Source organism: Pholcus phalangioides, unplaced genomic scaffold, assembly GCF_987345545.1.
Source record: "Pholcus phalangioides strain wild (caught in Gottingen) unplaced genomic scaffold, Ppha-v1.0 ptg000042l_1, whole genome shotgun sequence".
NCBI classification, from domain to species: Eukaryota; Metazoa; Arthropoda; class Arachnida; order Araneae; family Pholcidae; genus Pholcus; species Pholcus phalangioides.
The window spans coordinates 33,908,940-34,053,118 of NW_028301628.1; the positions used below are offsets into that span (position 1 = coordinate 33,908,940).

The 144,179-nt window shown below is 36.2% G+C and overlaps 2 protein-coding genes across 3 annotated transcripts; one reads left to right on the forward strand and one right to left on the reverse strand.

The window, feature by feature from the left end:
- Positions 1-2,604: 2,604 nt before the first annotated feature.
- LOC149064930 (octopamine receptor-like) lies at positions 2,605-118,214 on the forward strand. Of its 2 annotated transcripts, XM_089254750.1 has the most exons (5): positions 2,605-2,771; positions 85,125-85,335; positions 96,797-97,217; positions 109,770-109,966; positions 115,698-118,214. In XM_089254750.1, the coding sequence occupies exons 3-5, from the start codon at positions 96,838-96,840 to the stop codon at positions 116,564-116,566; spliced, it is 1,446 nt and encodes a 481-aa protein (XP_089110876.1). In that variant the 5' UTR covers positions 2,605-2,771; positions 85,125-85,335; positions 96,797-96,837; the 3' UTR covers positions 116,567-118,214. The 2 variants fall into 2 exon arrangements, with proteins under 2 accessions (XP_089110876.1, XP_089110877.1); XM_089254751.1 differs by lacking the exon at positions 85,125-85,335.
- LOC149064931 (uncharacterized) lies at positions 31,310-32,591 on the reverse strand. The gene has a single exon (XM_089255193.1). The coding sequence runs from the start codon at positions 32,471-32,473 to the stop codon at positions 31,310-31,312; it is 1,164 nt and encodes a 387-aa protein (XP_089111319.1). The 5' UTR covers positions 32,474-32,591.
- Positions 118,215-144,179: the final 25,965 nt, after the last annotated feature.

Sequence of the window (144,179 nt, forward strand, 5' to 3'; positions counted from 1 at the left end):
TACTTTAAACCGAGGCTTCTTTATTAAAATTATTTAAAAAGATTTTATGGTCCAAAACATGGGTAAATTTTGTTGATTTGTGATAAAATTACATGTTTTTGAAGTAAAAATTCGATAAAAAAATAACCAACAATTAAAACCATAAAAGCTCGTGTTAAAATGTATAAAAATATCCATAGTATTTGAGAAAAAAAATTATATATATATATATATATATATATATATAATATCTTTGTTAGATTAAAGATATTTTATATACATGCGATCACATTTGGAATTAACGACAAGTATGTTTCCAAGTTAAAACTTGACAAAAATTGACTTGAGAGTGGGTAATGGCTACGAAGTATCTAAATTGTTTTCAGTGGGTACATTTAATTATTTTATTTTGTTCTTTGTAGCCCATAGAGAGTGCTAACTTTTCCAATGTAAAGTGAATGTCTAAGGTATTTCGTCATCGTCGTAATTTTCAATAGTTTTCTATTTCACTCGCATGTATAATTTATTCCGGATCTTTATTTACCCCTTGATTCTTTATCAGTTTTATTAAATATACAAACTGTAATATCAGTGTTAAAAAGCAATTGAATTGTACCCTGCATGATTGAATATCGTGTTATGGAACCGTTGATATCCATTCAAGGAGTCCGACTGTTTTTATAAAATATGATAACATCTATGAAAACACAACAACCTTGGATATAAAGACACATTTTTTATCCTTTTTTATCCTGTTTCTATGACGTTTTCTGAAGAAATTCACATTGAGCCGGTGGTTCTATTGATACTTAACATTAGAAAAGAAAGTATCGATTCCATGTGTGACACATTGCCGGATATACATATATACGGATATATAATCGGAATATATACAGAGGTTTCCCGTATATATTTTCGAATTTCCGAATTTTTTTCCTCCATAAAATTGTCTCGTTTTTCCCAACCAACGATGCTTACTGGAATTTACAATCTTTATCTTTACTAGAATCGGCGATGAAGGTATGGATAATTCATAAACTGTGTTATGATGAATATATGTTTGTAAACATAAATATATATACGGTGATACCTCGGCTAACGGGTGCTTCGGCTTACGAATATTTCGGCTAACAAAGTTTTTTTTTTTCGTGATTTTTCTGCCTTGGCCAAATCGGATTCGGCTAACCTATAATATTCGTTGATGTGGATGCACGCGCTGACATAAAACTGCCGCGTCGTGAGCTGAATTTTAACGCCAATCGCGTCATCAGAATTACCATCACTCGAGTTCGGTTAGCTCATGTCTGTTTCGGAATCTTTTTCCAGATGTACTTCTACTTGTCTTTCTGAAAGTTTTTGAATCATTGCATGTAAAATGGAAGGTTCAGCTAATAGAAAACACATTAAAAGAAAAAAAGAGAATTTGTTTTGAGAGCACGCGTTCTTTTAATGAAAAATGCTTAGCATCAAACGGAACCATCTGGATATTCAAAGAGCTTGTGTTTTTCATCCGCATATATCAGACACTGAAATGAGCTGACCAAACCGCAACTGTATGGGAACACCTGCAAACCAGATTGGGTTGTGTCAAACTGCTGGCTGTCACTTGGTGATATTTGATCTTCAGCATCTCAATCCCTGTTAAGTATCAATAGAACAACCGGCGACTGAATGTGAATTTCTCCACAAAACGCCATAGAAACAGAATCATCTTACAATAAATTCTCATTTATGCAATATCAAAGGCGTTCATTCTAACTCTTCGATCAGTTTTTGCCTTTTTTATAATGCTCGTTGGTGTTTTCAAAATACTTATCTTTAAATTTCAGGGAGTACCTGCAACGCTTTAAACCATTTTCAATATGAACCTATAGAAAACCACGATTCGGCTAACGAACGTGATTCGGAAACGAATTATCTTCGTTAGCCGTGAAATCACTGTACAGTAGTATTCATTTCGCATAGTTGATGCGTTAATTTTTTGTGAAATATATTTTAGATCACTACAAAAAATATCAAATAAAATATTTATCATTCACCTCCAAAAATATTTTTCGGATCAAAATTTTGCATTAATTCAGTAAAGAAAATTTTAAATGAAAAATTTCTCATTCATATCGAAAAAATGTTATTCAAATGAAAATTCAGGATTCATTCTAAAAACTAACGCCACATTTTATTTAACAGTTTATAATTACAAATAATAAAGTACTGTACTTGGATGAAATTTTTAAAAGTTCTCAGTAAAACTATTTGTTTTTGCTTCAAAAATTGTAAATTATCAAAATTACGGAAAAGTAGTTAATAAAAATCAGTTTTTCTCATTTATTTCAACCAAAATTGACAATTTCGCATCTATTCCGTAAATCCGAAAATCTACACATCCCTACTTATAATAATTTTCTGGAGAAAAAAATGAAGTGGTTTTTATTTACCAAAGATGAGAGTATTTTGCACTTTCAACTTTCCCAGTTGAAAAAAAAGAAACCATTCGCATTCAATACTTCAGGTACATTGGCGGAATCCTAAAAATTGGCGTGGGAATACTTGGCTTTCGTGAAGGATAGATGTTGCCAAAGAGCTCGAGTTTTCTTGTTGCAACACAAAACTGATTCAACTCCGAAAGCGAGTGGATTTCGTACAGTGCACAAAACGGTATTTCTCGAAATAAGGAGAGACAATTATAATGCATAGCTCCGAAAAACCTTGATTCGGAATACTGATCCGGAAAATCTTTTCCTGGAGAGAATATTTTTTTTTACCCTTTTATTTGATTCGTTGCAGAATATAAGGTGAGAATTTTTACACTTATTCAGAATATTTTTCAAACTTGAGATTATTAAGTGTATTATGAAATGTTGAATTGAAAAATGCAATGAAATTAAAAATGTTTGCATTATGTAATTTAGATCTTATTTCTGTATAATTTCACGAGAAAATTCAGAACCTTTTCTGGTTTGTTTAAATTTGATGAAATATCCTATCATTTTGATGTGCATTTCATAAAAAAGTCTAAATTAAAAGTTTAAATTAAAAAAAAATCAAATTTTCAAATATTTCAGTAGGAAATGGTGTAATATATTTCTTTTCATCCGCGCAGCATAATTTTTTACACGAAGTAAATTGTATGCAAAAATGTAATAAAATAATTGTATGGAGACACTATTTCTTGGACTTTCCTTCAGTTTTGGATCCTCAAGTGTTTCGATTGACCGAAATATGACACATGTTTATGGTTTTCCAAGTCTTTTTTCTTAATATTAATTTTGTTTTTGGTAAGAAAACTTTTATTTGCAACGCTAATGATTCAAACTTCTACATGTAGGCTCTATTTAAAAATTTGAGCTTTTCTATATTCTATTTCTATGAATTCTATGAAATCGTTAAAAATTCCATGACCCGAAAAAGTGTTATGCGATAAATATTTTCAATTACAGTATAACCCCTCTTAATGGACACTCCTGAGATGCGGTCATCTCTATTTTTCACAGCCACATAATAATTTCTTCTCGTATAACAGAAGTATACATTTCAAACCCCAGTTTAACAGTCACCCTTCTGTTACGGACGAATTTTTTCGTCACGCCAGTGATGTGCGGAACAGAGGTTTTACTGTACTTTCATGCATTTCATACAAATTCGGGTCCCCATTTATCGATTTTTTTACGTTTCTGTATGGAGGTTATAATTTGTATGTTTTGTTATAAATATGTGGTTTTTGTATGTGGAATGCGTTATAATTTTCAATACAGTCTATATTTACAAAACTATTAACGTTACGGTGAGAATTTTATTGTATATGTTATACAGACAAATTCGTTATATAGTGTCTACTGTATTTGAAAATAGATTAAGTTTTGTCGGTTTAATAACAGAATTCAATGTACTAAATATATCATAATAATATGTATGAACATGCATAAAAATATTAAAATATCATAATAAAATACTGTATATATTAAAAATCAATCCGCAAACACGTTTTGATTCAATATACAGGTGATTTCAGATTTCAGATAATGTTTAAAAGCAATACAAATTCTGCGAAATTATAGAAACGAGTATAAGTAGAAGGTGTCCCATGAATTCGTAAATCGTTTAAAAATTCATAAAAAGTTAAAGAATTCTTATATTTCTTGAATGAGATTTGCGGAAAAGTTATTCTCGCGAAGAGTTTTATTTGGTACAGAAGGAACTTTTTGTTCTAACCTTGTCGATAGAGGGCGTTGTCACTGGAAGTATGCAAATGAGAGTCCAGTAAAATGCAGGGGGGTGTAAAACTGGACGGCTTTTATATATAAGGAAACAAGCGCCATTAAATGGAAACTTAGAAAAAACCATTTAAAGTTCCTTCGATTCAGTTATCTCTTCAGTTTGGTAGTTGGTCCAAGTGCCCATAGACGGTTTCACAGCCTATATGTCACTTGGTTCTATTTAGATTTAAAAAAAACCCACCTCTTCAATAGTTGAGATGTCGGTATATCTACAAAATGTTAAAAATAGTGATTGGTTCCTTTTATATAAAAGCCGTCCAACTCATTTCCCAATTTTCCTATTAATGGCGCTTACATAAGTATTTCATTGTGATGTTGACATTGGTAAACAAAGCAACATTGGTAAAGTTGTTATATCTCAGCCACGAATCCCCGGCTGAAGCTTTACGAACGTTTCAGGCATAGAATAGGTAGAAGAAACGTTCAGGCCCAATCACTCCTGATTTAAATTCGTGTAGCATCCTCTATCAATATATAAAATATGAACTAAATCTCTTTTAGAGGGATAGATGGCTTTTTCTCAGCCCAAGATGTACAAAATCTTTTATGTACAAAAAACAAAAAGGCTCTTTGTGAGAATAACTTATGCCCGAACTGCATTCAAATATAAAAATTCCTTCGATTTTTAGCAATTTTTATACCATTTACGAATTTATGGGACACGGCAATGTACATCAGATAAAATAAAAACGGAGAGATTCACTTTAGGAAAGTAATAATTGGGATGTCAGTTGGTGAAATGTACTTCACTTTCAATCGGTTACAAAGAAATTTACTCCATAACAATAGAAATACGAATGAGATATCAGTACCATTTTTGACATGTTATCTGATAAAAAAAAGTCTCAAAATATATGAATATCTGACATAATATATGAGAACTGGAGAAAATCGAGAATTTTCGAAATCCCGGCGAATTTTCATTTAAATTTCATAATGTCATTTTTTTTCTTTTCGATTCAGTAAAAAGGGGCTTAAATTCAAATATAATCGGGCATTTTTTCATAAGGGTGTGTAGCAAACAGAGGGTATGGCATTTTATTGGCGAAATATTGATCCTAGGGCATACTTCCAATTAGAAAAAGTTTCCGAATTCCGTGTAGTACTCAATTTATCATTATGTTTCAAGGGGTTGTATAGTTATTGAAAAAAAATATATATTTTCTATACAGTCCCCGTGTATCCCAAAACCAAATTAGAAAGTTGTTGCCCTGTCTCCATTGATACCAACAGAAATAAAATCATGTTTAAATGTGCAATATTCACCGAGATATTTGAATTCGTAAAACGACGGAAAGTTGGGATAAAAACAGCGTTAAATGGGGGTAAGACGTTTTTTCCACATTTATAGATTTTTTTTTTTTTACAAACTTTCCTCCGTTTTTCGAATTCGAATGTCTCGGTGAATATTGCCCTTGGATACGTGGAATTCTTTTAGTTGGTTTTTTATCAGGAGAAACAAGACAATAACTCTCTCATTGGGTTTTTCGATACACGAAGACTGTATAAAAAGTTAATTCTTTTATTTTAAGAACTATACAACCCCGTGAAACATGCATAACATATCTGAGTACTACACGTTATTTGAAAACTTTTCTAAAATTGGATGCGTACCTCTAGGATAGCAGTAAACTTATGTTCGCAGTAAATTGTCATAACCTCCGTTAGCTATGCACCCTGTATAAAAATTCAAATGTTTAAAAATTCAAGTATTCTGTATAAAAATTCAAATTCCCAAAAAAAAAGCCAAATTTTCATCTTCTTTATCTGTTTTATTTTAATGCTAGAATCTATCGTAGAACTTTTTAGCATCCTTCATGGAACATCTCCCATAATAGCGTAAATTGTGAGTGTGGGGGGGGGGGGGGGTTGTAGCGAATGGAGTTCAGAGAAGCCGTGAATGATGCCCAATAAGCAATTCAAAATTGTCACAAACGGTGACAAATTTTGGTGAAAGTTTCAAAACTGTTCCTTCAGATTTCAAGCGCTTTTAGCCACTGAACACTGATGAAGAACTTGTTTCTTGGATTTGTTACGTTGCATTTGACTGGTAAGTGTTCTTATGAATTATTCTCAGACCCGTATTTTCCTGTGTGTAATCCGCATATTTTTTTAATACGTTAAAAAAAATCGGAATTTCTTATTAAAGATTGTACAAGGTGATTCCATAATCCTCTCTTCCTCATTTTACTGGTGAATCTTTGATCCTAGAGGCATACTATCAATTAGAAAAAGAATTCAAACAATGTGTAGAGTTCATATATGAGATTCGTGTTGAAAGGGGCTGTATAGTTAGTGTGATAAAAAAAATTAACTTTTTATCCGTACACACAGTCCTAAAGAAACCCAATTACAAAGGCATTTCCGCGTCTTTTCTGAGGCAGCAAGAGAAAAATCCGCATTTCCAAGTGCAATATTCGCAGAAATATTCGAATTCAAAAATCGGAGAAAAATTGGGAAAGAAATGTATAAACTATCGGACAATGCTTCTTTCCTTCGTTTATGATGGTTTTTTTTTTCCCGAACTGTCCTCCGATATTTGAATGCAAATACCACAGCGAATATTGCGATTAGAAACGTGGAATGCTTTTTTGTTGGCATCGGGAGAGACAGGGCAACAACTCTATTTTTGGAGTTTTGAGGACAGGGAGTCCATATATAAAACGTTAATATTTAATTTTAATAACTATACAACCCTTTATGCAAATGAAGGACGTGTCTGAGTTGCACACGTTATTTGAATACTTTTCAAATTGGATGTATGTCTCTGGGATCAACGGTAAAAATGTAACCAGTAACATGCGGCCAAAAAGAATTATGAAATCACCCTGTATATCGTAGCGACTTGTGTAATCGTAGCAATCTACTACAGATCTAGTAGGTCGGAAATCTTTCTCTATAGAAAGTCATGTTATACTTCTGTCCTCGCCATGGGCAAAGGGGCATTTCTGGAGAGAGAATATTGAGACACACCATCTGTCGGTGGTCATCCCAGGTGCGGTAGACGGGAAACACATTTTTTTAATCGATATCACTTGGCCGGGCCGAGGCCTATAAAAGGCAATGTGGCTGTGAAATATGACAAAGATGGTGGATGAGTTTACAAATAAAATCGTATATTGCAATAGAATCCACAATATTGGATGGAAGGTTGTTTCAATCGGTTATAGTTGAAGAGAAGAAACTAGATTTGAAACAGTTTATAGATGCAAAAATGGGTTTCAGTTTTCGAGGATGGTTAAGACTAGTGGAAAAATGTGATGCTTCAATTAGAGTATGGGAAGTGTCCGTATTAAAAATCCATGGAGGATTAGTAATAAAAGTATAGTTAATCGAGAGATAAGTGTGAGGGGTAAGCAGTTGGGTATTGAATAGGCGCTTGAGCTCTGTAATGGAGACTGAAGAAGACCCCGTCAGTAAAAAAATGAAGCGGGTGGACTTATTTCGAATAGATTCCGAGTTGTCTATATCGGTTTGCGTATGTGGTTTCGAATTTCACAAACATGGGAAAGATGCTATGTCCTTCTTCAAAATCGAACTTACGGACCTACCGGTAATGTTCATTTGAACATTTAACCACTGCGCCGTTCGCCCCACCTCCAAAGGTTAACCCTTCCAAGAGTTTGGAATGGAAATAAATATTTTCTAAATATAAGCAGTCAGAATTTTTTTGTTGAAGATTTATAAATATCGAAGGATGTGAAAAAACGTAATTTTTTCTTATAAACATGGCAAGTGAACCCTTATTTTCATTAAAATTTCACAATTAATGAGATGAATGAAATTTTTACATGCAGATTAAATGCTACTGCTGATTATACAATGATATTTTTGTTTTCAAAATAATGAACTTGTGGGAATTAGACGCAGAAAATTGTAAATCAAATGTGCCCTATAAGTTTCTCCTTTCCGATGCAGCCCATAAAAATTTTCTTTCTTCAAATGTGACACGGAATGATCTGAAAGTGACACGGAATGATCTGAAAGTGACACAGAATAATCTGAAAGTGACACAGAATAATCTGAAAGTGACACAGAATGATCTGAAAGTGACACAAAATGATCTAAAAGATGCTCCTTCATAACAGCATGCAATAAAAATCTACTTGGGAGAATTTATAATGTAATCGAAATGTGCAACCTGTATGTAACAGATATGAACCACGCATGGACATGGAATATACCCAATGGTCTCTGAAACTGAGAGAATCATTTAAAAAAAAAAACTCTCTGATCTAAAGTCATTAGCAGAGTGAGTTCAGAAGATTTCTTCAAGACATTATTCTTTTCCTTTCTCATTTCTTAAAATCTTTTTTCTTTGTTCCATCCATCTCCTGGTAACATCACAAAGCCATTAACTGTGATTGAGATAAGGTTCAATTCATTAACTTGAAGGAACTCATTTTTTCATTCCCCTATCATGTGCGCGACACTCGAAATAAAATGGGAAAAAGAAAAGAATATATATATATCAAAGACAAATATCAAGTTGAAAATAAAAGTAACTGTAGGGGTAATCATCAGCTTTTCATTTCTTAATATCCAAGAAAGTTGTCTTCTTTTTATTTTGCTTTAAAAGACGTTTATATAATTCCATAAGAACCATTTAAACCAGGAGCAGAGAATGTAGAAGAGTCTTTACTTGGCAGTACCTGAGCCTTATGTGTTAACACATAAGGTACTGCCAAGTAAAGACTCTTCTACATTATCTTGGCACATTGTTTAAAAATTTTTTTCATTCAACTCTTACCGTAAAATTTCACTAAATTCAGTTTTAGTATCTGTGTACTGTACGAAATAACATGTGGAATTAAAATTGCCTTTCTTTCTTATTGTAATTATAAAATATGAATTTTTCAAAAGGGAAACATGTTCCAAGGTAAAACGAGGAATCTTCGATCATGTACTGTTGAACTTTGAAAGAGGATAAAATTCCCGAAACTAAAAATACAGATACTACTTGAAAAATAATACAATTTTGATATAAATCATTTTTTGAAATTAAAAAAAAAATCAAAATATGATTAATAATACAGGCAGGAGCGTATTTATGTAGATGAAATGTAAAATTATTCTACATTGTAATTGTAGAAAGAAAAATTAAATGTTTTAAAATCTTTTAGTTTTGTCGGTTTGTTTGATGCTAGGTGATTGCATTAGAGATACAAAACCCGTGATGTCAACATTTGCTATATCTCTGATGGACAATGAAATATTGTTTTACACTGTGGGGCTCTTTTCACACTGTAAACTTTCATGTTTTCCCCAACAAATTTGATCAAAAAACAACTAGAAGAGAAGAAAGGGGAGTTACTGAAGTTTTTTTGTGAGAGAGAAGTATAGAACTAAAATTTGAAACATAAATTATGTTAGAAAGCAAAAGAAGTATTAAAAATTAGTGTAAGGTTGGAGTATCCCAAGGTAAACTAGGAAAAATTTCAAAGTTTTATGCTGTTCCAAGTTACATGTTATTCCTCCCCCACTAGTGAAAAAAATATTAATAATCTTATTTACAATGATTGAGCAATTGGTATGGTTCATCAAGTGATTGCATAGATTATAATTACTAAGTATAGTTCACTAAACTTGTAATTTTGATAAGAAACACTGCAAAAACAAACGCACAATTTTTTTACTAAAGCGTGCCTATTTACAAAATCTCTGTGAAGGTCACAGACAAGGTTTGAAAGCACAATCAGTTGCAAGCTTATATGTTTGCAATATATTGCACTCTAAAAACATCAGCTAGAATGCAATAACATTAAAATTATTTCAAATGTTTCAAGGCTTACTATGGTCAAGGATAACATTTTCCGTTAGTAATTTGAGTATAAAAATTCAAGCGTGTAATTCAGAATTGTACCGTAACTCGCAGAAATCTTCTAATTTTTGTCTTAAATAAGACATCTGCCGCAGGCTAATTGAAGAATCTGTCTTATTGAGGCTAATGATGCATTTGTCATAATAAACCTTGGATGAAATCAACTGTTTGAGGAACATGATTACAAATTACGTAATTTGCTCAAAGCTGCATCAGCTGATTACTTAAGCGCAATAAATGTACAACACTGGAAGAAAGTACTTCACAGTTTTCAATTGGTTGGCGATTTGCAAAAATTACCATAATAATCGCAATAAGTCTTACATGAAAATGTTTGCTAATTGACAAATTATAATTTTTATAATAAAATTGATATGATTTTATTTAAAATTACAAACTACGCATATATATATATTATGATAGACTATTTGAAAAATTTGTATATTTCAGATCATATGTTATCAACACATGAAATTTGATTTCATATTAGTGGATTTTCCATGCGGGTAGTATAAATAAAATAAATTCTAAATATAAAAGTCAGATGGCAGCACCACTAGAACAAGAAACGCATAATTCTGACAATTAAAACATACATTCCTGCATGTACCAATTCATTAGAAATTCTACAGAGGAATTTTTACGAGGTACGTTTAAGGATAGATAGGACTTGAACGATAGCATACTTTAAAACAGAAGTGCACAAACTCCGGCCCGGGGGAACTGCTGCCGCCATGGGGTTATACCCTTCTCGCGAAAGCTGTTCCAGTAGAAAAATATCAATACACTCAACACGATAAATACCTAGGATTGACCTATTTCTGTGATAAAAATACGGGATAAATTCCGGTTATTATGCATGATAACCGGTTGTCCAATTGACTGTATCTATCAAACCTACAACCAAGCATTTGGGAATTTTTTATATATTTATAAAATTCACCTATTTCCCTAGAGTATCATTCACAATCAATAGTAAAAGCGAAAAATATTCTAGTATTTATCAAATTTACCAGGTTTAACCAGGGTATTTGGTATGATCACCGGTAAAAATGATTATTTTTAGCATTTATAAAATTTACCAACGACACTCGGGAATTATGCATAATCGCCGGTAAAAGAGATAAATGTGGGAAACTTATCGAGGTGATTGGCGATTTTACACGTATACAGTCTCAAATTCTGGGAAATTCAAAGATTAACCGTAGACTATAGACACCTATAACATTTTTCGTCACTTCGCGAAAACATGGCTAAGCGAGCGGCTCGGTTGATTTGAATGCTGAAATTAAAATCCGGGGCATATTATTTTTATGAAGCCTTGCTGAGTATAAAAACTCCGAAATTCTGTAATAATATTCTTTTATTAAAATTTATGAACAACAGAAAAACACTCTTGCAGGGATTAACGCTATATCGATTCATTTTCCGATAGTTAAGAAATATCGATGCGTTTAAATGGTTTTTATACAAGTTTCTTTTTTTTAAGCCATCGATAAAATGCATTAAAAGTTTTTTTTCCCTCTTCTGTATCAATACTATATCGATATCTACATCATTCGGGAAGGTGAATCTACGGTTTAAAATATTCATTAAATTTGTTTTCTCTGGTTTGCAGAGAGCATCGTAAACCATTAAAAATAAACTATTATTGTTTCAAGAAATGTATTAGATTTGGGAAAAAATCGGTTTCGACATGAATGAATGAAAATATCGGAGAACTGCAATGACATAAAAATCCGAAAACACTTGAAACACACACACAGTAGTTCTAAAAAAAAGGCGATAACTTTGCTTAAATTAATAGACTAAATTTTTTCATAATGGTGGCTAAGAAAAGTGTGTAGTCGATATACGTCTTCATCGATATTCGAATGTGACATCGTAATTACTGAAGAACCTTTTAGATTGCTGAAAACATTTCATAGTGACACAGTCGACGCTCGATATAACGACCCCCTTCGTCCCATTCCCATCGAAACGGAAACGGACGTTATATATGAGTAACTCATATAGCCATTCTATAAAAAAAGTTCTGACTTATCCTACCGGTCGTTGTAATGGAATGGTCCCTATAAAATAGGGTCTTTATAACGAACATCGACTGTATTATCGAATAGAATGCTTGTTGTGCTGCCATCTGTTTGTCCAACTATGAGTGAAGTGCAATGAGTGAATATTTGAAGCGTTGTAGGCCTGCTATTTTAACGAGGAGATCAGCTCGCATTCATGTCTCGAAGTTAGGGAATGGGTCTATTGGATTCTAGAAATATTTATACTTTGCCCGTCATATTTCTTTAACATCTCTTTGTTTTACCCAACGCACTTTGAAGCTTCATGGATCATCTGCCACTGCTCGTATTTAAATTGATTTTCCATCGTGGCTACCTTAGTCTAGGGATCCAGATGTAGGGTCTCAGGCCTCAGACAAAGACTTGGTTCGAGGGTTTTAACAACTGTATGTTGCGAAGATATATTTTGGAAAGAGAGAAAATTCAACTGCCCCTGCGGGGAATCGAACCCACGTCCTTCCGGGTGAACGTCCTAGACCACTAGACTACAGAGGCACCGAATCTCTCAATCTTTCCTTGGAGCTCGTGTACACTGAAAGGGACCGTACATGGACGGCCGAACCAGACTCAGGCCAAGCTCACAACTGCGGTCTAGTGGTGGTAGTCTAGTGGTCTAGGGCGTTCACCCGGAAAGTGAAAGGACGTGGGTTCGATTCCCCACAGGGACAGTTGAATTTTCTTTCTTTCCAAAGTATATCTTCGCAACATCCAGTTGTTAAAACCTTCGTATGCTAGCGGAGAGTGACGTCATCCTTGTGAAAGACTTGGTTCCCTACGACCATGGGCCCCAGGTTGGCCACCACTGCACTAGATCATGCCTCAATATCCGCATTGCAAGTAGAAGAGCTTTAAACCTCAATCAGACATCATAAGTAAATGACTTCCGAGAATGAGTATAATTTCATAAAAACAGTCGAAATATGGAGCTCTATGCTTTGTCTGACAACTGGTGACTATGTGAACGGTGGGAGCAGAAGAGCTCAAATGAATCTACAATACCCGTCCATCACCCAAAAAATTGCCAATGAGTCCTTTCTTGGTGATGTCCAATGTTGTGCCCAGTTACTGGTGAGTAATTGTTTTCAGCATACGCACCAGTTCATATTAGAAATTCCATTGATGGATATGAGATACGTATAATGTGCATTCAGGTAGAGGGGAAACGATATCATTTTTCTATTCGTTTATTTCATGGACAGTAGAGAAAAAAAATCATGACGAAACACTTAGAGAGAACCAAACAAAAAAAATAATTAGTAGCTGACACCATCCACTGGCATGTTGACTACTTCTTGGGTCATAGCGTCAATGCATCATCTTGACCCACACATTACACATGTTGCAAACATCGCATATCTAATCTTCGCTGACGCTGCAGTGCGGTCCAAACCACTGTCGGTCAACAAATAAAACTATGATTAAAATCCTACATTAGGGGTGCACAACCTCCGGCTCGCGTGCCACGTTTGGCCCGCCAAAAGGCTTCATTCTGGCCGCGAAAGTTGTTCTGGTAAAAAAAAAAATCTATACACACCCAACACAATAAATACCTGGGCTGACCAGATTTTCTTCATAAAAGCATGGGAAACCAGGATCTATACATGATCTCGCAAATTAATCGCCAATTATTGCATTTTCCAACTGTAAGTAAAGATGCTAATCACAGCTGAAAATATTGTCGAAGGCAAGTAACGTTGTTAATTACTGCTGGAAATATTATCAAAAGCAATTGAAGATGTTAATTACAGCTGGAGACACTATCAGAGGCAGGTAAAGTGACCAATTATAGCTGAAATATAGTCAAACGCAAGTAAATTGAAAAGATTGTGCAGTTGTGAACCCTTGTTTTACGCAAATTCGTATGGTGACAGAAAATAATCGAAGTTTTCAATGGAGAATGATTAGGAATAAAGGATATATGAAGTGTAAAAATATGATTATATCTCTTTCAAATATATATTCCAAATATTGTTTTTTGCAACCTAATAAAATTCTTAAACGTATTCATGGAATTCATGGTCATTTACTTTCTGTCTGCAACCATCATTTCAATCTATCAGCCTGAATATATGAAACTTTTAACGATAAAAAATTGTTGACTACTACGTTATATTACATTTATTTTCAATTTTCCACACACTTCAAAGAATTAAGTTCATGTTTCGCTATCTTGATCAAGTTTTCATACTTACATCGAAGAAAATAATGTGATACGACGAACTAAAAACTAATGGGTTATGATAAAGAGGGAATGAAATGAAATTGATTATATCTCGAAATGTAATCATTCGTAATTGAATACTTTATTTTATTCTGATGTGACTGAGTGCAATACAGTGTATATAAATGCGATGCTTGAGAAAGGGTAGATTCCAATAAAACCTTAGAAGAAAACTGAATATAGTGCGATTATACATGCTGTTCTACTTTCTTTTAAGGTTGTTAGTTTGTCTCTTCCGAATTGGAAGAGATTGATGAGGGTTTTCCTACGACAAAAATTACTATTTCTTATATGCGTTTATTTGTTTTCAATATTAGCTCTACCGTCTAGGATATGTCTGGTATGAACATCCAGATAAATGGAAAAGTGAGGAAGGGAATTGAGACAGAAAGACACAAAAATTTACGAGGTCACGTCAATCACACAATTTTTTCTCTCCTATAAGATACTAAAATAAATGTAGATATTGTTTTCTCTCAAAATTATTTGTTATCAACCTCCTGTTTCGAATCAAAATTAAGTAAAAATGAAGTTTAGACTATAGCAGGGTCCACCAACTTCTCTCTGTTCAAAGGCCAGCATAATGGTCAGCTGCAGCTTTGCGTGCCACACCATCTGCGACAATCCGGTGTATAATCCGCACCAGTAAAATAACCCAGAAAACAGATTTGTGATATGCCATAAGTAGTATGGTGAAACACGGGGAATTTAGTCGTTACACTTCTTCTCTGTGCTTTGCATTCTTTCACTTCTTCCATAAACTGAGACACATTCATTGGTTATCTAGTCGTGTTGCCAACTAGATGCACTGCATAAAGAATTAGTTTCCTCTGCATATATTATTCCATACAACACAACCATAGTTTGAATTTTACAAACACACTTTTTTCCGATTTTTCTGCATTTTTCTACTTTTCTCTTCTTACCCCTGATTTGGCATCCTTTCTAGAGCGGCAACCCGTTAGGCGCACCAGTGGAATAGATGCTCGAGGCATTGATTTGTGCATGATAGACTTCGAGAGGAGTTATTTATTATTGGGAAGGAAAGCGTGATGAAATCCAATCGCGTTTATAGTATTGCCCATCCCCGGAATGAGTAAATACGTGGTGGTACCTAGATAAGAGGGACCAAAACCACACTAGAGATATCTCTATGTGAGATACAAATACAAATGTAGTCTATAGTATGGTATTGGATAAACTACCTGCCTATAGATTTTAAAAGATGCTTGTGCACACTATTACTTATTACCTGCACGTCCATAAGATTACAAAGAACTAGATTTGTATTGATACATGTATTCTTATTGCATGAGCAATGGAATGTTGGTGGTTGGGTTTGAAGAGGTGCGAGTCTGGAGTAACGTAGAGTGCCATCAACCTGTCATGTCGAAATTCAGAGATTAATGATCCTCTGTTTCTGGCATCCACTTCGAAAAAAAAAAAAGAAGTCTTTGTGAGCGGAACACCAAATATTGAATTACAACATGCAGTCTCCCCAACAGGGTGGCGGAAAAAAAGGAAAACGAAATCCCCATAACAAAAACTTCATAAGCAATTTTGATATTGTCGCCACTTAGAAATAATGAATGTGTATAGTCTGTTAATTAGGGAGTCTTGGAACCCAATGGCTTAAATAATGATCAAATATTCATTTTGATGCGCAGTATTTTTACCTAGTCGGGGGCAATACAAATTAATTACTTATAAATAAATAAATAAATTAATTAATAATGATATTAATACACATATAGTTAATTTAAAATTAACTATAAATTACTTGATAATTAAGTAAGGTATAATAACCCCTTAACTATATAGTATAAGCTTATATTTACGAAATATATAACATAGAAAAATAATGTATATCTTATGGGATGAACAATTACAATTGATCAGCATTTATTAAGTACTAATAAGCCACCCATTCCCATTGTTCACATTCCTCTGTGGAATTCTAACGAATTGGTACATGTTAGAAAGTGCGTGTACATGTAGCTAACCTGACGTGAAGTTGTTTCTGTGCAATGTTTGTTATATGTAGTGCTTTTCTTTTTTTTTTTCTTTCAAACCGAGCAAAACACAGGTCTATCACCATTTATGGTCTAACACTGGTTTAGCGCATACTTCGAAACACCTATAGCTGGAATTCCATTCGCTGATTTTTGTGGCCGCTAGTGGCTTGCGCAGTAGAACTTCCCGATAACGGACACAGGTGGGACCAAAAATTTCGTCGCTAAGCGGGAAGTTACAATATGCATTTAGACCTCGTTTATGCAACTTTCACATTTATACAACATTTGGCTTCGGTCGCAATTGATTCCATTTTGTATGTCACTGTGTGTGTAACTAAATATATGTTGCTGTGTGTGTAAGAACGATACACCGGTGGTTATTCATAATCACCAATCGTCTCGATAAAGAAAGGCTGATCAAATATCACTATATTTGTCACTTTTAAAGGAATTAAATACAATTTCCAAAGTTGGGAAGTCTGATGAATACGGAAAAATTCAGGGTCCTTTTTTCTGATTAAGCTAATTAATTATTTCAGCTGTGCATAATACGTGCTCTATACATATTTTTCAATAAATAAAATTAAATTAAAATAAGTGTGAAGAAGAGAGAGAGAGAGAGAGATAAAACATTTATAACATTATCAGTCTTGTAATGCTAGTTTTTTTATTCACACGTTATAAATAAACAAAACCAACACACATTTCCATTCGAATTCACCAACCTGGACCATAGTTATGTTCATTTATTCAAGTAATTAATTGACGATTTGTCATATTTACTATCACGTGCTTGGGATAGGATATAATCTTAATTGAATATGATAAAATCTCGGTTTTATGACCGAAAATTAATAAATTAGAATTTGAGAAAAACATAAACGAGTTTGCTTGATTTCACTGTATCGAGGGTGTCCGCTAACGGGGAGTGAAATACATTAAAGCCCTATTCCAGAGGACCGTTAACCGGGAGTGTCCGTTAGAGCAGGTTCCACTGTATATGCTATTTTATGACAACCCTTCCTATCTGCCACTTCTAAGAATTTTTTATTTCTTTTGTCAAGCCAATATTGCTCAAGCTATTATGAAAAAAAGTAGCTGATATTTTTTCGATTTTTCTGGTCTTTTGTTTAATGCCTATATTAATTTATGCACAGCTGGTTTGGAATGGGTATTATACAGTTTTTCAGGTGGAGATTCTATTTTTTTTTTGTAACGGATACCGTTATTATTCGGATCTATTTTTTCGTTACTTTTTTTCACCCGATTTATCTTTTGTCCTCTATTTGTATGACTAACTAATAACTTCGTCGTTATTGATCTCTCATATTTTGTCATTTTCTTAAACAAAGTTGCAGTATCGAGTATTTTATTATGCGTTACTATGTTGAAAATCGGTTCTATTATGGCTTAACGTTTCATATGGGTAGCATATATAGCAAGGGTGTTTCACTGTTCAATCTTTGAGGGAAAGAGGGTGAATTCATTGATATGGAAATGTGTCGAAGGCCACTTAATTAAGAGAGATGATACAGCGCGGTAAAAGTACTTAATTGATCTGCGAATGTGCCACAGGTTATTTCAGTGCGCTGGAACTGTGGTGCGTGAAGCTGAAGTGCTCTAGAATTGTACCGCGGGATGCTAAAGTGCTCTAGAACTGTGACGCTCAAGTGCGCTATAACTATGCTGTGGGTCAATCAAATTATCTTGCAAGTATACCTCACGTCAGTGAATCATTTCCGACTTGGCGTGTGTCCACAATTAAAAATTTCCTTTTCAAACACTGAAAATAAATAATAAGTAAAATGAAAATTAGTTTAGGGATTACTTTGAACCTTTTTTTTATCATTACCAGATGACAGCACCCACAAGCCGATCCATGCTTTTGGCCTGAGCTTATTTTTTGAAAACCCTTATTTTTCAGAGATCCAAAGGATTTTTTTTGTATATCAAAAGGATTTCTGGGAAAAAATTTCTGTTATTTTGTTTGCTGTACACTAATCTCTTCATTCTGTATAAGTTTTAATTTTTTCCTAAAATCAAGTCTTGAAGACAAGGTGTGCCCCACCACACTCATAAAATTAAAGCTGTTAGGCAATCTTTACAAAATTATACCTGCGTACTCCTCTAGGCCTGAACACACTGCCCACAATTTTTTTCCCCCTTGAAATTCGAACTTTAAACCCGGAAAGGTTTAAATAATCTGGGAATGAGCTGTGGGCCACTTAGGTGATCTCTAAATGTGCCATGGGAGGCTTACGTTATCTGGAAATGTTACGCGGTCTACTTAAGTACTCACTTTAGTTTTATGGGAATGTGCTGTGAGCCACTTAAGGGATCTCTAAATGTGCCATGAAAGGCTAACGTTATCTGGAAATGTTCCGCGGTCCACTTAAGTACTCACTTTAGTGTTATGGAAATGCGTCGCTGGTCACTCTAGTGATCTGAAACTGTGCCATTGGTCTTTAAATAGATCTGTAATTTCGCCCGGAAAACTTAAGCACTCTAGAACTGTGAGGAGTTTCACTCAATTTATCTGAAAATATGCCACGGGTCACTTAAATGATCCGGGAATGTGCCGCGGGCCACTTAGAATTTTAGCCAAGTTTTTTCTATTTTTTCTTAATTTTTCTGGTGTCAGACTTGCAAATGTGTCCGAACATAATTTTTACATCTGTTCGTGATAAACTGAAAATCAATGACCTAGTTTTTTCTACCTTCGACCAACTGACCCAAAAATCTCGATCGTCTTCCACACACTGTTTCCACCTATCGTAATCAGATAGACGTAAATGCATTTTGTTGGAAAAAAAATTTAAAATATGCATATGTAATTTCTTCGACTCATTACATTCGTGCGAAGCAGAGAATTTTATGCAATCATCACATTTTTATTCAGCTTTTGCTGATAAAATGTGAAAACTGAACACAGTTTCAACTGAAAATTCCAAATTTCAGTTGAAACTGTGAATTTCAGTAGACTTATATATAGATGAGAGAAGAATTACAGTCAGTAGAATTATAGTACACGATATAATGGGTAAATTATTTGAAAAGAAAATTGAGTGCACTGTGTCATAGACACGACACGACATCAAAGTTTGACGTGAATACGTTCTTTGTGCCTACCTTTGCGTGGTAGGTACTATCTTTTAAGCCGATCCCAACTCCAGTTTATCGCCAAGGACAATTTACTACCAATTGAGTTGTGTCGAGAAAGTGAGTGTGTGTAGCGTGTTGCTGATTTTCCCAGTGCTTCCATCTGCGGTGTAGGTACTGGTATAATGAAATTGTATCATCGGATTTGTCCAAAAATTCATATCGGACAACATCATTGGATTTTATTTGCTTTGTGAACCTCTCGAGATACAGCGTAAAACAATTTCGTCTCAAAAGCGGGCCGCGTGTCTGGTTCCTGGACCGGAAGAAGTATCAAAGCCAGAGTAACATCATTAGATTTGTCTTAACGAGATCTACTTGCAGGCATACAAAATACTGATATATGCTGAATACTTCCTCAGATATGAGCGTTTAAAAACTGCTGCTCCAAAATTGTTGAAATATTTCATTTCTTAAATATTTATACGAGATCTAGTAGTAAAATGAACCTTAAATGTGTATATATATCTGTGACAATTCGTTGAAATTTCATGGATTTTCAATGTTTTAAAAACAAGATAAATTTTAAAGAATCTTATAATTCAACATTTTAAAAAAAAACATATATTTCCCATCTGTCAATCGCTAAATCAGAAGTTCATTTTACCAACGCAAGTCGAATAAAGATAAACGTGAAATTTCAGAACTTTTGGTCGAGTTTTTTTTTTACATCATGAATGAGCACTTCAGAAATTCTGAGAAAATCACGTTCAGAGTTTGTTTCTTAAATTTTTGACGTATTTGCTAGCTATATAATTTCTGAGACACGCCGAATAATTAGTTACCGTAGTTTGTATTGAAAGATGATAACTCTAAACGAAAACTTCTATTCATTCGCGTTAGTGGTAACTGAATGAAAACAGCTACACTATGAATGCGAAGTGTCCTTTCGTTCAAAACACAACTTCACGACTTATTTTGTCTTACTGAGTATGTAATTTTCAATCAACACTAAGTATACGAATGAACTTTCCTTAAGCACCGGGTAATCAAAAGTCAGTAACATCTGAAAGTTTAATATTTTACGTACGTAGAGAGAAAACAATTTGCAACATGCTGGAAAGGACATGGGGTTTTATTAAAACCAACCGTCTCCATCCGAACGATGCTCCCGAAAATAAAGTATCATTGCATACAACATAATATAAAATTAGGATGACCATATTTCCTTCACAAAAAATACGAGACCCATTTGAGGCATCGCCAATTATCACGGAAAAAAGGCAAGTAAAGTTGCTAATTATATTCAATAAAATGTTCGCAGGAGAGTAACGTTTTTCAACTATCACTATAATTGCTGAAAACCACCTACGTCGGGAAATAGAAAGCTACTGCAAGTCTAAAGCCGGGTTTTCCTAGGAGCAGGTTATTTGCGCCGCGTGGAAGCACTGATTGGTTTAAAAACTCGAATTTTATAAATAAATAATTCATAATTACAAAAACACAAAGTTACGATGGGGAAATTTTAGGAATGTCCCGTAAAATATAGGTCATATGGCCAAAATGTATGTACCAGGTTTTGGCCCGTCAGCGACAGAAATACCGCATATTTGGTCCGCAGACCACAAAGCGTGTTCACTCTTACTCTACGTGCTTTTTTCCGTGAATCATTGAAGCTCCAAACTTTAACTGACCGGATTTTGGATCACCATGTATTATGCGTAGTGATGTAGTAAGCTAAAATGTGAAAGTCTTTCTTGTCTTGACAAGGTTAAAATAAAGGCAACCTAAAAGCTCTTCGTTTAATAAATGGCAACATAAAGTTCAGCTGGAAATTTGCTCCCAGTATATACAAATTCTAGTTGAACGTTCGGTGGAAGGTTGATTATCCAGATCCTGCGGTATTTCACGATACTCTTTATAATAAACGCGGCGTAACTAAAGTATGAACGCTGCTTCTGTTGATAGTGAATCACCCATTATTCAAGTTTGCTCAACCATCTTTTAGTGTATATTTTTCATCGGGTACATATGATGCGGGTTTCCACACGAACAACGCATCAATTAATATACCCTGATGTGTCACTGAAATTTCTATACGTCGCCGAAATTTTGAACCTCGCTAGAGTCGACTTCTCAATAAAAGGCAAATAGAAATGTAAATATACAGGGTTTCCTGTAACTGCTAATGTAGCCTTTATCTCATCTACCGTCTGTTGTAGAGGTAGTTTCAATTAAAAAATAAAAAAATAATTTGCAGATGTGGGCTGCGGAAAGTACAGAAATGACAACAAATTTAGAGACGGTATTTTATTTTCTGGTAATGGCCTTATAGAAAATAGCGATTTTTTTGTGGATTGGTGCCGGATTGAGAACAAGCTGTTGAATAACAGTGTTTTAAACTGATAGGCCATTTTTTGAAGCCAGAAGAAAAAAAAAAAGCATGTTCAAATAAATGCAATTCTCACGAGATTCCTCCATTTTATCGCGTATTAAATGCAGAAATTGCATTGTCACAAAGTGAAGGAAGTTTAGTCGCGGTCTTTTGCGATGAATGTCACGAATCCTCAGAGAAGTGTCCTGCTATTTCTCTGTGTGCGGGTAACACGGTAATATCTAAACCTGAAGAGAAGGAGGAGGACGGGGAGGAGTAGAAAGAGGGCCTTTGCAGTCATATATCCAGGATACTGAATAATTCATTCCACGGATTCGACCGAAACTCCAGATTCCAGTTCTTAAGGGAGGATGAGAGGAGAAAGGATTGTGCCCGAAACCTTTTGGCTGTTCGAAATTCAATACCCAACCGTGTTTCTTTTTGCTATTTATGGTCGAAAAACGAACATTCAAGAAGACCCTGGAGAGAGAGAGAGAAGAATGGGGGAAAAAAATGAAAATAAAATTGAATCTGTTGAATTTGTCGTCTCTTATGGCAGGGACATGATGGCTCTTATCTGCGTGCTTCGCTCGATACTCACCGGTCGTTTGGAATCAATAGCAAATATACGACTTTTGCTCGTATGTTTCGTTCTAATCTATCCTCTGTGTCTGTTGAATGGTTTTCCGATTCCATTCGGCTCGACGTTTTGTGATTTTTTTTTTCAGGATGTATGGACGTTTCCGCTTTGATTCTTCATGTTTGTATCTCATGATTTGTTCGATTGTAATAAAAATTACTTCATCAGTGAGTTCAGGATTCATCAGTGAGTGAATAACGTTTGATATAAAATCGAAAAAGCCTGGAAAAATCGATTGCCGATTCTTTGTGGCCTTGTGATTTCGAAACTTTTTAACGTGAATCCCTCTTTTAAATCATCTGACGGAATTGGATGAATCCGAAAAAAAATTTTGTAATGAAATGCTTTAAACGATCATATCTAAGGAACTACTCAGAATCTATCAGTGTTTCTGATGTCAGCGGTTAGATATCGTTGAGACATATCCATTGATATCACTCTGGTTTTAATATCTCTTCAGTTCTGAATCTACGAAGTTTCGTAACGCTTATAGAAGAAAATAGTGTTTTTCGTCTAATACGTATATTCTAGACACAAATCCAGTAGTTCCACTCTGGTTTTAAGGCAACTGCCTGCCTTCATAGAATGAATTCCATAAAAGTTTTTGATATCGTTTATTTTAATTTATTTATTTAGCAAAAGAGATATACAAACAGAGACAACTTTCCATCCAAGGTGAACATGACTACTTCACCAAACACCAACTCTGGCCATATCGCTGTATTGCAGTTTACTGCCATTAGTGAGATGGGTTGGAAGTGAAGGCGCTGTCTATCGGTGGTCGCCTCGAGTTCGTTAGGGAAAATATCTTATTTATATCCTCCTTTGGGTTCGAACCCGGGACCATGACAACAACCTTCACGATGGTAGACGATGGTCACGATGGTAGCATCTTACCACCATGCCACTCGGGCACGGTGAACATGACTGTCACATACTGGACGATGGGTTATTGATTAAAAAAAAATTACAGAGTGAAAGGGGGGAAAATATCTATGTATATATGCACTTGCATATAAACACAAATATAAATGGGGGCGGAGGAATTGATAGTCAAATATCAAGTAACAGATGGGTGAAGGGGGAAAAACAAAATTAGCAGTAACATCATTGTGGCAACGCGTGGTGGGAGCATTTTAAATTTCAAAATTAGAGATAATAAGTATGATTTGAATACCTGAGCTACTGTCGAAAAGGCAAAATATTTAAGATGATGATAAATATAATGGGAAAAAATCAATAACTTTAATTAGTTTGGGAACAAATGCTTAAAAATAATTAAAAGTGCAAGGGGAGATATTATCGATAGACAATAGATATCTTTTGAGGTACTTTTTGTAGGTGTAAAGAGAGGAAGCATTCTTAATTTCAATGGGAAGAGAGTTATAAAACTTCAGTATTAGGTGAGAGAAATGAATTTTTTTTAAATATTTTTGTGTATAATTAGCAAAGAATATGTGGCGTTACGCCTAGCAGAAGATCGAGTGTATATTAATGGTAGGGAGTATTGACGTTTAAAGAGAAGCAAAAGAGATTTATAAAGATATAAGTATCCAAGTAGTAGGATTTCTATACTTTTGAAGAGAGTGACGGAAGGAGTATAACTGTCATTAAAAATTAGTATTATAATTTTCTTCTGTACTGATATAATAGGTTTTAAGTTGGTCAAATAATCACTATCTCAAATAGGTAAACCGTATAATAAGTAAGAATGGAACAGTGAGGAGTAAAGGGTGATTACAAAAGAGCAATTAACAAAATATTTTAGAAAATAAAATTTATGCACTGTAAATTATAATTTGATTGGTAGAATTATGAACATGGGATTTCCATTTCACGTCAGTGAATATAAATACCCAGATATTTTATAGTATTCACTTGTTCTAATTTATGACAGATACAATCAGTGTTAATATTACATATAGGTTTATGAATCATAAAGTTATTATAAGAAGTATGAAAGCAAAGTATGACTGTATCATCAGCAATCGTGATTATTTCGGCATCAATTTTTAGATTACATAAATTGTTTATGAATATATTAAAGAGTAGGGGGCCAAGTCTACGTGTTCATTTGAAACTGCAGTTATTCCAGAATCAAAAACTGTTTCATTTTCATGTCTACAATTACTAGAAGCAAAGTTATTGTTAATTAATTAAAAAGAATTTAATGCTTTTAGTCCGAAAATAATTTTTGAAGATTTGTATTTTTTCTCTTTCTCTCTGGTTTTTCAGTTCACGAAAAACTAAATTTCTCAAGCATTTTTAAAAATATTTTTATGCGACTTGCTCACTGTATTTGAAACAGCTTTAGCTGTGCAATGAACTGAAAACTAAGCAATATCTTGAAAACGTTTTGATATTTACGTGGATTTTGGATTGATAATATGTATTACTTTTAAAGAAAAATGTATATTTTTTCACGTATATATCTCCATATATTCCCCATATCTCAAAAAAAGTTTTCACACTATTCTAAAACTGTGGCACGGAAAAATGTTGTAGCAATAACCTGTGCGAAGAACGTGTTGAACCAAGCAGCAGTTTTAGTGGATTTTCCAGGCGTGCCCGACCTTCGGGAACGCTCTGATGTCTGTATCGGATGGGGAGCGGGGCGCGTCAGGTAATAAAAGTAAAAAAAAAGTAGTTTTTTAGTGTACTATGTCTAGAAGAAGTAGGGAAAATATGCTAATTTTACTTATAAAATCGGCAACAAAAAATTTTATGCCAAAATATTCATACATTTTCATAATTCAAGCCAAAACCATATTCGTTTTATCCAAAATGGCTATTTCTAAGCCAAAAAGTGTCCGGAATGCAGACATTCGTCTTAATACCTCCATGATATCTTTCTGGTACACGGTACATTTCTAGTTGTAATACCTCTTCCGGTCTGAGTACCAGACTCGCAGTCCGCATTCGTAGTGAAATTGTTTTACGATATATCCACATCAGGCCCTGGTGCCACAAATGTGTGAGGGTTGCTTTTTCTCACTGTAGAGTTTTTTTTTCTTTTGACCTCGGGAGTTAGGCCGTGACTTATAGGATTGTGTAGATTTTGAAATGGGAATATCATGAATATGAACTTTTGGGGGGGGGGGGGGTTTCATCGGGGGCATCACTTAAATGATAACTTTCAGAGTTTTTTTTAAGATGACTTCCAGGAGAAAGTGCCTCCGGAAAAATGTGATTATTTATACAAAATTGAGCAATAAAATTCCGGAAAATATTGTAAGTAAAAATAAATATATCCTGCATCATCTTGGCTGAAAAATATGAACGAAATGAACTATTTTTTCACAAAAATGTAAAAATGAAAAATTGAAAATTTGAAAAAATAAAGGTCTGGTGACATGTTTTCTTTTTAATGCAATTTTTGAATATCACAATATTAAAAACATTTTGAAAATTCCAAAAAACCATGAATGCTCTGGTCTGAAAGGCATATCTTGGGAACTTCGTAACGCAAATAGACCACAACGGTATCTTCTGTTGGATATTCCAAAGACAAATCCGATGATATCGATTTCATTAAGTCAGTACCTACCACGCTATTCAAGGCACAAAGACGTATTTGCGTCAAAACTTGCCTCCGTGCCTATGACACAGTCTACTCCAATTTGCTTTTTTGAACGAATCTTTTCTTCAACACTTTAAGTGGCATCACAGAAATCACTAAACCCCCTTCAAAATTCAGTGTATTTTTATTTTATTTTTTTATAGAAGTAGGTCTTCTTCTGATTTTCAGCAAGGCGCAAACTAAGGGGTAAAGGGAAAAGTTTTCCACTGAGAAATCAACTTTATAACATATCTGGGCTTGATAATGATAGATTAATAAGCTTTTAAGAAGGCGAGATATCTCGTCAATACCTTCATGTTATTGAGATAATATATTTTGTAAGGTGCAGAAAAGAAATGGTAACATCCCAAAACGATGATTGAAGAAACCATTGTCCTAAGTTATAATAATTTAGCATTCGAAATAATGTTTGTCCAATGTTATTTCTTGCAAAAGCATCGTTTTTAATAAATGTGTCTAATTTTTCTTAATTATGAAGAATATTTTTCACAGACTCAAAGAATATTTCTTCGAGGTTGCTTCAAGCATATAATTAATTTAATCACATAAAGTAATTATAGAGCTGTAGGATGATTAAATACTCATAAAAATCTTTGTTTTTCGTACGTTTTCATCTTGGTCCCTTGTAATTAGTTATTCACAGCTCGTACTCGGATGTATTTATTCACCGGCCTTCCTTTGAATCAATATCAAAATCTTCTTGACAAGTACTTTTTATTTAACCCTTGGTCTTTCTTCCGATTTTCAGCAAGTGCAAACTAAAGGGTAGAGAGAATAGTTTTTCCCATTGAGAAACAAACTTTATTAAATATCTGGGTTTGTTAATGCTAGAATAAGAGGCTTTTCAAAAGGCAAGATGTCTCGTTAATGTCGTATAGAGGGTTAATGGATACTCCTTCTAATCAGATCACGGCCCGCCAAGACCGAAGACCATGCTGGAAAATGCGCGCGTGTGTGTTGTGAACTTCTCGTGAAGTTGGTTGAGTGTGTGATGCTGGTCGTAGTGCTGCGATCTGCCGTCAATTTTTATAACTATGTGTGAGTTTAATGATGGAATAGTTGTACCGTTTTCGCCTGTTGATCTCTATTGTGAGATTGATGGCCACTCTTGTTCCTTAATTGTGGTTAAGATCATATAGTACTTTGTACTGTGTCATACACAATGTCCGAGAACAATGTTACTTGAAAGATGATTTTTGTAGAAATCATTGTTCTGATTAGAATTTACCATTCAACGGGAAATTTTTCTTTCTTTTTGCAAAGCACATCGCTTTTAGTAATTGTTTCTCAATAATATTTTCACAGACTCAATGTAAAATTAATTCAATCATAAAGTAAGTATCTGAGGAGGTGAGCTACTCCGGAGCTGTAGGCAATAATCCTGAGATATATATATATATTGTCACGTTTGTTACAAACGGATCAAACACGGTGAATTATTTTATTAGGCTAAGCACAATACAGGGACGAAAGGAATAGCGTGACCGAACACAACGAATACGCAGATCAAACTCCCCAAAAAACAAAATAATCAAAAAGAATTAACTTAAGTCACCATAGCAACCAATAGTTCAAAGAAATGAGATGGAAAAGACAGTCCTTTGTAAAGGCTTGTAGCCCTCATACGTTGCATTGCTCCCTCTTCACAGAAACAGCGTCTCGCTGTTTGTACGACGGCTCATGAGACTTGTTGTCAGCCTTGTTCCTCTCCTTGTTCCTCCTTAGTATTGTCGTCGTTGGAACAGGAACTGTCCTGAGCGTCCGGGTCATTGTACGGTTTCATACGGAGCACATGAACAACATCTCTTGATTTCCGCCGTCGTGAAGCAGGATCAAAATCTTCTACCGCATAATTCACATCTGATAATTTTCTCAAAACTTTATACGGGCCAAAGTACCTCTTCATCAATTTTTCCGACAGCCCGACTTTTCTTACAGGTGTGAAAATCCACACTAGATCTCCAGGCTTGTAGTCTACCATTCGGTGTTGAGAATCATAACGTTGGCTGTCATATTGTTGAGCCTGTAAAGTTCGCAGCCGTGCTATCTGCCTTGACTCTTCTGCTTGTGCAATTAATTGGCCAAGATGATCAGATTCCGGTTCACCCGAACTGTATGGGAACATAGTGTCTAGGGTAGTTTCAGCTTCGCGTCCATGTAATAAATAAAAAGGTGTAAATCCAGTAGTTTCTTGTCGAGCAGTGTTATAGGCAAACGTGACGAATGGTAGGATTTCATCCCAGTTTTTCTGCTCGACATCGACATACATGGACAACATATCTGCTAGCGTTTTGTTAAAACGTTCTGTGAGGCCATTCGTCTGAGGATGATACGCCGTGGTCAATCTGTGGGTCACATTACAAAGCCTGTTGAGTTCAGCAACGAGTCTTGACTGAAAAACCTGTCCCCGATCGGTTATAAGAGTTCTCGGAGCTCCATGTTTTAGCATAATTTCTTCGACGAAAAACTTGGCTACCTCTGGTGCATCTGCTGAAGGCAGTGCTTTTGTTATAGCATACCGGGTAAAATAGTCAGTACTCACAATGATCCATTTATTTCCTGCTCGAGACTTTGGAAACCGTCCAAGCAGATCCATACCAATACGACAGAAGGGTGCTTCTGCTGGAGGAATGGGAATCAAACGGCCCGGTGGTTTTTGAGCTACGTTTTTTCTTCGCTGACATTCCTTGCAATGCAATACATAGCGACGTACGCTTCGATATAGACCGGGCCAGGAGAATCGCTTTCGTATTCGGTCGTAAGTTTTCGCAAATCCCAAATGGCCTGCTGTTAAGGAATCATGGAAATGTCTGAGGATGTCCAACCGTAGATGTTTCGGAATAACAGGTAGCCACTTTTTTCCCGCCGGATCAAAATTCTTCTTGCACAAAACGCCGTCGATAACCTCAAAGTCGGTCTTAAGAGAGCCGCTTGACCCTTCATAAGCATGGATCTTATTAGCTACATCGGGATCCTTGAGTTGTTCACTTGCTAGGTCGAGGACTGAAGTTATGACACTAATGTCCTCTGGCACGGAGCTTTCGTCAACGGGGTACCTTGAAAGGCTGTCGGCATCATTATGTTTTCTTCCGCTTCTGTATACTATTGAGACCTCGTACTCTTGCAGTCTCAGCGCCCATCGTGCTAACCGTCCGGAAGGATCTCTCAGGCTGGCTAGCCAGCACAAGGCATGATGGTCGGTAACAATCTTGAAAGGCTTTCCGAAAATATAGGGTCGAAATTTTGTAATGGCCCATATGACCGCAAGACATTCTCTCTCCGTGGTGGAGTAGTTTTTCTCGGCTTTTGATAGAGTTCTGGACGCGTATGCTATAACTTTCTCTTTCCCGTTCTGATGTTGGACTAGCACTGCTCCTATTCCGTAACCACTGGCATCGGTATGTAACTCTGTTTCAGCCTTCTCATCAAATAGCCCTAATACTGGGTCGGAAGTTAGGGCTTTCTTTAGAACTTTAAAAGCTTCTTCTTCATCTTTTTCCCAACGAAATTTTACGTCATTTTTCAATAAATTTTGCAATGGAGCAGCTTTCAGACAGAAATCCTTTATAAACCTTCGGTAGTAAGAGCCGAGCCCTAAGAAACTCCTCACATCTCGGATGTTTTGTGGAACAGGAAAATTTGTAATGGCTCTTACTTTATCTGGATCTGGTCTAATTCCCTCGGCATTCACAACGTGGCCAAGAATTTTAATTTCCGGTGCTGCAAACAAACATTTCTTTGGGTTCAAGTGAAGACCTGCGTCTTGAATGCATTGAAAAACAGCTGTTAAACGGTTAAGATGTTCATCGAATGTCTCGGAAAAGACGACGATGTCGTCGAGGTAGCATAAGCACATATTCCACTTAAGGTGACGAAGGAGATTGTCCATCATGCGCTCAAAAGTTGCTGGAGCATTACAAAGTCCAAATGGCATCACCTTAAATTCGTATAGTCCTTCTGGTGTTACGAAAGCAGTCTTTTCACGGTCAGCTTCATCAACCTCAATCTGCCAATAGCCACTGTATAAATCCATGGTGGAGAAATACTTTGCGCCCTTTAGAGAATCAAAGTATCGTCTATACGAGGTAGTGGGTAGACGTCTCTTTTGGTAATTCTGTTTAATCTGCGGTAATCGACACAAAATCGCCAAGTGCCATCCTTTTTCTTGACAAGAACTACAGGAGAGGACCAGGGGCTTTCAGATGGCTGAACGACTTCTTTTTTCAGCATCTTTTCAACTTCCTCTTGAATTATTCGACGTTCAGCAGGTGATACCCTATAAAGTCTTTGGTTGATGGGAGAATGGTCTCCAGTGTTGATTTTGTGCTTCACGTTGAGTTTGTAACTCCCCACCTTACCTCCATCACCAAAAGCTTCCGGAAACTGTTCTAGCAATAGAAGCAATTTCTTTTGATGTTCACTATCAAGATCCGTTGACAACATTTGCGAATAATCGACTGGACTCGCATTACTCTTGCTAACATTCTCGTACGACAGCACTTCCGATAAAGCATTCACATAGTTACAGTCAAGTTGTTCGGCGTGGCCAACGCACATGTTCTTCAAGATACGTCGAGGTTGGACTAGCCCATTAGCGACCCACAGTTCCCCTTTGTTATTAGCGAGGCTCATGATGGTTGATGGGATGGCAACTTCTTGGTTCATCAATAAAAACCTATTATTTTCTACGATAACGTCAATGTCATTATCCAGCATAGGAGCAGATACTTGTATCTTAGTTACTGAGCGTGCTGGTATGGTATAATCCTCTACAGCGTACAACCCCCCTTTCTGCGTAGACCGATGATCATGTAAGATCTCTTCAAACGTAAATTCTAACTTGCCACAGTCTATGATTGCTTGAGACGCTTCTAGAAAATCCCAACCGAGGATGACATCATGGCTACATTTCGGCATAATTGTGAATTCCACTGGTTGACTGTGACCATTGACGGTGAGACGAAGAGTACAGGTTCCAAGAGGTTTTACATAACTGCCATTAGCGACTTTTAAGATAACATCTTGTGAGGAACATTTTTCACTATTTACAAACATAATTTTGCGTAAATGACGTCGAAAATCTTCTGAGATCACAGAGAAAGAGGCTCCAGAGTCCACTAGTGCACGTATGGGATGGTCGTCGAGGATAACATCAACATGATTTCCGAGCATCTTAGCGACATTGGGAGGATTTTGAAAAATAGCGGCCTCACCTCCAACAAAGGTCGCGCGGCTTAGTTTTCCTCATTTCGTCGATTCGGCGACTGACTAGAACGTGTATACGGCGACGGGGATCTGTAGCGGCGTGTCGGTGATCGTCCACGAAACGGGCTGGATGGAGGGGTCCTGGCGGCTGGTATGCTGGTCTCGTCGGTTATGCGGCTGTTACTGGGGTATGACGAAGCATGACGGCCTTGGCTGTTGCGGTAGGTGTCAAAGATGGCCCTTCGCTCTCGACAATAGCGTACGACGTGTCCGGGACGTCCACAGTGGAAGCAAACGGGACTGTTGTCCTGTGTACGCCACACATCAGTTTTCCTCGGAAGTTGTTCCAATGTTGGTTCCAATCTTGCCGTCCTACGGGTATGCGTCAACTGGCGCTGTCGTCTTGATCCAGGAGAAATCGGCCGTTGACGTTCTCCAGACAGAGAAGCGAGCGACTTTCCCACTTCATCCCTTACGACAGCCTCGATCGCTTGCAGTCCTGGTTGGTGCGTCTCTGCCGGTGGCATGGTTAAGCGCTGGATCTCCTCACGCACAATGTGACGGATAAGAGATGACAAATCCTCTTGTTCCTCGATAGCAGCTATAGGAACAACGTTTGGGAGTCTGGCAAATTTGTTTCGTCCGATCCTTTTCTGCTGCATTTCTTCTATGTAATGGCACCACTTGACGAATTCAGCAGTGGTGGTGACTTCTCTCATCAGCAGCGCCGGGTATACGTCCTCGGCCACTCCTTTCATGAGGTGAGATACCTTGTCCTCTTCTGACATGGCCGGGTCTACTAGATGACAAAGTCCCAATACGTCCTGGATGTATGATGGACTTGGTTCGCCACTCCTTTGCGCTCGACTCTTCAGCCGTTCTTTGGCTCTTCGAACGTACAGCTCGGTGTCACCAAAGGTTTTCTTCAGTTCAGCTTCGAACGTTGACCACGAAGTGAGTGTGTCCTCGTTGTTTTCGAACCACTGCCTCGCAGTACCTTCGAGGAAAAAGTACGCATTGGCCAAGCGATGACTGTCATCCCACCGGTTGAAGTTCGACACTCTCTGATACTCCTTCAGCCACCTCGTCGGATCTTGGTCAGGATCACCTCTGAAAATATTCGGCTTCCGGGTCTCCTCCATAAGAGCTGGAGTGCGTATTGTAGAACGTTCTTCTTCTCCTCTAGTCGTCATGGCTCGAGAACGAATAGTCCTTGTAGATGTCACGTACAGTCCGTATTCAGGAGGAAGATTCTGTAATCGATTACTCTGCCGAGAATCGTCGTTAGAAGCCAGGCTGATCACAACTGTCGTTACCCGGCGCCTCCACCAAAAATGTCACGTTTGTTACAAACGGATCAAACACGGTGAATTATTTTATTAGGCTAAGCACAATACAGGGACGAAAGGAATAGCGTGACCGAACACAACGAATACGCAGATCAAACTCCCCAAAAAACAAAATAATCAAAAAGAATTAACTTAAGTCACCATAGCAACCAATAGTTCAAAGAAATGAGATGGAGAAGACAGTCCTTTGTAAAGGCTTGTAGCCCTCATACGTTGCATTATTATTATATATCTTCCCAAGTTATTTGTAATTCAGCATTCAACAGAATATTTTTTTTGCCGAATCATGGCTCTTGAAAAATGTCTAGTTTTTCTTGGTAATGATATTTTTTTTCTCGTGGACTGAAAGGAATAAATCTCTTTTACGTTCAAGTGCACGATTAATTTAAGCATAAAGTAACTATAAAGTCGGATGCTTAACCTGTAAGATTATTGCATACTCATAGAAATCTTTATTGCAGTTTTTTTTTATTTCGCCACCCTTTTTCAAACACAAGGTGAGTAAAAATTCAGTAGAAACTAAAACTTAACATTTACAGATAAGTTGTTTGAACTATGGCACATTTCCAGAGCACTTAAGGATATTGAGGCACAGTTCCAGATCAGTTAAGAGCCTGCCATGCAGTTGCACATCAGTTAGTGATCCATAGCATATTTACAGACCACTTGACTGGTCCTCGGCGCAGTCTGAGATCGCTTTAGTGACTCACAGTACATCCCCTGATCACTGAAGTGAAACGCGACATATTTACAGATCACTCAAGTAATCCGCTACACAGTTCCAGACATCTCGAGTGACCCTCAGCACATTTACTGGTCACTTGTATGACGCGACATATTTAAAGATCACTTAAGTGACAAGCGGCACACTTCAAGAGCTCTTAAATGGCCCGCGGTGCACGTCCACATCATTTAAGTTACCCACGGCACATTTAGAGATCACTTCAATAACCTGCGGGACTGTTGCAGATCACATAAGCGGCCCGCGACACGTAAAACAAATGAATTTACCCGCACTCTTTTAAAGGTTCAGTACTCTTGAGTAAAATAAATTTCGGACCACCGATATTCTCAAGAAGAAACGCGCGTTTCAGACGATGAAAATGCAAATTAATGCCATTGTAAATTTACGCATTTGAACTTGAGAATTTCATGAACCTCTCTCACAAGTTTAGGTGTGTTAAAAGCTATGGGCTAACACCCAAACTAGGGTGTTCTAATTTTTTAGAACAAACGCTATACATCGCCAAGTTTGTCTTCCATACTTGCGAGACATTCGTTCAGAAATCCTAAGAATCGTAAAAAATAATCCAGAATTTGAAAAAAATGTATCAAGACATTTTTGAAGTGAATTTAAATGGAATGAAAATAATTTTTCAACCGAAAAATCAAATTGAACCTTTCCCTGTCCTCGACAATCGCGCACATCACTATGTCGCGAAAGCATTTAGCTTATCATCCGAGTGTCTTCTATGATATTTTAATGTAAATATTAGATTACCCGCTTGAACGAGGTTAGTTACAGAAGGTTTAGCACGAAATCTTCCCTTTAGACATGAAGAAAATTAAATTTACTTCTTCATCTTTTTTTCAACAGTGTAGCCTAATTCCTCGAGAATGGAAATTTTCTCAACTTCGTGAAGTCAGTCCTCAGAACGCAGCTACTTAACAATTTACAAGAACCACTTTTGTTGTTACAAATTTAATTACTGAGATGCACTCAAGCCAATTTTTTCTTTCATTCCCTTATCACCTTCTTGTTAAGACCTTTTCTTTTCTGATTTTCTTCATTATGATTCTGTCAGAGTGCTTCAAGGGTTCAAAGAAAGCTATAGCGAAGGAAAAAAATTGCTGGATACTAAGGACAACATCATTCTATGCGAAATCAATTACAGTACACATTGTGTTTAATTTTCGTTCAGGATTTTTTTAAATAACTCATAAATTACAAAACAAAAGAGTTTCAAATGCTCAAAGTAAATTATCGACTATATTTTCTTGAAGATTGCTTGTAAATATCTCTTGATGCGTTGATTGGAAATTTTGTTTTCCGATATGGTGTTATGGAATAGAAATATCAATACAGAGACCACAACAGGCAAAATCGTGACGAAAGCTGTGTAGAACTACAGTAAAAATACACGAGACATTTTTTAAAATCCTGATTAGGTGTTAGGTGTTAGGGACAAATATAAAAAGTACGCCCTTCCTCCCATCAATTTGACCTTCCCAAAATTTAGATCCCTGGACCAGCAACTTCTTCTAATTGACACGTACTCATGCTACACCGTAAAGGATTCGTCGTCACTCTCTAATTGAATCAACCCTCAAATTCACTACAAAATCCCAACATCAGTTTTTAGAGAAATCAGTTTAACTAAAGATGGGAAAGAATTTAAAAACCACGGAGCGTAAACATGCGGAAAAGAAATTTAGTGTTAAAATCAGTTTTTTTTTTTGTAACGAGATGTGAAGCATTCGACTGATATAGGTAATACACTGACCGTGTCTCGTGATTTACAGCCATTAGAAGCACTTGCGTATGAATTCATGATGTAGAGCACAGCTTGCAACAATCATTTGAATTTGCAGTTCTGCTAAAACATTCAACTCTCCTGCACGGATCTAACTGATTAAGTTGACCTGAAACGTGCCGAGTTGTTCCAGCTGACACAAGAACCATTAAGAACGCTTTATTTCACTAGCATTTTGGAGAACGGGAGGTTCCTCATTACTCACACAATAGACTCACAGCTGTAATAGTCGTGAATAGTGGTTGAAATTGAACAACACAACGCGTTATATACACACATATTCCTTCTATTTATTACTAAATCTTTCTTCATTTTCATCTAATATCGGGTGTCCCATAAATTTATGAATAGTATAAAAATTCTCAAAAATTGAAATAATTGGTTTTCATGTTTGAATGAGGTTTGCAGAAAAAGGCCATTCTCACGAACGGGGATTTTCTAGTACGGGGAAAATGTAGTTCAAATTTTATTGATAGAAGGCGCTGCACAAAACAAGTCCGGAGTGATTGGACCTGAACCTTTTTTCCATATTTTCTGTATTCGAAACGTTCGTAAAGTTTGATTCTATGATTCGTGGCTGGGGTAAAAGAACTTCACCAATAGTAGTTTTTTCAACAATGTCATCACCACAACGAAAACCTTATGAAATTGCAAGTGACTGGAAAATTCAGTAATGAGCTGGTATCTTACACCCTGCATTTGATAGGTCTCTAATTTGCATATTTCCGGTAATTTTCTTTCATGCAATGCCCTCTATCAACAAAACTTTGCAACATTTTTTTTTCTGCACCCAAAAAAGAAAAAAAAAACGGCTGATGAGCCAATTTGAGTTTGAGGACGTAATCCTTAACGTATTGGTGGTTATATCTGATTGATTTTCCCTCTGATCCTTGAAACCCTATGCTGACTTATCCACCATCTCCGATCACCAGAGTGACGTCAATATTATTACAATAGCCAATCTTTGTTCCCTATCCTGCTATTTGTTTAACGATTACACATCACTTGAAGTGGCTAAACCAGTTTTTTGTTCAGAAGGACGATGTTTTATACCAAAGTCGCTTGAAAGTTCTCTTAAGACTCTAAATGCAGCTTTGTTTTATACAGACGTCTTCCTCTAATCCAGCGTTTCCTTAAAAGAAATGTCCTTAGAAATGTCTAGGAGGCGCGTGTCCCCCTAAGATACGAAATGCGTAGAAAACTCACGTGCTCTTTAAAGCCTAGCTGAGGCTGGCCTATCCCTAGAATGCTTGCGGGCTCTTGAGAAATTAGTAGGATGCTTGATTCTCTCCCTAAATATGTGTGCAAGATGCTTACCCCCCATACTCAGACATGTGTAAGGTGCTCAAGAAAGGTTCTAGACAAACACGGCAAGTCTTCTTGGCCCAAGATATGTCTGGGAGGCATTGGCACTCCTCTTGGAAATTATTTAGAAAAAGATTCGATTCCTCCTTATAGACGTATGTATGAGAACTGCGTGCCATTAGAGATGTGCAGGAAACATTCTCAAGGAGATGGATGATGAGCGCCTTCAAATGACGAATTTCTCAAACAAAATTTGAAAATGATTTTACGAGTTCATTTAAAAATTTCAGTTATTTTATAATCCAGAATTTCTATTTTTGTCTCTACAATAACTAGAAGTGGATTTATTGCCGATTAAGTAAAACAAATATAATGTTCTAAATCCGATAATGAAATCCTTGAGGGCATCTTCCGAAGATTTGGTTTTTTCTGGCTTTTTCGCTTCATGAAAAACTTCTTAACTCGAGCATTTTTCAAAATATCTCTATGAAACATTCCCACTGTATTTTAGACCGTTCAGGCTGTGCAATGAACAGAAAAAAACTAGGCAATACGTTCTCAACCTTTAAATTTAAATTACCTTTGAATTGAGAACATCAAGTATTTTTGATAAAAATATGTATTTTTTTCACGTAAGCAATCATATCTCAAAATGTTTTTATAGTATTCTAAAACTTAGTTCATTACACAGAGAAATGTCAGAACGATAATCTGTGTGTGAAGAACATGTTGATATACAAGCAGTAGTTTTTAGTATACAATGCCTAGCAGAAATACTGAAAATATACTAATTTTACATTCAAAATTGGCAATAAATTTTTTCGCCTAAAATATTCATGGAATAACATTTATTTTCTTAATTTGTGTGCTATACATAAATTGTTACTGTTTGTAACTTGTTCCATACCTAATGTTTGGCATCATCTAAACAATATCAATCTGTAGATGCCATTAGCGTTTATCTTTACAATTTTCTAGTTATTAAGCGTGATGATTTAAAATATGGCCTGTTTCCGTACTGGTGTGGTACAGATATTCTAGTACCCAAAATCGGTGACAAATTTCTCATCATTTTAATAATTATTATATCTGAATGTAGTTTATAATAAAGTTATTTTTCGTGAAGGGGTACTTTTTTGGGTAAAGATTAAATAGTTCAAATTTTCGTCAATAGAGAGCATTGATGTAAACCACTGGAGATATACAAATCGAAGGTATGAAAATCAGTGTGTACGATTAATGGCTAATTTCCAAATTTTCCTGTAACGGTACTCGCATAAGTTTTTCATTGTTACGTTGATATTGGTGGATAAAGCGCTATATTGGTGAAGTTGCTCATCTCAGCCATGAATCAATCATGATGAAGTTTTACGAAAGTTTCGGACACAAAAGAGACTGAAGAAAAGTTATGGTCCAATCACTCCTAACGAAATTTCGTACAGCGCCTTCTGTAAACAAAAACTTTAACTATTCTTTCTATTCCAAAAAAAATCCCCCTCCGCGATAGTAAATTTTCGTAAACCATCTCTTCAAACACAGCATTTCCTTTAATTCTTACAAATTTGTGAACAATTTACTAATTTATGGGACACCCTGTATGACTAAAATACATGACGAAATAATCATAAATGAAGTGCATTTTCCAATCAAATGCAGCGTAATAAACAGAACATTTTATGATTATGGTGGGCCGATGAAATGAATAAATTTAATAATGATTATTTTGATGATTTTTGTCTCGTAATCTAACAATAAAATTCAGTGGAAGTTTTGGTTTATGTTGATGGACATCTAACTACTTGAATTTCGTGACAAATATCTCCCTGCAATAAATACGACGGATACATGCGACCGAATCTAAGCGGTTTATGTCGCTCATTTAAACTGGATGTTTTTCTTTGACGAGAGAGGTACAGTGGTCCTTTAGATTCAGGGGAAATCATTTCCATCGTTTGTAGATGGCCAACTCGAATCGGATTAAATGCAGTAGTTTCGAAATTACCTTTTCGCTAGACCCGACTCATTCGGTAGACGTGGGGTCATTTTCGTCGACAAATGAAAATAAAAGTGAACATTAGAACCGTACATGAAATTTCGCTTAGCGTTAGGAGTTGTTCGTTCATTCACGTACCAAAATGATATTCCGTTTGATGTGTGCCTTGGAAACTCGGTGCTGCTTCGAAAGGAACCGCAACCACGCGATGCATGTGTGTCCTTTTTACCTTTTTTCACGTAGCGCTGTAAGTCGTTGTACAGAAAAAGGAGAGAAATAAAAAATATTTCTAGAATAATTTAATCTATATGCTACAGTATAAAGCACGCACATGTAGCTCTACTGGTTTTTCCGATGTTGGCTGGTAACATATTCGAATGTAATGAAAACATTACAAGTTTCAGTAAGAAACATGTCTGCGTTCGCTCGAGAGAACAAACGAACAAGAGAGAAAGCAAACTTTGCACAGGGAGGGTTTAAGGTTAAGTTATTATACATCCTCTATCTTTCGAACCATTGACTGTAGAATCGTACTTACAGTATCCAAATAATGTGCTCCGCCATTTTAGATACAGTCGGCTCTCGGTATTCGTGGTTACTTTCCCAGTTTTCTGGAAAACACAAGCTGCAGTTGTTAATCAAACATTCAAAAAAATCCCTCATAAACGTTTCTCTGGTTCTTCTAAAAATGCTTCTACAAAACTGTTGTTTAAATGTTTGCAGAAGTAAAAAACTTGCAAAGAAAATTCGAAATATGACGGTGGTTAGCTTCATTGCTGTGATTTCGCGTTAGAACGGCATCAATCAACCTATAGTCAGATATATCAAGGAAAAAATAAAACTAAAATTCGATCACGTTGTTGTAGCTACTACTTTACAGCCCTGGGTCCACATGTCTCTCATACAGAAAGTGCTATTTCTGTGGGTGCGATGAAAAAGGGTATGCATGTTATGTGTTGCATAACTTGCACACTATAACCGTCATTTTTTTAAAAAAAGCACCTTTATTCTAAGCACATTATTTGCGTTACCTCAAAAGAAGCAGAGTTGTGTCGGAAACTTTAGCAAAGATGTATAAAGGTGGCTGCCCTTGCCCCGTGCTCGCAAGTATCGAATCACTCGCGTCGTGCTCCCCATAAAGACAGCCATCAACTCGATGCAACGTACAAGCCATTTCACTAAAATGGGTACCTGAACCCAATGAATAGGGAGAAAAATTGCCCGTGCACCCACTGTCACATCACCGCCGCTGTGGTGGTCGAGTGGTCATAGTGACGGACCCGGGTTCGAGCCCCACCGTCGCCACAGTGGTGGTCGGCTGAAGTTGGTTTTCTGTGGTTCCCAACTTCGAGGCGCAAATGCGAGCCGATCTCCCCGTTAAAAAATCTCGCCACAAAGAGCAACAGGCCTACAAACAGTAGAAATATTCAGTTACTGCACATCACTCACTTCCCTTCTGAGATATAGATGGCAGCACTGAAAAATCATACACAACTCTAGATACGCACTCAGACTGTTAGGTACACACACTTACAATTCTGGCACAACTCACTAGGCAGTAAATTGCCTATGGCGATAGACCTGAGTTGTGCTCGGTTTGAAAAAAAAAGTGTCACATCACCGCATCCTGCGATCTCAAAAGAAGTGTGGAAAAGACTTGTGGGGCCACATCGCTGTACTGCAATTTGTTGCCATTAACAAATTGTGTTGGAAATGAATGCGCCATCTAACGGGTCACCGCAAGCTCGTTAGGTAACATTCAGTATTACCTATACTCTTCTCCCGGTTCGAACATGGGACCTGATGGTGCCCTTCACGGTGGTAAACGAGTATTTCACCACTACACCACACGGGCCCGGAGATGGTGAAAAGTAGCCTGCGTCACATTTTCAGATGACTCAAGTTGTCAGCAGGACACTTTCAGATCGCCTGAGAGGCCCACGGCCCATTTGCAAAGGACATGGGTGCGTGAAGCACATTTCCAGAAAACTCAAGTGACCCGCGATGCGTGTATAATTCAATGATGGGTCCGTACTCCCGAAAAGGTTGAGCACTTTTGCTTTAAGGATATTCGGATATTCTTTGCTGTGAATATTATATCCAAACATCGGAGCTTTTACGGGATACATGTTGTGCTTTGTAATTCAAATATTGCTTCGTGTTGAATCTTTACATCTTTGAAAAAAATAACCGATATAACATTGTTCTTTTATATGTTTCAAACTTTTGTAATCGCTCAAATGACCTTTTTTTTGATTAATCACAGATTTCCCCCAACGTCGTTTAACGGTAATTTTTCCAAAGTCCGATTCCTGGGAAATCCACCAATGGCCCTTTGCCCTAATCCATATGAGCTGCAGAGAAGTTCAAGAAAGTTTCTGTTTCTAAGACATCCACGAGGGAATGACGCAAACTAATTAGTATTTTCGTGTTCCTTTCGACTGGTCACGAAAATTTTTCGCCCTCTCGGAACGAATGATCGATAGTCAGGATAAGATACTGGCAATCGGGAAAACTTACGTCACTGCACACACACACTATCTTTCCAAGAATTCTCTATCTATTTTCGTGTTAGCAGGAACTATCTCCCATCAGTTGGAAAATAAACGAGTCAAACTTCAATAAAAAAACCAAATTAAATTTTCCCTTGAATAGGGTGCATTCTTTGATAATGACCGGGCCTTTGAGGCCTAAACGACATAAACTCCAGTCTGTCTGTAAAGCGATAAAATAACCGGTTAAAGACCGTAGAAATTTATCTCTGAAATTTTTTTCACAACTCACATTTCTCAAAGTAATATTTGGAAGACCATTGGAAAATCGATATGATTTTGCAAGTTTAAACTTGGATATGTCTACTTCTAACACCTTGTTACAATACTTTACGTTTGGAGTGATAATCAAAACTTGATATAAATATATACCGGTAAATTTGACAATGAGTTATGTTAATAACCGGTTACCTATCCATACTTTTCAATAGTCTTGGTTTTTAGGTTTGATAACTTTATCACTTTTACCGGATAATATACCAAGTGTATGTAACCAAGTGTCGATGGTGAATATGATTAATAGTTGAAATTTTTCGCCTTTATCTGTGATTATGCATAATACCCCAGTTTAATTGATGAATTTAATAAATATGAAGAAATTCCGAATGAGTCTGGTACGTCTGATGGATATAATCGGATTCCGATACAATGATAACAAATTTTGCGATCGTGTCCCTCATGTAATGATACAATACATGTATGAATTATCACGTATAGTATATCATATAGTACGATTTATCACATTTACTAGCGACGCGACACTTGGGTATTATACAAAATCACCGGTAAAAGTGATAAATTTAAGAACACTTTTCAACGATTATACATAACCCCATTTTATGTGATAACTCCCTCTCTCTCTCTATGGATTTATCATATTAATAGTAACATATACAGTCGAACTTCGTTAATTCAAAGTATAAAGTCACACTGGAAAAAGTTCGAATTATTAAAAATTTGTGAGTTTGATTCATGCAATTTATCTACCCTGAATCTGTTAAGACTAGATATTGATACTTAAACATCAACACTCACATAGACCAATAATTATCAATTATTAAAATTTTAACATCAGTTACGAAACCGTTCCCTTAATTTTAATAATTTAGAATCAGAATGCAATTGATCTTAGCTGCTACATTATTCCACTGTTTTGAAATCAGCATCTCTGCAGTAGCCATGTTCAAAGCCAGATTTACGGAAATGTTTCAGATCATCTCCGTTACGAAACTCTCTCCCAAGTTTTGCTTCTCAATCTTATGTGCTATTAAGGAAATATACTTTCACACACATTCACGTTCTGCAATCTAAACTTTCTGATACATTCCATACAATTAACGACGACAGAAATATTCAGATTTTGAATAATAAACCTTGAACTATAGGTTGAAAAGCAAAATTGTACTCCAAACAATCGCCAACGAATAAGACAAATACCAGGAAACAGTAAAAAATTCCTAATGCATTTCAACACACAATGGGTGTCGTCTTCAGAGGATATAAATATCACGCTGATCGAGTTTCCCACTTGGATTGAGTACCAAATCTTCTATCTCGGTTGCTCAGCGGAACGAAAAAACAATACGTCTGTTCAAATCAAACGTCGTGGCAAGAATGAAGCGAAGCGCCTGCGTTTAAATCTTTTGCAACAACCTGATTGGCTGCTTGCGAAATGGAGCTAGTCTATTCGAATTTTCTTTAAATTATGACGATGCGATCGGTGGTGTTGATTTATTGTCGTTTACGAATTTATTTTTGAAGGCCAGGTGTATATACCTTCGTAGAAGTCTAAATCGGCTGTAGATTTCAGTTTGTGAAAAACTCTCACTTCCTAAAAATTGAATCATTTCTCTCTTTTGCCAGCAGTGAGTGGCGATGGTCGATTTTTCACATTCTCGATTTTTAAAACATCGAGCATGTTAATTTTTAATCTAGTTTTTATGGGCCTCCGTGTTTGTCCTACGTAGCCAAGCGGGAAATCACCACATGGAATATAACGAATGTCCCCTTTGTTTATTCTGCGGTGTAGCATGTTTAGAGGGTTTGAAACAAAAGTTTCTAGTAGGCACATCTATGGTTGAAAGGTTGAAACTTCGGCTTGAGAATCGATCTTATTCGATTACCACCATCTCGTATCGAGGATGGTGGTAAGCCCAAGCGTCTGGCAGCTTCACGAGCACTGATGGTCCCTGCAGCTGATTCGTACGCTAACGCTTCCATTTCGGCTGTAACACGCGGCAAACGTGCCTTCCTTAAACATTCCAGTTTCCTCAAACCTCTAAAGAACCTTTATGAGGTCTATGGCTGTTAAAGACCTTTTTATAGTCCTCACATTCTTCTCAACTCGGAAGGAAATGGTCGCTGATTCTTGGTTCACGTAAAACAACTTTACCAACAAAGGTTCATCCTTCGCACAAAGCATCCTGGTGCAGAAACGCGGTTTGCAACGGTGAACTGATTGTGGATTAGGAGCGCAAGTTCTTATAAACGTCTCATTTGCATATTTCCACCGAAGTCACTCGTACCAGCGCCATCTATTGGCTGCTTTTCGGCTTACTTTTTTTTTCCTGTCAAAAAAATCCCCTAGAACTATCGATGCTAACCCTGCAAACCGTTTTTCTGTTTCGATAATTTTTCCGGTTTCGATTCATTATTAAAGTTTCTACGTCCTTTTTACCCACCCTGTAGAATATTTTTTGTATAGAGGTTTCCGATAGATTTTTTTTTCCGTGAGTGCAGCGAGGATTAATCCTCAACGCACTAGGTTGGAAATGGTTAATTGGAGAGACTATCTCTCGTATCCGCATGCACGAGAGAGCGTACTTTTTCCGACTCCTTGAGAGTAATGTGTAAGCTTTTTCTCGCGGAACTCAGGTGGTCAAGTAAACGGAGATGTAATAGCCCGATAAAATCTTCTCTAATCACCAAAATAGACTTTTCCCTCGTAGGAAAATGGTTCCAACATTATTTTTATACATTTACTTAGCCCTAAGTCCTTATTCTACCTATTTAAAACGCAGATGTATGCATATAAAAATTCTCGTTCATTTCAAATCAGCATTTTTCTTCCATCCCATCAAATCAGGAAACAGATTTTGATGCCATCGGCTAAGGCAATTGATACACATTTTTTACACAGATGGATCGGTAATCACTACAGAATTTTTGAGTGAATAAAACTCGCTATGCATATTAAAGCAGTTAGTTGTTTTTTTTCCGGCATTTTTTCACACTTTATACATTAAAGATATAAAGGAGTTTATCAGTATTATTATCGATATGATTTATGAATATTAACATTTATAAGGCGAAAGAATCGGGAATTGACAATGTTATCCTCAATCTGCCGCATTTGTAAGTATTTTGTAAGTATCTGAAATGAGACACTCCTCCGTTTTGCATGATGCGAAACCTTTCGTTCGCGAAAGGTGGGCTTGTTTGTCACATCCCCTTTGATTCTCGGATGGAGCAATGTTTATTTTGGAAAGAGAAGGGGGGGGGGGGCATTCAGTGAATGCAAAAGTGCAAGGAAGTGACTTGTCATTATTTACTGACAAAAAGGGCGTTGATGAAAGCGATAGGGGAAGGGGTTATTAAAAAGGAAAGGTTGGTATCAAGGTTGACAGATAACATTGGGTCTCATTCAAAATCATTTTACAGTACCACAATAATAGATGTAAGGAGGGAATTGATTGATCCCCCCCCCCCCACGATAGGTGGGTCTAAGATAGGGAACAGTTTAGCCATGTGCAGTGCTCTGTTATGACCTTTTCACGTCCGGTTTTTGATACTGAAGGTGACGTTCAAAGTACCGGTGTGTCATGGGGTGACAAATCCTCAAGGAAATTCAAGTGGAAGATGTGGAAGTCCTAAAAATTCTAAAAAAAATGAATGTATGTGCAAGCAAAGCACTAGAACCAGGTAGCATGTTTCCTTGGGTTTAAAGGCAATGTCCCAATGCATTTCTGAAGCCATTGCCCAGATTTACTGAAGGAGTGTTGCTGAGGGTATCGTCCCAGGATAATGAAAGCTTGCTAATGTTGTTCCGATATTTAAAAAGGGTAGTAGAGAGGCTGTGCCCAATTATCTTCCAGTGAGTTTGACGAGTTCCCTCTCGAAAAGTTTGGAAATTATTACCAAAAAGTAATTAGTGCAGTGGCTAGCCAAAAGCAGCGTAATAAGTTAATCAGCATGGGTTAAGGAGGGGAAAGTCACGTGTAACTAATATCCTTTGCTTCTATGATCACGTGACTAAGGCTTTGGGTAAGAGCAAAAATGGAGATATTTACCTTCATTTCCAGAAGGCATTCGATCGGGTCCAACATGGTGAACTCTTGAATCGTTTACACAAGATTGGGATTGGGGCAATTTGCTGGTTATAGTGAACGGGGAATTTTCTGATTGGACAGGTGCTAAAAGTGGAGTCCATCAAGAAAGTATCCTTGAATCCATTGTTTTTTTTCACTTTTTACCCATTAGCTCGATCAGGGTATCGATGGGATTGTGAGCAAATTCACCGATGACGTTAAGATTAGGGGGGATAATTGGAAATCAAAGAGAAAACGAGAGGCCTCGGGTGAATTTGAATATAATTGCAGCATGTCCTAACGATTCTAACATGACCACTAGCGTTGGCAAGTGCATGGTCGAATTCACTTCAATATTTAAGAGTAATTAATATACTTTTCATTACTTATTAATTTGATTATACTTATTACTTGGACGAAGAAATTCCCAAGCGGAATGTTTACCAGGTTCTATGTACGGTTTGTGGCGGTAGTAGAGTTATAAAATAAGCATTATTATCAGAAAATATGATTTAAAAAAAAATTAAAATATTGAAATTCCCAGTACATTAGATCGAAGAGCTTAAATTTATTCATGTTACGAAACTGAGAAATCTCAGCTCAAATATACCGAGGAAAAAATGAAAAAAAAAAACTTCATATATGAATAAGAATTGAAATGGACTTGAAATTCATTTCTTTAATAATGCATTTTTTAAAAAAAAGAAAGAAATATATTTAATTTCCGAATTTAACGGACGAGAAAGAAATCATCTCTAGGAAATTAGAAGAAGCAGATGGAATGAGTAAGGAAACTGATCAAATAAAGTGCGAAGATTCTGGATTTTCTTGAGATTTTCGGGAGACTCTGTGGAGCGAAAGGTTTTGATCATTATCGAGATAATATTTGAAACAAAATGAAAACACAGAGAGGGAGATGATAAATTTAACATTACTTCATCGCTGGAAAAATAAAGCCTCCGTTGGGATGCACTTCATATAAATATACACCATTCCTTAGAGATTCATAAGTGAAGCGAAATTTCTATAAGAATTTCTATCCGACAACATTTGTTCTCCTCATTTTCATTAAACAAAGAGAATAAATTCTCTGGGGAATTCGTTCGCACAAACATTATCTCTTGAGAGACTCGGATGAGAGATGAAATAAATAATGAAATTTGAATTATTTATTTCATCTATATCGTAAGCAATATATGGAATAAATCGAAAATAACCGGGCTCTTTATATTCTGTATGTGTATTTATGCAGAGATAAATTGAGCAAATTAATGAAGCCTGTTACAATACATAAGTTTCACCCGGGTGCTTTGAATTTACAGAGTAACAACCTGCTTGGCAAAGAATACCATAAATTATTATATATTTATGTTACAATATTTTTAATAATAACAATATTATATATTTATATTATAATATTATTATTCATAATTGTTTTATTAAATTTAAACAAATATAACATGGAAGTTTAACTAAATAAAAATAAGTAAATTAAATTTGTTTTATTAATTTCTAAGCGCAAAGAAGGCTCAAATGCTGGCTGACATCATTCTGAAATCCCCTTCAGTTGAGAAATATTGTTAGAAATTATGAAATTTTATTTTTTAGAAATTATGAAATTTTGTTTTTCGGAAATTATGAAATTTTATTTTGCAGAAATTATAAACTTTTATTTTTTAGAAATTATAAAATTTAATTTTGTAGAAATTGCGAAATTTCATTTTTACAGAAATTAAGAAATTTTGTTTTTTATATCATCTCGTATACGTTATCCTTTGTTAGAGGCATGCAGGACACAAGGCATGTCAGGAGTGAAAAGATGCCATAAGAATCCCGTTCCGCACAAACACCGATCGATGTGACTGCTTTGGCGCGAGTCTTGTCGGCAAACAGTCCTCGTAGAGTCTTTTTGGGCTTCCAGAGCATTTCCGTCCACAACACCATTCATGAGATGCGCATGTCGACCTATTCCTGATTCGTTAAACCAGCCATCTTTTCTGCAGTCCACGATAGAAATGATAACCTGAATAGAAAAATTCCTTAAGCGAGAAAGATCCTCAAGACCTAGCATCGCCGCAACGAGCATCCTGGCAGGGTAACGCAGAGAGATCCAAGGATCTCCGAGTCCTTATAAAACCAACATTTTGTTTGTCAGCTTTCAGAGAGTATTTTGCAGTAAAATGCCATTAGAAACTGAACTTATTATAGAGAGATACGATGCTGCACTCTGCCTGCGCATACAAAGTATGAAAGAATAGGTATCAAGGGGAGATAAAGTTGAAACTGAATAAAAAATATTCAAATGTCTCTCGTAGTCCGGGAGAGTGCTTCACTATTAAGCTACAGTGAACGGACATTTCCTTCCCTTGGAATAACTCGACTTGTTAGTCGTTTTAGTTGCTAGATGTAAGCTGTGAAGGAAATACTACTATGCTGAGGTGAGCTCGGAAAGAAAAGTCATCACGTCTCCGCCGGGACTCGAACCCAGGCCCTCTTGCATACCGGGCAAGCATGCTACCATCTACACCACTGGAGACACATGAATCTGCCTTCCAAATTTCACGCACTGTGTCGTGAGGCGCTGAAGTAGAGGCATTAGTAGCCTCTCTTAACTTCAGGAAATGGCCCCCGGGTGGGACGGTTTAGAGAGATATAGATGGCTTTTTTTCTCACGCCTCACGACACAGTGCGTGAAATTTGGAAGGCAGATTCATGTGTCTCCAGTGGTGTAGATGGTAGCATGCTTGCCCGGTATGCAAGAGGGCCTGGGTTCGAGTCCCGGCGGAGACGTGATGACTTTTCTTTCAGAGCTCACCTCAGCATAATATCCGGAAAATAACTGTTTCCTTGATATGTCTGGCTGAGAAAAAAAAGCCATCTATATCTCTCGAAATACTACTACTTCACCAAACAACAACTCTGGCCATATCGCAACTTACTGCCATTAATGGGTTGGAAATGAAGGCGCTGTCTATCGGTGTTCGTTAGGGAAGATATATTATCTATATCCTCCTCGGATTCGAACCCAGGACTGTGACAGCAACCTTCACGGTGGTAGACGAACATCTTACGACCATGCAACTCGGGCGCTTGAAGGAAAGACTGTCTTTCATTTTTTGTAATTATTATAGTTCCTGCTTTACACCAAGCAGAGATTCTATTGGCCCAAGTCATCCTAGATTGAAGAGCAATGCGATAAAACTGTCTTGATCCTAGATGTTGGTGAAGTAGTGAAATTTTTTGTAAGTGAGGAAAGATAGTTTTGGATTTACAGATTTTTTTTTTACTTGAGAAATGACAATAAGTGGCAAAACCAGAGCTTTATGCATTTAAGGACAGTGCCACATTGTGGTTCACCACTCGTGTTACGATCATGCATTACATGACGAAAACTGCGTATTTGCATACGTTCTATCAATCTTTAACGATTTGGCTATGATTTCTGATCCTGTATAACTTTGATAGGATACGAAACTTGAAAACTCCACCCACCGAAATCTTGCATTTTTATTTGTATTTTGAAAAATAATTTCCAAATACTAACGGGGTCAGGTAAAAAAAATACACACTTGCAAGGAAGGAATCCCAAGGTGTCGTCCTCCAAAACAAAAATAAAAAAATAAAGAAAAAATTCAAGTGCATTCAACCCAAAAACATATCAAGTAGCGGTGGAGTTCAATTGTTAAATCTACATAAAATTATTAAAAACGGCAACAGTTAGCTACTCATCGCTTCTCGCGCTTCTTGGAGATATCTGCAAAAAATTATTCTCGCTTTCTTTACACACGTTAGCTCTTCTTTTCCTTTAATTCCTTTTCTCTTTCTGTGAGTACCTGATCATGGGTTATTTGAACGACATCACTCCAGGGTTGCGGGATTTTAAAATTTATTCTTTTCCGATATCAACGTTCAAAATATTAATACGGGCTGGTTATAAACGAACCGACACTACACAGAGGTATGCAGCCACCATTTCGATATAGGTATTTTGATGAAACTTGGTAGACAGGATGTATCTGCTACATATCTACGGACCATAGGGAAAAGATCGATTCAATAAAACAATAGTTAAAGTTTTTAGCGTCGTGCAGTAGTGGCGCTTTTTATAGCAGTTATATTTTCCAAATGGTCCAAATAACGTTATATATCAAGTTTCAATAAAATACTTGTGCCTTAGGGCGGGTTTACATATGTCGTAGTAGTGTCAGTATAATTATATGTACATAGTTAGCATAATTATACTGACACTACTCAGCTTAATTATACTGAATCTACGCCAACCTATTTAGCGCCTGTGATATACGTATCTCATTGAAACTTTTTATAGATGTTTTTGGCCCATGGAAAAAAAGATACTCGTGATGAAAAAGTGTCATTTTTCCACCTGATGGCCAAACGTGCCAAATTTCTTCGATTGAATCTTTTTCCTCATCATCCATCCTACCAAGTTTCTTCAACATACCTCCATCCGAATGAGTACCACTGAGTAGTGTCAGTCTATATATAACCACTCTGCATTTACATTTTTTTCGTGAGTGATCTATAATAATTCCGTCGTATTTGTTTTTAAAATTTCTGTGCATATTAAAATTGGCATAATCATTGGTAATTTTTTTTCAAATTTATTTGAGGACGTCACCTTGGGATCCTTTTCTTATAAGCGATGTCAGGCGAAATAAAAAAAATAAGCTCTGATAATCTTGAAAGGAAAAACAAAACTATTAAAAACATCTGGAGGAAGCAAAAGCCAACTCTTGAAAGAAGAAGTTTTCGGTGGAGGCAAAATAACGAAAGAAACTTTGACAAACTTATTTTATTCCTCTTCAAAGTTCCAGATGATTCGAAGAAATCAATACCCCTTACAAAGAAACAAATTGAAATACGAAGTGAAGCAAAAAATAGAAAAAACTTTTATGAAGGAAATTGCCTAAATCCGAGAAGTTGCTTTTAGTCTGAGCATCACAACACCAGGGAGAAGAAAAACGCACCATTTGTGCCCATTGATGTTAAAGAAAGCGGATACCCCGTAAGGATTACCTAATTTTCGTGATTGTGTTCTTACGACGGGGGCCTTATCTAGTCAATATTCTCTCACCGTGTCTTTGAGGATGTGAGAGAGGAAGTGCTTGCTCTCTATCGACACGGTTACGTGATAAGATTTTGCCTCTCTCACATCCCGATAACATTTAGTTATTATACATGACACAAATCTTTTCCCTTTCACCTTCATTTTAGTGGGAATTCCTTAGCACGGAAAGTCAAAATTTTGAAAGTTATCGAAGTTGAGTGCCGAGTATGGATCAATATTTTCGAATAGAATGACTTGATGTTTCTCAAGACATACTCGAACTATGTATTGTGTGGAATTTCACCGTCATAACCGAGGTTGACGTTTTCGAGACCATTTGAATATGAGAGATGCAATCGAATATTATAGGTCATACATGCTCACAACCCGAGGCCGCGGGCCACATGTGGCTCTTGAAGTCATCTTATGTGATTCGCGAGCTCAAACTTTTTTTATACATGAATGGAGTAAGCGGCACATTTCAAAATCACTCAAATTACTCACTCATTTAGCATATTTACTGATCACCTGAGTGACCTGCGACACAGTTCAAAATATCACTTAAGTGACCCCCTGCACGTTTACAGTTCACTAAATTGACCCGCGGCACAGTACTAGATCACCCAAGTTACCTGCGGCACATTTAAAAATCACTTGAAAGATACGTAGCACAGTTTCAGATCCAAAAAAGCGTCCCGCAACATATTTCCAGAAAACTTAGGTGTCCCGCGGTGCAGTTCCACATCACTTAAGTGATGGCGGCTCATTCCCATAGCACTTAAGTGTCCCACAACACATTCCCTGGTCTTCTATGAGACCTAAGGCTTATTTATAGACCACTTAAGTGAACCGCGGCACACTTCCAGATAACTCAAGCAGGCCCCGGCACATATACAGATAACTTAGGTAACCAGGCGCTGTTCGGCATAGTTAAGTAGCCCACAACACGTTTTCAAATCAGTGAAGTTCCCCCCACTCTCGCAAAGGCTAAACAGAACACCCTTGATTATAGATGAACGAGGACACAGGAGGATTCTCGCGAAAAATGTCAATTGACTGTAAAATTATGCAAATTGTTTTCGTCCAGATTTGAGTATAGATTTTAAAGTAAAGTTAGCTTCATTGAAAAAGATAGAGAAAACGGAACATTTTTATCACAAAATCCAGAGGAAAAAATTACAGGAAAATACAGGAATGTTTATATGAGGCATATCAATGAGCGAGTCAGAGCATAAACATGCAATAAATCTTTTTCTGTACCTTATAAATATTTTTAGATTCTAGCCCCAATGTATATCTTTGTAGCGTTTAGCAAATGGGCTTGACAATTTCTTTAGTTATGGAAGGATATCCTTTTCCCATCATTTTAAACTGAAACTATAGTAATGTTGACACGCAGAGTTTTGGCAATATCCCAACGTCAAAAAGTTTTCGAACTTGGCTCTTCCTGTTTTTTTCAAAATGACATTTATTATTTTTAAAAAATAAACTACGCTCTGTGGATTTATGGATGGATACACTTTGTATTTTGTTTGGAAATTAGATTAAATTTTACAGTGGAACTTCGGTTAACGAGCTTAATTCGTTCCGCGAACGTGATCGCTCCAAAAATAATGGAAACACGGATAATTCGTTCCACAATTATTCATTCACTTAAAAACGACTAATAAGGACGGCATTTAATCAATGATACAATGCAATAACTATATATATATATATATATATACTTATATAAAAAATGAATTTTCAGAGATATTGCCCTTAGCCCGCGCCTATCCTAGTCTAGAAATCAGTGAACTTCCCTCTTGCGGGGAGGGCGTCTCAACATCATGGGTCCTCACGAAAAGTGCAGGGTCGTCTTAAGAGCTCCGTTGACTCCCCCCTCTTGGATACATTAATTCTTATAAGGCCCCGTACTTGGATAGAAATGCCTATCTAGTATGCTATTCACATATTGAAGCTCTCGAAAATTTTCATCAAATAACGTTTTCATGAGCACCACTTTCAAACTTGAGGTCCCCGGAGCGTTCCAGGGTGGGTCCTTGTATTTAGACGGCACTGACAAAGTGTTTTGGGGTCACCCGTACTTGGCTGGATGGAAGTAATAGCTTACATATTGATTACATCCAGAAATTGTAGTTCCAGATCTCACTGTGTGCTCCCTACATTATAGATATGAGGGCCCGGGCACTGCGCACATGGGCCCACTGATTTAGATGGTCCCGGCTCCATGCTGTGCTGGATTCATAAAGTATTAATATTTTCTCCAACTATAATTCACTTGAAAACTATCACCTCTCTCTCTGACGGCCCATCTTCAGCACTTGTCGTGGTGCCCCTTCATCTGATTTTCACCTGTGCTCCCCCACCCCAGAATATCCCAGAGACGTTAGACAGTCATATGGCACCATGTTAAGAACCACTGCAATCTAACATGTTAAATAATGTCATATTGATCTGAAATATTTACTGTTACCTACCCAATAAAACTAACATGATTTTTCATTTGACACTGGTAAAAGGTTTTTAATTACTGAACTGCATCAAAAAATAACATTATATGGTATGATGCAATATTTTTATATACAAAAATATGTATTAAAGCATTAAATTTGTTTCAAAATGTTAACGGTTGAAATTTTTGTATAGTAAAGTAACATCAGTAAACTTGAAAATAAAAATTGTTATTGGTTTGCGTCATCTTGGATCATAATCAGCCGTGAAAGTCTAAGGCGGCTGCGCTTAAAAAACTTTGCAGATATTATATTACTGTACGCAAATGACAATTTTTTTCCAGTAAATTCAAAAATTGTATATACAAATACAACGCCACAACAGGCAAATTGCCCAACGAGGTGGCTGACTTAAGAACATCATGGATCCCCGAGCGATTTTTTGGAGGCCCTACCTACTACTGCTGCACCCCGCGGAACCCCCAACGAATCGGTACATGCGGGAATGTGCGTGTACGTGTAGTGAAACCTGACGTGAAGTTTTTCTTGTCTGTAATGCTTGTTATGTGTAGTGCTGCCATCTGCCACCAGTTTTTCAAACTATGAGCGAAGTGTTATGATTGAATGATTTATCGTTGTAGGAATGTTGCTGTCTGTGTTCATTTTATATTGTGCTGTTATATATATCTATATATGTATATAGCTCTGTGCTCATATATATTATGTTGATTTTTAAAATATCAATATGATATATAATTTTTTTATTAATTTCTCACGCTATTCAGAAGCCCATCAGCAACTTTAATCGGAAAATTGTAACAGTTTTATTTGATAGGTGACAGCAGAGAAGTTCCAGTGAAATGATTTTTCTTTGCATATTATTTATAGTACTGCAGAAGTTCGCAGCCAAATGCCATTTGGCCCGTTTGTGGCCCTCGGATAGAAAGGGGAGTCACGACAATTGCTGAAGGGGGCCACACACACAGAAAGAGAGGTGTAGAATTACAGCTTTCAAGTGAAATATGTCAGTATAAACAAAAAAACAAACTGGCGATAGGAAAATGTATACAGATTAACTTAATCTAAACAACGAGAGAGTAGAGGACTATCTCGTGTTGGACGATTTAATGGACTCACTGCTGTTTGCATTCTTATTCTTTTTGTGTGATTTTAAAAAGAACATAACCATTGACACTTGCTTTTTGCCTCCTTTTTAGTATTTCCCGGAGATGGGAAATTGCATTGTCTTTGGGTGGATCTATTGCTTGCTTTACTGCACTTCTATGTCATTGGTACTTTTCTACAGAATTTTGCACGGATCCCACATTTTACACGCATCTCTCTAATCACATTTGAAAAGTGATTTTTTCAAAAGTCATTTTTCAAATATGAAATTTCTGCTCTCTCTTCCTCAGAAAAATATACCTTCAATATAAGCTCTTGCTGTTGCATGCAATGGTAGTCCATCAGGTCGTCTACGGACAACTCCAGGCAATCAGAATTTATATAAAAACAAGCGCACATACGCGCAATTTCAATGCAACATCCAGTTTCGTATGATAGTCAAACTCAATTTTTCCAGGGAGGCACTCTGACCGGACACCGTAGGGGAGAATATTACCTACAATTCCACAGTACGTGTGTGCACGAAAGCGAAAAATCATCAGCTTAGTTGTGAAAACGTGACAATAAATAAACAAAGCGCAAAATTTTTGCTCGTTATGCGAATTGATTGCTAACCGAACCGGTCGTTATCCGAAGACCCACTGTATATTGGTTATATAATTAGTATGCGAATAAATAGTGCTAATGATCGTGGTATGGGGCAAATTTAATATTTTTGTTTTCTACTGCGACAACAAAAGTATTTTGTATCCAAAAACTTTAAAACATTCAAACACATAAATTACAAGTTTTACGAACATCCACTGCTTTCCAGATTTTGGTATAATTTACCAAAACAGCGTCTTCTTTTTCCAAGCCCGAATCTTTCCCCCAAAAACTGCTCAAGGTGCTTTTTAGGAAATCAAATACCCGAACCCGTCTTGGTCTCCAGCGTTAGAAAATGGACAGAAACCACCACGACAAACCGGATGCGCGGTAATGATCGCATTTTCCCATCGTCAAATGGCGTCACCAAGCCATTCCCCTTGATACCAGTGCCCTTTACGAGTGTTAAAACATTTTTATATTTTATAGCATATATCTCAAACCTCTAAAATCTCTTAAACCTCGTAGTGAAATCTAGATGCGGCTCTCAGAAGTCATTTACAAAAGCATGCAAATTTTAAAATGCAATATTAAAAGAGATATTTCACTTTGACGCTGTCTGTATTTATCACCAAAAGTTAAGGGTGTTTCACAAATTACGAAGCGTGTAATTGTTAAAATAATTTTGAAAAAAAAAATGTGATTGCTATTTATATTGTAAGCACAAACAAAAGTTCGAGTTCTGTTTGTGTAGACCCTGTGTGAAAATGGTGACTGTTGAGCCATCGGAATCGGCAATAAATTGTAGGTCCCGGTCTAATTAGCCCTCGTGTGCGGAAAATGACCGTGGTGCGACAAAAATGATCAAATAATCAAACAGAGTGGGGGGGGATAGCAGAGCGGGATGTAGTCCAGGGCGGCTAATTTGGAATAATGAGTAGTCAAAAAATGTAGTAGACTATAATCGACGAGAGTTGACAAAATTTGTATATAGCTTACAGGCGGAGGACTTGCTAAAACTATATAAAGCCGCTTTCAGAGGGGAAGCGTGAAAAGCCCTCAACGAAGGGCTCTAAAATTATGTGGCCCATGTACAATGTTCTAATCTCCACGTGGAAAAACGAGACATTTGTCTAAGCGGCACCTGCCAATTATATGATTGCATGAGACACTATTTGGAGTGCATATGAACCGGAGCAAGTCCTCTGGGCCGTGCTGGGTGGGCCCATGAGTTAAGACGGGCCTGAGGCAGTCTATTAAAGAATAAGGCAATATATTTCCCTTCTTTGGTTGAGAAACAAGTGGGGGAAACAACGGTCAGGCCTGATAACAAATGAACCCCCCGGGGTTCGACAATATGTTTTTATATCAGTTAATATTTTGTAAACAATAATAACAATATCCTGGATGAGGGTATGTCCCTGGGTAAGACAGGGGTAACGAGAAAAAATATGGTCCAAATGCGGCCATGGGCTGAAAAATAAAATAAAAATAGGTTGCGCAGTAAGAGTATATTATTTATTATACACGAGAAACATCTTTTCAAACTAGAACATCTGTTGCCGCGTATCAAATAAACTTGTAATGATTATTCGATTGAAATTAATTACTGCTTTCTGATTAATGGTTTGCATGAAAAAATTTAATAAATTGTCATGTTAACTAATATTTTTAATCAATATTATTTGCATTATTCGTATAAAGTCTTTAGCATTTTTTTGCAAATTGTTCGGAATCTGAAAAAAATGTTTTGAATCTTCCTTTCTGTTGGAGTAGAGACTCTTATACTATTTGGGATCTGATTAGTTGAAGGGCAAGAACCTTTATGATGAGAGAGAAAGCCTTCTTTTCTTGAATGCATTTGGGAGCGCTTTCGTTGATAAGAATAGCACCCTTGCATTGATTGCAACAATGGTGAGTAATGCAAAAAATATTAATATGGCCACCTATTCGAATTTTATCAGTAGAATATGGAACACCCATGTCATCTGCAACGTGCACGGCTTCGCAAGATCTTTTTCCAAAAACTCTTGCGTGTAGAACATATACAAATCTGACTCATTTATTACTTTTTTAATCCGTAGAAACATCTTCGAACATTTTTGTTAGCGTTTTATCTTATTTTCGTAATTGATATTGAGAGATGTTTTCATACAAGTTACACCGACACCCGCAAAGGGGCGTTAAACACCCAGTAGCTACATTCGAATGAACAAAAGAGGGAATTTTACTTCTCACGGGTTCCCTTAGTATAAGACGACTTTAGAAGCAGCTACACTGAGCTGTACTCGTTTCAAAAATAGGAAAGTTATAAAATCCGTGATATACGTTCCGGTGGCGTGCGAAATATCCCCTTGCGGGTACTCGTGGGTCAACTTCCATTCTAAAACTCTATTTGTTTTTTATTACTGACGCAGCCGAAGATTTTTTTCCCGGCTTCAAAAACTTCTTTCTCACGCAGTAATAAATCAGTCCCTCAATCATGTAAAGGCATTAAGAAATGGCGGAATGTTTCATGGATAGCAGGAAATTTCCACGGACTGACATTGATCCGTAGATCAGTGTCAATGGAGAGTGCCATAAAGAAATCGAACGAAACTAACCCAGTCAGGTCAACCAGTACTGATGAATATAAAAATGTTGTATATATATATTTATTTAATTTTGAAATTACCAAGTTTTCAATTACCCAATCTAACGATTCAATTCGTCCTTTACACCACTGATTCCCAACATGGGCGTTAACGTCCCCTTAGGGGCGATGGAATGTTCCAAGGGGGCCGTAGAAGCTACGGGTATAACATAGGATCCTATGGGTTAGATTGCGTCGGGGGGCGATGGGAGAAAAAAATTCGTGAAGAAGGGGGTGATGGGACAAAAAGGGTTGGGAAACTATGCTTTAGACGAAGTGATTCAAATGATTGAAACTAAAAATTCGTAAATCCAAGACTATTATAAAAGTAAAACCTTTAGAAAAGAAAAATATTTCTTCACCGTGTATTGAAATATTCTACAAATGAATTCAGTTAAAGTAACACGAAAAAAAACAACGCTTTGAAACACTTTTTCTTATGCTTTTCTTTAACTGCCAATGTTACGTGTTACATACCATTAAAAAAAAAAGGCAAGTTCCTGTTTTGCATATGAAAGTGATTTTTGCTGTCACTATGGGTTCAAACGATTTAGAAACAACTAAACAATAAGATAAAAAAGAAAGTCTAAAAAAAAAAAGCGCAACAAATGCTTCTTTCACGAGGATCACGACGAATGGCGGAAAAACAATAGCTTTTGTATCTTTTTTTTTATATTTTATTTCCTAAAAAAAAAAAAAAGCGGGAAAAGAAAAGGGATTTATTACCAGAGCGATTCAACGTAAAACTAAAATAAGAAAAAATGTTGAAAGAAAACATTTTCGTCTTCTTGAATTCTTAGAAACAAAAGAATGGGGAGGATAACAAAGAAAAAAGCGACGAGGTTTAGGAAATTGTGATTTTCGTTGCGCTGTCCATCTTATAAGCCACACTTATTATTATTTTTTTTTAGAAGAAACTCTTCTGAATTTTTTTTTCTAAATAATAGAACACCGGCTACATGGGGAAATTTATTTCGTTAAATAAATTCGTATTTACCGTCAGGGAAAAGCTATTTCTGTTCAGGTACACATTAGAAATTTTTATATTTCGTACAATGTACCGCATATTGAACTATATTTTTTTCTTCCGAAACGTATGAGAGAAATTTATTATCAATTACTCCTAAATTGCTTTACTTTTATTATAGATATGTTTTATGTAACTTATAAAGTTTAAAGATAGAAAAATGTTTGATAAATGGTGTTTCACGGATGAATGGTGAAAAAAAAACATTTTCAGGCTTCTTATAATTGTTTTTTCCGTAAAAGGAATATGTTTGGAAGATATTTACTTGTAATTATCGTGCTACCAAGATTTAAGTGATTAATTTAAATTTATAGGCTTTGGTAGTGATTGCAGAGCTATTAGGTGCATTATCTGCAAAAGTGACAGCAATTTTTTGGGTGACCGAGTGAAGCTCTGGTAAAGATGCTCGTCTTCCACTGTGAACGTTACCATCAAGGTCCATGGGTTCGAATCCGGGCATAGAACATTCGAAGCAAGTTCTTTGCCTAGGGTGACTACCGATGGATTGAGCCTTCATTTCCCACCCAACTCCACTGGTTGGAAATTGCCGTATGGCGATATATGACCGGAGCTGGTGTAGTAGTATTTTTTCGGAAATCACGAGAAATTACACTTTTCGAAATTGGCAGATGTCTGAGAGTGGCTAGAGGAAAAATATTAAAGAACACGTGGTCTAAATTGAAATTTTCTTCATTCTTTTGGAGACCAACTGTGGATCGACCTAATGGGAGAAATACTTTTGACTTTTCAAAAGGCATGAAAGAATGACTTGAAAACCGGAAAGAAATAAATGGGAGAAACAAATTGAGGATCGACAAAAAAAAAAGTACGTGAATAGGATAAAAAATTTGCGGACTAGCACAAAATACATAAATAGGATATAATTTGCTGACCGGCAAAAATTTCATAAGGAAATTACTTGAGGACCAGCAATAAATACATAAATAGGAAAAATTATTCTGACAGGAAATAAACATATATATTTTAGAAATAATTAGCGGACAAGCATAATATACATAAATTACCTTATTTATAAAATCTGAAATTATGTATCGGTGTCATAGATTGGGCGAAATGTTTTGCGGACAGGCAGGAAATTTCCTCTGACCCTAGATCAGTGGACTTTGGCCTATTGCATTGGACGAATAGGAATTGTATCACTTGATAGTTTATGTCGTACCATGTCAACACTTAAGCGTGATTAGATAAGAACCAAAATTTGACAATCATTCCGAATGGCTTTTGTTCCATATCTTAAAGTGGTAAAATTAAAAAATATATATATCAAAGTATATTGTATATTCACATTGCTTTCGGACATGACATCCATTCTCGACCACAGGTCGTCTCGGCTGGTCTTTTTTCAACTCAGGAAAAGCTCCGGCAATGACTTAGACGGTATCGATCCAACAAAACTTCAAAACATCATTTGGTACCTGAAGTACTTATCGACCTACCTTATCGCGTCCTAAGTCGGAATCTATATTACGCGTAAATAAGTATTTTTTCCCCATTTCGTTATATCTAACAAAGAAATAACAAATAATAAATCTTTGGTCCTTCAGTAAAGAGTTCTTGTTCAAAGGGGCACACCAATTTCCTAGCTATTAATCACAACCTATGTAATGTCATGGCGGAAGATAATGGATCAAAGAAAAGCTTAACCACGAAACATTTCGGGAATAAAAAATTACCAACAGCGTTTGGAAATGACATATTTATGAAACTTTAGCCAAAAACAAGATCGAAGATGTTGAAGCATCTAAGGGAAAATGGTCAGTGTTTCTCGCGATGAAATACTTCCCGTTATTATTTTTTATAATCAACTCAGACAATTATGTAGACTTTTATGGAATTTGGAGAAAAACTAAAAAACGCCATTGAATTTTATAATAAAATATATTATATTAAATAAAAATATATTATCATTATATGATTATTACATCTATATTGTACACTTCTAATAGTCCATAGTCGAGTAGGATAAGAAATCAAGACAAACCGAGTATGAAATATGACACCGTAAAATAGATTTAATAGAGAAAGCACCTCATTGTGTCACTACTAGAGGATCTTTCTACGACCCACACTACATAAAACCGTCTTTCCTAGTACAGTGCACACCGCTTAATGTGATCACATCGGGACTCGGAGCTTTTGATATGCATAACTATATCCATATCAATCAAAAGCCCGTCCGGGCTTTTTGATTGGTAACTATACCTGAAAGAAATCGAAAAGCGAGCGAGATAACCATATGTCCCGTTTGATCGATTAGGACGTGTGAAAACGGGACAACGCAGTTTTTCTTTCCCACATACACGATTGCAAAATGTTTAATCCTGACGTTTTCTTTTCTTTCTTATATTGGCCAGAAAAATGATATTTTTCCTGCGTTTTAGCATTATTATTCAGCCATTACGAGGAGTTTGAATGGAAATGCCTAATGCTAATGTGTTTTAATAATTACGATTAAATATATCAAATATACGTTGGTACGCATGTAACGTGGAACGTTCCATAGACCCCCTTGAGAAAGTCTTTCGGCTGAGTGGCTGTGAAACTGGTAAAATGAAAGAAACTTATTAAGAACTAAAGAAAAGAGCTTCCTGTTTTCACATTATACTTATCCCCACTATAATTACTAATCATATGAAGATAAGATCCTTAATAATCTGTCGATGATTCTGATTCAAAAATTAATTTCAGGAAAATTATTTCTATATATTCTACTAAATCTCTATTTATTGGACGGATTTTTATATTGGGAAATCACGATTGCCGGTTATTACACTCGGATAATTTTATCTCTTTTGTTGCTCAGCGGCCATGTTGATTTTGTTATTTAATAAAATTTCAGGATTCACTAATAATTTGAGAGAGAGAGCGCTTTTTATATATTTCTCTGCGATATGAAGCAGGGTGTGTTCGATCCTTGAATATGCAATGTCTCCACTATACGTAGGCCATTGCAAAGTAGCTTTAGCTTCTTTCGTACATGAAATACAGCGTTTAATTCTGATCGAATGAGACATTGCGAACGCACTACAGTACGAAAATGTTTGTAAACAAGGGAGGACTTAAATTATCTGACATCCCACATAGCCTTGCAGGCTGATGATACAGGGTGTCTCACAAAGGATTCCCTGATTTTAAAATGAAATTACTCGGGAACGGGGATCGATAAAATAATAAAACAAGCTGTATGTTTATTTTGAAAGCCGTAAAAATCTGATACGAAAGTTTTAAAATTAGTTATAAATATTGCCGTCAGGCGAGCTGTGCGCTTCAATCGTAGTTTGGAGTCCGAGAAATAGGCTATAAACTGTCTTTTGCAAGCAGTCATTGCAATTACATTACAATAGGTTCAAAAATTCGCAACTTTCGAGGCACAGAGATGTGATCACTACTGAACGGTAATTTGCAGTTTTGGAACAGTTTGTCGCCTGAGTTGCAGGATCAACGAGGCACTACATGGGTCCATGCCAGATAGGGGCCCAACCACATCGTACCACAACAGTTTTTGCCTTTCTTGAGTAACACTTCGGTAATAGAACAGGCATTGATTGGCATCAATGCTCACTCGATCACATATCACCGGGACTAATTTGTGGGAAAAATTGAAGAACATTGTTTTTCGGAACAATCCTGTAACACTGAGAGAGCTTCAAGATTCGATATGTGAGGCTGTAATAACTTAAGGGAGAGAAATAAGTTGGCTTCCACCTTAACTTCGAAATGGTAAATAGAAGAGAAAAAAAACTTTTGACCAAAAAGAAAAACTATAACATAATCCATATCATGATAACTATAAACGGATTTTTCCCCCATGTTAATATATCGGTCCGTACCGTAGCCTATATTGAGAAAGTGATGAAAATACCCGAATGACAACATTATCCGTAATGACAGTGAGCGACGTCTACTGTGTAAGTTGATAGTCACATTACTATGGTTCGACTGTGTATAAAATAAATAAAAAAATCATTTGAAACAGAGAGAAATCATGGTAATTTTAAACACCATTTTAATCTTATTTTTTCGAGAAATTTCGAGAATGCTGTTAGGTACATGGATAAAAAAAATACGTTTATGAATGAATATAGGGAGTAGGAATATAATAATATTTGGAGTCTTGCGCTTTCAGGCTCGTCGAACCATCTGTTAAAAATGCTCTCATTTTTAGACGACTTTATATTACCACAAATGAGAATAATCTCTAGCCATAAAGCATGAAAGCAAACCACGGTAATTTGATGCCTTTTCCCTAAACCTAATTTGCATTTTAACAATTTTGTTTCTGTAATAACAGCGTCCGCCAGAAAGAAATATGCTTCCTGGAAACACCACGCAAACTGACACACACGCACTCTCCAGTAAAGCGTTCGGCCATTGCCTTAGTTCGCTTGCATGGCTGTTCTTCTTAGGGGTTGATTACTTGGAAGAACATTATCTTGACACTCTTTGGACGTGAGCCATTCGAGAAAAATTATACTAAGGAGACTCTATTCATAGTCACAATGCTAATATGGCTTTCGGTTAAAATCACTCTAGTGTTTCCTGTTTTGTTTGGAGAAAAATAAAACATGCGGTAATAAATAATGAAAGATTTAGTGTAAAACCGCAGTATCTTTAAAATGTGGCCGATGAACAATGAAAATGACGCTATACCATCACTCGCATAACTTTTACATGAATTTGCAATACCAAATTTTCGTTTTTTTTAATGAAAAAGGCGGAAATTTTTGCAAATTTCGTAATATATACAAAACAGATGTACAAAGCCTCTACAGTCGCAGGCCAGCCACTATTGTTGTCGAGTGGTCATAGGGATGGACTCACGTCGCGAGGTCCCGGGTTCGAACCCCACCGTCACCACTGTGGTGGTCGGCTGAAGTTGATTTTCTGTGGTTCCCAACTTCAAGGCTTGAACGAGAGCCGATCTCCCCTTTAAAAAGTCTCGCCACAGGGAGCAACAGACCTACAAACAGTACAAATGTCATTCAATCGTAACACATCACTCACTTCACTTCTGAAACATAGATGAGCAGCACTGAAAAATCAAACACTACATACGCACTCAGACTGTTAGGTACACGCACAGTTACACTTCCGGCACAACTCACTAGGTAGTAAAAATCGCATATAGATGGTAATAGACCTGAGTTGTGCTCGGTCTGAGAGAAAGAAAGAAAGTACCTACCACACGCTCTTCAAAGCACAATGACGTATTTGCGTCAAAACTTGTGGTCGTGCCTGTGGCACAGTCTACCCCAATTTGTTTTTTAGAACGAATCTTTTATTTTACACTTTAAGTGGCATCGCAGAAATCACTAAACCCCCTTCAAAATCCGATGCATTTTTTTGTTTAAATAGAAGTAGGCAGGCCAGATATGCGCTTTATTTCTGCCGTTCGCAGGCCATATACGAACGAGTTTTTGACCATAAGACCAGTATTTTACGGACAATCCCGTTATTTTGGCCAGTCTAACATTTTAAATTCAAGTTTCCAGTTGTTCTCGTTATTCTCAACAAGACTTGGTTGAATGTTCTAATACCACGAATTAAGATTATTTTCGTGACTGATGAATTATAATTATATCATGATAATTGATGGTAAAAATGGTAAACACACACGTACACGCCATTGCCGATTTTTCAGCAATTTTAATCTTTCAGAAACTTTACTTGCCTTTGGCAATTTTATTGGCTACAATTTACAGCTTCAATTGCCTATGAAAACGTTTCTTGACTGTAACTGGAAATGTTATTCGCATTTGGCAATTTTTTTGGCTGTAATAGCCACATTTCACTTGCCCTCGACAATATTTTTATGGCTTTAATTGACTACTTTACTTGCCGTTGACAATTTGTTATACCGTAATTGACAATTTTACATACCTTTGCCAAGATAATTGTCATTTTCAAGAAAACTGCTGATATCACGCATGGGTTCCAATTTTTCTTATTTTTTTATAAAGGAAATATGGTAATCCTAATTATATCACGCTGTGCACGCGTAGTGATACTTTTCTGCCGGAACATACTTCGGATTATGTGACCCTCTGATGGAGTCAAGTCGTAGCATTCCTTAACGACGGTGCATCAAAATATTGTCTGTGATTCTGTGGGCCCCCAATTGACGAATCTCCCGAGACATACTAATTTACCGCTCACCAACTGCGGTCATATATCGCTATACAGAAATTTCAAACCAATGGAGATTCAGTGTAAAGCCGCAGTATATCTGTATATATTACATAATTTTTCAAATTGTGTAATATATACAGAGCAGGTTTACAAAGCCTCTACAGTCCGCTGGCCAGCCACTACGGGCGTCGAGTGGTCATAGCGACGGAAACACTTCAGAAAAAATCCCGTCTATATTTAGGACAGCGATATCACTTGGCATTAAAAACCTCGAGAATACGTAATGCGATACGAGAATTACGATGTGGTTTATTCATTCGATGCTGTTGCGTTATCTCTCAGTAAAATTTTGTGCGAACATACATACTCATTTGGAACTTCGAGTTGCGAATGACGAGGAAAGTCTCCCATTTGAAAAAGTCTCTCCACAGAGAGAGCAGACAGACCTTTAGCACGATACTTACATAACACGAATATTAATGCATTTTCGCATGCACTATGTCGCCTCTCTTGGACATTGTTCGATGAATTCGCATTCTATTCACTTTTCCGTTCTGGTATTTTCGTAAAAGAGAGAAATGAATAAATAAATATTGCTTAAGAGATAAGAGAAACGTTCTGCTGGATTACTGCCGCCATCTATCGAATAGAATCATAACCATTTGTTATTAATTACGCAAGTAAATTTGATTGCAGTTTTTTTTTAAACAGGTGTGCAATTGCTTATCTTCATGCTGCATAGTTGCATAAATCTTATGCATCAAAAAAATGCAGGTTGATTTATTTTTATATTTTCCAGAGAGGTGCAAGCAAAATGTGATTTGTTGGCAAACATAAAAACTTAGCAACCGATATTTTGGCATATAAAATTTACATTCATGTGCAGCACAAAAATAAACAATATATAGTATTTATTGTTTTGTTTTTACACGAAAAATAATGCAAAACTCTACTTGAAAAATTTTATTTCTTAATTTAATAGATGCAAAATCTCCGATTTCGATTTATTTTTACCTTTTGCAGAATTTACGTATCTCTATTCATCCGCGTTTACAGACCCGCTAAAGGATATGGGACTTCTAAATCTGAAAGAAACAACTCACGGCTTTATAAAGTTTATATCTAAAGTAACAATTTACAGCTCTTTTCTGCTCCGTACGTGATGACTCGAACATTAAAACACGAACAATTACCTGCCTAAACAATATGAACTCCAGTGATTTCAATGGCATCACGCCACATATGTTTTCTTGAAATGGTTAAATTCGCCACGCTCGATATATTTTTTAACAACGCATTTTATAATGCACTTGACATCAGAACACTGGAGTTCTCGAGAGTTTGTGTAACTCTTTAACACGCTTAGGTCTCGTCATAATTTTACACGCCACTTATAACCCACGCTGAATAGAAACGTGCAATGTGCCATCCGTCTTGGCATTCACGACATTTTTTTTTGTCTCGTACGCGGCGTTGAAAGACAGAAAACAATTAAAGATTAATTTCGAGAGCATTTCCACACTCTCGCTATTTTCCAGAAAGAAACTATTTTCTCGTAATATTTTCGAGGATTATATTAAGCGTAATTTCTCACGCTCCAAAGGTCTTATTTCTTAGCATTAATTTCTTGAGAGGGAGCATTTAATTTCTTTCCGCTCTCACGTATAAATTTAAGATTACTTTATGCAGCTTTTATAGCTGAAATTTCATTCCTGGTGTTGAGATGAATAATTTTCACTTGGTTGTTAGCGAGATACAATATTTTTGGAGCGTGATAAGAATATCTTTATTTCAGTGTCCGTATCTATATATTATGTGTTACGGTAGATAATATGCGTTTGAAATATATTTAAATATATTATATATAGATCACACAATTTTTAGTGACATTTTAAAGTATTGCAACTTTATCTCGTACCGTGTTAAGATGTGAGTTGTGTAGGAATGGTTCGTTGTGGACCCCGGAAGTGTACGCTATTAAGGCTATATAGTAAGGGCCGTCTCATCTCTTTGAAGTTGCTCTTGCCATCTTGGCTCAGTGGGCGTGGTTTCGGATCAGGTACGTGATATCATTGCTCTAATACTTTTAATTAAAGCCTTTAGCATATAGGGTGATCCAAAACTCAACGTACAAAATTTAAGAGGATATAGATAACGCAAAAACAAAACAGAATCAGATAGGAATGTATGACCGGGAACTCCAACCTGATTAGCTGGAGGATAAATGATCATTTTTGTCGCACCACGGTCATTTTCTGCACACGAGGGCTAATTAGACCGGGACCTACAATTTATTGCCGATTCCGAACGGCAGGCTTGTTTTTCATACTCATCGAGAGGTTGGTGCGCTAATCCCTCGATGGGGGGCTCCCTGCGGTAGCATTTTTTGCTGCGGTCAAGTCGCCGTTTTTTGTTGTACCCCTGTGTCACGGAAGTTTTCTGACAAGGACAAACTGGGTATCGAACTCGCGGCACCTCTAACAATCCTTTGGTACTTTAGGCGAGCATCTTATCGACCGGGCTACCGCGCCCCGAGGATAAATGAAGATGCAGATACGACAAGTCAATAATGGGTGGAGAAACTATTTAGCAATACTTTTACCCGAGGACAGTACGTGTGCACGTTAAGTTTCGCAACAAGTGCTCAAAATTCTCTCAATCCACAGTTATACACGCTTCACAATGGTGACGCATTGATTGTCGAACCCTTTCAAAAATACCCGGCATTTCGTGGACGTTTGCAGCTGCAGGGGAGATTCTTGCGACGAGGTCGGTGCGTCCTTAATCGTGCGTAACTAGGGATGGTAAGAACTCTGAGCACTTGTCAAACTTGACGTGTACACGTACTGTCCTCGTGTAAAAGTATTGCTAAATAAAGAGTTTTTCCACCCATTATTGGCTTGTCATTTCTGCATCTTTGTTTATCCTCCAGCTGATAAGGTTGGGGTTTTCGGTCATACACTCCTATGTGATTCATTTCCTTTTGTTTGTGTTTTTTTTTTGTTTTTTTGTTTTCTACCTCCCCTAAAAGTTTGTACGTTGAGTTTTGTATCACCCTGTATATAGAGACGCCATATTTTGAACTAAAGAACGACATTGAAATATTAGGGCAGCTAATGACACCTAAGGGGTCGTTTAAGTATTACGTCATCATCGATGGGGGGTGTTTCCGATTTGGTGACTTTTGATGACAAGGGGGAGGGAGGGTGTGGATAATGCTTACGTCATCAACCACCTTTTATGAAAATATGAGTTAGGATTCAGAGAGGCAGAGCTGATGACGAAATTTTGCTGACAGGGGGGAGAGGGGGTCAAAAATGGCTAAAAATTTGTTTACGTAATACTTGAACGGCCCCTAACCAGTTCTCTCAGGGCGATGACGTCAACTAGTACCAACTCCAATGTGTCATGACAAAACCTTTATTATATGGCCCCGGTACGTTATGCGTTCATCCCTTGCTGCCATCTACCTTTCAAATGAAAAGTGAGAAATTGGTATTCTCGTAGCCAACCCATCAAGATAGTCACATTATAGGAATGATTCATGGTAATTGAGACACATACTTCAGAGGAAGTGTTTCCCAACCTTCAAGACGGGTTTTCCTAGGAGCAGGTTACCTGCGCACCGTAGAAAACCTTTTCTTAGGAAAACCCGGCTTTATGATGACGCAGATCTCCTTTAGTGAAATTCAATACATTACGGACCACATATACTAAAAATCGATTCTCCGCGGACCCGATGCAGCGAAGGTCAATCTGGAGCCACCCCACCCATAAAATCCAAAATTTATTATTTCTATAATTTGAATATCATAAAAAATAAAGTTTAAAATTATAATTTCACAACATGAAATGTATTATTCATGCAATGGTAGTGAATAAAAATGATAACGCAGAACTCCCTCCCACTTACAAAATATTCACATAACCCCAAAGATTCGCGGAATACGGGTTGTGAAACATCATATTAGAGAGTTCAAAAAAATAATCTTATTCAAAAAATTAAACCGAAAAACTATTGTTTTAGTTTAAACTTGAAAAAAAATGTATATATATATATATATATATATATATATATATAGTTTATTTGATATGTAAGAATGAAAAGTTTTTCCCCTAATGCTGATAAAAAAAGAAGACAGCTGTCTGCAAAGAGCTGCCTAATTTTAAATTGAAAAAGTATGATCATAATACAATTAAAAAACGTAAATTTTGATGCTTATATTTTTGCTTTGAAACCTAATATAACCCTATTTTACAACTGAGAAAATATCACATTATTCTTAAGTTGAAAAACATGATTTAAAATTTAAAAAGAACATATATTCTCAGTTTAAAGATAATATTGCATTTTCTCAGTTTTAAAACAGAAACTGTGCTCTCTTTCGATTTTAAATCATGTTTCCAATACATTCAGTTTAAAGATAATATTACATTTTTTCTGTTTAGTATAAAAAATATCGCCTTATTTTCAAGTTGAAAAGATATAGTTTAATTTAAAACTGAGAAAATATATATAATTTATAGATAATTTATTATTTTAAAGCCGGGGAAATATTATTTTATACGAAATTCTCTCTCTCAAGAAAACGCACTTTCATTTTTTTTCTATAATAATAGTTTTTTCTCTCAACAGTCCTGTGCTCCCTTAAGTTAGACAAGACAACACGAAAACAAATAAGACATAAAGACGAAAAGACACAAAACAAACACTCTCTGACCCATGATATGATCTTTACATGGGTAATAGTTAACAGTAACTTAAATATTACGAGTTTAATGGAAATATTGAAGTGCACAATAATAAACAATGATTCATAATAACCAATTTAACACTTCTAAAAGATACTTACATAAATGTTACCACTCTATTTCTCTTTATAACTTATGATGATATGTAACTGATAACTTTTAAGAAAAATAATTAATACACACACAGATAATCAATACGATGTAAAATATTCTAACGGTGTTTCACATAGAATTCAACAAAACTTCATACATGTTATTAATGAAACAACGGAAAAAAACCCAAATATTACTAGAAAATAAATTATTTTTATGTAAGTTTCTTTCCATTATCGTTCGGTCAAATTACAGTGTTATCAATTACCAAACAAAATGAAGTGTTTAATGCCAGTTTTTTTAAAGTAATAAAGCATTTTTATAGTTGCTTTTTTTACATATAAACCATTTCAGTACCGACGGTACTTTTACTGAGTACTGTCAACGTTTTAACCCCCTGTAAAATCCGTTACATACGTTGTTGAGTGCTGGTGTTTTGTATGCCCAGCGCGACCCAACCCGCAAGGGTAAAAGGCTTATATCCCTGTAGGGACAGAGTCCGGGTCGTGACTGGACTGTCGGTGTTTTGTATGGAGTCTATTACTACTTAACCACATATGCACCACGTCCATATTCCCCTGCTGAATTTCAAACAAATTGGCACACATGTTGGAATGTGCGTGTCTCCGTCGTAATGCTTGTTATAGCGCCGCCATCTGCTATCTTGTTTTGGAACTATGAGTGAAGTGTACTGATTGAAGATTTATACCGTTGTGTGCATGTTGCTCTCTGAAGTATAAACGCTACTACTATTTAACCTTACATGCACCTCGTACATATTTCTCTGCGGGATTTCGAACGAATTGGTGCATCCCGTAATGTGTGCGTACGTGAAAGAACCCAACGTGAAGTTTGTTTCTGTGTAATACTTGTTACATGTAGTGCTGCCATCTGCCGTCAGTTTTTTTAACCATGAGTGAAGTGTAATGAAGTATAAAGGAAGTAATATTCAACATATTTGAATTGGTTTTTTTGTTATCGTAAGCTTACAGAGCTGATGAAATTTTCAAGCACCTGGTTAGTTAATTACATAGTTGTGTACAAACTAGTATTTTGAAGAAATATTTAGTTATTGTGCCTAAATTGCAACTAAAATAACCAACCAAACGTTTGTTTGGTGTTTTGAATGTTTTTCAAAACGTTCACCAAAATTTACCCTTATTTTGTGCCATAAACTTTTTTTGAAATAATTTTAATAAAAAATCCTCGTGTTAAAGCATGTAACACCAAAGTAATGAGACACACTTTCTTTTTTTCAAACTGAGCACAACTCAGGTGTATCACCATCTATGGACGATTTACTACCTAGTGAATTGTGCCGGAAGTGTAACTCTGTGTGTACCTAACACTCTGAGTGCGTATGTAGCGTTGTGTTTGATTTTTTAGTGCCGCCATCTATATTTCAGAAGTGAAGTGAGTGATGTGTTATGACTGAATTACATTTGTACTGTTTCTAGGTCTGTTGCTCTATGTGGCGAGACTTTTTAAAGGGGAGATCGGCTGGTATTCGCACCTTGAAGTTGGGAACCACGGAAAACCAACTTCAGCCGACGACCACTGTGGCGATGGTGGGGTTTGTCACTATGACCACTCGACCACCACAGCCAGCGGCAATGAGACACACTGAAAGTTTTAAGACATTTGAATGAGTGGCGTTCGAAAAATATTCCTTATCTAACACAAAAACTTAGTTTTGAGAGAAAACAGGTTTGTGAAAAACATTAATATGCGTAATGACTGCCAGCTGTTTATATTAAAATATTAAAAAAAAAATTTTTAAACAGGTAGAACAAAAACTTGAACACAGTTATATAGACGCAGAAAATTTCAAAGTATTTAAAATTTGAAAAATGTGTTTTTTCCAAAAAATTTACGTGCACCAACTCCCTTATATAAAAGTCTTCTATTACAATACAACGTGCTTATCAGAAATTCGTTGATGATAAACTCAAAGCAAATTTTAACGATCAATTTCAGACAGAGCCTCGGAATTGGATACATTTCATTTCAGGACCCGCACGGCTCTCTGATTCTATTTTGAACGTTCGCAATTAATCAGTCGCGATCTAATATTAATTCCACGAATCCATGGCGTATGCGAAAGCCAATATCAAATTAATGTTCAATATTCAGCGTGAAGTTGAAAGAGAATTTACGGAAATATCTCATTTATTACTTGCATCGTATTACGCGGGTTCCGTTTATCAGTTTGATATTAATACGAGAAGTGAACGCATTGCGTAAACGGGGGTCCCATAAACACGGGAATATTTCCAGTTAAGTGGGGGAGGTGCCCCACGAATATCATGAGATCCAGTAAAATTTAAAATTTAAACATTTGTAAATTGTCATTTAACTTTCAGGATCTAGATCCACAGGAGATCCGTTGACCTATTTGATCTAGCGAAATTTCGCCTCCGACATTTTACCTCCAGTACATTTCGTCTGCGCTGACGGTGTGAGTGACCGAGAGGGAGGCTGTATGGGTGGCGAAGTGAGCGTGAAAGTGACTGTATGAGTGAGAGACCGTATAAGTGGCAGCATGAGTAACCAAGTGCCTGATTATAGGAGTGACCGTATTGGTGATGAAGTTGGTGACCACGTTGATTGATCACGTTAGTGACTGTATGGGTGACCACGCTCATTCGGTCTCTCATAAGGTTATATACTGTCACTCACTCATGCGGTCACCCACCCACTCACTTGGTCACTTATATGGTCATCACCCACTTACTTGGCCACTCATATGGTCACACACTCTTCATTACACACTTAGTCACTCATACGGCCACTAGCACATAAAGTCACTCACCCTCACCTACTCACTCGGTTACTCCTATGGTCATTCACTCGTACGGTCACTAACCTATCCACTGGTCAGTCTTATGGTATTCCACTCATAGGGTCACTCATCCACTCACTTGTTCACTCATATGGCCACCAGCTTAATCACTTGGTCACTCATAGGTCAGAGTATTGGTCAGTCAAATGTATTGGGAATGAAACGCTAAACTTCGGAATCCCGATTTCAGTAAAACCCCAGTCAACGTATCTACAGGGTATCCTCCTCCTCCTCATATTCTTCCAAACCAGATCATGGCTTGCCGCTTTTTCTCAGAGAAGAGATTATAGCAGGTTATCGAAGAAGAACTCGGCCATGCTGGAAACTGTGCATGTATGCGCTGTGAAGCTAACGTGAAGTCTGTATCTATGTAATTCTTGTTATGTGTAGTGCTGCTATCTGCCTTCAATTTTTCCAACTATGAGTAACGTTTAATGATTGAATAATTGTATCGTTGTAGGTCTGTTGCTCTCTGGCGAGACTTTTCATTCGTACCCCGAACTTGGGAACCACAGGAAACCAAATTCAGCTGACCACCACTGTCAGAACAGTGGGGTTCAAACCTGGGTTCTCGCGCGACGAGTCCGTCACTATGACCACTTGGTCACCACAGCGACCATACAGGGTGTCCGGAAAAGGACACTCCCAGCATTAGAATTGAATATTTTACAAAAGGTGAAAAATCAGTTCTTCATTCATGTTTTCTGAATACAGGGCGGCAACTAAGGGGGAGCAGATGTACTGCCTCGGGCACTGGACCAGAAGGGGCACACATTTTACACTTTTACCTCCCTTTTAATATTACAAGGGGGCACCAAAATGCATGCTTGCCCCCTGCTAACCAACTTTTTGGTGCGGCTCTGGCTAGATAGTAAGTAAAATTCTAATTACCAGGTCAGAAAAACGATTTATCTATAGATGTCTTAGATAGATGGCGGTACTGTCGTTTAACATTTATCGGTCTTCAGACGAACGATTAACACTTTCATTGCGTGTGGAGTTACCGTTGCATTGTTTCAGCACGCGGCTGATGCCAACGTGACGTCACGGCCGGCGCGTTTTGTTGGAAGAATACAGAATGCTACAGGTGGGCTGACACACAGAATGCTACACTGACCTAGTCTAGGGTAATACAACTTCGGCCGCCCTTCTCCAACTCTATACTAATTTTTTGGCCACTCATTTTTCAAATTTGCAGCTACTCTAAGCTTGCGGTCCTGGTCTATAGCCCGCTACGTCATCCTGTCTGGTCTTATTTTTTGTTCATTTTCCCAGTTGTTTCACCCTCTTAGTTGATTGCTACTTTCCTTTTATAACTCAGGTAAGAAAATGGCTAGCAAGATAATGCTATTTTTGTTCGAAACTCATGGCACGAAGGGGCCATTGATTGATTGCCAGGTTTCGGCCTCCCCACCATTCGAAGGGCGAGAGACAATCTTTCTGATGCGTTGCCGGTTTGTATAATTAGCCTAATTCAACCAGTGGAAAATGCCACCTTGACATCATGTGAGTTTTTGATTGGAATATTCAATATTTTACTAATTTAAGACTAATTTCCTGTTTCATACACTAAAATGAACTTACTTATAAAAAAAAAGAAAAAAAAAACCACTAGAAAAAACTCGGAAAACAAGTTTGGGCCTGCAGTGAAAGCGTTAATATATCCGCTACACACGAGCATCTTCAGGATCCCAAGCAAAATGTCGGTTTCTGGAAATTCGAAAAACGTAGAGCATCACGCACTGTACACGCGTAGCGTCATCTATTGATGAGGTTTCCGACAAGTAACAATACTTGATCGTACGTGCACCTCATACATGCCTCTACACCAGAGATGCGCAAGCTCCGCCTCGAGGGCCAAATTCAGCTCAACAAGGACTTTTATCCTGCGCGCAAAAGTTGTTCCAGCAGAAAAATTTCAACATGCACAACACGCAAACACGCTGACCATATTTCCTTCAGAAAAAAAGAAAGAAAAACACGGGATATCGCTAAAAAAAGTTATCAAAGGCAAGTGAAGTTGCCAGTTGTAGCCAAAAAAATTGTCAAATACTTGAAAAGCAAGTGAAGTGAAGCCAATCACCACCATGAAATTCGTCAGCTGCAATTAAAGTTGCTAATTACAGCAAAAATATTTGTCAAAGTAATTTTGTCAAATATCTCTAAATTTGCTTAAAACTTGCTCATCACGGGAAATCAAGAGGACCGCGAGTCAAAATGTAACTGACAAAAAAAAAACGTATTTGTTTGACATAAATATGTGAGACGAATATGTTTATATGACAAAAATCAATTATGATAGCTATAATAATTATATATAATAACTGTCATAATTGTCTTACTGTGATTTATGCCATGAAAATACATCTTAATTCTTGATATCAAAAATCAATTAAGTTTTGTTGAAAATAGCGGGAAGAACGGGACATTTTATAAAAAAATGTTGGGATCGCCAAAAAATGACAGGAATATTCTAAAATACCTGCTGCTCTACACGCTCCTCTTTTTTTCGATAGAAAGCGCTGCAAATCACTGGAAATTTGCAACATTCATCATTTCTTAATTTAATTTCTAAATTTTTTTCGTGTGATTAATCATAAGTTTCATGCCACAGGCACTTGCATGAGATTTGCATTGTGTGATGTTGATATCGGTGGATTTTAACACTATTGGTCAAGTTGTTTTACCTCAGCCTCGGATCACCGGCTGAAGATTTTTGAACTCTCCAGACACAGAGGGTGTCTGGAGAGTTTGGTGAATTTGGTCTGGTCTGGTCCAGACTAGAGGGTGCTGAATTTACGTGCAGTGTCCTCTATCGACAAATATTTTCAATAATTTTATTTTGTAAAATACAACAACACCAACACTTTCGTGAGAATGACTTTTTCACAAAAATCGCATTCAAATGTACCGATTCTTCCAATTTTTAATAATTTTAAACTGCTTAAAAATTTATGGGACACCCCATTTTAGTAAATTCCGGCATTCATTATTCCGGCTGAGAATTTCATTTCTCGGCCACACCGTTGGTCATGTTGCCTGTTGTGGCGTTGCGTTTGTATAATTATAGTTTTCTTCACTACTAAATATGCAGCTTGACGCAAAGCACTGAATTCATGAATTATATTCTCAGTAAATTCACAGGTCTTCCAAAATACTTCAGACTAACCGACATGCACGCTGATCTTCAAATTCCATCCATCTACAAATGTATGAAGGAACTGGCCAAAAAGTACTTTGAGAAGCAAGATGCTTCAGAAGTGGATGTTATCAGCTCAGTATCCAACTACCCAGCTGCACAGGAAGTAGCACAGTCAAGATAAAAAATATATAAGTTACAAATTTTCGAAAGGAATTTTAATTGTCATAGAACAAACAACAATGCTTAATCATGATGAAGTTATAATTTTGAAGAGACCATGTGCATTTCTATTCATGGTGACGGGAAGAAAGTTCCGTATCGAAAATCTGGAAATCATTTTTAAAAAGCCATAAAAAATGAATTTTTTTTACAAATAAAGTATTAAAAATTCTATGGCACTCATTAGACCTTATAATTTCTAAAAATGTTCATTCCATAAAAAAATGTAAATGGAAAATAATTCAAAAATAATGTAAAGCGTTGTGGAAATGAATTATATCTTTTTAAAATATTCGGTATCATTCTTGCATTATATTTATTACGGATATGTCCAAACAGAAAATAAAAGTTATTTTATGGCCACCCTGTACTCACACATACATAAAATTGAATAGAAATAAGAGCTAGTAAATAATAACGACGAATCAATATTTGTTTCGTGCATTAGTAGCGTGTATCAAAATCAGTCTCTCTATGCTCGTGCTCAACTACTTCTCTAATTGGCGAAACGGATCAAAAACGATCAGTAATCTCCGTAGCACCGCTTCGAATTATGTTCATGTTTCAGGATTTTGATCAAATAGCTAGGCATTATGTTTATCATATTCTGTAGTTTCCTCCGCGTGACTTTGTGGACTGTAAACTCATCATAAGATAGCCTGTTTGTGCCTGTCAAATGTTCGATTCGGTACTACGAATTTCGTGTCGGCTCTTTCAATGTTGCAGCACAACTCCAACTCATAGTGTACGTGGGATAAATATCTCATTATTTCGATACAAAATGGGAGAATTTCATAAAATATTCATTCACAGGCCACTGGTTTCTGGACAGTGAGTAGTAGCCACCATCTCGCATGAAATTCCATCCTCCGTAACTATAGTCAATGACATAAATTAATGCTATTGGCAGAATACGGTAATACCCTGTATCACGCACGTATTATTCGCCAATGTTTAGATAATATTTAATTAAGCATTGAAAAAACTCAGTGTAATGTTACTTATTTAATTTTCTTTACTTCATGTGTTAGTCGAATAATAATCTATAGAATTATTTTTTTTCAGCCGCCAGTTTAATTTAACTTGAAAATCATCAACTACTCAATAATCAATGTATTTTTTCCCATAAGGGCATAACATTTTATTCAGGCATCATGCCATGGAGCCAGGCAATGATGTCCATACGTTGTTCATGATTTCTCGTACTCACATACGATATTCCAGTTTCCCGGCTCCCCGTGCTTTGTTATTCATATGACGACGATTTGAAATTTTTGTTTCAGATCGTAGAAAATTTTCAGTCGGCCTTCGACTGGCATGTGATTGCCTCTTGATATTGAAGTGATCACAATACATTGCCTATATCAATGGATGAAATGTTTATGTTTAACATAGGGATCAATAATCCCGAATGTCGACAGTTTCTAACGAATTGTGTAACAAAAGTAGTAGCTGTACACTCTGACCTAGGGATCGATATAGACCAGAGCCTTTCAATGCCCAGCTGTATAATAAAAAATCGTGAGAAAACATGATAAGAGGTGCCATTCCATGTGCGACTCTGATCCATGTGACTTTCCATACTTTTGTTCGACCGATTCTCGAGCATGCAACGCCAGCGTGGTACCCTTATTTGATTGGTGACATCAAACAAGAGCCTGAATAAATGTACGCCAGGGGCTTTGCCAACGGACTTATCCCGTTGCCGAGATCTCTTCTAGTCCAGGAAACTGGACTTCTTGGCAGAGTCTGGAACAAAGTATGCGCCCCTAACGGTCTGAGTGTGTATCTGATTTTTCAGTGCTGCCATCTATACTTCAAATTGCGCGTGAAGTGTAATGGTGGAATAGTTGTAGCGTTGTAGGCTTGTGGCTCTCTGTGGCGAGACTTTCTAACGGAGAGATAGGCTCGCATTCGCGCCTCGAATTAAGGAACCACAGAAAACCAACTTCAGCCGACCATCACTGTGGCGCCGGTGGGGTGTCTCCACGAAGTGCCTGCCTTCATCGGGACTTTTCATATCCTGAACGATGGAAACTATTCAGGCAATATTCTCTAGAATGGTGTAGACTGATCGGTGAATTGAAACAGCTGTATAAAATTGTCGTTGGTCTAACCTATACTTCGACATTTCATCGAACATGAAGTTCATCAACTCACGCCGCACCAGAAGTCACCAGCTGTGCTTACGATCTCGTTTGTCCACCAACTTGAGCATTATTTTGTTTGCAAACGACTACCAAACTTTGACTTTTCGACTTTGTTGAGCAGATAACCATTTTTTAATTTGATGAACCCTACAGTGTACAGTATGTCATTATTTGTTGCTTTTGATTTTTATCTTTCTTTTTTTCCCCTTCCCGGAATGTAAGTGCAACCAGCCTTTTGCAGATGTAAATAAATGCCAAAATAAATATGGCAGTCTGTCATGAAGCTCCCGGTCTGTAACTAGCTGGACCTATTCATTAAGACGTCACTGTAAACCCCATCCCCGTCACCTTTGACATCTTATCGGTGAACCCTCACTGTTCCACACTTCCTGCCAAATAATTTCTCCATATATTCATTGATTCTAAATGAATATTGATTGCTGTAGACGAAGAATTTCGACATATATATAAGGCATTATATAGGTTTGATGCATTTTTGTTTGCGTTGTGAAGGATGAAAGCAAATTTCTTAACAAAACGTTTTTATTTGGGGAAGCCTCTCGTACCATAGTTTATCACTTGGTCCACACTTTGGAAACAACTAGTCCGATGCTATTTAAGATCATAAACCCATAAACTTAGCCACTGAAATTTTTTTCTCAGAAATAGGAATTTTCTGATACGTTGATTTTTGCACTTTTGAATTTTAATATGATCTAAATTGTATCACTAGAAATTACCTCGGACACATCCAGGAGAAAATAAACAAAATATGAGTTATCAGTAAAGATACGAAAGTTTTGAAAGTAAAAAGAAAATTCCAAATGCGAAACGTTTTTCCTCAAAAATAAAGAAACGAAAATTTTTCAGTTTAGAATTTTTCCAATAGAAAAGAAAACAAGATATTGGGAAACAATTTTTGGTTCATCCCCAAAACAAAATTTCCGAATACAAAATTCCATATGCACCTGCGAAAGACTTGTTTAAATTTAAAAAAAAAAGTCCATTCACTTGCAACATTTTCTTCAAATTAAAAATTTTGAATTCATTCGCATACAAAATTCAAACAAAAAATGCTGTGTTCAACCTCAAAAATATTTCAAAAATAAAGAAGTTTCACATTTGTCCACAAATTTATTTCTCAAATAAAAATAAAAATATTTCGCATTCTTTCGCAAGAAAATTTCTCAAATGAAAAATTTGACATTCTTTCGCAAATACGAACTGAACTAACGACGCAATTTTATTTATAATTTAATTACGAGGCTAAGAATTAAAGTACTGCATTTAGCAGAAAGTTCAAGCGTTCAATAGCTCAGCCAAATTACTGTCTATTTTTACTTCAAGCAAGTGTAAATTATCAAGATTTCGCGGGAAAGTTGAGAAAAATCAAATTTTGGCATTTATTCATCAAAAGTGAAAAATTTCACATTTGTCGCGTCTATTTCGTAAATACGAAAATCTTGAGTATAATATTTCAATGATTAAAGCTATCCTACATTGTATTTCTACGAAACTTCATATGTGTCGAAAAGACTTTCTTTCAATTTTTGACGGGTGGACGCGAAGCCTTCTTTTATTTTGAATTCCGTATTTGAAAGCTTTCCCGGATTTTCGAAACATATATTTAGAAGAAAAATTTCAGAGGAATGTATGGCGGCTCCATTCGCCAGTGGCTCTTTTTTAGATGTAAAACTGTACGTCGACGACTCTCCTCGAGCAATCCAGTTTCCTCTCGAAACTTTTGAAATTTTAATACTCTGAAGCTCATATTTCACCGCAATGAATCTTACCTAAATTTTTCTCCTTCGGTCGTTTTGTTGATTCCGTCCAGCTTTATTTCTCTCACAATTCCATGTCCTTGTTTTTTTTTTTTTGTTAAATTTTAATCTTTGTCGTCTCTCCGCATAGGAATGCGAATGTAGTTCGTTGCGCTCAAAACGACTGGAAAAATTGATTTTTCCGTTGTTGAACACGTTGCAGTAGTATTCAAACAAATGACTTTCATTCAAGATCCCTTTAAACTGTTGCAAGTCACGAGAGAAAAGAAATATTAATTAAATCTTATTCGTGTGGAGGATGAAGATATCAAGTAAACAAAAGCTGTCTCTTTTAAATTTATTCCATGAACATTTCGTCGCTTTTATTCAAAAGCTGTCTATCGATAACACCTTTAGTACATGGTTATTATTTATTATATATTTATGGTTGTGTGTTGTATATCTCGTTTTGCAAACGACCACTGTAATGAGCTGACCTATAGAAATACAGTGATTTCTTGATTTAGTTTCGTATGTGCTAAAACATAGACAGATTAGAAAGCATATCCGATGACAGCACCGGTTATGACCAGATATACCGTTTCATTCCAAAACAAAAATCGAAATTTCCGCTTTCTTCCGCAAAAAAATGTTCAAATGAAAAATTTTGCACTCACTCGTGAAAATTTTATTTTTCGAATCACACAAATTCCGCATTCATCTGCAAAAAAATCCTGAAATGAAAATTTTTCAAATGAAGCAAGCTGCGAAAATATTTCTCAAATCAAAAACTTCACTTCATTCAAAAAAAAAAAAGATTCAAGTGAAAAACTTTTCAATCATCCGCAAAATCGAGCTAAACTATCGAAAATTTTTTTTAGGCCAAGTACTGTATTTAGCACTTAAATACAGTACGTGGCCAACTACAACACCAACTACTGCTTTGAGTTTAAAGTTATAGAATTTATGTGCTCACCAAATTACTCGCTTCAATAAGTGCAAATTTTCAATAGTTCGTGAAAAAGTTGAAGGAAATGTAATTTCCGCGTTTATTCATCAAAAATGATGAAATTGGTATTTATCGAATATATTTCGTAAATACGAAATCTTATCTAATATTCTAATGATTATAGAATGAGCTATTCTCCTGCATTGTGTAAAATATTCACATTACGCCAAGACTCTTTTGATGTATCATAGACCGACACATGATCTTTCTGCTCCGGTTTGGAGAGTCTAATCATCGTCTCGCTCAGTCTTTGTACTTGGCGAGTGTTGACCAGAGTCAATGGTGAGCCACTCCAACATGAATCCCATAATGCGTACAAAAAAATTTCACTCTTTGACGTGTAGATGCGGAAAATTGTTTTATTTTGAATAGCGTATTTTAAAGCTTCCTTAGATTTCCGAAACATAAATTTGGAAGAAAAATTTCAGAGGAATGTATGGCGCCTCCATTCACCAATGACTCCTTTTTAGATGTAAAACTACGTCGATGACTCGCACCTAGAGCAATCCAGTTTCCTCTCGAAACTTCTGAAATTTTAATAAGCTGAAGCTCATATTTCAGCTCAATGAGACCTGCTTAAATTTTTCTCCTACGGTTACAAATTTTTGTTGATTTCTTGCCCCCGCATTATTTCTCTCACAATTCTACGTTCTTATTTTTTGTTGTTGAATTTTAATTTTTCTCGTCTTTCCGCATAGTAATGCAAATGTAGTTCGTTGCGCTCAAAACGACTAGAAAAATTGATTTTTCGGTCCTTGAATATGTTGTAGTAGTATTCTCTCAAACAAACTGTTTTCGCTTAAGACATAAAACTGTAGCAAGTATCGACAGAAAACAAATATTAATTAAATTTTATTCGTGTGGGACATGAACATATCTAGTAAACAGAAGCTGTCTCTTTTAAATTTATTCCACAAACATTTCGTCACTTCTATTAAAGCTGTATATCGATATTTTTTTGTACATTTATATATTCATGGTTCTTCGAAATCATGCATTGCAGTTATCTCTTCTGTGGATAAGTAGAGATAACTTGGGAAATTCGATCGATAAAAGGATAATTAAATTTATATTTCCGTATAAATCGTGATCAATGTTGAAAATTACGGACATCTCGTTATCAAGATTAATTGTAGAAATCATATATTAATATAAAATGTTCAGAAACTCCTGATTATCTTTTAACCATTCATTTGATGAGTAATTTATATCTTTAATAACCATGATAACGGAGAAAGATAAGACGGAAAGTGATGGTAATTATTGCATGGTTGGAAGCTTGCAATAATTGCGTGTAACAAAAAAAATTTAAAGAGAAAGACTCGCCATATAATTCAAGATGATCATATTCATGATTTTAAAAAGCTTATATTTTTGGTTTTTATTCTACGATTGAATCAACAGCATAATTCAAAAACGGTATTAGAGGGGGTCTTGAACTCTTCAGACACGACAGGCCAAATGAAAAATACTGACGAAGCCTGAGTTCCACGAACTCATGTAATTAAGTGTCATCTTAATGGAAAAGTAGAATTTTGCCTGAATTTAACTGAGGCAAAATTAATTGAATTTATTTTAATCTAAAATCCCTTAAAATGATTCTGCAATTTCTAATGTCTGTAATTCTGAAATTATTTTCCATCTCGATGTATCTTGAAATCGTTTCTTTCAATAGTAATGCAATCATTCTTTCATTGATTGTGAAATAATTTTTATCAGAAATTATCTACGCAATTATTTCTCGCACATTGATTAATGTATAGATAAGTTATTTTTCCTCCAGTTCTGAAACTATTCGTTGAAAAAATCCTGAAACTATTCAAATTAAAACTATTCTAATTCTGAATTTTCATCAATTGGTTGTGGAGCTATTTCTCTTTAATTCTGGATTTATCAATTTGTTTTAGAATTATTTCTTGTATTAATTCTGAATTTCCATTAATTTGTTCTGAAATGATTACTTTCGTTAATTCTACGTTTCCGTCAGTTTTTTTCCGGAAATATTTTTTCATTTATTCTAGAATTATTTCTTTAATTTAATTTGGGAACAAATATTTTTTCAATGTTCTCAACGATTTTTTGAAAATGATCAGAGGGCCGCAAGAAAAGCTCTGAAGCCAAATGTGGGCCGTGGGCCAACCGGAAACATGGCGAAAATGATGAGTTCAAACAGAGTGTTCCAAAAACTGGCCACGGGCAATACTATACCGCGGCCGGGACTGTTCCGAAGTTCCAATTTTAACTAGAAAGATCAGAATGAGAACAATTAAAATTAATTTAAGAGATTAAGAAATGAAGATGGAAGGGAGGAAAAAAAACAACAGCTGATCTGAATAGGATTCGAACCAACAACCTTCGATGATAGAATCTCTTAAATGAACCACTACACCAATTGCGGTTGCGAGTTCAGTGTAAAGTACAAGTAAATATATTGTTAAACGTAGCCAGGTAATATGTTGGTGCCAATCTCGCTCAAACATAATATTTCCCACCCTCTCCGCCATAATTAAGCGCCAATTTTAAGCTCGTTCATGCATTGCGCTGTCGGGAGAAACTACATCCCAAATAGCCTTTTAATCACATGTTAACTGGCTAGGATTTTGCCCCAGCAGCCTTTCTAATAGGTCTACCAGTGAAGGGGAAAAGTGGTCACTGTCAATACTCCGATTTCAAACCATATAATGTGACGGAGATTTAAAGATGAAGCATAAATAAAGAAGTTTTTTTGTCCCATTTTAGTGCAAATTTTTTATGACTACAGTTGAGGAAACAAAGTGAATGGTTTCGTCAGTATGGGACACGGGTGAAAAACATCCTATTTTGGGACAAAGAAATTCAAAGTTATCATGACTCCTGTCCCATTTGGTTTTCTCACATTGCCCCTCAGCCCCACAAGGGTCCATATGATCCTATAGGTTGAGAAATACTACTTTATTGTGTTTGAATCGTCTACCACTCCCATGACAAGTTCCATTGTTTTACAAAGGGGTTTTTCTTTCTTGTTTCTTTCGTTGCAAAACCTCCAACACAGGGAGGCTGAAGCAGGGGTCCCACGAGAGTTTGCTAGGGGACGCTGGGTAAGATAATTAAAGTAAATAAAAGTCTAAGGATAATGAAAGTCTTTGTTGGACATGAACCGCAAAAACCACAGCCAGCGTGAAGTAATCCGTACTTGTTCGGTCATTCACAAAGGAAGACGCTCGTTCCACTGCCTTTGTATTGAAAGACATAAAAATTATTGCTTCCCCGAGGCCCGAGACGACCGCGGATCCTAAGACAAAGACTTTTATTATCTTCAACTTTAATTATCTTACCCAGCGTCCCCTAGCAAACTCTCGTGGGATGGTTCTAGGTCAATTGCCCTCACAATGAATCATTTTAGAATAAAAGTAGTCGTTGCGTGCGATCGCCTTCACCCCAATTTTATAAAAAAACATTTCGTTTGCCCTCACTTCACCCTAATTTCTCAACACGGCAAGAAAACCCTATATCTAAATTATTATAGCTAGATTCTTACGTGTGATAATACAAAGCGTCATTTCGTGTTAAAGATATATACCTGACGCTGAAAAATAAACACGTTTTCACGCCATGAAGTTCACGATGTTGAAAGAGAAAATCGTATTAACCGATATTTCAGTTTAATCGATTTTGTTGTAAATGAGCTCACCTTACTTAAATATTATTACAGTAATAAATTGCAGTACATATTAATAAAATAATAAATCGTGTTTAAAAAAAACAAAAACATCGTTCACGTAACACATAAAATCGGAAAGTACTATCTAAAATTGGCGATAGATGCCTCTAGTGAAATCAAAACTAATTTTGATTGGAACGCATTTGATTGGACCGAAACTTAAAGAAAACACTAATAGGGTGATAATGCCACGAGAACAAAATAACTAAAAGTCATTTCAAAAGATATTTGAATTTACCAAATTTCACTACACATTTGCTAAATAGCAATACATTCTATCAAAATAATAACTTTCAATGTAAATTTATACAAAATACAAATACAACGCCACAACAGGCAAAATGCCCAACGTGGTGGCTGATAAAAAGATGCCCACAAAAGTATGGATGTCATATATTTCAAAAATACAGCAACCCAATTAAAAATACAATTAACACAAATTATAAACAATATAAAAACTATAGCTAATCGTATTGTTGAAATGTGGATCCATTTATAAATCAGTGTTATAAATCACCAGCAGATGACGCTAATAAAACAATTTTTTCTGTCCATGCGTATCAGCATATTTTTAATCGCTCTCGCTTCTCAACCAAATTGCACGTGATTTTTCATTTACGATTACCAGTTGCTCAAATGATAGGTCTGAAAAAATTCCTCCCCGTCCCTCCACCATCACCTGCAATGACGAATATCAGACTGAGGGCAATCGACCTGTTGCGGGAGCATTTGGTTCCTTTTTAGTCGGGCTGTTGTTGCCTGCGAGAATTCTTCGCCGAAAAGCTGAAAGATTCTTCCAGCATTGGCCTATCCAACTGCTTAAACTTCTTGGGGACAAAGCGGGGACTGTAATCTGGTTTGGTGATGTGGCATCGAAAATTCAACGTTACCCATTTTGAAGTCAATCGACCGATCCTCCGTCAGAAAGATATCCAGCCCACGGTATGGAGATTCGCCTAATAATTATATTTTTTTCGCACAACGGCAAAAAAAAATATTTTTAAAATTATAAAATATATATTTTAATATTTTAAAAATGATTATTAAATATATCTTAATAATTAAATACATGAATAATAATTCTTTAATTCAAATAGATGATTCCACACCTGAATCAAATTGTTGCCCATCATTCATGCCCAGGCATAACGGTTGATGGTGGGATTACAAACTGGCCCAGACAGGTCTATGAAGAAGAAAAGACTAGACCATACAATCTCAACCACTGCTGCTGCTAAACCAGACATGCACCTCGTCCATATTCCTCTGCGGAACTTCTAACGAATTTGTACATGTTGGAATGTGTGTGTATGTATAGTGAAACTACCGTGAAATTTGTTTATTTGTAATGCTTATTATGTGTAGTGCTGCCATCTGCAATCAATTTTTTAAACTATGCGCTTTTCTCAATTCATAGTGAAGTGTAACGAATGAATAATTGTAACGTTGTAGGGCAGTTGCTCTCGGCGGCGAGACTTTTTAACGGGGAGATCAGCTCACATTCACGCCTCGAAGTTGGGTTTTCACGCCAAAAAACCAACTTCAAATGACCACTACTGCGGCGACATACAATCTTAACCAATAGTCCGTGGGTCATATGTGGCCCTAGAAGTTTTTTAATGTGCCAGCAACCTCAAAACTAATTTTGTGGAAATGAACTAAGCGGCACATCACTTCAATGACATGCGGCATAGTTTCAGATCAATTAATTGGCTTGTGTGGCACAACAAGCCACTTAATTGCTCTGAATAAATTTTCACAAGAATAAACACATCATTCCATTATAATAACCAGAATTAAGTCCACTCTTCTTTGAGCGTATACTCAGGATCTATCTTTGGGGGAAGGGAAGGAACACAAGGAACTTTTTCGAGAGAAATTTGTTATTTCCAATCTTCAAAAAAAAAAACGCTTTTCGTGAACTCGGAAGTCCGTAAATGGAACAGACTAGACGTTAAAAGAAATAGTATATTTTTTGGGACACCACAGAAGATTTGTTCGTAAAAACATGCAATTCGTAAATAGCAGGTTCATAAAATCGAACATCAAATATATATTATATCAGTTGGTTCTATCATCCACCGAAACTGATTGAAATAGCAAATTAAGGACATTTTCTTTCGATACATTTCAATTTTTTTACAAAAATATTTCAAAGTAAATATTTTTTTTTCGGCTTCTCTCTTCCCTCGCGGACACCTGTGTCTATGATAACCCTTTTCCCCGAGTAGCCTACCTATTAAAATTTGTTATAAAATGGTCTGTCACATAAGCATATACAAACTGTCCCAAATTGTTTGCACATCGAATATCTCTGCTACCGTTGATTTTAGGAACATATATGCAATTACAAAAACTTTTAAAACAAAAAGCAGTTGCTTAAAATCTCAAAATTTGTTATACGCATAAAAAAAAAGAAAGAAAATAACTTTTATGCAGTCCCCGTATGCTAAAATTTCAATTATTCAGATTTAGATCCCACTCTGAAATGTCATTTGCAAAAAATCATATTTTAAAATGCAATATTATCGAGATAATAAATATATCAAACTTATATGTTCCGGCACCTTAATTTACGTTTCGCAATTTGTGGCAAAAAATGTTACAAACTTCAGTCATTTGACATCATTAGTCATCTCCGTTAATATTGAGTTTACAAATGTGTAGTTTTTTATAAATGACTTCTGAGAGCTGCATTTACATTCCATAAATTCAAAGCTTTAGCACACATGCTCGACAGAAAAAATTAATTTCCACCTTTTCTTAATGCAGATGACCTGTTTAAAAATTTAAGACATTTGGGGGAACCACACGCCATTTGAAAACTTTTCGTAGATGCAGAGACATCTGCTGCCCAACAAATTTGGGACCACATGTATACATATTCTGGTTATTTAGCCATAGATTCCATAGGCATTCTTTGACGTGTACCTATATTGACATGATTCCGACAACATTTGATACGCTACAAGTACTGATAAGCTTCTTGAGATATGGAGCCCGTATATTTTGAGTATTGAACATCCACGGATGAACGGAAATATTTCATTTATACAGCAAATCAAAGTCGTGTCCAGCTATCGTCCATAATAATTTTCCTTATGGTGGACGCAGAGCATTCAAGCAGCAAAGGGTAAGCGAGAGAGAGAGGGAGAGAGCCAAATGTCCGATGGCCAGCAGTATAACGCTTTTGGTTAGTGCTTGCTTCCGATCTTCATTTTCGTACACGACGAAAGACGGAGAAGTATCAGTATTAGTTCTTCAGAATCGATGGTCCGTGTGCTATTAATCATTTACGGAACAGGAGATATGCAGTAAAGAAATAAAACAGACGGGAATAGATTGTTCGATATCTCGTGAAGCAAGAGAAATGGGAAAAAGTAGGGTTACGGAATAGGGCAATAGAGATACATAACGCTCGAGAAGCTGATGATTGATAGAGTTCATCTGCTTTTATGAATTCAGACTTAGATTCCTGTACCGCAGACAAACATTCTCTTTTTCTCTTGAAACTACGATGGAATCCTGTCTTCAATGAAGCAGCTAATAGAAAAGTGACTTGTTAAAGATAGCATTTGACTGCAATTATAATGATAAATCATCATAAAACAGATGTATTTGAGACCAAAAATCGGAAGTTGTTTTTGGCAAGAAAAGAAAATATGAACAAAGAAACCCTTTCCACTTTGACAAGAAGTCAGTTATTCAGCCTTTCTTGTTATTTTGTAATTTCAAAATCAATCTTTTTACAATCAAATATGTTTCGAATTTCAATTTCGGGAATGTATGCATGCAACATATAAAGAAATATGTAGTAATTTGCAATATAAGATTCATATTATTTCAATTAAACATATAAAACAATCAGTACCAATCAATATGCATACGCATGTTGAAGTTCTGAGATATATTAACGGTCATCTGACAAACGTGACCTTCTTATTAATGCAAAAATGAGTTCAACAAATGGGCAGAAACATAATTCTATCTTCTTAAGTTCAAGAGTAATTTCCCATATATCTCTTTTCGTTGTATCTTTTCAGAAAAAAAAAAAGAAGACAATATTTAAGTATTAACTATACTCTCTACGATTTCACACAGGTGTGGCAATTCATCATCTTCCTAGATTTGAGAATAAGATTACAAAGTGTTATTCCATTTCCTTCTCTGATTCGGCAATAACTTCACGTAGACGTTGTTCCGTCATCTTGTCGTATTAAAGAATAACATTACTAAGGTGTCGTTCGGTTATCTTCTACGACTAAAAAATAATACCACAAAGACATCACATTTTATCTTATCTGACTCAAGAACATCGCAAACGCGTGGTTTTGTTATTTTGTCAGATTCAATAATGACAACGTTAGAAGTGTCGTCCCGTCATCTTCTCAGATAAAATTGAAGAATAACACTATAGAGGTGTCACGTCATGCTGCTATCTTCTTAGCTTCAGTTACAATATCACAAAGGTGTCATTCTGTTATCTCTTACTCAAGAACACCATAACAAAGGCGTCGGTTTTTTATCCTGTCGGATTGAAGACTAACATCACCAAAGCATCGTTCCGTGATGTTGTCAGATGCAAGAATAACATCACCATAGCGTCGTTCCGTGATCTTGTCAGATCAGATGCAAGAATAGCATCACCAAACCCTCATTCCGTTATCATCTCTGATTCAATATTAATTTCGCGTGGAATAGTTTTTCGTTATTTCTCTCAAATTAAATTCAAAAATAACATCACAAAGGCAAATAACATCATCTCTAAACATAACGCAAGTCTTTTGGGGAATCTTGTATTATCAAATGTGAAGAGGATATCTTTCTATATAAAATACCTCAACGGGTAATCGAACACCACGAATTATATATATGTATACTAGCTGTATCTCGCGGCTTCACTCGCGTGAATTTGGTCATCTCAAAATTGTTCTGAAATGATTTCCCCCCCCCCCCCCATGTAACATTTCCACCACGTTGGGGGTTAAATTTTCAGAAATTCCGGCGTAGTGATTCCCGGTATTATAAAATATAATACTCACAAAATTTCATATTTATAGCTTCTGCTGTTTGGACTCCACGATGATTGAGCCATATAGAACCCACCCACCCATATGACCCCATTAAATGTTGAATTTTAAAATATCCCTTTTTAGCGAGCTTTTGAATTACAAACTAAAACTACTGACTACTATAATTATTTCATAATTATTATAGCTATAAAGCGGATTCCGCTCAGCATGATTTCACTATATAATCCCCTTCTTACTGTGTTTTTACGTCATGAAGTAAAATTATTGACCAAATTTCATAATTATAGTTCCAGTGGTTTTGTCTCGGCATGATTTCTCTATGTAACCTTTGATCCCCGTATGACCCCATTAGGGTTCGAATTTCGAAAAAAAAACAAGCCTTTCTTAGTGGGCCTTTACTTCATGAAATGAAGCTACTGACCAAATTACATGACTATAGTTTCAGCGGTTTTTGTTCAACATGATTTCTACACATGTCACTTTCAAACCCCCTGAGATGTCGAACTTCGAAAAAACCCTTCTTTGCTTTTTTTTACGTCATGAAATAACACTTCTGAACAAATTTCATAATTATAGCTTCAGTGGTTTTGACTCGGGATGGATTTAATACGTTTCCTTTGAACCCCTTAGCGGTCGAATTTAAAAAACCCCACTTTGTGAGGCTTTACGTCATGAAACAAAACTATTGACCAAATTTGATATTTAAAGCTTCAGTGGTTCCGGCTCGGTGATGATGAATCAGTTAGTCAGGACATCACATTATATATGTAAAGATTATACAATCCAAGGAAGGAATATTGCATATGTTTCTATAACTTCGTGGTAGAGCATTCGAACAGCAAACGAGATCCCGGGGTTCTAATATCCGTTGAGGTAAGGATGAATGTTCTTCCTAAAATCATCATCTCCAAATATAACCCGTCTTTCGGAAAATTTCTATCAGAAAGCTGTTGTTTCGTTATTTTCTAAATTCGAAACCAATATCAGAAAGGCGTCATTCTGTTAGCTTCTCAGACTCAAGAACAACAAAGGCGTCGTTTTGCTGTTCAAATTGAAGAATGACATCATAAAGGTGTCATTCCGTTATTTTCCCCCATCAGATTCAGGAAAAACTTCACAGAAAAACGTTATTTCATTATTTTCCTGAATATTTTAAAGTACATTTCTGAGTCCAGAATATTTTCACACAGGTATGCTGTTAATTATGCATGCATTCGAAGAAGGCTGACTGATGGGAACCCTTATCTATGCAACATGCTTATTAATTTTTTCTTTCTTCCTTAAATTCATCGTCGCACCAGCCAGCTGTTAAAAACCTTCATACGGATAGCGGAGAGTGACATCATCCTAGATAAATCGCCACCTGGTTGCAGTGTCAGCAGTTGCGGGCTTTGGCCTAAGTTCGGTCCGACCGTCCATGTACAGTCTCGTTCAGTGCACACGAGCTGTAAGGAAAGATTGAGATACGTTGCCTTTGTAGTTCAGTGGTCTAGGGAACTCACCCGGGAAGTAAAAGGACGTGGGTTTGATTCCCTGCGACTGTAGTTTAATTTTCTCTCTTTCTGTATGTACATTGGTACATTACAAAATTGGTTGCGTGTCGATAAAAAATACTTACTTACTTTTCTCTCTTTCCTAAACTCATCTTCGCATCAGCCAGCAGCAATTTTTTTTGTATGCTTATTAAAGACTTAATGCTGTCGGTGTTGAGGAAAAAAATACTATTATATAAAATAAGCAAAAACAAACAAGTCTTTCCAATAGAACAAATAACTGTTATTCCATTGATCCAATAAATTTATGTTGAACTTTTTTATAGGACACACGTACCAAAAATACTTCATTAGGTGATTAGAATTCGGAATTCAGAATAAAAAACTTTTTTTTTTCATCACCCATGTCAAGATTCTAATCGATTGATTCTTCCCTTCTTACAGTCGCTAAAAGAATTTTTTTCTTTTGAAACGATTCACTCAGGCTGATTACTGTGCCGTAATTTAGTATTGTTATAGTTCCGAAAGCCTCGCATCTGAATCCCAGAACACTCAATAAAAGTGTCGTTCGGATTCTTTTTCACAACTGTTGTTGCGGTAGTTTATTCTCTTCCCAAAGGTAATAGTTTAACATTCTTCTTTGCTCCAGTTTTCTAGATAATTTGCATTCTATCTTTCTAAATGCCGATTTCCTTGTTTGGGATAAATATGGATGGTATCATCGGAAATCCTATTCTCAAATTCAACATTTTTATTAGTACCTACCGATTTCTGATAAATTGTGGATGTACATAAGACCCATTTTCCATCTCACTTGTTTGAAGCTCTAGCTCTCTAGGTTGTGAGGCAGGTGCTCACCAATGAAAAATGACGGAAAAAAAAAATATATAAATATATATATATATTGCTACAGAAATGTACCCTCTAACCTTTTTTTCCTCCAGCTAGTGAGTGCATTCGCTTCTATCTCACCTACACAGACCTGTTGGTTCTCTGTACACAGAATTCTGATATTTCGATATCTGCGTGATATGAAAAAATAAAATTCTACCATTATACAACATAGGGTATTTTTCTCCACTCAGCAAAAACATTGTACAGGGAAACATTTTCAGACTAAACGTTCATACTTTGCAAACTTAATTCACCATGAAAAAAATTTGTCTTCCTTTGTTACTTTTGTCCATAATCAAAAAACGGATAGAAATTGAATTTTATAAATGAAACCATGAACTCTAGAAAATATTGAAAAGTATGCAGTATAGTATTATATTAAATGCAACAAACATCATTGAACTGGAACTTCAGTCACCTATCAAGAAATACACAACTGTGTTGATACTTTAAATGTGGAGTTAAAGTTTTTTGATAAAAAGTCATTAACGAATGATATTGATAAATATAATTTTGAGCAATAATATTTATTTAATTTACAAGTTGTTGTTTTCATAAGGTGGATTATTATCTGTACAATACAATACCGAGAGATAAATTAAAAGTGAGGAAAAACTAGATTCAGTTCACATTTGAATCTTATTCTTTCTGTTAGAATTACAATAATTAGAACCTAATCCTAAATATGACATAGTGGCCTATGGGTTCCGACTGAAATTGGCAAACAGTGCATACCCCTGAGTCATTTCTTAGCCATCCTGGACTAGTAGTGTGATTTTCGCCATGGTTGTATATGTTATTATTTTTAAACTACTTAGAGTTAAATATTACCCATATTGGGTTATTAATCTAGGGGGAAATGAAAGCTTAAGTAGGCTGGAGGGGAAATAAAAAGCAGAAAGTGTCACTCAACAGGGCAGTGACAGAATGTCACTTCATCAGCCTGTTAGGATGTCATTAAGTTGTAATTAATGCTATTCTTTTAACACTAATCATTCATCATAATGCATATATTACCTACTCTCATTTGTATATTTAGCGTCAACCATATATCATATTAATAAATGCGATTATATGTTATTAAATGCAGTTAATTATGATTATTTGATTAAATATATATTATCTACAAAACTTGATATTTTGCAGTTGGTCTAATTATTTACACTATATATAGTTGCTTATATACATTTTTCACAATCCCGGTACCCCCGGTCTTTTCATAACTAGAAAGTTTTTGGGTCTGGAGAAAGCTGATATCTGATCTTTTGGGTAAGTGGATATTTCCCTAAGATGTTGGTATTCTGACTCTTCAAGAGTTTGGAACAATAATTAGAACGATTATATCTTGCGCATCTTATGTTAATTTACCGCATACAAACAGTGACTGTTAAAATTTTGAAGCAATCTTGGCAATGCTCTAAAATTATTTATCACTATTATACTGCGCTGACTTTTTCTATGCGGTACATTAATCAAGACCTGGTCATCAATTCCAATCGTGAAATCACAAAAGTTATATTTTTTATTTCATAGGTAACAGCAATAGTTCTAATTCAGGTAATGTTTCTGACGTAATATTTATACAGAGTGATTACTGGATTCTTTTTGCTGCATTTTACTCGCATACCGTTCATCTCAGACGCATACTTCCAATCAGGGAAAAGTATCGAATCAAAGTGTGGAACTCAGATACACCAATTATGATCTAAGGACTTGTACAGCTATCAAAATAAATAAATAAATAAACTTTTCACGGGCACCCACTGCTCAAAAATCCGATTAGAAAGTTTTTATCCTATCTCTCCCGATGCCCAAAATACAAATACAAATACAAATACAACGCCACAACAGGCAAATTGCCCAACGAGGTGGCTGACTTAAGAACATCATGGATCCCCGAGCCCCTACCTACTACTGCTACACCACACATGCACCCCCCCCCGCGGAACCCCCCAACGAATCGGTAAATGCGGGAATGTGCGTGTACGTGTAGTGCAACCTGACGTATAGTTTGTTTCTGTGTAATGCTTGTTATGTGTAGTGCTGTCATCTGCCCCCAGTTTTACTAACTATGAGTGAAGTGTTATGGCTGAATGATTTACCGTTGTAGGACTGTTGCTCTCTGTGGCGAGACTTTTTAACGGGGAGATCGGCTCGCATTTGCGCCTTGAAGTTGGGAACCACAGAAAACCAACTTCAGCCGACCACCACTGTGGGGTTCGAACCCGGATCCTCGCATCACGAGTCCGGCACTATAACCACTCGACCACCACAGCGGCAACTGCAAGGAGAGAAAATTTATGAAATAATTACGAATAAACATTAAAAATTGGTAAAACGGTTTACCCGCGTTTAATGCTGTTTTCCCCACTTACCTCGAAAAACTCAATTTGCACTTAGGCCGGTATTGCAATATAAAAGTTTGATGAACGATTTTTTTTCAAAACTTGACAAAGAACAACCAATAAACGTATCGTGAATGTAACCAATGGATTCATTGGTTGTTTCTCTCAAGCTTTGCAAAAGATCTCCTATCAAACTTTTATAGTGTAATTTCGGTCTTAGAAACGTGTATTGTTTCAATCAGGAAAGACAAGGTAGCAACTTTCTAATTGGAATTTTGATCTCAAGGGGTGTCCGTATAAAAAGTTGATATCTTTATTTTAATTTCTGCACAATCCCTCGCAACTTAAGTGACGTATCTGAGTTCTACACGTTATTTTGATACCTTTCTCTAACAGAAAGTATGCCTCTGTCTAGGATCAACGGTTCGCCAGTAAAATGTCATGTGTGCTGTTACAAATGTACCTCGCATATTTCACTATATAGTACTGACTGTCGCAATATAATCTTATACATTGTACAAGAGTTAAAAGAAAAGAACATTGGGTTATTTTAAGTTAAAATTTTCTAAACACATGTCAGAGACATTATCATTTCTTGCAGATGATCATTGACCATTATGACCAATGTACTGTGGTAGCCAATAGTCATAAAAAAATGTGCAGCAAGACGCAAAGCTATTACGAAGGAATTTTTTCGGAGAATTGCTAACCTATTTTTCAGTCTGATACAGTCGATAACGTATAAATGGCTTTTGGTAAATTTTCCGGAATCATTTTCTTTCATGTTTGATAGCCTTGGCAATAAAAGTTCAGTAATGAAAAAACACAGTAATGATCTATCTACACAAGAAAAATACACAGTTTGTTGAAAGTATTCGTAAAACAAATGAATTGAAAAGATTATTGCAATTTTATACACTGTCTGGCCACTTTATTTTGACCACCTGACAGTTTTAAGTAAATGAGCTATGGCCCTACATTTTTGTGTGATTCGGGAACGTAAATATAATGCTTTAACTCACATTTTGCCGCGCATATTTGGTTACGAAGGTTTTTAGAGGAACACCAAAAAATTGAAAAAAGTTTTTTTCATCAACTCTGCATCAGGAAAAGCGCAATTAATTTATTACTTTGACAAAATATATTTAACTTGCTTTTTGTAATGCTCGTATGCATTTTCGTTTAAATACCTCGTATATTTACGAAGATATAAAAGCTTTATCGCCAAATTCGCATTAAAAGTTTTTATCGTATGGGTTTTGCTTATAACATGCGGAGTTTTCAACCAATTTATACGACACTTCAGAGACTTGACATGGAACATACTTAAATGAATTTGAAATGTAAAAGTTTAGCATTGGATTACATACGAGAATTTTAAATAAATGATTTTTAATTATGCATGTGCAGGAAATATCTTTTTTTTAAAACTTTTTATAATTTAGGTGCCAGATACATAGTGCAATTTATGAAAAAAATTAAGTTGACTGTCGTGAAAACTCAGAAAAATGTCGGGGACACAGTAAATAAAAACTCCAGTAACTTGAAAGTTGCTGTATGTTTAGGGATTTTCCACAAAGATACATCTTGATTTTTGCCATTTGATTATTTTCTTCTCAGTGTTTTTTAATAATTGGCTTCTACACGTATTATGCACAAGCATTTCTCTTAAAAAGCATCAGACATATATCTACGTTCATTCACATTGCTGCTGGCTTATTCTAGAAATAATCAAATGTCAGAAAATAATCGACGAATCAATTTGTGGAAAATCTCAAATCATCCAGCTACTTTCAACAAGCAACTGAAATTACTACTCACTGTATAGCTGACACATTTCTGAATAATTTTTGTGTCATTCAACTGGAATTTTTACATAAGTTTCATTATATATCTCGCAACCAAATTACGGAAAAGTTAAACTGGTACTTTCTCTGCATGCGTAATTATAAATGATTTACTTAACATACTTATATCCTAGAAGATGGTCGTATAAGAGACATTTATATCTTCGTGAATATACGTGATATTTTTACAAAAATGCATACGAGTATTGCGCAACCAAGCAGATATTCTGTGAAAGTTACAAATCATTTGCAGAGTTTTATGATACAAGGGTTGATCGATAATATTTGTTGTTTTTTGAGGTTTTGCGTCGGTTCCTCCTAAAAACATCAGTGACTGAATCTGCACTGGAAAATGTGAGTTCAAATATTATAATTAAGAGCCCGAAATAACAGAACGAAATTACATAACAATGTGAGGCAGAACGTATTAATAATACGCTTCTATTATATTATATTATACTTATTATATATTATGAACAATTATATTATATTATTAATTATATTATATTATTATATATTAAAACGCGCGTATTAATAATAAGCGTCTTTAATACGCTTTGATGTGAGGCCATTGCTCAGGGGTGCACAACCTCCGTCCTGCCGAGGGTTTCCAGCTGGCCAGCGAAAGGTGTTCAGTGGAAACTATCATCACACGCAACACGATAATATACCTGGACTGAACATATTTCCTTCATACAAATACCGGGAATTGGGATCCACACGAGATTTAATTATCTCATTATGTAATTTATAATCCATGAAAGTTATCTCAATTTTTGACAAAAAATTCGTGTAAACCCAATTGAGTGACAAAGTGAGGCAAATGGGATATAATTTACTAAAAAAAAGTTGGTCGGTCAAAATTATGAAACAGATCAAACGGGCACCCCATATATATATATATATATATATATATATATATATATATATATAAAGTTTCTGGCTAGCCAGAAGTAACAATATTTGAACATGAAATACCAATACTGAATATCTGGGCAGTGGACTGAAAATATTGTGCATCCCTAACATAGCTGATTTGCTTGAAACTGCCCAGGTGGTCACAATAAAGGGGTCACACCGTGTATACAGATTTTGTTTGATATTTTTACAGCTGATTAATAAATAAATGAATAAGTAACTATATTTTTCTCTTGCAGATTCTAGAAATGTTTGAGCACCGATAAATAGTGTGAATCCAATGACGAACTTATCCGAGCTCTTCGAACCAGATAATGTCACCAGTCTGACGACCGATACCATCATTGTCTTCGATGTGAGCGACATTGTGCTGGCTTCATTCTTGTCGCTCATCATAATAACCACCATCCTAGGCAACACTCTCATCATCGCGGCCGTGGCCACGACCAGGAGGCTAAGAACCGTCACCAACTACTTCGTGGTCAGTTTAGCGGCATCGGATCTACTCGTGGGTTTGCTTGTGATGCCATTAGCCGTCGCCAAGGAAATCGCCGACGGCGAGTGGTTGTTCGGTACCATAGCATGCGATATTTGGGTCTCTATGGATGTTATGCTCTGTACGGCATCCATACTTAATTTGTGCTGCATTAGTTTAGACAGGTGAATTTTGAAGATTTTTTCCCCCTTGAAACGTGTCTTTATATCATGATATCCTTGTAACATAAAAGAAAAATTACATATTATTCACACTCGCCAATGTTCCGCTTACGGCTGTGCCATTTCGTTGGAAGAGAGAGCGCGCTCTATCACCAGCAGTATTTTGCGTGAAATAAAGAAGGCAGGGTCGTGTCTCCACAGTGGTTGTATATGGTAGTTCACATGCCTGGTTATCTGGAGCAGCGTGTCTTAACCTATGATCCACGAACCAGAGACGGTCCTTGACGATGAATTATGTTGTAATGGCAGACTTGATAAAATTATTCATTCGTTGTAACTGACATACGAAAAATCAATATGGGTTAAAATATAATTATACCTTTATACTTAGGTAAACCATACATCATCGAGGAGAATGGGGGAAATTGCGATCTTAACCCTAGAATGGTACCTAAAAAAATCTATACGTAATGCTATCTATACGAACTACTTCTCTTAGATGTATAGGTACCATTCTAGGGTCAAATAAGCGATATCGCTAAATTTTGCAAAAATTGCAATTCATCGTATTAAATGCAATTTGCTAATTGAAGTTAAATTGCTGAAGGCTGTGGAAACAAAGTGCTGCTACAAATCGCAGTTAACAAAAATGTACAGGTATTTATCGGAAAAAATATTTAAATGATCTGACGAGCATATTTCATTGAGAAAAAAAAAGGTAAACTGGGATCTTAAATATTAAACCGTAAAATACGGGTCCTTGCCAGTTGCCATCAATAAACCATTGTCACTATCACCGATTGTAATTAAAATTGTTGAAAAATGGCGGGAAAAAAACGTGAAACTGACAAATATTATGTGAGATGATAATTTGCGTGTATTACACGGCTTTAGTAATTATTACAAATTCAAATAAATATCGTCAAAAAAACGAGAAAAATGTACAAAGAAAATTAGAGGTATATCCCGTAATACAGGACAAAAGTGGTCCGTCATTCAGACATTTTACCGGTCCGTTTTCAGAAAGTGTAACACAGATTTAGAGCACCTGATTTTCATTTCCGGCAGAGACCAGGTGACTTTTGTTTCCTAGTTCAGCTCGGCATAATATTTAAGAAAAGGCCATTTTCAATGCACGTTGGGGCCGAAAAAAGTTCGTCTGACTCTTTTGTCACCACCCCACCTGGAGGTAATTTCCTAAAATTAAAGGAAACTATACTAATTCCTCTACTTCAGTGCCTCACACCACAGTGCGCGAAATGAGCAAGGCATGGTCGGGCATCCAGTGGTGTATATGGAAGCGTATTAGCCCGATTGTCAAGTCACTTGGGCTTCATTCTCTGCGGTGTTCACTTGAGTCATAATAACCAAAAAAGTCGATTTTCTTGATATCATCCAATTTTAGAAATCGAAATTCTTGGTTCGAATGCAGATTACGGTCCACATAAATTAATCGCAACAATTGTGTTACTACTACAGTTTCTTTTACAACCCCGCGAACAAAGAGAGGAACAAATGCACTCAAAATCAACACACAGAATAGATATAATAAATCAACATAGCTGTTTGGCGAATGGATTTGGCTGTAAAATTCATTAATGGCACGAAAATGAAGAGTATAGTACATTTCAACCAAAACACGCATTATACATGCTCCGCTATTGATTCATATCCACATATTAATTCATGAAAAGAAAATATCTGAGTTTTATTCTAAAGTTATTTCTCGCGAAAACAAATCCTCGCGACTTCAAGAAAAAAAACTCATTTCAAACAAAATCGATTCGTGTTATGTATACATAATATACTGTATATTGAGGCGAATGCGTGTTTGGCGCCATTACACTGAAGAAATTCCCAAAAATATTAATTTATATTTTGTGATTTGCATTGCACTGAATTTTATAAGTAAAAAATGGTGTTGCGAATAATTTTTTTGAATTTTCTGTTATCATTATGAGGAAAAATACAGCATATACATTTTAACATAGTGGAAGAAAAAGAAAATTATACATTAAAATAAAAAAAATAATTTAGAAAATGAAATACGCGTATATATAATTCGGCATCTCCAAACAAATGCAGAAATTTCCAGCGAAAACCTGTTTTTTCTATTAGAAATAAAATGATATTATTTTATAAAATTTTTGAATTAATATCAAGGAGAAAGAATTCACGCATGAAAATGTCTTTGTATCCATATGAAAATAATTCAATTACGAAAAAATTGAATCTCATTTCAGTAAAGCGCAGTGACGTGTTTTCTTATTGAGAATGAATCGGAGAAAAATATTTAGTTTTTGAATGCATTTTCGATACTACATTGTATTGTTAACATTTGATGTCTCTCTCGAAACATTTTTCTACTTCTAGGAATTTTATTTTCGCTTATTACATCCAAAACAAAAAAGATTTAAAAAATTTATTTTAATTTTTGAGCATTTTCTTTTCATAGGCAGGTATACATTACTGCCAAAGCAAGAAGTGCGGCCGATTCCCTAATTAACCGAGAGTTTTGGCCAAAGTCCGATTTGCAGAAATGTGATTCGGGCTTTTCTTCCGGTCGATTCTCGAAGTGACTGGAGATCTTCATTGTCAACGTGTTATAAATTGCTATATACAGGGTATATAGGCAAGGTGCCACATGAGGCTCCTGAGAAACCGGGACACATCCCAATTAAACACCGGGACAAAATACAGAATTCCTAATTAAAACCGAGACAAAATACGAAATCAATTAATAAAAACTGCGGCATTTTAGAAACGCTCTTTTGAGGGTCATTACAGTATAAAATTGCAAACTTACTATGCATTACGAAAATATTATGACACTGCTTCTACACAAATCGCCAAAACGAGTAAAACAACAGTAGAGAGCTGTGTTTGTCGGATGTCCCGTATATACGGGATTGAAAAGCGTTCACTGTGAAGAGGGAAATTATTTTTTTATTGAATCTTTTCAAACCTTTTTTAATTGCGCAAACAGAAACCCTTTCTCTTCACGATCATTTTTCCGAAACTTCAAGGTACTTCATAAGCTATGGCATTTGTTTGTGCAGATTTTTTTTTGAGATTTTTACTTTTATTGAAGATTTTAGCTCTCTCTATTAGCACTACAGGGGACAAAAATCAGTTAAAGTAGTTAAATGTACGAACTGAAGACAGCTTAGACACTTCGAGCCCTTCGAGTTAAGGTTTTTTTTATAATTCAGGCATGAATATGAATGAACGCCAGAACTTTGCCACTGGACTTATCCCTTATAATTCAGGCAATATATTCATTGTAATTTTGAAAAGTTTTATCTAAAACAAAGTAAAAAGTACAAAAAAACAACCGTTTCACCCGCATTTAACGGTGTCAGCAACTTTGTAATTGGGTTTTCTTGAGCACAGGGTGTTCGTAGGAAAAGTGTTTATATATATATATTGCGCTATGTGAGAGTATGTGAGGGACTAGAAGGTGCCTCCACCCCGATGACAAACATTTCGGTACCTAATGTCACAATTAGTCCGTAGTATGTTCGCTGTGATTCTATGTATGTGTTGATCTGCTTTTGCAATGGCCTTCCTATAGTTTAAGCAAATGAGAGAAAAAAAGTATTTTCCTTCAGTTCTTGATCAGTTTCTTTCAGTTGACCAGATTCAAATTTCTTTTCTGAAAGAGATTTTCTCAAGAGATCTATGAAACGTATTATACATTTAAGAAATTATCTTGATATATATACAGGGTAATTATAATTAAAGTTCCCGTATTCTGATTAGTTTCTCTCAAAAAATAGTCATCTGAACACTGTCAAAGTTTCAGGATATTTTGATGAGACAATGCAAGAGAGATTTATGCAATAAAAATACTTAAAGTATTGACCACCAGTTGAAAAAGTGGTGTTTCTTTATTGTTTTCTATATTTCTATGGTCCATATGCCAAGTTCCAATGGAGTACGTCCACCAGAATGGGTGCTACATAGGTCTGTAGAGCAGTGTCACTATACGAAAACTACTCAGGCCTCTGTTGCGTCCATTCTGGTGGACGCATTCCATTGAAACTTGATATATACGCTTTATGGACATTGGGGGGGGGGGGGAAAATGCAAAAAAAAGCACCACTTTTTTACCTGATGGTCAAAAATTTAAATTTTTTTCCCCTTTTGATTGCATAACTCTCTGTCCCATGGTCTCATTAAGATATCCTGGAAATTTGGCTGTATTCGGATGTGTAGTTCCTAAGAAAAACTACTCAGTGTACTGGAACTTATAATCACCCTGTACATTAGGCAGTTCCATTCTAACTCCTCAGAATGGCTAAATAACAAAAATTGGAGGATTTTTGCTGGAAAGGGGAAAAAAAGTCCCGTTTTAGAATAGAATAATGATAAAAAAATGGAGTGATATTCAACATTTTGCAACTAATTATATGGGGGAACAAAAACAGAATTGTCCTGTTTTACCAATACCTGTTCACCATATGCCCGGTTTGACCAAACGGGATGCATGGTTAACGTACTTGGAAATGGGGCTTTTATGTATATAGTTGTCATTCGGTTATTGTTATCAGAAACCCCCGAGGGCCGATGTGATAACATTGAGCGGCGTGGACAGAGTTTTAATTTTTAGACAGAGAAGAAAATTCGAAATCGTTAAGAAAGGAAGGAGAGGGGTTCTAAGTTCCGATGTTATCGCATTTTGCAGCGTGCACTATATTTTTGTAATGACGTTGTTTGTCGAAAGAAAATACCATTATAATATGCTATGTTAATGAATTTCTCTCAATTTAAAATTCTTTTTCAAATTTATTGGATCGAAATTCCTCTGGAAGCGATTCGTTGTGCTCCTTGACCCACAAAATCGGTGTGCCCCCAACAAAAGGCATACTGCGTATCTCATTTGTGGCCCATCTCATTTGTGGCAGTAAGTTGCAATATAGCGATATGGCAGAGTAGGCGTTTGGTGAAGTAGACCTGAATTGTGCTCAGTTTTAAAGAAAAGAAAGACCAGTAATTTTCCAGCTCTGAATCATAAATCAGAAGTAAACTCAACTTGTATTTATTCTCTGAAGTTCAAACAGTAGTTTCTTTTCCGGAACTAATTATAACTGTTTACATGTTTGTTTGAAATGAAAATAATCGAATTTGAAACCGATACGTGAAGTATCGCTTTCCAATAGCGATTCGTAAAAACAAGAAAAAGTTTCGTATTTACTTAAAAAAATAAAGTAAAGTAAAAACATTACCGCTAAATTTTCCAGCAGTGTAATACCAATCGGTTATTTTCGAAACGCTGATCCTCATAACGATATTTTCGACTGCGACATCAATTTTAAATTTATCTCCTTCCTTAGACTTTTGTGAGATTCTGAACCATTGGAGAGAGATATTTCCCGCTTCCCGTTCGATAATTTTACGAGCTGAGAATGCATAAAGTTCAAGAGTCACAGTCTCAAAACATATAAACTTACAAGTTTTATTTTACTGGTAACGCTGTAGAATAGACGAGCTCATAAAATCTCAGCTTCCTCAATTTTCGCTCATTTTATGTACATATATCTTAAAATATGGTGACATCATAAACACAGGATAAAACGTTGATGCATAGGGAAAAAAACAAAGGTAGAATTCTCGTGGGGGTTTAACCTTTATTTTGAAATAATCTTTCTAGAAACAGAATATGGTCTCCTGCAGCCAGTTCTACGGGGTTAGCTTAAAACTCTACGCTGGAATTTTAGGGGAGGTAGAATTATTAAAATATAATATGCAAACATTTGTTACAAAAGCATGACCCGTGATTGAAAATTTCACCAAGTGGCGATAGGGGGTGCTGTTCATTCGCGTCCAGGTGGTGAATATTGGGATTTTGCTTTCTCGGAGCTAAAATATCGTATTTACTGTGCAAGAATATCTAATCCGTGGATTATACGTTGAAAAAACAAAAACATAGTGAGGGTTATACACAAAAGCATAGGCATAAACTTGCTTCTGGCCAATTGGTTCGAGCCCCCCTCCCCCAATATTTGCCAAAATCTATACATTACAATATGTAAATATTGAGTTCGAGCCCCCCCCCCCCCTAATATTTTTGAGCCCTCCCAACATTCCTTTACGCCTGCCAACAAACTTTACTTGATTATATACCGCTGCGTCGTCTTATATGCAGCGCTTTTGTGGGAGATTGAAATAGAAATAAATATTTTAAGAAAATTAAAAAACTAATTTTTCAAAGGCGCACACACACACACACTGGCATCATACCTCTAGGTTGATCCTACAGGTATAATTGGAAGAGGGCTGTATAGTTATTAAAATAAAAGAATCAGCATTTTATACAGTGTGCTTCGTGTGACCCATTTCAAAAGTTGTTGTCCGATCTCTCATGACAACAACAAAAAAATTCCACTTACCTAAATGCAATATTCACTGAGATATTCGAATTCGAAAACGGAGAAAAGTAAAAAACACATCTCCAAATGCGGAAAAAACCGTTTTACCCGCATTTCTTGCTGCTTTTTTTCCCAAATTTCCTTAGACTTCGAATTCGAATATTGCACTGAGAGACATGGAATGTTTTTGTTGGCATCTGGAATCAGGAGGAATAGGGCAACAATTTTCGGACTAGGTTTTGAGGCACAGGGTGCTGTATGAAAAATTTATTTTTTTATTATAATAACTATACATAACCCTTGAAACGTGAATGACGTATCTGAGAAACACACGTTATTTGGATACTTTTTCTAATCGTAAGTACACATGGAGCATCAACGGTTAGATATTAAAATGCCCTACCCCCTTCCCGTTTGCTACGCACCCTGTATGTATGACACGGTATACTATTACTGTATACCTTTGACCTTTGAAGACCGGATACACCCCGCTTCCCATCTCAGAGAGATATCGAAGCGTTCCCGAAGGATGGGTGTATCCGGAAAGTTTTATTAAAAACAACGTAACATGACCACCTCAGACGAAGGTGGTCAATGATATTTAGAGTCCTGACATCCCGGAGGAGTGCAAGTTCATGAGGTACTTGCTGCAGAGGGAGGAACGAAATAACAGTTTTAACATAAGTTATGAGTATGTAAAAGTATGCAATAACGTGACACACAAACCGATTTCTTAAGATTTTATTATTGCTGAATGATACGCGTATTTTGTATACGCTGTTGCAGATTGAAACTGAAGGAATCTATTCAATCCATCAAATAAGTGAAAATATTTGAGGTTTATTTTTTTTAAACATTTGATTTATAAGAATAATTTAATTTTTAATTATTTACTATTTTACTACTTTATCAAGTAATACGATACTTGAATTTTAAATGCAATTTTTAAAACGATTGAGTCAATAAAAATTTAAATATTTTGCCGATTTCAACACTGAACGATTTGAAGAAAACATTTATTTTCTGGATATTATGCTGTGGTTAACTTGGTAAAAAGTCATCTTGTCACCGCCGGGACTCGAACTCAGGTCCTCTTGCATACCGGGAAAGTATGCCACCATCTACACCACTGAAGACACGACTCTGCCTTCCTTATCTGACGCACTGTGGGGTGAGGCACTGAAGTAGAGACATTAGAAGCCTCTTAACTTCAGGAAATGGTCCCCGGCTGGGATGGTTTTTAGAGAGATAGATGACTTTTTCTCAGCCCAAGATATCAAGCAAACATTTATTTTCTGGATATTATGCTGAGGTGAACTCGAAAAGTAAAGTCATCTTGTCTCCGCCGGGACTGTGGAACAAAGGTCCTCTTGCATACCGGGCAAGCATGCTACCATCTACACCACTGGAGCCACGACCCTGCCTTCCCTACCCACCTGGGGGCCATTTCCTGAAGTTGAGAGGCGAAAACCAGCGGGAAATGTATGAAACAAGGTGGAAACTCGATGTTACTGGGTTCTTCGGGATAAAACTCCTTTGACTAACGGATTCTCTAGAGCAGGGGTGGCCAACATTCACTCAAGGGCCAACAGAATTGTCAGCTGCAGCGTCGAGGGCCACACCAGGGTCTGCATTCCGGCGTATAAGCCGCACCAGTAAAATGACCCAGAAAACTCGCGAATTTGTGTCCGTCATAAGTAATATGGTGAAAAACGGGCAATATTTTAGTCATTAAATATTTTTCATAGGCTCTACCCCATAAACTGATATAAATCCATATTTTTGTTCTGGTTCCCAACTAGCAGATGCAATGCAACAAAAATTACTGTTTGTTTTGCAAATTAGTCCATTCAATTATATCCATAGTTTAGAATTTTTACAGACGAACACAAACACACACAAAACATTTTTTTCATCAATTTTTATCCCTTACTCCTGATTTGGCAACCGGTTGAGCCGCACGAAGTCGAATAGACGCCCAAGGAATTGATTAACGCTCTGGTGGACTTTGAGTAAAGTTCTATTACTTCTATGAAAAGCGCCAGTCTTGTGGATAGTATTGACTATTCGGAATGTGTGTAAACCCGTAATGGTACAATGGACTAGCTTCGGATGGACCAGGCAGAATATTTGTAGATGTGAAAGAATACGCATACGCACCGATGCCTAGTGCTCCTGTATGTCCATGAGGGGTGCGGTAGCCCAGGTCTATAAAATACGCGCCTAAAGTACCAAAGGATGTTAGAGGTGTCGCGAGTTCGATATCCAGTTCGTCCTTTTTCTGACACAGGGGTAAAACAAACGGCGTCGTGACCGCAGGAAAAATTGCTACCGCAATGAGTCCCCCATCGAGGGGTTATCGCATCAACGCCTCGACAAGTATAAAAACAAGGCTGTGTCTTACGGAATCGGCAATAAATTGTAGGTCCCGGTCTAATTAGCCCTCGTGTGCAGAAAATGACCGTGGTGCGGCAAAAATGATCAAAATGATCAAATGTATGTCCATGAGATTACACGAGACCAGAGATTTACGATACTTAATTATTATTACTTGAGTTGACTTCTTGGATCAGAATATCGTTATATCGTTATTTTGGTTTGAGAAAGCGGTGATCTGCTTCAGCATGGAATGCCACCAACCTGCTGTGCCGAAATTTAGAGGTTATCCGTTTTCGATACAAAAAAATCATCGTGTCTATTGTTCAACGGCACAATATGAACCCGATCATCCCATATGATACTTTTTTTTTTCTCTTTGGAAATTATTATGGGTCTGCGTAGCCTAGTCGGCTGAAGTTTCTAGGAGTCATTGTGTGTTGGCATCAACTTCGAAAAAGTGTCGTCACTGTGAGTAGAATATCAAATATGCATTCAGCTACGCAGGCCGCAAAAACGTAAATTTTCTCAAACAGGGTGATGGAAAGATATGGGATAAAAATGTCCAAAACAAACTTGAACATTAGAAAGACGAATGGAGTCTCTGTGACCCAGTGCACTGTTTCTGCTCCCATATCTCAGAATGGACCAAATGCTTTGAAATTTCTCGACTTTTCCTGAATTATCATGTTTGTACTGCACACAAAAGCTTTTATCATTATCTTTCTCAGCAACGAAGATCGAACGGATATATCTAGAAAGACGGAGGAGGAGTCACACGGACCCTCCCACATATTTCAGAACAGATTCACCGTATACTACAGTAGAACCTCTCGATAGCGGACACCCATGGGACCAAAACATTTGTCCGCTAATGGGGAGTGAAACACATTATGGCCCTATATCACGGGATCAGGGATCAGAAAAGTGTATTTTAACGGGAGATGTCCGCTAACGGAGAGTGTCCATTAAGGGAGGTGCTATTGTACCAACATTGCCACAATTTATTTGGTAAGGTAAAAATTATTCTGATAGTCACGTTGTGCATCTAAGACCGTGTAATCCCAATTCATGAGACTTTTTTTTACCTCAGTCTTACTTGCAGATGACGGTCAGCAGGTGTCTCAACGTTTGTTGTCAAGTGTTTTTGTCATTTTGTCAGATAACTTTTTTGTTCCGCAGAGTAGAAATACCCACGCGCTTATGATGGCTGCAGAATTTAAAAAAAAAGTGGAAATTTCTCACACGTTGACAAAGGCTGCGTGAGATAAACCCAGAAGGATTGGTGTCAAGATGAGAATTCAGAGGAGAATGAAAAGAACTCCAGGCAGAATATTTGTGAAGTATTGATGATGAATGTGTGAATCAAAATGAAATTATGTTGCCAGCAATGCCTCAGATGATATAAAATGAAATGCTACTCTAAAAGCAATTAATATAAACCACATTGAAGTCACTAATGAAAACCTAGCACTACACCAAACATCAACTGATTTCCATAAATATTCAAGATTTAAATTACATTCTGTCTGGCAATTGCGAAGATACCGTTGAAGATTGAAGTGTATAAGATGTCGTGGAACCTTCCTCGTCAATAGGATGTCAAGGATTCAAAAATATTTTACGAGAAACCCGTTGTTTGCAGATATTGATTCGACATCACTGGAATTATGTGAATTTTTTTAAATCTAAATCGCCAAACTTGGCTGAAACCCATTAGAAAGAACGTCGTCAGATGCTTCCAACTTCGAAAAAAAAATGAATCAAGCCTAGAGGAGATGTAACACTGAAACTCAGTCGGTAATTCAGAAAGTACAAATCCCCAGTCTCAAGTTTCCTCTACACTGACGTACATCGAGATAGGTCGTTTGCTCAGAAATCTGGCTCCTATGACTCCATCGGTGAAAATCTAGTTGCAGTAAAAATCTCATCGTGGCAGGAAGGCATTGTCCTAACAAGTACGTTTTATATAAGCATAATAATTGCATAGTAGCGTTAAATAATGAATAATTCAATACATTTTTATAATTTTTCAGATGTTTCTGATTTTTTGAGCAAGTATATCCTATATTGATAAATCGGAAAACTCGAACTTTTCTGTTGTCCTCTTGAGCTTCGAATTAACCAAGTTCGACTTTAGTAGCGAAATGATAAAAAAAAAGTGTTGGTCTTCATGATAGTGAATGTTGAAGTAACGTGAGCGGAAGGAACGTCACAGACGTCACATCACACTAACGAATAAGGGATGACAATGCGTTGGATGTCCCATTGATTTCCTGAAGCTACGGACAACACAGAAACAAAAATATAGAAGCGTCAAGTTTTATTCTTCTACTATTTTATTTTATTTCTGCTTGTGCAATATGTGGAAGCAAAAATGTATTTTTCTTCCCTATCACTCAGAGCAAGAAAGAACTGCTGAACAACTGCAATATTTTCGGTCCTGGGTTCATTATTTTGCTCAGATGTAAAAATATACTGACGGGAATCATCACGAACAGCACAAAAATTCCGCTGTGCAGGTACTTCGGCAAAGAACGTAAGAGCTATCTCCCACGAGAATGATCGGATCCCATTTATCTTGATTCCAAAAAAATATGGCTCTTTCAGAAAAAAAAAATACAGTAGACATCGCTTAGTGGAATCACTGATAATGTTATCATTCGTTCATTGTTATCACTTTCGCCAAGTACAGATACGATCAATAGCATACATAACACGGGGAAATATTCGTTCATAGTTATCAGGACTTTGGTTTTATGTGCGTTTTCAATTTTTTTTCAGAAGATATTTTTTTTGCGAAAGTCATTTTTGCATATTTTGAAGCTAAAATTGAACCAGACTCGTTTCCCCACCCCCTTATAAGTTACCATTTGCAACATGCAAACCTTTGTAGTAGGTCAGCAGACATTCTTATTGAGAGAAATTTTCGTGCGTGGGTTCTCAATATCCTAATCGAGCCATAATAGCCGCTATGGTCCATGTACGTGTCTTTTGCAATCTCTTCTCCCATATTGAAGCCAAGCGTAAGGTAATATGTTTCCATGGTGTCCATGTTTCTTCAGTTCTTGGTCAGCACCTTTCGACTTACCGCATTCAATCGACCGGAATACTTTCACAAGAGAATCTACGGAACGTAGCGTACGTTATAAAAAGTATTGTAGTTCGTAATACACATTAAACAGTCCCATTGCAGCTCCTCACAATTTCTGAAGAAAAAATGATTTTAGCTTAAATGGGTTAAAAACAAATACATTTATAGAACAATTTGAAGGAAAAAATTCATGATTTAACATTTTGTTATTTATTATTTTATTAATAAATGTTAACACGTCCTAGTGTTGGAAAGAAAATCCAGTGTTACCGTTACGAAAGAGATTTTGTTTCAGATATACCGTGTCACTGCATTAGCCGGCATGATGAAAAAATCGAGCGGCACCAGCTTTTTGAATGCCGGGAGGGGAGGGGGGGTGTCTGTTTCGTTCCCGGCATGCTGGGAAAAGCGAGGTTCAATAAAGATCACAGTATTCATTCCTCCAATAGATTTTTACAATATATATGAGAATTTTTCAGAGTCTGTAACTCGAATTTTCAGGCTTGCTGGTCTCCCTCGCTGTTTTCCGTTTTGCCAGCTAATTCGGGGGGGGGGAAGGCGAGGGTATACGGTAGTTGTCAATTGGTTATTATTATCAGGAACCCTGACTCCCGTTGTGACCACATTCAGCAGCGTACACTGTTTTATGGCATGAACTTGAACATTCATTTTATTTGTTTTTAATCTGCGCATTTCATTGCTATTTTCCCAAAGGTATTTCGCTATAACATCACCTCTGACATATGCCGTTAGAAGGAGTGCCAAGCTATGTTTCCTGATGATAGGAGCTGTTTGGGTGGTCAGCGCACTCATCACTTGTCCTCCGATGTTTGGACTGAACGAGAGACCGCAAAATTCCACTGCCTGCGAGTACATCACCAACCAAGGATATGTCATATATTCGGCATTAGGTAACACATCTTTACACACTTTGCTATATAAACGGCATAGGTGTAGCTGTATAAAAGGCAAGTCTCCATTTAACGAAGTTGTTTTATATAGATCTTGTAAATTTGAGCGTTTGTAGATGAGGGCCTTACACAGGGGTTTGCGTTGAAAAAAGCTTCGAGTAGTCAATTCTGATTTGAGAAATGAGCTCTTCAATTTTGGAGTATTTTTTATCACGTGGATGATTTTGTTTTCTATATTGTATCGTCAATATAATGTCTTTACAACAAATTATTTTGAATTGGTTATTTAGAGTATACTTCACTGTGAATAAATACCACAAATTGATTTTCAAGGAAACAAATATTTTCTGGATATTTTGCTGAGGTGAACTCGGAAAGAAAAGTAATCCTGTGTCCACTGGGACTCTCCAGGCCCTCTTGCATACCAAACAAGTATGCTACCATCTACACCACTGTGAACGAACTTGAACGAACCACTGACACGAACTTGCCTTCCTTATACGACGGACAGTAGCGTAAGGCGATGAAATAGAAGAATATAAGCATTAATGGTAGCATGCTTGCTCGGTATGCAATAAGGCCTGGGTTCGAGTCCCGTTGGAGACAATATAACTTTTCTTTACGAGCTCACCGCAGCATGATATCCAGAAAAAAAATTGTTTCCTTGATATCTTGGGCTGAGAAAAAGCCGTCTATCTCTCACAAATCTTTTTTGTTTTCCTGTCTTCTTTTTCAAATATTTCGTTATGCTTTGCTGTTCTCAATTAAGGACGCTGGACGTGTTGAAATCCTTGGCTTCAAAAACTTGAAAAAAATTCAAAAAAAAAACGTGTTTGCAACTGCAATATTCACAAATCAATTTGAATAATTCAAAAGTCGGAGAAAAGTTGGGAAATAACAGCAAAAACTAACGGACAACGCTCTTTTCCCTCGTTTACGCTGTCCTTTCCCAACTTTTCTCCAATTCTTGAATTCAGACAACTCTGTCAATATAGCGAGCTCTATTGTTGAATTCAGAAGAGACAGGAAACAACTGTCTAGTTGGAATTTGGGGGACCGTATGAAAATTTTGATTTTTGATTTTGTGACACACTGTACTTTTCACTCTCTCAAAAATAGTGCAGACAGTAATTTTTGAACTTATTTTGAGCATTTTTCAAATTGAAACCGTACCTCTTCGAAAAACGATTGATGAGTTGAAGCTGCATTAGCACTTACAGGACATCCTGTGTATGGCAAGCCAATAGAAACAATGTAGAAAATTTATTGCGAACTTCCGAATCTTCATCATACATTCCGATAGAGCAGAATAAGTTCTCTCATGTTAAATAGAAGAAATGGAATCAACGTTCTTCTATATATATTGACTTCATATCCAGCCTCAAACCGTTTTCACGTCCCCCGTTTATCTTCAGGTTCTATCCTCAATCACATAATATGTCAAGCCTAAACTTGACGCGTGATGCCTTTATTTGTTCAAATCATTACAATTCTGTATCACTATTCCAATACTTTAGAGTAAGTTTTTGTAGAGATATATTGTAAGTGTACGTATCGAAAATTCAAAAAAAAGAAGCTTTCCACTCGGTTTTGATAGCAAGAGAAATGGATTTACAAGATCTCGATATCCGATCTAGATTGAGTGCTTTGAGACTCAGCCATCTATAAATCATGAGGATTTTTAAGTGAAGTGTGTATGTGGGGCAATCGTTAGGCATGATGGAACATCAATCTGTGTCTTATTGACGTATTTCCAATGCGAGCAAGCCCTTCATTATCAGAGGGAGATGGGATTTTTTTTTCATTTGCTATTATTTCCATTCTATTAAGGATGAAAATAATAGAATGTAATCGTGTTTGAAAATCTTCTGCACAATTCAATAGGAGAGCGTCGAAGATAGATTTTCATTCGCAAATTAACACGGCAGTACTCGTGCTGGGTTGTTCGTATCCCTTCCAGACCCTAGTAATAATTTTTTTTTGATATTTGAAAATGCTTATGCAATTTTGATTCTAAAAAAAAAAATGCATTGAAAACATAAAAATGACAGCAAATCTTTATTTTTTTCTATTTTTTGTTTTCAAATTTTCAATTTGAAAATTTGAAAACAAAATATTACTATGCCTAGTCATAACCCGTACTTCATAACCTAAAATGTTTTTTTGTGAAAAAATAATCATCTTCGTTGAAAATGTTCCAGCCTAGATGATGCAGGGTACATCCATCTTCCCATACAATTTTTCCCAATATTTTATTGTTAAATTTTATGTAATAAATCACAATTCCAGTTTAGTGGGACCAGGGTCTGAAAGGGGATATAGCTTGGATTGAATAGACTCTTCTCAATCCCAAGCACGTGATCTTTTTCATTTCTTTAGTAGTTTATTTTAAGGTCGTTATTTTCGTAGCGCTATTGGATAATTGGATAAGTCGATAAATTTTGGTAACAAATTCCCCATTTTTAAAAACGATTTGCTGTCTGGTAGTCCAATAAAGAGTAACCCAATTTGGTTTCAAATTCCAAACGATTTGCTCTCTTTTATATCTTTCCTTTTCTTCTGCTCCCTTTACTTAATCGGTCGGATTATCTACTGGAGTTGTTTCCCGGCACGACCGCTCGCTACGAGGTACTGAACTTATTTTGCTAATGCAGCAGGGCCTGGTTGTGATCGGTTTGAGTAGTTCATAACCCAATACACTTTTCAAATCTTTTTTTGACTGACGTTTAGTTTGAGCAACACAATTGTTTAAAAACAGTTTGCGAATAATTTTCACGCAAATTTTTATGTGAAGTGAAAGTTTTGGAAATTAAAAGATCTAAAGATTGTTGTATATCCATAGTATATTGTAAATTAATTTAAAAAAAAGCCCTTTGAAAAAGTAAATTTTTAGAAATTTTATCCTTCGATCTGGAATTTTTTTTCACGACAATGAATAGAAATTCATTTTTAATAGAAAAAAAATGGTTATTTCCTTTTTTTGTCGCACGATACATTAGGTTTCCCGAAGTCATATAATCACTGATTATTTTAATGAAATTAAACTAATTAATTTATGTTATTCAACGTTACTTTACACTAAAATTTTCCTAATTGCAGAAAAAAAAACATGACAACCAAATGTCAATTTTTTTTCAAGTTCTCAAACATGTTATTTAAGTAATCATTCATCATACATAAAAAGCTAAGTAATTTGGTCATGAATTGCAAGAGTGTAAAAAATTAGTTAAGCGTGAATTTTAAAACATATCTCGTAAGATTGGCTCCAAACAGTTTTCTAGTTCCTGAGAAAACGAAATATGGTGGGGAAGGCCATTTCTCTCTCGGCTGCCAAAAATCGTGCAGATGGAGAAATTTTCGAAGCCAATGTCGAAGTAAGCGATGCAGTAATTATAAGTGATTGTGACACTCACTCACAGTTCAGAATATGTTAGAGCTAAAGGAAGTGACGCATTTCAATCAACAAAAAAACCAGAAATTTAAGTAGGTGTCTCTTGTTAATGAAAAAAAACAAACCGAGTATAATTACCCCGTACTTTAATAATAACCACAGGTCTAACATTGTCGTCTGATAGATTAGTGTTCACCATTTTTTTTTTTTAATTTGTGGACCGGTGTGACTAAGTGAGCAATTTCCCGGACCAGCATGAACGAGAAAAATAATTAGGAAAAAATATGAGGAAAATTTCCTCTCTCTAATCTTTTAATTTTTTGTATTTTGCCATGTGAGAAACACCATTGAGCCCTGCTGCCACCTATCAGATAAAAACAATTTGTTATAAATCTTGAAATAAAATAGGCTGTCCGTTTTCAGCGGCTGTAATGCAAATAAATATCATGTTTTACGATATAAGTTTTTTATTTTATTGGCTACATATTGGTGGGAACTTTATGTGCCATAACATCAATAATTATGTTTACCACAAAATAAATATTGGAGCAAACATTAGAACATAGTAACCGGTATTATGAAGAATAAAATTTACGTGGGTATAGCATAAAAGTAACTGATATATGATATCATAACATGTACTATTATGAAAATAAAACAATTCCAATCTGCAAATCAGTATGAAACCAAGAATCAGTTTTACTTAGAGAATTTATAACAAATAGTTTTACTGTTACTTAATAGGTGGCACGAGGTGTCCCAGCTCTAAGTTTTTCTGTCTCAATCAATAGCTATGCGCATTTCTCTTTTCAAAAATATCGGAACGGGAAAACGAATTTCGAACAATGTTTAGGCAACATAATTCATCATTCTGACATTATCATATTCATATAGCATCAATATCTACGTTTTCATTATCCCTGTGATTTTAATTAATTTTTCAGGAGAAGGGTCTGGTAACTCTCGCAGTTGATATGTGTTTGCAGCCAGAATTCTCATTTCTTCTCAATTTTTGTCATTTGGTGGTGTGAGATGACAATATTTTATCTTTATATCTTTTTTATACCAGCCATGGCTTCAGTGCACAACTGGAATTAATTGGCAGAGCGATGATGGAGAAGGGTTAGAGCTGTTCTAGACTCATCTACGCTACCCTGACAGGCCCGTCATTTAGGGGGGGGGGGCTGGGGCCGTTGCCCCCCCGGCTTTTGAGAGTACACTTAAAATGGTATATATATATATATATATATATACAAATATATATATATACATGCATTGAGTACATGTGCTTCCCCCCCCCCCCCCTCGAAAAATGTTGAAATGACGGCCCTGTACACTGATATAAGAAATTAGCCTCACGGTTCTATTTTTCTAGTACATAGTCGGATATACCGGATTTAATATTCATTTTCATTTATTTATTTATTATTACAATTATTTTTTGTGCAAACAATATATATAGGGCTCTAGCACTATTTTTGTAATTTAAAGCGCCGAAACAACTTCCATTCCCTTAATTTGTTTGGTTTTTATTACTAACACGGCTGAACATTTTTCCCACATGAGTAGCAATTTTAAAAACACTCTCCAACGTAGCTTCAAGGATGTTTCAAGAATTTGATCGAATAATTTGCGAACTAGAACCGGTCCATCAGTCAATCAAGAACGCTGGGATAGACCCTACTCGCGCACTCGAGTCTGGGGTTAAGATAGAAGTACTTTGAGTTGTATAAAAATTATACGGTGGTTTTTTGCGGAACATTACTCATGGGATCTGGTTTTTGTGACAGTCGGTTTAATACGAATAGAGATTGTCGGACTAAATAATCGTCGCCGATATGAGACCATCCTTAACATTGACCCAACACCACTAATTGACAACATTTGGATATATTGAGGTGTTCTTGCACATCATGAGTAAATACCCTAAACCTCCTACAATTAGGAAAACGCTGACGGTGAACCAATACCGGCGATGACGTTTTTGCCCCCCCCCCCTAGAAAAAAATTCAAAAATCGTACTTATTCGGTATAAGGTGCAAAGGTCCCAAACGTTAAACACAAAATGGGAATATATATTCTATGTACTCCCATTTGGCGTTCTGAAATGTTCGTTCGCAGAAACCAGTTAGTGCAGTTGGAAGTTTTACTCAAATACATACAAAAAATTGAAATTCTACACTTGAAGGGTTTCTGAAACAAACGATTCCATTGAATTTATTGCGAGACAGTATTATTCTTATCATTTTTGTTCATACAAATTTATCGAAGTTACTATGTTTGAAAAATGCTTTGAATATTTTAGTCATTTGAAATTTAATAATAGACCTTTGGTTCCAGGTTCCTTCTATATTCCTGCCATAATCATGGTGTACGTATACTGCAGAATTTTTGCCGTCGCTCGAAAGAGACAAGCCGTACTGATGCAGGGCAGCGATGACGGTAAAGAGAACCAAGGATCCGACAGCAACTCTTCTGTCGGGGGCGACAAGGTACCAGCGTCCACGGCAGAAACTCCCCGTATAGTAATCACCAAAGACACAGTGGAATCGATGGATCCCGAACTACCCGATCTGGTCGACAACCACGAAACGTCGACAAGATCGAATCTGAGTAGGCAAAACTCTTTCTCGATATTCCGTTCCCCTTCCGTCATGAGGAACAAGACATATTCTTTCAACTCGAAGCGTACTACTAAACGACACAAACACCGGCATAGCAGCAACAACAGGGATAAATCCGACCAGAGCGAGGAGGACGCGTCGCTCAAAGTCGATGACGTAGCGACTTCATCGGAGCAGACCTCGAACAGTTCCTTCCACTGTCAGTACTGTTCCACGGAGAAGGAATCGTCCAGACGGTTCAAGTTCCAGAACACCTTCCGCAAGAAAGAAGGCTACGAGAGGGCAGCGTTCCAGAGAGAGAGGAGGGTAGCCAAGTCGTTGAGCGTGGTCGTCGGTGGATTCATAGTGTGCTGGCTCCCATTCTTCACTGTGTACTTGATTGAACCGTTCTGCGAGAGTTGTCACTTCCACCCGATACTGAACGCGTGCCTAGTCTGGCTCGGTTGGATTAATTCAGCCGTCAACCCTTTCATATACGCTCTAAACAGCAAAGACTTCAAGAAAGCCTTCATAAGACTCACCATTGGTAAATGTAAATGTTGTCACAAGACGAGGAAAGGCCACGACCCACAACAGTTCATATGAAGTAAGAAATCCCACGAATTTCGTGATTTCAACGATACTGTGCCTAAGATGTTGATAGTTCCGGCGATTTTTCGGTCAACTATTCTTAATGAAAAGACAATGTGTTCAATATTTCTGCTCACGTGAAAACGAAATTTTTTGGCTCTTTAAATGCTAAATCAGCATTCAAATAAGCACCTACGGCGTACAAAAATATCATTAATACTTATTCTCTAACTTAATACGTAGCAGCCTGGTCTACACTAATGATACCCACGAATATCTCCTTGATATGTGTATTCAACATAAATTTCCATGTTCCCTCTCGATCAATGTCTATTCTCCATTATACACATCCAATGAAATCGTAGAACTGTACCCTACGTGGTGTTGAAAATTATAAATAACCGTAATGTAAATAAAGAAATAAATTGTAATATTTTTCTGTGGTATCACATCTATACCGGTGAATTTTGATAATGATTAATGAATAACTAATGAGTAAATCATTAGTGAATAAGAATAAGAAAAAAAAATGTTGTAGGACAATTAGGACTATTGACTTAAGTAAAACTGACGCATTAGTATAATGGTTTTAAGTGATTTGTAAATATTTATTCTATGTCTAATGAATTAACATGAATTACCACAAATTTCTACATTTCTTAATTTTATAACTTTTAAAAAATAGGTTTCAAAGGTTTTTGTTCTCTTCACATGCCTCGAGTATTTATCATTGCTGTTCCGTTTGTAATTCTGACAACCCTGTACTGAAACTCTAAAGCTGAAATCGCGGCAGTCAAAATAATGAGTATTGGAGAGTTAGAAACTGGGTTGTGTCAGAATTTTAGCCACCGAAATTTTGGTAATGTTCGGATTCTGATTGAAAATTTTCTCATTTGTGTATTTGTGATTTTCTTATTTTTAACCCTTTAACCGGCATTGACGATATATCTCTTCTTCCTCAAATCCTCTTATTCTAGCATTCACAAGCCCAGACATATTCTGATTTTCCTCAATATAGAGCACTTTTCCCTATACTCCTTATTTTCCAGCTGCTGAAAGTCATAAGCAAATCAAATTCGTTAAAAAATATATGGCATTTTGAAAGAGTGTTCAGTCACTTCTGTTGTGCCGCTTAAAGGATGAGATTTAAATTTTAATTTTTTTTCTTCTTAATTTAAATAATAACGTGATCTTCACGTATTCCCAAGGGATCAGCATGATCCGTCCAGGGAATTTGTTAGTGTTAGTAGACATCCATGCCCGAACCGGGATTCGAACCCAGACCCTGCACAGTGAGAAGCTAGTTCCCTAACCACTCGACTGCCAGGTGGCAGTAGCATACTCACCCATATTTTTTCATGTTATTTTAAAATTCCTCTCTAATTGGTAAAATTCAAAGAGAATAATTTTTTCCCTTTTTATACCAATTAATTACAAAATATAGGATAATTGACTGATTGTAGCTTATGATTCATACGATGCGTTGAAAGATTGTGCATCAACTGATGGCCGTATTCACGGAGTGACTGTACCGAACCACGTTCATATCTGAAGAGTTCTAAACCTGTTAAGTCTTCGTTAAAATCGTTCTTGACGTAAAGGTACTACTTCCACATCTTGAAGGGAGATGGCGCTAGTACGAGTGAGAACAGGATAAGTCTCACCACAATGTAGGGCTACCAGACATCCTCCTTTTTTATGTTGCGAAAGAAATTCAATTTTCAATTTCATAACATGAAGTAAAAATGGGAAGACTAAAAGAAATAAAAATATAACAAAAGTCATTTATGCCATGCATTCCCATTTCCACAAAATCTTTATTGGGAATATATCGCTATTGGGAGAATGTGCTTACTCTTCTTTCTCTTTCCATTAACATTAAAACATGATGTGTTTGTACTTAGCGAATGCAAAAAATGATAGATAAGAGATTCCTTTTTTTTTACTCATCAGTCACTCATTAAGATAATATTTAAAAAAGTCTCCAGAATGTGGCTCGTAAATAAACTTCTAGACATAAAAAAATTGTGACTGTCACAGATATGGCAGAAAATACGTCTGTCTTGAAATATTTCCAAAAATTTCATTCGATTTATTTTTGCTAATAAATATTTACATTAAATTACTGATGCATGTACATAATAACAGAATGAAGGCACCTTCAACGGAATAAACTGTACACATTCTTCGATTTTCATCGAGAAGGTAAGTAAAAATATTCACTCCGAAGAGAAATGTTCATGTTTACTTGCTCAAAAAAAAAACATATTCTATACACGTTTGTATTAACACAGCGATCATGTAATCATGGATACAAGCACGCTTTAAAAAAAAATGGAACGAGAAAATCATGCTTTACAAACGCACAGCCTGTAAAAAAACTGGCAGATACATTTATTTAGTGAGAGAGAAATGATTATAAAACAAAAAATATTCGTTGAGTTTCAAGTAATGAAGAATGATGTAGACACTTTTCTATTTGAAATTAATTATAATGAATAAAAAATAAGTATTTATGTATATCGATAAATTTTTGGAAGAAAATATACAAAATAGATAAAATATTGTTGTTATAGCTCCAAAATATCTATAGCCTGTTATATGATTGGAACTTATTATATAGCCTATAATATATTAGATCAGAGGTGCACATCATCCAGTCCGGGGACCAAAAGAAGCCCACCAAGTTGTTCCATCCGGTCCAGGAAATCTGCTCCGGAAGGAAAATATGAATCAGTATATACCCACTTAGCTGACATTATTTCCTCAGGAAAATTCAGGAGAGATCACGCGGGATCCCTTCTTCTTAAATAAGGGACATCGTCAATCGCAAGGAAAAGTTAGAAACTGCAAAACGAAAAGCTTCTAAAAATAGCAGTGGATTGAAATGTAAATCAAGAAATAAGCATTGAGGAAAAAAAAAATTCGGGACAACCAAAATTTATGGGAAGGTAAGGAAGAGTTTTATTTAAAAATAATTAAGATGGCTAAAAATAGATTTCACTGAAAAAGTACGGAATACATTTCAGAACATTCGGGATGACCAAAATTATGTAAAAAAGTATGGGGCGTTTAAAAAATAAATAAAATCCTTTAGGACAAAAATTACGCGAAAAGTATGAAATTATAGTAAAAAAATTCGGGACGGGACAATATTATGGAAAAGTAGAAGAAATTTTTATTTCAAAAAAAAAATTGAGATGGTTAAGAATATGTTTCACGGAGAAAAGTACGGGATATCCTTTGAAAAAATTCGGGACGGCCAAAATTACGGAATAAGTACGGGACATTGAAAAAAAAGAAGATAAAATTTTAAAAATTAACCAGGAAGGTATGGGACATTTTTAGAGAAAATAATTCGGGATGGCTAAAATTGAGTGAAAGGCACGGGACATTTTCATTAAAAAAAAATTGGACGGGACTAAATTACAGGAAAAACCTGGGACATTTTCAGGAACATGTCCGGACGGGAATTGTGGAAATGTCGGGTTATTTTTATGAAAAAGTAGGGACAGTTAAAATCAAAGAAATGTACGGGACATATTATTGAAAAATAAAATTCGGAACTTTCAAAACTACAGGAAACTTATGGGACACACTATTTTATGAAAATAAGTTTGAACACTTTTATGAAAATAAGTTTGAACACTTTTATGGAAATAAGTTTGAACACTTTTATGGAAATAAGTTTGAACACTTTTATGGAAATAAGTTTGAACACTTTTATGAAAATAAGTTTGAACAGTTCTATGAAAATAAGTTTGAACAGTTCTATGAAAATAAGTTTGAACAGTTCTATGAAAATAAGTTTGAACAGTTCTATGAAAATAAGTTTGAACACTTTTATGAAAATAAGTTTGAACAGTTCTATGAAAATAAGTTTGAACACTTTTATGAAAATAAGTTTGAACACTTTTATGAAAATAAGTTTGAACACTTTTATGAAAATAAGTTTGAACACTTTTATGAAAATAAGTTTGAACAGTTCTATGAAAATAAGTTTGAACAGTTCTATGAAAATAAATTTGAACACTTTTATGAAAATAAGTTTGAACACTTTTATGAAAATAAATTTGAACACTTTTATGAAAATAAGTTTGAACACTTTTATGAAAATAAGTTTGAACACTTTTATGAAAATAAGTTTGAACACTTTTATGAAAATAAGTTTGAACATTTCTACGAAAATACATTTGAACACTTTTATAAGTTTTGACATTTCTACGAAAATAAGTTTTGACATTTCTACGAAAATAAGTTTGGACATTTCTACGAAAATAAGTTTGGACATTTCTACGAAAATAAGTTTGGACATTTCTACGAAAATAAGTTGAGAAAGCTAAAATAAAAGAAAAGTACGGGACGTGAAAAAAAAATAAACTCCGAACTGCCAAAATTACAGGAAAAATGTGAAACATATTTATGAAAATAAGTTGGGGCAGCTAAAATCCAGGAAAAGTACGAAATATTGCAAAAAAAATCGGGACGAATTCTGCCAAAATTACGGAATTCCATAGTCACTGAACATCTACCAGTTTTTTTTTACCTGCGAAGGCTAACAAAATGACTGTAGCCATAGCTGTCCATGGACTGAGAAAACTGTGCGCCCCTGTATCAGTTGAATATGCATGTTCCCATATGAATGTTTTCTTGACATGCGTGAAAATCTATTGTCTTAGTCAATCTGATATTTCTTAAATATAGCCTTCATTCTAAAAGTCATTTCAGCTTGGGGAAAAGGTCTATGCTAGACAGCCTGGTTCGTTTCGATTTCATTTCAAGACTACCATCCGAACTGTTCAGAAGTGGTATGTGTCAAGACAACACTGCGTTTTGTTCATTGTGAATGGTCATGGATTGATGATGTTGCTCCATGAAAATTTGTGTTCTGAATATTCTATTCCATTCGGTGATGTTTCATATGTAATGTGTGATAGTCATGTAAATTTTTGTTTTTTGAATAAATAAAACGTATTGAATACAAATTAAGTGGTCGAATGTACGAAATGCATAGGTGCCGATTCTCAGATTGGAAAAATCTGTAATTTGTCACATGACGAAATATTTCGTTGCCAAAAAAAGGGAAAGAAACGTCATTTAAATAAAAAAAATTGGAATTTTTTTCAGAGTCTGCACAGGGTGACCATATGACCCGTTTTCCTGGGTTATTTTCGCATTTTTCCTAATACTATGACCATCCCGATACCTTTTCTTTAACGCTAGAAGCGCCGTGGTGTAATTTTGACCCTTTTTCCAATCTCCCCTGCGTTATCACAACACACAATAAATAATTGAAAAGCTGATATTTTCTGACTTTTCTTAAAATACTTCAGGGAATACTATAACAATTTTTTATGTAAATTTTTGCAATTAACCTATAGAAGCGAGTCAGTTTGTATCACCTTGTGTATTGATTATTTCTTAGCAAGACAATGTTTCCGAGCAATGTCGACCCACTTAAAATTCGTCATGTTACCACAGAGTACTACGAGAAACTGACAGTAACTGGACAGTAAATTGAATTTTTTGGTCTTGAATGGATGAACTCACAAAAGTGCAACTCATCCCATTTAACGTCTCAGTTTCCCTAAGTACATTGCCATCAAATTGCTATCGAGCATATGATGATAAATATTAAGTGAATTAAAACATTATAGGTATGATTTAAAAGACATATATGTAAAGACAGACAGGTCTGTACATATAAACAACATTCACTGTCTAATTAAGTCGTTTATGCTTGAAAAATTGCAGGTGAAATTAACAAGAACAGATGTTTATAGCAAATGATATCGAAGTTAACGCTTACAACTCTAATACAGGAGTCAACAAAGGTGTACAAAAAAATTTTTTTTTTAGTTTTGATATAACTGGTTTTCTATCATTTTCATTGCTTTCTTCCAAACTGAGCACAACTCAGGTCTATCACCATTGGCAATTTAATACCTAGTGAGTTTTGCCAGAAGTGTAGGTACCTAACAGTCTCAGTGTGTATCTAGTGTTGTGTTTGATTTTTCAGTTCTGCTGTCTATATTTCAGAAGTGATGTAAATGGAGTGTAATGACTGAATATTTGTACAATTCCTAGGCTAGTTGCTCTCTGTGGTGAGACTTTTTAACGGAGAGATCGGCTCCCATTCGCACCACGAATTTGAGAACCACAAAAACCAACTTCAGCCAAGCAAAACTGTGACGACAGTGAGGTTCGAACCCGGGACCTCGCGATGCGAGTCGGTCACTGTCATCACTACCAACGGCTATTTTCATTGCTAATTCCACAAAAATGCAATCCATTTTTTTTTATCAGGTAAGGTTTTTTTACAAAATGATTTCATATTTTTCTGGGAGGAAATACCTGAAATCCAAACATTTGGAAGTTTTCATTTTTGTTCTATCACCTCATAAATACATACTTCCCATTTATATCTTAGCCCTGTTATTATAATGATAAGCAATAAAATCAATGAAATATCTTTGAAAATTATTTACTATATTTATTTATAGCACACAGTATAAATGTGATTTATAGGCTGCTTATGTATTGCCAATGGAATTTAATTTTCCCGTTATCTTGAAAACTAGAGCCAATCTGACAAAACCAATGCCAGATTCGGAATCACTTTCGATATGATTCGTATGCTGCTTATGAATTAAATTAATAATGAAATTTAATTTTCACTTTATGTAAAATACTTTACGTGATGTAATTGTCTAATTACTTTTAAAGTAATTCAAAAAACGATAATAATACTAATTATTTTTAAGAGAGCTCTTCTATCGCAGACTTGTGTAATGTCTCCTGTCGGGAAAAACCAAAAATGTCTAGGAATTTTCATTAGAATAGCAGCTGAACAACGATGAATCTATTTTTTTAGGATTGCTGTAAAGTTATTACCATTAGGTGTATAGTACCGGTACGAAACATAATTCGGATGATTTTACCAAGACTTAAAAAATAGGAAGAATTGGCACCTATGGAAGCTCAATGACATGACTTTGGTATTCAGGTTTGGGTCATGACTTGATAAGTCAAACATAAATACCATAATCTAAGATTAGCGACGGGGCAGATGATACAGTAACCATCAGTATAAATGGGAAGGGAAAAGGAATGAAAAACCCGCCATTAAGCGTGTATTTTTTCTCTTATTTCTTGGTATTTTTCGGATCTCTCCGAATCAGGAGCGTACGAATTGCCATCGAAAGAAAAAGGCAATCCCTGCAAACCAATTCATCGACAGATGTGCTAGAAGACGGTCGATTTCCACGCTTTTCCTAGGTAATTGCTAGGTTTGTAGGATATTGGTATATCATTTCGTCTTTAACGTGCAATGGTAGGAGATAAGAAAAAAGAAAAAAAAATGTTGGCAGTCTCAGCCGAACAATTTCATTCCATTCTCCTGACGGTAATTTTATTGGTAATTGAGGTAGTCGTATTGGGTGATTTGTGTAATTTTTGCCCGATATCCATTACACGGTCTACTAGATTCGATCACATTTTGCGTGAGCAATGCACGGTCGAGACTCAGTAACATTTAATCAGATAAAATCTGAATAATACGGATGCTCCGCAAATGATGTTGTGTAACAGGAAAATTTATGGGGGGAGTTTAACAACGTATCATAAAGGAGTAGAAATTCATGGTTGAATATGAAACTATAATTAAATGTGAAAAACGATCAGCAAAAAGAAATGAAATTCAGTAGAAAGTTAATCGGAAAAGATATAAAACATTAAAAACCGTAATGGTTTCCAATAAAAAACATGTCAATAGTCAAAATTTGCGATTTTACCCGCATTACTATATAGAAGACATACAGTTTTAAAATATACACTTGCAAATAAAACGATGTAAAAAGAATGAATGATTTAAAAATGAATGCGGAATGTAAAACAAGGTGAAGGAAAAACTACAAATGAGGAAGAAAAGGTTATTATGTAAAAAAGTTTTATAATAAAGCTAAGTAAATATAATTGAAAAAAAAAGGGAAAAAAGTTAAAATATATATAAACAATTATGGTAAAAAACATTAAAAAAATTATTAATTCACTTATTCATTTAATATGAGAATAAGGATATAAATACAAAAGAAAAAAGTAATTTTAAAACAGAATGAATTAGAAAATATGAAATTTAATATATGCATATATTACTTAGAGCATAAAATAAAAGGGAATATTTACTGCACAAAAGAAAATATCATTTATAGCACAAGTGGAAACATTTAACGAAACAGAGCTTTCAAAACAAAAAATATATAGTCCAATCTCGTTATAACGAACACCAAGGGACCGGAGGAATCACTTCGTTAAAAAGAAATTTCGTCGTAAAGAAATTCTAGGTTAACCCTAACATTGATCCTATGTAAACTTTGGGGGATTAGAAAAGTATTCTTTAAAACGAGATTTTCGCTATAACGTTATTCGTTAAAACGGGATTCGACAGTGTATATGAAAAACAAATAATTACAGCATAAAAGAAAACAAAATATTTGCTGCATTAAAGAAAACATATTTATGGCACGAGCTAGAACAGAACCTTGGCAGCACAAAAGGAAAAAGTAAACTGAGCATTCAAAGCACAAAGTATGACAATATTCACAGCCTAAAACTAAACGTAACACTTAACAACGCTGAGACCATTGCTGTCACCTGCGAAATAAAAACAGATCTATCTGTTATAAACTCTTCAAGTAAAATTTACTGTTACGTTTAAACGGGTATGCAGCATGAAAATGGGCTATATCTGATTTGATACTGCGTAAAATTAGTTTTTTCACAGTGGATACCGATCTAAATCTTAGGTGTCAATTATATATTATTTTGTTGAAAAAAATATATATATATAGTAACCAGTGTTATAAGATACAGAATTAGCATCGGTATGCAGCATAAAATTGAATATTATATAGCATCATACCACGTATAATTTATTTTTGTTTTGCATGCCATAAACCATTAATCAGTTTAACTTGAAGAAATATAACAAATAGTTACGTTTTTATTTGATAGATGGCAGAACAGGGTACCCTGTTCAACGATGCTTCTCGCGTATTGAATTATAATTAGGAGTCATTCAAGTATTACGTAAGCAGATTTTCAGCCATTTTTGACCCCCCCGTCCCGTCCCCCTGTCAGGAAAATTTTGTCAGCAGCTTCGAATATTTCATGTCTTCAGAATGGGGTGGTTGATGACGTAAGCAACCTTCAATCCCCCCTCCCCCCTTGTCATCAAAAGTCAGCATATCCGAAACCCCTGGCCCCCCCCCCCTCGATGCTGACGTAATACTTGAATGACCCCTTAGTCAGGTTATAAAATTATACGAAATATAAAGCTAGGTAAATTATTCCTAGCTTTTATTCTTTTTCTTATGAAGGTCTGCAAAATTGTTTATCCAGTTTCACTGATCCAGAAGCCTATAAATGAAAGGACTTATACAAATACAAATATATAAATACAACACCACAACAGGAAAATGCCCAACGAGGTAGCTGAGAAAGAGATGCCCATAAAAATATGGATGTCATATATTTCAAAAATTTAGCAACCCAATTAAAAATGCAATTAACAAAAATTGTAAACCAAAAATTACAACCCCTAATATATTGATACATATTTGGCACCAAAATGGTTCAGAAATACCTTTCCTATATCGGTTGTTGCTCGTCATAATGTTTATTCATCAAGCGATGCGAATTGGAAACATCATTTCATTCCTAATTAGATCCAGAATTAAACAGATGCTTCATCTCTTCGGATCTAATAAGAAATCAGATCGATTTGCAGTGTTTGAATAGATGCACACAAATAACTTTAATGCTACCGAAACGAATAATTTCAATTCGATGCCGATAATCCATCATTGCTGCATACTCAAACTTGGTCTCTTCGTAGTATGCCTCAGTGCTGTGCGATCGATGCCTTTCAGTTGTAGCCACGAATTAGCCGATATTGCGATGAGAATGAGAGAAATTATTTTGTGTAGAAGAGTTTTGTCTCTCTGAAATGCGTTTTGAAGCTGTTCTCACTTTTTGTGTCGACTATGATATTATACAGAGGGTCTTGTAAGTGCTAATGCGGCGTTCATCTCATCAACGGAATCACATCACGAGGATCCGGGTTCGAACACCACCGCCACCACAGTGGTGCTCGGCTGAAGTTGGTTTCCGGCGGTTCCCAACCTCGAAGCGCAAAAGCGAGAGCCGATCTCCCTGTTAAAGTCTCGCGCCAGAGTGCAATAGGCCTACAACGTTATAATTATTCATTCATTACACTTCACGCTCTATGAGTTGAGGAAAAAACTCATAGTTTAAACAATTGATTACAGATGGCAGCACTAAACATAACAAGCATTACACAGAAACAAACTTCACGGAAGGTTCACTATACATACACCCGCATTCCAACATGAACCAATTCGTTAGAGGTTCCGCAGAGATATATGGACGAGGTGCATGTCTTTGTTTAGTAGTAGTAGCTCATCTCATCAACCATTTGAAGTAGAGGTATGGTTTCGGTTTTAAAAATGTTCAAAAATTACCTTGCACCAGTTTTCAGAGGGAAAATACGATGTGCCACAAAATAAAATATCTTCATTTTCATACCGTCCCCCTGCCCTCTAACTTCGAATTGAGAGGTTGTTGCCCTGTCTCCGCTGAAGCCAACAAAAAAATTCCAAATCTCTAAGTGCAATATTTCCTGAGATATTCGAAAAATTGGAGAAAAGATGGGAAAAGGAGCGTTGTCCGTTAGTTTTTGCTGTTCGTTCATAACGTTTCCCCCAATTTTCAGTTCGAATATCTCAGCAAATAATTACACTTGAAAACTCGGTATTTTTTGTTGGCTTCAGGAGATATAGGGAACTTTCTAAATGGGAGCTTTTGGACAAGGGGACCACATAAAAATTAGATTTTTCTTACACGCTGTATCCCCCCTCCCTTCTCAAAACTGATACAGGGCAATTCTTCAACGTCTTTAGATTTTTTTTTTTTTTTAATTTGAATGAAAATATGATTTCAATTTTTAAAATTGGAGTAAATACAGTGTATCACAAAATGAAAAATCTAAATTTTTATATATAGTACCTCTTTCTCTAACTTTTATTAGAAAGTTGTTGCCCTGTATCCCCTGAGGCCAACGGGGAAATTTCCAAGTGTAATATTCGCTAAGATATTTGAATTGAAATATCGGAGAATAGTTATGAATGGCCAGCAAAAACTAACGGACAAAACGGTCCTGTCTTTCATTTATGCTGTCCTTTCTCGGATTTTTGAATTCGGATATTTCAGCGAATATTACACTTACAAACTTTGTGGTTGAAGATTTTTTTTTTTGGTTTCTAAGAAAATAAAGGGATTTCTGAAAAATCAGATACGCAATGTTAAGAATGCTACAAGTCTCACAATGCCAAACGCTGAAAATATATCCTTGTCTGTAACATTTCTTCAGAATCACCCGATACATATGTAATACCACATTTATTCCATCACCCGTGAAATGCTGAATGTGTTTCCTATTTAGTGGTACAGAGAACGTGGTATTCGAACTCAACCTTATCTATAAAACTCCGCAGATCCAACTAATTTATGTATTTCAGTTCAAATGGAAGTAATCTAATAAGTATTTATCTTACATACATAGTAAATTTAACATGTAATGCTGCACATTGATCTATCTACACTATAAGACGAGATTCCCCCTTCATTTAAATATGTTTTTTGCCACAGTTATCATTCCGAAAGAATAACTTTTAAATGCAGTTTCTAATTTTTGGTAATTGAATTTTCACGATTTTTTTGTAATATTTCGGGTTTTTAATGCATATTTTGATATTTTTAACTACATATTTGCATATGTTTAGAGCATATTTCTCCACTTTTTTAGTGCATATAATCCGGGCTATAATAATAATTATTAAACATGTCTTAATAATTAAATATTTGAATAATAGTTCGTTCACTTAAATAGATGATTCCTTACCCGAAAAGAATTAAATTGTTGCCCATAATGCTTAGCCATAACGGTTGATGGTGGGATTACAAACGGGCTCCGACAGGCCTATGAAGAAGAAAAAAATAGACCATATAAACTATATCCCGTGGGCCAAATGTGACCATAGAAGTCATTTGATGTGGCTTGCAACCTCAAAACTAATTTTGTAAACATGAACTCGGTACATTCCCAGATCTCTTCGATAACATGCTGCATTTTTTAGTGGACTGAAAATATTAAAATCGCTTGGGGGTTAAGTCGGGGCTCTAAACTGGAGGTTGAAGTTGCACACCAAAGTTTTGAGTTGCCTCCTTCTACGGTCTTTTTGCCCACCCTGCAGCTATTCATATTTGTATTGGATACATTCACAATATTTATTGAATCAACTTAAAATACGACTTTCGCTCGTATGTTTGGTTCTAAGGTATCCTCTGTGTCTGTGGAATGGTTTCCCGATTTCATTCGGCTCAACGTTTTATATTATTTTTCAGGCTGTACGGACGTTTCCGCTTTGATTTTCCATGCTTGAATCTCATGATTTGATCCATAGCAATAAAAATTACGGTATTTACTCGCGTATAGGACGAGTTTTTTATTCAACCTTCAGTGCGTTAAAAACCTAGGTCGACCTGGTTTACGCGAGCGAATATCTAAACAAGAATTGCCACTAAAAGCCAATGAAAAATGGGATTAATTTAAGAAATAACTCCAGAACTACTGATAATTTAGACTGATTAAAAATTGTAATTAGTTATAATTCTGCAGTTGCGAGCTGTATGTCTATCAGCCCAAATCCATTCCTCCACCTGCTGCAATGTTAGTTATGTTTCAATCAAAATGGGACGCCCGCCATAGGCGGAGATTGACTTGGAAGTATGGGAGGCACTGTCATTATTGCTGGGGGGGGGGGGCGATGATGTCAATTCATATGTACATATATACATTAGATCAGTCGACTCCACCTTTGACTCTGGGGGGCAATGCCCCCCACGCCCCCCTTATCTTCGCCCATGACGCCCGCTTTGATCATTGCCACGAATTTTTGAGCGGACTTGAGAAAATTTCTTGACCTAATTGTGCACTGCTTTAAGCGATAAACACTTCTCCCCATAAAGAGGAAACATTTCTTTATAAATATTTTTTGCATCAAGTCCTTTTCCCCACAAAAATCTGACAACAGCACGCTGCTCCTCCATCATACAATCATCAAGCGCCATATCGCCATGTTGAAACTATTACGCATGCTTGCGAATGCTGTAGCACTCCTGTTACGCCTCGCTATAATCGACAAATGGCGATCATCTCTGGCCGTCGTGGCTCTTGAACGACCTTGCCCAGGCTTTCTCTCGATGGATCCGGTATCCTGGAACTGTTTCCATAAGTTACACACGACGCTGGGTGTTAAATTGAACTCTCTCCAAATCTGGACTTGGCCTGCTTCTAGCCTCCCCACAATTCGCCACCTCATTCCATCATCTAAACGTTGGTGGTTACTCATTTTTACTGTTACAATTTGAAATTAACCGATTGCTGCAAAATAACACCAAAAAATTCGCCGAGGTGTGCTAGCGAACGAAATGCGTCTTAACTTACGCGCGCTTATAAAGTCTGTTTCTCTACTGGCTCCACCTACACACACGTGTACGCTTAGGTATTTGACGTACAAGATTGCATTTTTGTCTAGAAGCAGTAGTTTTACATTCCGTTCAGTTCTTTTCATGAAATTCGATAAAATATGCAAATTCTCTTAATTTATTTCACCAGTGTATATAATGCTGTATTTCTACGTACAAATGAACGTTCCCTGATGTAAGAAGTGCTGGATGTACCCCCCCCCCCCTGTTTTCGAATTCTTGGAATGTGCTTGAGAACGGTAGTGTAAATATATAGGTCACGCTGTCTGTGCGTGTATAGAAGAAAACCATATAGATAAAATTTTGGCTTTTGCTTGCGTTGACTCCTGCTTTGCGTCCATGAACATGTTGTATTCGATTAGTCGAACCTTTACTAGGGAAAGGTCGAAACATAACAGATAATTATTTTACATCACTGAGATTATGTGGATTTTTGAAATCAAAATCGACAAGGTTGGTTGGGACTCTTCGTAAAGACCGTCCTGAGGTGTCACCGACTGCAAAAACAGGAGAACACGATCTATACTCATCGATCGTATTCAAAATTAGAACTGATATCACGCTTCATCCTATCAGAAAAAATAAAGTTCTGTGTTCACTTCATTCTGATGTAACTTTCAACGAAAAAAAACCACCCCAGAAACAGTTGCCTATTATAACGAAACTAAATATAGAGTCGCATGTATTTTCAAACATTTTATATACGTCAGCGATGAATGCTCGGATTTTGTACAAACAAAAGACAGGAAAAAAAAAATCACTCAGAGAACTTACACATTGCAGTTATGTGAAGAACTCCGTGCTGAGTATTGCAACTTGAAAACTACAATTCAAAATGCGATAATATGAAAAACACCTATTGAGGCAAAAAAACGACAAATGCCGGGTAAGAAGGCATTGCAAAGACTAACACTTCAATACTGTACGCAATGCAAAAAAATCAGTGTGCGACAAATGTGCATCGAGAGAGGCGATTTGTACCGAATGCTTTGAGTGCTAGATAAAAACAAAATATATTAACAGGCCAATTTCACCCTTTGTTTTTTGTGTCGTAACTATTTATGTTTTAAAAATTATATACCGGGATTTAAAACATTTAGGTATCCAAAAATTTCAAAAAAAATCCATGGGGGGTTATTTCGACCCCGTCCTGTCTTTCTAAGAATACTGCCGCGATCCGTATTTGTAGTGTTAATATTGATTGAATCGTGCTCGATGTCTTCCGATGGATTGTTTCCATAGAATGCATATAATAATTTCATTTGATAAATACAAGATACTCCTTGATAAGACCAACCGTCTAGGGGGTGAAGAGAGAAAGTTGTCTTGCACAACAGGTCTGGGCGTGATTAATATTTATTGTTTGTTTCTTTGCAGCTGCCGGTGATTTGCCGTCCCATGACCCGGTCGGAGGTTTTTCCTCAACATTCGGTGAGAAATTTTTCTATATTCATTTTCAAAGTTTTTCTCTTAAATTTCACTTTTTATTTGCTCTTCTCACATTGAGCCAATCCAATACAACTTCTATATCATCACACGTTAATCATTAAAAAAACTTGTGAGAGCGGTTCATGAAATTCTCAAGTTCAAATGCATAAATTTACAATGGCTAATATGCATTTTCATTGTCTGAAACGTTCGTGAGAATATCGGAGGTTAATTGATTTAACTCAAAAGTGCTAAACATTTAAGAGAGTGCGGGTCAATTCATTTGTTTTACGTGTCGTAGGCCACTTAAATAACCGCGGGGCTATTGCAGATCACATTAGTGGCCTCTAAATATGTCGCGTGTCATACTAGTGATTAGTAAATTTGTTGCCGGTTACTCGAGTGATCTGGGAATGTTCTAGAAGTCATTAAAGTGATCTGGGAATGTTCTAGGAGTCATTAAAGTGATCTGAGACTCAATCCGAGGAGTCAATCAAGTGGTCTGTAAATATGTCATGGCTCACTTAGCTGATGTGCAACTGCAAGGCAGGCCACTTAAGTGATCTGGAACTGTCTCACAGTATAAACAACTTATCTGTAAATGTTGCGCGTGTCATACAAGTGACCTGTAAATGTGCCAAGGTCACATAATTCATCTGTGGATGTGCCGCTCAGTTCATTTTTACAAAATCAGATTTGAGGTAGCGGACCACATTCAGGCCATGGACCATGGGTTGAGCACAAATGCTTTAAATAGTTTGAATGCGTCCTAAAATTAAAAAAATACACTTTTCTGTTTATGCTTAAAATAAAAAAAAATCCAGAAACTTGTTCTATAAAATTTCAACATCTGTGACTTGGAACGGATCATCACGTGAATATACTCATTCAAATGCACTTAACTCGATTAAATAAGAAATATTCATCTTCCCTGGTTATGTATGTAAACCTAGAATAGTTCTCAACCTTCCCATTATGGATATGAAAACGGAACATTGCTGCAGACGAAAAATTGCAACTGCATTGGCTTGGACAGTGTGCGAAAACGCATGCTGACATCGAATACATTATACTGTAGACGTACTGTGGCCTTGACCATAAATTTTATTTTCAAGACATTAAATTGCCATGTCTCTGGCTCTATAAAAGTTGAAAATTTGTTATAACCTTATAACACGTAAAAATGTATTTAATGATTCAACGAAATAAATGTAGTCTTGAATACCAATTCTATCATTGCGGCTTGGTATAATATACTTATATACACTTACGAATGTGAGTAATTAATCGGAAGGGTCAATATCATTACTTTACCATGCGAGGAGTCCATTGAAAAATAATAGTGAGACCCGAGATGTCTTAGTAGTTTTGAGGCCCATTATCCACGATTTATATACTCTGTGGAAGAGGGAAATCGGCATAAAAAAATTCATACGTTATTACAAAATACACAGGAACGATGAAAAATATGCATACCAAAAATTCCAGCATCCATGAAAATTTAGAATAAATGAAATGATTCCAGAATAGATGAAAATGCAGAATAAATGAAACAGACAATTTCCCATTCCATCTGAAATTTCATAACAAATTGAAAGAAAAACCGAGATTTGATGAATTCCAGAATTGGTGGAAATTCAGATTTTATGAAATAAATTACCATTACTCCCAGTGCGCCCCCCCCCCCGAAACAAATGCGGGGGCTCGGTGCGACAGCACCTGCCGGACACCCCTTATGGTGGCTCTGGTCAAGATTTTTATGAGAATCTAATCATACTATAGGATAAGCAGTCGACTTAATAATTATTTTATTATTAAATTAATTACATACTTCTTTTTTTTTGAGTCGAGGAAATATGTAATTTATTATTGAAGAAAAACTAGACATGAACAAAGTAATTTTCTCTTGAATGTTAAATTATAATAACTTGGGACAATGTTCCTTCAGTACATTTTTGAAGAAACGTCGTTCTGGAACATTGCCATTTTCTATGCGTCGTATAAAATACACGATCTTGATAACAATTACGGAATCGGGAGCGGTCTCATCAAATGGAGATTTCTTTTCAAAGGATTATACCTAAGAAAAAAATTATCTTGTTAAAAATGAAGTCTTTTGTTTCGAAAATCCAGTTTTCATATTATAATCCCTTGGCCAGAAAAATTCTGTGATTGGTGATTCACCCGCTGCTTTTTCGATTCTATATCAAACGCTATTCACTCACTGACGAATCGAAGCACCTTATTCACTCGCATAAAGGACGATCTCACGTACAGAACGAGTCCAAGTTTTTAAAATTCCAAAGTATAATTGCCACATTAGAAACAAAACCGTGTTAATCTTCAGTTACTTTTTCATGTCTTAAAAAAATTCCCGTGACCTAGTGATGCTAACCCTGCAAACCGTGTTTTATTTCTGATAATGTTTTCCGGTTTTTATGAATTTTTAAAGTTTCTCCGTAATTTTTGCCTACCTTGTATTTACTATGTCGGTAGATTTTTACGTATAATTTTTATACGCGTATAAATTGCCGTTCGAAGCTGAAAGTTTTTTTTCCTTCCGGTTTTAGGAGACTGTGAGCAATTTATTGGGAACTTTCAACTATATATTCGCCAACAATATAAGACCGGCTATACACTTGGATATCAGAACTCGGAGTCAATTCCTACAATCCCCGAACTGTCTGAACGGTGGAACTGCACCTATTATCGAAGAGCAGCCGGAAGTAACTGAGTTGCCGGAACAAAATGAGTTGGCGATTCCGAATGTGTGTGAAAATAGCGTGGACGAGAAGGATAAAAAATCACTGAGAATCAGACAACCGAAAATTCAGACGAAAATACACATGTCCATGAGGGGAATGTGCGAAGACCGGAGGAATGAACTTTCATTTTTTAACATTCTCCGTTTTTTCGGAGAAATCTCGTGGGAAGCCCTCATCTACGGCAGAAGATCTCATCCAGTGTAAATTTAGTAAACAAAAGCTATCGAAAGGAAAAATAAATAAAAAGCTGAATAAGGAATATATATATATATATAATATAGAGTGTACTTTAATCGTAAGGAGCTGTTATAACAACGATGTACCGTTTTTTCTTGATGTTGATTCCATCTTCTACATAGCACATCAAAGGGTTGATGCAGTTTTACTTATTTAGCATGCGTACCGCGATCTTCGTCTTTATGGGGTCCGTCGTCCGAAATTAGCATTGGTTCCTCAGGTCATGTCCCTCCATACCATGGACTACCCTTTCTCCTTAGGCTCCTTTCATACGGAGTGGATCCGCATCCGCTTTTCAGGAATCGCAAGATACTGGGGGAGCAAGGAGGCTATTGCCCCACGTCATCAATCGAAATGCCGTGTAGGTTGTCTAGTCGTCACTACTCTAATATCCCCTATCTAAGCAGTACCATAGAAGTATACGCGCTGGGTCGTCCGGATAACGAGTTTCTGGTATCGTGATCATTTCAGTTGCACCGCGGTCATTTTCTGCACGCGGACGCTAATTAGACCGGTACCAACAATTTAGTGCCGATTCTGACCGGCACAGTTCGACATTTTGTCTGTTTTTATTCTCTCCGATGGGTTTGTACGCTAACGCCTCAGTGTGGGACTGCTTGCGGTGCCAATCGTTTTTTGTAGTTAGTAGTAGTTTTGCAGGTCTGATCTACCTTGTATAATCTGGACCTAAGAACGCTTTGGCTGTCCGTTTTTAACACCTTCGCCATCATATTATAAAAAAAAAATTATTATCATTCTTTGATTAATTGTAATTCTTGGTAGATCATTTTAAATCTAATAAAACATTGAACACAAAATAAATGTTCTGTAAAATATTTTTACTGCACCACAAATTAACCTGACACTTCGGAGTGGAAGTTTCGTCTCCCTCAGCACCATAAGCTTACAATAAACATTAACTTTGTAGACAATGAAAAAGAAATGGACGAAACGAGACCCGAAATGAACTGGTATAGGATAATTAGGGATTTCCAGTGTTCGGGCTATGAGTTGTTCATTTATATGCGCAGATGAACCATGCTGCTGACCATTCGTTAGAATTTCACGAGTAAAGTATGAAAAATTTAACACGGTGTCCTGTAACAGCTACTGCGGCCTTTATCTCATCAACCGTCCGTCATAGAGGTATGGTTTCAGTTTAAGCAATGACCAACATATGTTCAAAAAATACCCTGCACTTGTTTTGGAGTGAAAATAGTGTGTAAACAAAATAAAAAAATTGAAATTTCACAAAGTCCCCTTGTTTTTTAACTTACAATAAGAAAGTGGCTGTCCTGTCTCTCCTGAGGCCAAGAGAAAAAATACCATGTTTCTAAGTGCAATATTCACTGAGATATTCAAATTCAAAAGTCGGAGAAAAGTTACGAAAGAACAGCAGAAAATGTAACGAACAACGCTCCTTTCTCTCAATTATGCTGTCATTTCCCAACTTGTCACCGATGTTTGATTCCAATATCTCGGCGAATATTGCATTTAGAAACTTGATTTTTTTTTTTTTTTTTTGGTTGGCCTTAGGGAAGAGACAGGGAAACAACTTTATAATTGGAGTCTAAAGGCCAGGGGAACTGTATAAAAATTCAGATTTATTTAATTTTGTTACACACTGTACTTTCACTCTCAAAACTGGCACAGGCTAGTATTTGAACGTCATTTGATTATTTTGTAAACAGAAAATATACCTTTACGACGGGCAGTTGATGAGATAAAAGCCGCATTAGCACTTACAGGACACCCTGTATAAATTTCAAAAATCTGAATTCAACGTTTTTTTTCAAATATTTTCCGATAATCAATCACTAAATCCGAGGTCCATTTTACGAACACAGTGAATTAACGAATTGACAGGAAACATTTTATTTGCTGTATAATTATTTTTTTGAAGTCATCTTCGGAAATTTGACTTCAAGGGTCATGACACCCCCTTAACATTATTCTTTGAAGAAATAAGTCCACGCCGAAATAATTGAGCTTAATGCACTATTTCCAGCTTATCTCGTTAAAAAAATTTTACACTTACTGAACAACTATTTGAAATGTTTCAAATAGAAGATTTTTCTTACGGACAAACCTTTTTTTACAGGTAACTATTTTTTCGTTCCGTAAATGTTCGCAAGAGACCGTTTTGTTGCTGTTGTAAATTTGAGCTCATAAAATCCCTGTTTCCGAACTAAAACTCAATGATAGTTGTGCGAGAGAGAGAGAGTGATGCAAGTTTTGTATGCCTTCCGTACCTGGAACCAGCTCAACTTTTCTAATCACTCAAAGTACTAACGTGACGGATGAAACACGAACACCGTTCAACCTTTCAGAATCAATAATAAGAGTGGAGTTGATCGTTATGGTTTCTGAAACTTGTCATGTTTGAGACTGTGTTGCTACGCGTTATTTCGTATTGGATTCGTAAATCCAATTCATTATAACACAGAAAAAATCTGAATTTCTAATGACATTTATATTCTTTAATGTTCAAAACTGAAATTACCTCTCTTTTGTTTGTGAAAACTGAATTTCTCAAACTTTAAAACACGATGCCAAGAACAAGTTACATACGGTTCTTGCGAGTAACAGATGCCAGTAAATAGTAAATGACTTCCTAGTAGTAAATTGTTTTGTGGCTCTATAAGAAGCACTAAGTAATGTTTCAATGTGAGAGTTATGGGAAATTTTCTAAGAATTACAGAAATTCTCTAATAAAAAAAATAAGATTAAAAGTAATTTAAGAATAAATTAGCTTACGTGCATTCTGTGTATTATATGTATTAAGTCGAGGGTAACACATTAAGTTTATATCGGGATTTTTATAAAGCAAGAGTTTCCAACGCAGTTTCTCGCGGAACCATTGATGATGATGAGGCTGTTATATGGAAGTTTTGAACAAATTTTTGAATATTTATCAAAAACAAAGTTTGTCCCCCACTGCCGTCTCAACAGCATCATAGTCCCAGGGCAGTATGAAACTGGGCTGTCACCACCTCTCAATCAGGGTCGTACCCGGGATCGACCTTTGAAGAAGCAGAAAAGGATTGGGGGTACAAAAATTGTCTTCCCAAGAAATTTTGAGTTACCACCCATTAGAAAGCATTGGTTAAAAAAAAATTGGTTAAAAATCAGATTTTTCTTTCGATATTTCAGTTTTTTTAACCGAAATATTCAATTGTTTTTTCATTTGGTTTCTTTGGGAAGAGGCACGATCCCCCTGCCCCCCCCCCCCTCCCATGCGTAGGGGTCTCTGCTCTTAATATACATATGATAATCATTGTGCCAGATTTTATGGGGAACCCTTATTCAACAGAGGTCCCTAATGACTCCTAACAAGAGGGTCGGAGATCCAGGGATTATATTCTCATCTCTAATTTTTGTTTTCACATTATAAATTCATAAAGGTGGCGGGGGGGGGGCGCGAAGTGTCTTACCTGGGAGTTCACCAAAGATCTCAGCTTAGGGACCCTACTGCAGGATGGGAAATAAGCATGGATTCCGTGCGTGCCCGATTGAACTCGTGGTTAGAACTCAACAGGTTGGAGCCCGGTCTACTATTGGAAGGCATATTCACGAACCAAAAACTTTGATTATAACCATCACCAAAGCGCTTTCATACAAGTATTCTAGCATGTGCTTTAAGTGGGTTTAGTGCACGCAAATTTTACATAAAACACATTTTCCAATTTTTAAATATAAAATTTTCAGCGTCTGTGTTCGTCTACCCTGTAAAAGAATTTTTTTTTTAACATTTTAATATAAACTGCTGGCAGGGATCATACACATGCTAATGTTTTTCACTAAAATGAGTTTTCCTCACTACCAAGTATTTTTGTTAGATAAATTCACATTTATTCGAGCACCACTCATTCAAATGTCTTGAAACTTTGTCTCTCTCAACACTATGGTGTTATATACTTTAACAAGAAGATCTTTTAGAAAACTTTAAAAAAACAATAAGCCTATTGATTCGATTTGCTCAAATGTAATGATACGCTTATTGGTTGCATTTTGCACAAGTTTTATAAAACCGCTTTTCTGGAACTTTTATACTGCAATCCCGGCGTTAGAATGGAATCTGTATTGTTTTGTAGCGTTACCTGTGCTTTAAAATATACTCATTATCTAGTAATTATTTCCATCGACGATACAAGAGAGCCATCTAGGTCTATCGGGAAAATTAAATCACAAAAAATATGTCCCTAACTAAAATTCACATTAAATTCAACTCGAAATCAGGGGCAAGAAAAGTTTTCATAAGGTACTCTTTTTTTTATATTATTCATACATTTATTTGGAAATGATAAAAATTTAGTTGTAAATATATATTGCTGAGTTGATGCAGTTAAACACTCGCGACAGAAGGAATACATATCTTTAATAGCAGTCCTTTTAAATCTAAATTAATTTCCATTTTTCTAAGAACGGAAAATATTTTTCATTCTTAACGGAAAAGAAAAATCTAATATTATTCTGTGATTCAAGAAATTCATTTGCTTCTCCCACAATAGACGTAGCGGTAATTTGAAAACCATATTTACATAATATCCTTCTGCTGGATCCTATTCATTTTTTGGGAAAATGTCTCAAGTTTGTGATTGTTATTTCCTTCAGAAAAAGAAATCGCAAATGCAGATGACGGACAAAAAAAATTGGGATTTAGAAACTTTAAGTTAGTTCTTGATAAAATTCGAGAATATTTCTTATGGATTTCAATCATTTTTGCTTTTATACTTTCATTGTTCGAATTTTTATAGTTTTAACATTCGTGCTCTTTTCTTTGTTTGAAATTTATGCTTTCTCGATTTGTTAAATAATTTTGTTACTAAGTTCCCACTCCATCAGCAGTAATAAAACAAATTCGTACGCATTGATTAACAATGCGTTGATTTAACAATGCTAACTTACATTAGCTTATAGTATAATGAGGGAGAGAAAAATCACCACTTTTGACTATCGTTGTGCATGTTACGATGAATATAAAGTGTAAGATAAATCGGTTGTTATTCATAATAACCGTTATTGTTAATATGTTTTGATAAATTTGGTAAATATATCACTTTTATCGGTGAATACGCATAATGCTCAAGTGTATTTTGATAAATACTTGAAATTTATCGCCTTTTTATCTATGATTATGAATACCCTAGTGCAATTGTGAATTGATAACTGCTACAGCTTCTTCCCCATATTGTGTCCCGCGTGGTCATCCTCCACGTTGATGATATTATTTTGGACTAAGCCTCGCAAGGCTCTGTGATTTTTTATGAATGCAGTTTAATATTAGTATCGTTTTTTCCGTTATTTTTTGTTAAACTTTTCTTTTCACTTTGTTTCAACTTTTTGTTTTCTATCTTTCCTTTTCTACTGATCTCTTGGTTACCCGGCCGGACTGGAGCTTTTACCTGCACGACGCACACTCCGGGGCACTGAGCTTACATCGCTAATGAAACAGCCTGATCGTAAAAACAGTTCAGTAAAAAAGCTCAGGACCATTAAGAGTCCAGGCACCCTCTATTGGGAGCCGCTAATTTAGCTCACAACACGTCTGTTTCATGCTAGCGCGTCCATCCATTTCTACTAAAATGTTCGTAGACCGAGGCAGAAAAATCGCTATCGCTTCATTGTATTCACATGCTATCTCGGCTAGCCATAAATATTCTTTCTAAACCATGTAACTATTGCAAGAATTCACCACTACGTACTTTCTGAATTTTCAAAATGTTAAATTATATTGAATTCCTACGGCATACATATAATCCATATTAATGGACTCATTATTCGCTTACCTATTCCCTTATGATTTTATTGCATTGCTGATAAGGTTCCAGCAATCCTTAGAAACAGATGATCTCATAAATCTTGCATGAGAAGAAACCAAGTAAAGGAAGACAGCACTAATCCGTTTCAATTCCTTCAAATACATTCTCATAGTAGTTCTCTTTTCTAGAATATCCGGAATCCGTTGGAGATTAGGAAACACTTCCAATGAATTTGAAGTTTTTGGGGAGAAATGTATATATACATGATGCGTTTCTCAAAGAACCAACTTTCAAATCCATGCATTGGATGTTTGAATCTGCAAATCCAATGTCTCCTTCAAAACATTATCTTCAATATCCCTGTATATACAGTTTTGTATAGATTTGGTATTACAGTAAGAGAGAAAGATTGAGTTAACAAAATGGTTTTAAAAGTCGGGTGTGGAATCGCCACTCGGTTCCCCGAAAGGGAAATTCACCGACAAACAGTTCATTGATAAAATGACATAGTGAGTATGTGAATGAGCAGATGCGTGAAAAGAACAGCAAGTTAGTAATGAGTAGATAGATGGAAAACCGCTCACAATCCCGGGCTGATGCAAAACACCTTACTTCCGTTACCTCAAAAGAGGCAGAGTTGTGTCGGAAAAGTTGGCAAACATTTATAGTGGTAGTTCCCCGTGCTCGCAAGTATCGAATCACTCACGTCGTTCTCCCCATGAAGACAGCCATCAACTCGATGCAACGTACAAGCAATTTGACAAAAATGGGTGACTGAATCCAATGACTAGGGAGAAAAACTGTACGTGCGCCCAGTAGCACATATGGACCGGAGACCGCAGCCTGGGATTTCGAAAGAAGTGTGGAAAAGACTTGTGGGCAAGAAAGAAGAAGAGTTCGGCATGTTGAAGTGGGAGAGAGATTTGAGAATTGTCTAAATACACAATGTATACAAAATATATATATATATACAGCGCCTCGACTGTGACGGGAAACGAAGAAACAAAGCGTCCGTCCACAGTGCTGAGCAGTCCTCTGTTTCCCTTTCTTTTTACAGAATATGCAATATACACACACAGAAAACACACACAGCTTGCACTGCGACGGGAATAATCAAACAGAGCCTCCGTTGACAGTACTGGACATTCATATTTGAATTGGATGAGTAGATGAATGAACAAGTGAGGCAAAGTTGCTGAGTAAGAAGGTGAGCAAATGAGTGAGTCACTCCCTGAATCACTCTCATTCCTTTACTCACCCACTTACTCAAACACTCAACTTAGTTAGTGGGTCATTCATGCTACTAAAGCACACATGGCACACCTCGTCCATATTCCTTTACAGAACTAACGAATTGATAGATGTTGGAATGTCCGTGTACGTGTTATGAACCTAATCATGAAGTTTGTTTCATGATAATGCTTGTTGTACATTTATGTGTTGCCATCTGCAATCATATTTTCTAACTATGAGGGATATTGGCATTGAATAATTGTACCGTAGTTGTATAGTCTCGCTCGCTATGATGAGACTCTTTAAAGAATTCCACTCATGCGGTCAATCACCCACTCGCTAAGTCACCCATACCATTACTCAATGACCGTCATTCATTCACTCATGAGCGCTGACTCGTTCAATCACTCGGTCACACTCCCATTCACCGATTCACTAATACTGTCACTCAATCGCCCAAATATCCCTTCGATTGTTCACTCGCCCAAGTCATTAGTATGGTCACTCATTCTCTCATGTGTTACTCATTCACCAACTTCTTTACAGAGTAACTCACTTGCTCAATCGCTCGGTCACTCAATCACTGATGACGAGATGTTGTCAGTGAATATTCATGGCGGTTGTTTTTGGTCGATGGATTTCTCTGTCAGTGAATTTCGAGAGGTGAAGTATTGATGTTTGTGAATGCTCCTGGTGTTGGTGAAGAGTCCAATGAACTCTGTCCGCTAACGGAAAGTGTTAATTGACCGTAAACTACATTGAAACAATATTCCATTGGTCATGATAAGTGTCTGTTTACATGAAGTGTCTGCTAATGGATAGTGTCCGTTGTGGCGAGGTTCCACTGTTCATATAGTTTTGTAAATTTATCTAGATATTTATGCGTTTATCGCGACATCTAACTTATGCCATCAAAATTTATTTAATCGATTATGAAAAATTCACAGAAAATAATTAACGTTTTTAAGACAAATACATTATTTTTTTTTCTTTTTACTGCTTCACGTGTTTCGGCTCTGCAATGGAGAGCCGTCATCAGAACCTTTTGGTTAGAAACCACACACAATGGTGAGTTTCACTCTGGTAACTCGGAGAGGACGGATATAGAAATTCAGCAATAGTGAAATTGTGATTGCTTCTGACGAAACAACCATAGCTACACAACTATGGTGACTATGTAACGCAATATTCAAGTAGTAATCTATAATTATCAATCCTAACCGATAAAGAACTTTTTGTAAGGCGTAAATATAACTGTATAAAAATTTCCTCTCCACTTGTTAATACCAGATTCATTGAAAGACTGGTTATTTGTGGAGATGTATGAAGATTACGAGGAGAAGAAAATTCATCACTGCTCCCACGGGGATTGCCCCCCATAGCTTAGATGGTAGAGCACTCGTCCGGCAAGCCGGAGACCGGGGTTCGTGTCCCCGTCGGGGCAGTGATGAATTTTCTTCCTTGTAAATCTCACACACATTTCCACAAATAACCAATCTTTCAATGAATCCTGTAAATATAACTGTACGAAGTTGATTTCGCACTATGACAAGTCATAACAAGAAATATTTTTGAAAAATTAAAGCGTAAATAAATAAAGCAAAGCAACTTCGGCATTGCAAGATGCCAACTGAATGATTCTGAAGAGTTTTCTGGCACTTTTGGAAGATAGCAGCTCTGTAAATGCAAATTAGAGAGGGGCACGAATTTATGGCAGAGGACGGATTTCGGGCACTTTCCCTTATTCATTTGGGATACTTTTTTATCTAATTTACACATTACACTAGGGTATTATGCATAATCACTGGAGAAAGCGATAAATTTCAAGTTATTTATCAATACAACCAGGTACTCTTGAGTGTTATGGTACCGGTAAAAGTGATAATTGTTTTAGTGTGTGTATTTATCAAACTTACCAACGACACTTGGGTGTTACGCATAATCACTGGAAAAAATTATAAATTTATCGAACTTATCGAGACGATTCATGGTTATGCATAATAACCGAGAATCACATTAATATAGAACATCACCACAATATATAGAACAAAAATATTTTGAGGAAAACTAATGAAGTCCGACCCCAACAATAATTATGGCATGTATAACTTATTGTGTGTGTGTGTGATGACGCATCGAAAAAAATCGTATATTCCAGAAATTCTCTGGCAACCTGAAAACACGAATTCCATGAGGAAAAGTATTAATCGAATTTTCCGAGAAAATGCAATAAAGTATATTTTCCAATCAATAAATTTAATTACTAATTGGAAGCAGCATCGATGTCAGCTCTTTTTCAATATGAAGAAACCATATTCGCTAAAAATGGTCTGGATTCTTAGATCCGTTCTAAGAGATTCAATTACCTTCAGGGCTAGAAAAAGATTATTTTACCTCATTTTTGTTCTCAAGTATTATTTTCGTAGAACATTTCCTTTTTCTGCTATTTTTAGATCTCAAGTAGATACGAAATTAAGTTAATTACAACATTTGGTGAGATTTAAATTGAAAGGAAGCCGGGTTTTTCTCCCGTGTTTTCTGTTTTATTTTTAATCATGATTGCATGATTGCATTTAT

What these genes read in the sequence shown, in the direction of transcription:
- LOC149064930 (XM_089254750.1), top strand. Translation starts at nt 96,838, where the DNA reads ATGACGAACTTATCCGAGCTCTTCGAACCAGATAATGTCACCAGTCTG. An exon ending in TGCTGCATTAGTTTAGACAG is followed by an intron (nt 97,218 to 109,769) that starts GTGAATTTTGAA and finishes ATTTTCCCAAAG; the next exon opens with GTATTTCGCTATAACATCAC. An exon ending in TGTCATATATTCGGCATTAG is followed by an intron (nt 109,967 to 115,697) that starts GTAACACATCTT and finishes CTTTGGTTCCAG; the next exon opens with GTTCCTTCTATATTCCTGCC.
- LOC149064931 (XM_089255193.1), bottom strand. Translation starts at nt 32,473, where the DNA reads ATGACGACTAGAGGAGAAGAAGAACGTTCTACAATACGCACTCCAGCT.